At 39.5% G+C, this 113,119-nt stretch overlaps 2 protein-coding genes across 8 annotated transcripts; one reads left to right on the forward strand and one right to left on the reverse strand.

Annotated features, from left to right (window-relative positions):
• The first annotated feature begins 22,632 nt into the window (after window positions 1–22,632).
• VGLL2 (vestigial like family member 2) lies at window positions 22,633–28,662 on the forward strand. Of its 5 annotated transcripts, XM_052687515.1 has the most exons (6): window positions 22,633–22,753; window positions 22,887–23,074; window positions 24,697–24,988; window positions 26,190–26,687; window positions 26,849–26,907; window positions 27,523–28,662. In XM_052687515.1, exons 2-6 carry the CDS (start codon window positions 22,994–22,996, stop codon window positions 27,604–27,606), a joined length of 1,014 nt encoding a protein of 337 aa, XP_052543475.1. In that variant the 5' UTR covers window positions 22,633–22,753; window positions 22,887–22,993; the 3' UTR covers window positions 27,607–28,662. The 5 variants fall into 5 exon arrangements, with proteins under 5 accessions (XP_052543475.1, XP_052543466.1, XP_052543468.1 ...); XM_052687506.1 differs by lacking the exon at window positions 26,849–26,907 and having other exon boundaries at window positions 22,642–22,753; XM_052687508.1 differs by lacking the exon at window positions 26,849–26,907 and having other exon boundaries at window positions 22,644–22,753; window positions 27,684–28,662.
• Window positions 28,663–40,613: 11,951 nt separating this feature from the next.
• Window positions 40,614–112,666, reverse strand: ROS1 (ROS proto-oncogene 1, receptor tyrosine kinase). Of its 3 annotated transcripts, XM_052683073.1 has the most exons (45): window positions 112,555–112,666; window positions 112,285–112,464; window positions 110,533–110,586; window positions 109,368–109,427; window positions 108,740–108,766; window positions 105,618–105,678; window positions 104,790–104,938; window positions 103,376–103,514; window positions 101,579–101,780; window positions 100,794–100,870; window positions 98,734–98,856; window positions 97,567–97,751; window positions 96,365–96,462; window positions 95,315–95,826; window positions 94,132–94,344; window positions 93,200–93,310; window positions 92,533–92,714; window positions 91,393–91,584; window positions 86,691–86,791; window positions 84,899–85,113; window positions 84,403–84,566; window positions 83,612–83,774; window positions 82,009–82,271; window positions 81,334–81,397; window positions 80,445–80,647; window positions 78,912–79,123; window positions 78,185–78,471; window positions 77,619–77,795; window positions 75,028–75,245; window positions 74,322–74,463; window positions 69,153–69,385; window positions 68,059–68,235; window positions 66,865–67,039; window positions 66,313–66,430; window positions 63,552–63,739; window positions 62,856–62,945; window positions 62,013–62,148; window positions 61,435–61,597; window positions 61,118–61,182; window positions 58,357–58,486; window positions 57,248–57,345; window positions 56,595–56,798; window positions 55,329–55,463; window positions 51,274–51,437; window positions 40,614–41,914 (listed from the first exon to the last, which is right to left on the reverse strand). In XM_052683073.1, exons 2-45 carry the CDS (start codon window positions 112,396–112,398, stop codon window positions 41,763–41,765), a joined length of 6,936 nt encoding a protein of 2,311 aa, XP_052539033.1. In that variant the 5' UTR covers window positions 112,399–112,464; window positions 112,555–112,666; the 3' UTR covers window positions 40,614–41,762. The 3 variants fall into 3 exon arrangements, with proteins under 3 accessions (XP_052539033.1, XP_052539051.1, XP_052539042.1); XM_052683091.1 differs by having other exon boundaries at window positions 69,153–69,241; window positions 112,285–112,590; XM_052683082.1 differs by lacking the exon at window positions 93,200–93,310 and having other exon boundaries at window positions 112,285–112,590.
• Between the last annotated feature and the right edge of the window lie 453 nt (window positions 112,667–113,119).

Genomic DNA, 113,119 nt, shown 5'->3' on the forward strand with positions numbered 1-113,119 from the left:
CTTTTTCTTAATAGAAAGGAAGAACACATGAGCAAAATCACTGACGCTGAGAAATATTAGCCCCTAGCTGCTCTCATGATTCTCTACACCAGTCACTTGAAGGCATATGTCTGCAGGTCTGTGCTCCTGACAAACTCCTCGTATACATCTTTTAAAATGGAAACTGTGTTAAATGAAAATGTGAGCTTGTCATCACATGCTCATTTATCCTACCAGGCCCTAAGAAAGTAGCATGGAATGTGAGCAAAGACTGGGAAATATCCACAACTGATTACTGTTTAAAATGAATAGTCATGAGCTGGTCGCCTTCATTTTATTTTTAACTTGCAGATGGTAGAATTGCGTTAAGACTGAACATCAGTCTTCCCTCAGTAGCCATCAACCAATACCAAGTGAAATAGTTATTGTTACCCATACACAGCTAATTTCATACATACTTGGCCATTCAGTAGCATGTCCCTCTGTGCATGCACACATATTTCTGAGTTATAAAAACAGAAGACGTCAAAAGATATCTTCTGCACATTTGCTTCTGGGGGAAGATATCAGAAAACTACTGTGTGTTAAGTATTAATGACATCACACAATGCAATACTGCAAGATATTTGGGTAGTCTAATGATGAGCATGGTAACTAGATAAATGGGGAGCAGAAACAAATTTTGCATAGTATCTGTGAACTGGAATTTGTGTAATCAAACGCTGTAAACCATGTCTAGACTTGCTTGCTGCTAAGAATAGCACCAATCTGAACGTAAACTATCTTGATTTCTGTGTGCATAGTAGCTGAGATTGTTGGCTTTCTTAGAGGAAGATTTCTTCATTGTAAATGCAGCCTAGCAAGACATCTTTAAACACCTCTGAGTTTGCTGAATCAATGCCTGGCATGGTTGGTGCATGAAATGAGAGAGTTTCAGAAGCACAAGACAGACGTTTCTGTAAAACTGCAGTCTTGCAGGACAGCAACAGACAGCTCTCCACTTACACTCACAGCTGCTGCAGAAATACTCCCTTGTTTACTCTCAGCAGCGCGTGCACAAAAAGCACGCCTCCATTCCCACGCCACAATTCAAAGGCACACGTAACAAGGGAGTGCGTGCCTGCTGAATCCTCCTGTCAGCAGATCTCCTCAGTTTTCACCTCTTCTTCACCACTTTACCAACTCTCAGCTATTTTTTCCCAAGCTGTAACAAGGGAGCTCACAGGGATTGTCGCCATTCTCTCCCTGCCTGTCATACACCTTGTTTCCAAGTATGGTCACTATGAGGAGACTGTCGCCTGGAGCCTTCGTGGAAAATTAATGGCAGACAGGAAAGGGCAAAAAAGACAGGACAGATGGCTCTGTCACCACCGCCATCCTGATGCCATGAGAGAGCTTCAGTGCCTTTGCAAATGCCACTCTGTTCCACAGACTTATTCTGAAGTTGATCCAATTGCACCCTTTGCAGCTGTCTTTCTTATTTTTCATAAGATTTTTATTTGTCCTTCTGCTTATCCAAGTGGCAAGTGCAAAAAGTCAGTTTTTAAGTCACTGACCAGGTGCTAGTTGTCTGAAACACTGCTTAACTGCAGGCATATTGGAATCTTGCTAGAAGTGGTGTTGAATAGTGTCGTTAATGGGACTTGTTTACTTGCTGGTTAAAATCCAGATCGGGTCAGCTGAGACATGAAAGGGAATGAGTAAACTTCTAATTTAGTAGGTGAACAGAATGATGTCACCTCTCTTTATTCTTTGAACAGCATTCTGTCTAGTTTCACTTTCACAGGGAAATACGCACCCTTAATACATTTGGTGCACATTGAAAGCCTGAAAAGATGTCTCCTTGGGTGAGCAGTGCCATACAAACTGTGGCTCACTTTATGTTCATACTCATGTAAAGATATTATTAGGATTTTAGGCATTTATAGTGTGATGAACTTTAGTAGGGCTATTAAGTTGTGATGTGACACTCAGCTGTGCAACCAGAGTCTACAGAGAGAAAGCTAACGCCCTGTCCTCAGAAGAAGTAGCACTATAATCTCTAGTTCTGTTCTAGTTTCAGCCCATACAATTGTAATTATAGGAAAAGTTCTACATTGCATACATCTCAGACTGCACAAGAAAGTTTGCAGTTAGGAAAGAATAAATCATGCTTGCAAAGGCTGTGATATCTATAGCAGTTCATTAACTTAATGCTGAGTGGTCAATACACAGTCAATACACTGGAGGGAAGGGAAACCATCCAGAGGGTCCTGGACAGGCTGGAGAACTGGGCCCATGAAAACCTAAAGAGGTTCAACAAGGCCAAGTGCAAGATGCTTCACTTGGATGAGGGAAATCCCAGATATTTATACAAATTGGGAGAAGAACCCCTTGAGAACAGCCCTGCAGAGAAGGACTTGGGGGTCCTGGTGAATGAGAAACTGGATATGAGCCAGCAGTGTGTGCTTGCAGCCTGGAAGGCCAACTATGTTCTGAGCTGCATTAAAAGAGGAGTGGCCAGCAGGGAGAGGGAGGTGATTGTCCCCCTCTACATGGCTCTTGTGAGGCCCCAGCTGGAGTACTGTATCCAGACAAATCTGGGGCCCCAGCAAAAGAAAGATGTGGAATTCTTGAAATGGGTCTAAAGGAGGGCCACTAAGATGATCAGAAGCCTGGAGCACCTTTCCTATGAGGAAAGGTTGAGGGAACTGGGCTTGTTTAACTTGGAAAAGAGAAGGGTCCGGGGAGACCTCATTGTGGTCTTCCAGTACTTGAAGGGAGCGTATAAACAGGAGAGGGAATGTCTGTTTACATGAGTTGATAGTGACAGAACAAGGGGAAATTGTTTTAAACTGAGACAGGGAAGGTTTAGTTTAGATATTAGGAGGAAGTTTTTCACTCAGAGGGTGGTGACACATTGGAACAGGTTGCCCAAGGAGGTTGTGGATGCCCCACCGCTGGAGGCATTCAAGGCCAGGCTGGATGTGATTCTGGGCAGCCTGGTCTGGTGGTTGGCAACTCTGCACATTGCAGGGGTTTGAAACTAGATGATCATTGTGGTTCTTTTCAACCCAGGCCATTCTATGATTATATGATTATCAAAACGCCCTTTGAACACTGACTGGCATGGGGCATCAACCACCTCTCTAAAAAATTTGCAGGTATAATTTCTGGATTTGTGAGAATAGAAGCAGAGCAAACTATGTAGCAATAATTTGGGGGAATATCCAAGGTGCTTCCTATTACAAAGCAGAAATTTGTCTTTGGGATTTATAGAACAATACGATATGCAGTGGCAATGTCACATACTAGTTTAAACAGAGAGAGAGACCCCAAATGCTGATAAATCTGCTTAACAAAATGGTGGCCTATCTTTATTTGGCCTCCACTGCTATATCAGTACTAAGAGCCATGAATAGTAAACACACTGCTCTGTTGCAAAGTAGACTTCACTGTTCAGTCTGCTGCAATCAAAATAAGCACCCAGTGCTATTCACTTCTAGGCCTGGAAACATCTGTTCGCATATTCTTTACCCTGTTGTAACTTTCCCTGGGGCTGAAAGCAAAGAGAGAGATGAGAAGGTTGTAAAAATGTAAATACAGTCTAATATTCATTCTCAATACTGAGCAAGCTGTGTATGTGAGGTGCTGCACTGTACTCCCTGATAGGAACTTTAAATTAACTTGTAGATGCAACTTCAAGTCTCAATTCCGCAGACCACTTCCACACTAACTAAATTCAATCAAGGTCATTTTCTTTTTATTTTCTAAGATGAACCATGAATATCAACCTTCCTTTCCTGATATCTTTGCCTCACGATCTCCACTTCTCTCCCTTTTCTTATGCCTTGAAACTCTCCCTAACACATTACACTTACTCCCCCCATTAAACTGGTCAAGTACTCTGTTCTTTGCCCAGCAGGAAGAGCTGGCTTTCTCAGCACTGACCTAGATGTGACATTTCTATTTGTTGTCCTTGCTGAATATAAATAATAAAGGGTTGTCAATAGAAGACAAGTACACAACTTCTGTTTTTGTAGATGGAAGATTTTGTTCATGTTTCCACCTGCTCAATATCACTTAGACATATCAAAATGCATCAGATAATTTCCTACTATTATGTTTCATTGTCAACAAATGCTATAACCCCCACAGGAAAATTATGTCATGATAAATGGGGAGGAGGTATTCCCCACAATCTCCACGTAAGGACAGGTATAGTGCCACTCCTTCACTTTTCTGTCATATCACACAGGCACAGCCCCCTTAGCAATGTCCAGCTCTTGTTCTGTGTCCCCTCTTTATATGGCTCTCGGCATATGTCACTGCCATGAGATCTCCCTAGGACGGTTGCAGAGGGAGTTTAGGAATATCAGGTTCTTAGGCAATCCACAAAGCCTAACATGAGGTTACTTTTTCCAGGCTGCAAGCCTGAGTCAGGTGCTTAATGGAGAGTAACTAAATAACATTTGCCAGCTTACAGCATATGTTTGAAAAACAAAGGTGTTGTTAGAGTAAGCTTGGAGTTATGTGTGCTACTTGGACTGCAATTCCTCTCCTTGGCAGTAAGCCTTGGTGCTTTCAAGAGTCTCCATGAGGCTTGATGAAGAAGCAGGGTTGAAGTCACAGTACTTGAGAGTTTAGTTACTGCATTTACCAAATAGATGAGGAAATGACATTTTTTTCCAGAAAGAGTCTCAAATTTGAAGATGAGGCTGTATCGCAAGATGGAATCATCATGGGAATTCCTCAATAGCCACATGCAGAAAACTAGCAAGACTATTAGGAATGGGCAAACTCTCTGCAAATGAGGAGATGGAGGTCCCCAATTTCTCAGGTTCAGGTGGGAAGACAGGATGGGCACCCTGGACAGCAGAAAGAAATGAGAGTGTTGCCTGGAGGTGTAGACACAGTGGACAAAGAAAGGCTCCAAAAGTTGCTGAGGAAAGACACTTCACCTCTTCCCATCAGCCACCACTCCTGTTTTCTCTGTTTTCTCCTTTTTCCTGCCCCATTCAGCCTTCTGAAATAACAACTCAAGTGCTGCTGGTTTTGTTGCGAAAGAAAAAGAGATGGAGTTTAACAAGCAGACAAAGTATCTTTGCGTGTTCAGAGAAGGGCAACAAAACTGGTGAGGGGTCTGGAGCACAAACCTTATGAGGAGCGGCTGAGGGAGCTGGGATTGTTTAGTCTGGAGAAGAGGAGGCTCAGGGGAGACCTCATTGCACTGTACAATCTCCTGAAGGGAGGCTGTGGTGAAGAGGGATCTGGCCTCTTCTCCCAGGCAAGGAGCAGGACATGGGGTGGCCACAAGTTGTATCAGAGGAGGTTCAGGTTGGACATAAGGAAGACCTTCTTCTCTCAGAGAGTAGTCGGGCACTGGAATGGCTGCACAGGGAGGTGGTGGAGTCACCGTCCCTGGCAGTGTTCAAGACGCGTCTGGATGACGTGCTGTGTGATGTGGTTTAGTGCTGGTGGTGGCAATGGTGATGAGGAGACGGTTGGACTGGATGATCTTATAGGTCATTTCCAACCTTGTGATTCTTATGATTCTTGTGATCTTCATATCTACTGCTCCCGAATTTACAAGTATTTCTGATAAGCAGGTACTGCTAGCTTCGGGAGAGAGAGATCATTCCTTCCTCCCATTTTTTGTCTAATAAAAAGATTGCATCAATAAGCGATGACCAACTATGTTCTTCCACTGAGTGCAGAAGTTTTGTGGACTAGAAGTGTTGTAGAGGTATGGACAGTCACATCACAGTGACAATAGACCTATTTCAGTTTCGAAACTGATATAAATCTGCATTGTATTCTTTGTTATCTGGGGAATGCAGAAATACAAGGGTTGTACAAGCCTCCCAAGCTTCTCATCAGACACAAAATGTTGTGGGCCAGGGGGTACACATGCCATGATTCAGTAGTCATTGTCAGTGTAAGCAATTAGTACAGAGGAAAGGTCACCCATGGGATTGCTGCATTGGTCTGGTGGAAAAAAAAACATTAGAAGTCAGGACTATATGAATGTGACATGCACATGGTCTTAGTTATACAGAACACACAGAATGGACAGGATGCCTAGGAGGACACAAGTAAGTCATTAAATGTCAAATGAAAGTGTGATGTAAACTGTGTCAGGTGAGTGCTAATTAATTATGTCTGTGTCAGCAAAATGAGTAAGCACTTACATTTTCTCTAAAAAAGTATATCTCCAGCATCTGAACGTTGAAGATAAGAGATGTGGTTTGCCTGAAGCAGTGGTTGCCATGCCATTGTGAGGCACATTTATTCCTTATAAATGACAAACAAGGAAAAACATGGAGGCTATCATTGGAATTGTAGAACAGGTCAGAATATTGACTTGTGTGACTTCTGTAGCAGAGGAAAATGAATCAAAAAGTAAAGCTTATGTGAAATATGGTGTATGTGGGTTCGTGGGCAGTAAGTAACCTAAGGGACAAGGGGTGAAGAAACACTGTAAACCTTAATAGAAAATGTAGCCAAAGACATGATTTCCTCCAACACTAATCTACCTACTCACCAGAATTTGAAGCTTACTCTTTCTTTATTCATCCTTATTTTATCTCTAGCATGCATTGCTCTACTTTTCCTTGAGGAAGACTGTGAACCCTGCCAAGTTTCTGGACATTTCACTCCTCTTACTCTATAAGTTAATTCTTATTTCCCAAAATAAATGTTTTGAAGGGGAAGCCTGCTGGTCCTATTATTTTCTTCAGTTCAAAAATACTTCCTAGCTACCAATCTCTGGAGTCGGTTTTGGAAGAGCTGAAGAATCAAAAAAGTGATGCTGGAAAGAGACTAGAAAAAGAACCAGAAAAAGGGTCCACGAACAGATCTGATCCTCTGATGAAACTGAACTGGAAACAGTTTCTGGTTGAGTAGGCAAGGTCAAAGATAGATTAAGAAGATCCAGCCTCCAAAAAATTTAGACAGGATGTGAACTGTGATAATAGCTCACAACAGTCTGAAAGATGCAAAATCAGGCCTCTTGCTTTTATTTTCTCTCTTCCACCATCTCCTTCTGTTAGAAAGAGTATAGGGAAGTGTTTCCAGGGATGGCTACTATCAGTGTGTACAGAAGTGAATGTAGCAAATGAGCACATTTTGAGAACATTGTATCCCTGATAAGTGAAAGGCTAGCTCTGTCAAACCATCAGAAATAGTTCTTTCATATTTCCAAGAGCCCTGAGAGTTCAAAGTGTCTTAACTTTCCTTAACTTAACCATCATTATTTGACCTGCCTCCTAAAGCTCTGGCAGTAGCAATTAGTTGATATACGTGTTCAGAAAAACAAGCATCAATAATGTCAGCCAAAAGAGATACGTGAGTAGCTTCTGTATATAGATGACATTTGTTACTACTGTGGAGACTGAGATGAATAGCCGTGTGTGACCAGGCACTGATCACAGACTCTTCGTGTCTGAAAAAAGATCTTCTTAATGACAATTCAACCATCTACACTAATGTATGTATTTAAGCATTTTCAGAAAGTCATAATCAGCGTGCTGTTCCATTCACTGACATCAAAGGTGAGTTTAATACTCTTTATAGAAAAGGAAGCATAAGCAACTCAGAAATGGCAGTTGGACCAACACTGCTTGGTTGGCAATAGCAAGTGGGGAAGTTCAGTGTTCAGAGAAAATAGATGATAGTGCGTGTTTCAAGGTACTCAAAGAACAGTTTAGAGCCCGTATCTCTTAAATAAAGGTATTACTATTAAAGGTGGATTTTTACACACTTTTTGAAACTCTAGATTCTGCTATTAAAACATTTCAGTACAGTAAAATTGTACTGAAAGATATCAAGCAGATATTTTTAAATCAGAATCATTAACATCTCACTAATGAGGATGTACATATAATCGTTAACCAGATCTAAAATGAGCAGCTTCTCTCACCCTGATACCCTTGGTCACAGCCCTCTTGCCAGTTGGACAGGTTGGCTCTGCCTTGCCTGGAATTTTCTTGATCTTCTTTCTTGAGTGGCAACTGCTGGCACTCTGCGCCTATGGGGAATGTGCTGGCATATTGCAGAGCAGGCATAGCATATGACTGAATGCAGCAGAAAAACCAGCTGAGATCCTGCTAGCAGAGGGCAAAAAGCATTAAAGGGAGAAAGGGAGGAGTCTGTTGCACCAGATCTGAACCACTAGTGATTTTTTTGTTTGTTTCTATCCATACAGCTAACAACACCATGTACCATTTTTTGCCTTCATCATATTGATCAACCTGATTGCTGTGGCAGAGTGTTAAAACACTCACATGTGCAAAAGTACACACATGCCCCATGACTGCTAGGTAGGGCTCAGAATGTGGTGCCGAAGCATTTGATATGGATCTGCCTGAGACTCTTCTGATCCAAGGGGCAGATACCACACTTTGTTGCACCTGAGTTTGCACTTGGTGCTTCTCTTCTTCTGCAGCATCACTCACACCCACAAAGATTTATCAGCCCACAAGTATCAAATGTATTTCCTTTGGCTTCAAAGCTTTCATTAGACTGGAAGCATTTAAAATACCAGAGTGTTAGTGCTGGCAGTCATTTACTAAAGCATATCAGGAACATTTCTTGTTACTCTTCTGTTTACTAAGTGTATTTCTTACTAACTTCAAGAATGTTGCTTTGTGCTGTAACTGAAGATCTCCTGGAAATTTCTGTTAGAACAACATATCTCAGGCTGTCTCCTTAGCAGACTTTTCTGTAATGAATGTGCTGTTCCAGCCTGTTACTTAACACATTTTTGTCTGTATAAAATTTAAATCTTGTTTTTACCATGCATGTTTAGGCACCTTGTGGACTAGTAAATTGTTTCTTTATATGATCAGCAGACATCAGGTGGGGTATTCCGTGTCCCTATCTCCCCTGATGCTGAAGGTCAGGAAAACAGTTCCAGCCAGTTGAGCTTGAAGTGGTTCTTGTGCTCCTCCTCACCAGCACAGCTGGCAGAAACGACACGCTGCAATTCTCAGGGTGTCAAGATCTTATAAGACCTAAAAGCTTACACAGAGAGAAGACAAGAGGATATACTAAATTCATACTCATTTTTAAAAAGCTTTAAACTGTCATAAGGTTTAAAAGACTGACTGGAACAGGTGGTTGTGTGATGCAGTGGCTCATGATAAGAGATCAGTTTGATCTTCACATCACTTGTCAGTTTAGAGTCAAAGTTATAACACACAGATTAGTAGTAATGAGAAAGGGTGCAGAACCTACATGGAAATGCATGTTCACTTCTTAAAGTTGCTATAATTAAACAAAACATCTACAACTACAAGAGCCAGCTTACCCAACCTGATATTCACTAGCTGATTTCTTTAGTATATCTCAATATATGGAAAAGGTTTAGGTCAGAAGGACAGAAAATGGTCATTCATGACTGCATTCAAGGAATGAATTTTAAGCTATGGATGTATGATAAAGCCCAGAGAGTTGTGTGGGACCTTGCCCAGCAGACTGCCATGGCCAATGTTACTGGCCAAGCAAATAGAGGTAGATGTGATACGAGAGAAATGATGCAAGTGCAGTAGTCAAAATGCTGCATCAATAAAATAGTCTGTATGTTCACAGTTTTACTTATTTGGTTTTGGTAAATGGAATTTTCTGATCACTAAGCAAACCAAAATGTCTACTTTCCAACCAGTTAGTCAGCTGCTGTTTAATTTGAAATAATTTTCCTCAGTTATAGTACAGCCATGTAGAAACCATATATCCTGATTCTTCATACTCAGATCAGGAGAATTTGTCCGACATATGACTAAATTGTGACACGGTAAGAACCCAAGATGATGAATTTCCACCACGAAGAGCGTAATGACCTGTTCTTGTCTTCAGCGATCATTATAGGAAATCTTTGGTCAGAAGATAGTCAGTAAAGCCTTCAAAGTCCTTTCCATAAAGTGGATCAGCTGCTATTTGCATGATAGCAGTCCAAATTTGAATTATACATGGTGCTGACATTAAATCTTGGTGCGTCTTGCTCTTTTTTGGTTTTAAATATGTCTACCCTCTGCTGGAGAGTCAGCATGTGTAGTCAGAGCTCGGCTGCCTAATTTTAACCACTAATGGGGCTCACTTATCCCCAGGATCCAGATTTGGGCCAGAAATAGGAAGCCGAGTGATGGTCATGTGTTTGACAAGGAGCCAGGCATCGGGCCAAAACACATTTGAGCTGGATGGAATTTCTTGCCCCTGTGAAAATGCAGTGCTAAATCTTCCTCCCCCACTTGCCTCTTTACACACAAGTGGATGTCTCTAGTACAGTGAACTGTCACCCGAAACTAACAAGGAGGATGTGTCTCCCAGCAATCCGAGCTTCGGTCAAAAGTTCACCACTTGCCAGCCCTATGCCAACTTGGACCCAGATTTCTGGAATGGTTAGAAAAATATTTTAATGTAATTCACCTTGCTATGCTATTTCATTAATAACCTCTAAAAATGCAAAGAGTGCGGCCTTAAAATTCCTTGACATCCTCAGCATATGACTAATAATAATGAAACTTTTTCACTGTCAGTGGAGCCACTCTATGAATACCCTGTTTTCCCTGGAGTTTCATGGAGTCTTAAGCAAATGTAGTACATTTGCCGTGTCCATTTCTTACAGCCTAGTAACTGCTGTTCAGCCAAGCTCATCTGAGCTGTCTCTTTGTCCACTCAATTGTGCTTTCCCTTTTCCTTGCACTGTGCTATTTTTCTCACAAAATAATTTATCCAGGCATAATTTGAACATGCATGAAATACTCCTTTACACATTACGTCTTTTGTATTTTTTCTATATTTGTTTTGAATCCAATCCCTCAATGTCTTCCAAAATATGTTGTCCATGAGAAGAATGGAGTTGTTACCAGTTGAGGATTGTGTGTGCTCTGTACTGTGTTGAGTGAAAAGGGCTCAGCCCTCGGATGGAGCCAGAGCATGTCTGACATGCCATTATATAACATGAAACCAATGTATACAAGATCACTTTTAAAAGAAGATTTTACAGAATCCCTATTTGTAGCTTTAAGCATTTCTTTTCAAAGTCTCTTTTAAGTCTTTTGGGGGTCAGTGGATGAGATTCTGGTCGCTAAGGGTAAATTCAGCACCACAGATTTTTTTCTTCAATGTCTGGATTCAGACTGCTAGAATCAGGTGTTTATGAACCACTGTATAGTATCTGGAATTAAATTAACAGTCTCAGTAGAAAAAAACAGAGTGTGGAGTCAGAGTATTTGTTTCTCCACACCTCCAAAACTTGACTATCACACAAGCTTTTTAGATAACAAAGCTAGTAATAAACAAGAAATCCTCTTGTCCACAGGTTTTTTAAAGCATATTACAATACCATATTATGGCTCACATAATGTACTTCCTGTCTTTGACTTATCAAAGATATGTCTTCACTGCACATCCAAATCTAATGCGACTGTATTCTGCAGCTGACATGCAAGTACTTGCCAAGATAGTTTCACAAAATCACAGAATCACCCGGGTTGGAAGGGACCTCTAGGATCATGTAGTTCCAACCCCCCTGCCTAGCAGGGCCACCAAACATACACATTCAGATCAGGTTGCCCAGGACCCCGTCCAACCTGGCCTTAAACACATCCAAGGACGGGGCATCCACAACCTCCCTGGGCAGCCCGTTCCAGGGCCTAACCACTCTCCTTGTAAAGAACTTCCCCCTCACATCCAACCTAAATCTTCCCTCCTTCAACTTGGATCCATTTCCCCTAGTCCTGCTGTTGTCAGCCCTTCTGAAGAGTTTACTCCCCTCCTGGGTGTAGGTTCCCTTCAGGTATTGATAGGCTGCAATGAGGTCACCCCGCAGCCTTCTCTTCTCCAGGCTGAACAAGCCCAACTCCCTCAGCCTGTCGTGATAGGGGAGGTGCTCCAGCCCCTCCAGTTTGTTGGATCACATCATTTTTCAACCAAAGATTCCTTTGTGCCTGGAAGATCTGCCAAAATGGAAGGTGATTTTCCCTCCATAAGAAGTGCGTGAGATCAAATAAAAAATGCTACTACAAATCATGAGATTATAATACAAAAATGTTCTCTCTATCAAGCTTAACTACTGGAATCTTTCTCTAAGAGTCATCCTATAGAAAGCACCACTCCCCATTTACCCTATTTTGCAGTGGAGATCTGTTGATACAGGGAGATATAAACTGGCAGATCCAGAAGAGTATGGAAAGGGGAAATGGCTTTTTTAAAAACTGAGGAGCATCCACTGCATTCATTCTAAATTATCTCTTTCCTAATTAAGCTCACTTTTTCTAACTATTCCCCGTCCCTGCCTCAATTCATTTTTAGAATAAATTCTCATGTCCGTAAGTTGTCCTATATGCAAATTTTTCTGAGAACTTCACTCAGTAGCGCAGGCAATTTAATACAGTGAGTCTTACCAGTGAATGAGTTTTCCAGAGGTCAAATGAAGATGGAATATTTTTTCCAAAATGTTTTCCTGTTTGCTCAATATTTTCCTATATGTTCACAAATTGGGAAATATTGGAACATTCTAATCAGCTAAAGTAAGCAAATACTGGGGGAAAAGAAACAAAAAAAGTATATAGTTTAATAACATCTTAAAGTGCAGAATATCCATAGAACTGGAAATATTCTGAGCCCCAGACCCTGTGGATTTTCACTGTGGATTTGAGAATGCATTTTTGGTGATATGGGCATTTGATCTACAGAAAACAGAAACCAGCATTCCTCCAGAGTATGGGCAGTTGTTATACCAAATGTAGGTATCTGAGTGCTGGTTTTTTCTTTTTGTTTGTTAGTTTTTCCTGTATGTTTGGCCATTGTCTCCAGTAACCATTTATTGACCTGGGGTACATGGTAAAGGAGCTCCTACAGTGAGGGAGGAAGCAGCTTTTTACAGAGGATCTCTGGGAAAATGTTCTTTTTATGACCTTTAGGAAGGATCTTTTTCTAGTCTGATTTCAGAGAAGCATCAGTTACTTGCCTGACTACACGCTTTCTGCTGAGCCAGTTCTTCAATTAGATTTTGCATTTTTTTTCAAAGAAAAGGGTCCTTCTTCCAATTTTCAGTCGTTTCTAATGAACAATTTATTGTTGATAATTTTAATCTCCAAACTTTCATTATGATTGCCAGAGAGTGAAAAATAATGTGTATATATATGCATTAAAGGTATGTATATATGTGTATGTGTCCATGTATATTTGTATATGTATATATGCATAGACTTTTTAACCACTTTTACTATCTTCATCACAATAAACAATTATACTCACTGTATATTTGTCACGTTATACCGGAATGTAATCATCTGGGTGCACATCTGAAGTGACCAGTGCTCCATTCTGAGATGAAATCCACTTAATTAGTAAAGCCAAAGGTACATGTATTTATGTAAACCAATCAGTAGAAAGCAGTCAATGCATGTAAATTAACCAAGAAAATAGTATTTGGAAAGAGCTGTGGTTATAACAAATATTCTTCAAGCTCAGTCTCACTGCATTTGCTGTTGTCCATAGTGGCAATAATCATTTAGCATGTTTCAGAAAATTTCTGTTCTTCCTCCACATCTTCTTTTCCCCTTCCTAAAAGCCTTACTTATAGCAATCCATTTTCTTGTTTGTCCAGCTGTTGTTCTCTCTAGGTTAGCAAGCAGGGAAGCAGTGAAGAGGGAAACCCCAGTGCAGGGGGAAGGTGCATTTTTTTGCACATCGACACTACCTGCCCTGGGAAGGCTTACAGATCAAGGTGTCAAGGAAGGCTGCAACAGCCACCTGGCCATCCCCACTGGAAGTGCTGCTTACACTGGCAGAGCTGATATGAGGATGCAAGTTTGAAAGAAAATGTTCCAACCCAAACCAGATCAATGGGGGTGGCTGTTGAGGGTATACACACAATAAGATCTCACCATAAAAACTGATGGAACTGTCCTGGAGCCTCCTGGAGCTGAGACTTCAGCTGACTTTAGCAAAATGAGTTGACAGGAGGACTCTGGCAGAGTGGGATGCAAGGTAGAACATTCCCCCCACAACAATGAATAAGCACCAGACAACAACAACATCAGAGAATGCAGTCTCAAAATAATCAAACACTGGAAAATTGAATTGTCATCGTCCATAGTGTATATTATATAGCTGAACAGTAACTGGTCTGTACTAGGATTTTTAAAGATGTTAATGTTCCCAAAGAATATAATTTTGCAGTTACTGAAAATTTAAAAAAAAAAAAGAAATGGAGAGAGGAGGGAAACAGAAAAATGTAAAGTCAGTAGGCCTGTGGGAAATCAATGGTTATGCGTTGGGCCAACTGTTTTTACAGAATACAACAGCAAACTGGAAATGTCTCTAAAAGAAAATAAACTGCAGGTGAATCTGAATCTTACTGATGAATCTACTCAATTATGGGAAGCCAAAGTGCTCTTCACAACCACTGGTTTAGGAGTTCTCCTGTCAGACATTTTTTATCTGAAGGCTGGACTTCTAGCTATTAAGAGGCACTGAATTTCCATGAAATTCCTTTCAAATTGTTTTTACTTAAGTATTTGATCATTTAAATAATATTAGTATAATCAGCTATTAGATGGTGGATGGTGGATAGATAGGAAGGCAAATAGGCAGATCTTTAGATAGATAGATGAATAAGTAGGTAAATAATCTTGGTGGAAACAATTTAGCAGACGTGATCTACAACTTCCAGTACATTTGGTGCTCTTCAGTGTGAAAGACAATGTTTTTTTTGTGTGTGTATATATTTTCACATACATTATAAATAATTTTTATTCTCTCTGGAAAGCAAAAGGATTCACTCTGTATTGGCAGAGAAATTTAAAACTGATTTATATCTTGAAAACAGAAAAATGGCTGGTGAATACAAAGAAGCATTGCTGAAGAAAAAAGTGGATTGGCTTAGAAATAGTTCCCTTTCTATTAAATTAATGATAACATATAATATTTTTTTCTCCTCACTGCTTTTTGAATCCAGAGTAAATTCAGCACCATGCAATTGCCTAAATGCAGAAGAAAGCACAGTTCTGACCAAAGCACATGTGACTACTTGGATGAAAACACGCAGTCTTGGGATGCTCTGAATGCTCTTTGGAAAGTTTATTTTACCCTTGTGCCAGGCTTCCCTCATCTATGTAAAAGCCGTGAGGCAGCATCACTGATTTAGGAGATTAACACTGATACAATTCATGGAGTGGGAGTCATCTTACTTCTCTCAAATAACAGAAGCGTAGAATGGTGTCATGTGGCAGTCCCTTAGGATGCTGCTGGGAATGAAGGAAAAGTGTGCATTTTTTAGAGAGCTTCAGGAGAAATCCCAGTATAGGGCCAACTGAGTAGTGCTGAGCACATGAACGCTGCCCTATTTTACAGGGTGACGCTGTCAGGGTAATGCACAAATGTATCATGAAAAAAAGATTTGTGGCCAACTTCTGAATCTCTGGTGAAGAACGTGAGGGGATGTTCATTTATAAAGGTGCACAGTACCCCTTAATCTGCTCTAGGTTTTCCCCGGCGCATGTCAGCAAGCTGTGCTCCCAACTGCAAGAGGTAGGAGTGGGGTGTGCAGTGCTGCGGGAATGTGAGGACTGTAGAGTTTGCATGGTGCTGGAAGGCGAGAGACTGAAGTATGGCTTGGCACACACATGCTGGAAAGACATGGCATACTGAAAGACATGCTTCTGTCCTCGGGTGTGCAGGAGGCTGGAACGCAGCGCAGGGTATGCGGGAAAGGAAGGAGATTCCTGGGGCTCCTGCTCTTCCTCTCAAGTGTGGAGCTGATGGCAGACATTTCCCAACAGCTTTTTCTTGCCCATTTCTGATTTCTCTGCTACCAGCTGCCCTGTAGGGCATCCCTGCACTGTGGAACAGCCCCTCCCACAGTAATGACATCTTTGGGGATAGAGGGACACACTGGGACAATAGTCATGTCAATTGTAAAATTACTGCCCATGACCAAGAGTGTAACAAAAAGTAATGCCATAATGGAGGGCAAGCCAGTTTATCTAATGCAGCGGTTGTACTATCTCAACAAGCATGGACACATAAATGGTTCAGAATTCATGCTTTCCTCTACAGTATGCCATCTTTCTACCCAGTCAGTGAACTGTGAGTTACAAAAATTTCTTCAAACACTAGCCAAAAAGTAATGCTGAATTCTGAGCCTAAACAAAGCTCTGCCTATTCATTTCTTGTGAAGCAGAAACTTGAAGTATGTTATCCTGTGCATTTTGCTCTTACCAGCTTATACCAGGAGTTCAAAAAGATTTCCCAAACTGGAATAACTCCGAATTGAGTTTTCATTCTCTGTTATGTAGTCTAAATATATATATATATTTTTAAAGCTTTGTTTATAAACTGAATCAGCATCTCAGAAACTCAGTTTGTTAGGATGCCATCTCCATAAGTTTCACTCTACAGACCAGAAGTACTTCAATACATGCAAGTTGTCTTTGGATTACTTCAGAAGGAAGCATAATCATGGAAGAAATATGAAACAGCATAGTGTCGATAAATTGCTGACTCTTTCCTACTCTGCCAGCCCACTGGTTAAATTATGTGTACATGTAAAACACCTCACAATTCAGGAAAGTGTCTACCTTAGCATGACAAAAGATCCTTTTTGAAGATGTACAGCCATCCTGTGTAATCATCCCAGCACATGAAATCTAGTTTTCACATTTCCCTTTGCTGATGTGCAATAAATATTATTTGGGGTTTATAATTTTGTCCTTGTTCTACTATTATTTTTTATACAAGCAGGGGGATGGGGCACAAGCTATATTTCTGGTACATCATTACTCATTATAAATAATTCCTTGCAGATTATTTTCTTATCTTTCCTTATTAAGTGAGATAAATCTACATTGGTACAAACAAAAAATTATGGCACAGCCTCCAGCTGGGCTACAATATGCTACTTGAAGTGAGTTGGGCTTCAATAATAGGTATTACTAAAAAAATCAAATGATGTTTTATTTTGTCTCATCCAATTCTCCCTCGTGTGGGCTGGGTGCATATCTGCTGTGGCAGTATCTTAATTTCTTACTGTCTTCCTCTCTCTTTCCTATTCTAAGTATACTTCTAAATATGGGATTATCTTTTGCAAACATTAGGATTAACAAATTAATTATATATAGCCATAAAAATGTTAAAATGAGGATCTTTCTCAGTTTAAGAAAGTCAGGATATTTTTTATCTTCTGAAATCACACCTATCTGCACTCAATCCAGGTGCCACATTATTTGGGGCAATTCCAGGAGATGAGAACACAATTCCCTGTACCATGGCTCCACCTCCAGTATTTTGCTGAGAATTTTTTTTACTCTTTTACACTTATTTTGTTTAAAAAATGTATTCTTGACATTTTCCCAGTGACATTTTTTTGAGGCTTAGCCAAATGCACATTGAAGAAAATTGAAGTGAACCAGTCAGCCCCTCCAGTATGATAGGTGTTGCCTGTTCTGAACAATTGATGGTCCCACTCATGAGAGACTTAATCATGGAAGCAAATGGGAATCTTTCTTTTTCCCATCTTAGCTCTGCATTGTCTTTATTACACAAAAGTCAGAGCAGGCAAAAATAAAAGCATATACATTACCTATTTATGCTCAGCTAAGAATCTGGGAGTCTTACTTGCATCTAGCCACTCACTTTCTCAAGCTTTCTCTGCCACCTACCTCCCTCTGTCTGAAACTTTATCTGCAAAGGTGAAAAGGAAAACATTCCTAAAATGAAAACATTTATAGAAAGTAAGGTCTTCTCATTATGACACTTTTTCCTTTTCCTTTTTTTTTCCAAAGCAAAACATGCAGGTGTATGACGGTATGCCATCAAAATCACAGAGTATGGTTACTGCATAGGAGTTAAGTGGATATGCTGTGTTAATAAGTCTGTGCATAAGCAATTTCAGTGGGCCTTGAAACTGCCTGTTCCTGCTTTCACCACTTAGTAATGAAAATATGCATAACAAACCAGAAAAAAAATATGCTATTTTGTGATTGGGAATCATTATTAGGGAACATTTTGCCTGATACTGTCTCTTTGTCATGAGCACAGATGAGGAAATATGTATTTTATATATTATATATAAACACAAAAAAAATACTAATAGAACATCTTGGTGAATGCATCTTGGAACAAGGCCAGTTTGGTTGCTGGGTGACTTGGGTGGTTCTGTGCCCATGAAGCAAAAGCATGCAGTGATGCAGCTCAGATCCCAGTCTGCTGAGGTACATGCATCACAAAAGCTGCTACTTCTGCCTCTGAGGACCAGACCAAGCCTATTCTCATACCAATTCTTTAAAAAGCTTCAATGAGCCTTGTAAAAGCAAGCCCTACTTTCAATGTGCCCAGTGTCTTCTCACACATGTTAATCTATTCCCTCATGACAACTCTAGGCTTCCCTTCCAGCCCTGCACAATGATCTCTTCATCTGCTACAATCAGCAGAGCAGGGACAGGTGATGCCACGGGCTGATGGGCAGAGAGGATTGGGCCAAAGGAGTGAGTGACATACACCAGATGCCGGCCCGGCCCCACTGCAGCTCCTTGACATGCATCAGTGAGGGGAAATCACTGCATGCACTCCAGCTGCTGCAGAACCCGTTGCTGGAGCAGGCGCATTATACAAACCGTTACTGGGTAGTAGCTGTGCATGTAATGAAAAAACAGGCAGCAGTCAGTTCAGAGAGCAATGGAGAGGAGGGGAGGAGTGGAAAGAAAAGAGGGAAAAAGCACTCCTTCAAAGAAAGATCAAAATTAATGACAAAATGTTTTGAGATTGAAAATTAAATGCAAAACAAAACTGAGTTCCTCAAGACAATAAATAATAGAAGATCAATGATACGTGTCCTTACCATGCCGATTTTAATCTGTAAGCTTCATTAATTCAATGCCCATTAATGCAACCAAACCAGCAATTTCTGAGCCTGAAATCTTCACTCACATGGACCCAGGGACTGCACCTCAGAAACATCCCTGAGAAACCATGGTAGAAGTTGCCATGTCCTAAGAAGAAAGAGAGCTTTTAGGAAGACTGAGCACAGGGACTACAAGGATAAGAAACAAAAATGGAGGTGTTGAACTTCATTCATTTTGGCCAGATTTCACCACTGAAAACCCACCACTGATATTTGTAACTTAAAGTTAGGTATGCACTGAACCCTTCAGACATTTGAGAATAAAATAAGAGCACAGAAGAGGGAAGCCTTTGAAACCAAAGTTAGTGTCTCATAGAGGAGACATTACACACAATAATGAAGCACGGAGAAAATGGACAAAAATGCATAAAACTGGAGCAGCAGAAAATCTTCATTATTATAAAGGAGTATTTGTGTTAGATAGTTTGTGAACTGTTCAAGATGCTTATGGACAATTTGAAAATGGATACAAATTCTCACAAATAAATTTTGTATGTAACGTACTGGCAAGAAGGCTGGTGAGTAAGATGGGAAAAGGGACATATGGAAAGACAAGCGAATAACTGGTAAGCCAGAGGGCACTTTCAAGCAAGTGGCATGTGAATGGAGCCAGTAGCAGTGCAGCACATCTAGGAACACAGCAGGTGGGCAGTGGAAAGGGTCCTGGAAAGAATGACACTATGGGCAGCACTAGCAGGTGTCATATGATTGCATGGCATCGCCAAAGCATTGGGTTGGTTGCATGAGTATCAGTCAGCTATATGACAGCTCAAAAGAAACATCAGAAATAGCCCCCTACCATCTGTCCTCATCACAGTGCAGTCCATAGTTTAGGACTCCTAAATGAAAATATGTGGAGCTCCCAGTGGGAAAGCAGGGAAGTGTGCACTCCTTGTCTTTAAAATTCTGTTGTGGCAACAAACAAACAAACAAATAGATGCAATCCTCAAGCATAAACAGAAGTTGCTAAAAAGATATTTTACTTCATACACAACTCTGGCAAGAAAGGTATTAAAAGTAGTAATGAGTTCTTGTTTCAAAATTTTAAAATCATTGTTGAAAAATAGTACAGAGTACAAGAAAAAAGGTATAAAAAGTCTGCAGAAAATCAAGGAGCTGTATCTGTGTCTACTCTCAGGAAAAAAAAGGTAAATATGTGGAATAAAAAAGGTTTCACAGAATATCACATCTGAAAGGACACTTCAGCTACGTGCAATAGGGCATTACATGAAGCAACAGCTGGAAGCTGGAGCCAGATCTACTCCAAGTGGAAGTGGGAAGCATTGAAGGCTGTTTAGCACAGCAATAAACTGCTAAGGCAGGGACAGAATTCCCCATGCAGCCTGCAGTCTCTCCCAGTTGGCAGAGTGTGCCTTTCTGGAGTCAACATTAGTTTCCCCGAGCTTCTGAAAAACTGTATTATCAACAGCATAAGAAATCCACTTGGGCCGATTCAAAACCAAAAGGATCTCTACTGGTCAATAAATGTTTAATTCCTGGATTGTATGTTGGCTAAGCAGACCGCTGTGCACAGGATGTGGTGCTGGTGCTGGATGCAGCATTCACAGGGATGGTGGGCAGCCATGCTGTCAGTCCTGTCACATTTCCCTTGCCTTTTTTGTCCCCGTCTTTCTGAATGTTAATGCTTTGTTTGATGGGGTGTTTTCTTGTCCAGAGAACTGTTCACAGTAATGCCCCATTCTTTTGTGAAAGATTACAGCTTGATTAGAAGATAACTTTGAATTGTGTTATAGGAATGAGCCCAAGGCATGTTGCAAGGTTCTGTGACTCACTGTTTGTCAGAGACCACCATTCTTCAGCCATAGCAAGAAGCTACTAAACAAGATTTCCTTTTCACATTACTGCTGTGAAACATTACCTGTCTATGAACACAGGCCGAGGCCCATGTCAGTACTTTCACCGTACATAGCCAGCTCTAACCCATATCATTTCTAAAAATGTTCTTTCCCTCCTTGTTATCATTTTTTTTTCTCTCTAGCATAACTCAGATGGTTTTATTTCAAGCCTTTGTTGTTCTTTATGTGAGTCAACTCACCTAAAGTCCTTTAGTTAGGACCAAGAAAAACCATTTATATATAATTATGCTTAAGCAGTGAGATCATTATTGAATATAATGCTGACCCAAGAATTCCAGAATAATTTCCTATATGGAGAGTGATTTCAGAGAGTGCTAAAGCAATGCCGACACTTTTTCACGAGTGCTCACACTGCTCTGGCTTGAAGTACAACAGTTTGCTCGTGTCTTACATTAGGCAGTTTTACAGTCAAATAGTTGTTACAAAAGAAGCCGTGTACACAACAGGCCTCATCAGCACCACTTCCAGTAACATCTACCTGGGAGTGAAGCAAATCCACTCAATTCAGCCCTCAGGGAACGATTGTCCAGCAGACACAGCCTGGACTCTGCCACACTGTTGCACACAGTCGCATTTTGTTGCTGCGCTTTGCTTTTTTCTCCTTGCGCAAAGCACATGCTCAGCCGAGGCGAGAGTCAGGTGTTACCTTTGCTATTGCACAAAGTCACTGGAGAAGAGCTTGTGCAGCCAGCAGGGAAATGTGCTGTGCTTTCAGAGCATGTGTTCCACTTGTAAATGTGTCACCCAGCAGGCTGACACCTTTGAGACAGGCGCTAACCTTCTGGGGATGGGGACGCTCCCTGGTGGGGACACCAGGCTGGGAGAGGGGCCCTGTGGTCCCAGTGAGGTCCCTCAACCTCCTGCTGCAGGAAGCTGGTGCATTCCTCCACTGAGCGCAGCCTTTTGGATGCCAGCCATGGGGTGATTCTTTCCCACTACTGTGGCTATTTGCTTCCTGAACAGGAGAAGTGAAGCCATGAAGTATTAGATACATTTATTTTTTGAGGCCTGGTACCTACAGTCCTTCTCCTTGTTCCCATCGCAGCCATGAGCATACAATTCATTTGGGTTGGCAGCATGGGAAGCAGTGCTGGGACTGAGCTGTGCAACCAGGGCTCTGAGTTGCATTGCAGTACAGAAAACAAATCTACTGAATTAGAAGAGGGAGGAAAAACTATTTGAATTATGAATTTTCTGCACCTGGTGCAGAAAACAACAACAACAACAAAAAGTTATGCTCATTGGCACTGAAATATGATATTTTTTTTGGCAAAGGATAAGCATTCACAACAGTTTCTAGAATCTGGATTATAAAAATTGTATTTTTGATAAACAAAGCAGAGACAAATACAAATCTTTTTAATTATAAGGATTTTCTTCTATAATATAATGAAAGAATTCCAGGCCTTCGAAATTCAAAGTGTTCACTCTTTTCAGTTTTCCCTTTGAAAACCAAGAAATATTCTTTCATTTTTCCCCCATAGTTTTGTCTTCATTTCAAAAGCCCTAAAACTAAGCTCAGTCGAGCCCCTTTCCTCAGTCGCTGTGAGTCGTGCTGTGGATACTTCAGGGGTTGGCATCGACATGAGAGCCTCCATCCTCGTATTACACACCGAGTTCTCTTACACACCACCGTCGAAGCTGCTTTGGGATGCGTTCACCTGTCCGTGTGCATGCACTCACCGGGAAGCCGTGAAATAAGCCTCTTTACCTCCCCGACAGGTTGTTTTTACTACAGGAACTGTGCACGAGCATCCTCATTCATTCCCGGCATTTCCCATCCTACGTTTCTAGGGAGGTTCCTCCCGTTGAGATAACTTTTCTCCAGCTTTGGCTGATCCCGGAGCTCTGGTGCCAGTGCTCCCAGGAGCACGCTGGGTTTGGGAGACATTACCTTCCCTGCAGGACAGTTCCCGCTTCGTCCGGGAAAACACGCCCCGGCACGGCGGGTGGAAGGGAAAGGGCAGGAGAGAGCGACGGCTGCAGGGGGCTCTTCCCTCCCTGCCCTGGTGTGAGTGCCCCCGTCCCGCGGAGAAGCAGCGCGGCTGCGGGCGCCGGGAGGGGAGCCGAGCTGCGTGGGGGGGAGGCAGAGCCGGGGGACTTCAGCCCGGCGCGGTCTCACCCCTCAATCACTCCTCCCACAGTGAGCTGTGCCTCTTAACCCCCGGGATCCTCCCTCCCTCCGAGCACTGCTCCGCTCTGCAGAACGCGAGTTGATGACCGAAAAACGAATTAGCGGCCGCGGACAGCCATGAGCTGTCTGGATGTTATGTACCAAGTGTATGGTCCTCCCCAGCCGTACTTCGCCGCAACCTACAGCCCCTACCCGCAGGTACGTGGGGTGGGAGGGGTGGCGACGGGAGGGTGGCCCCGAGCCTCACCAAAAGGAAAAAGGCAAAAGGAGAAGGGGAGGGGGTGGGGGAGAAGAGCCGGAATTTGCGATGGTGAGCGAAGCGGGGCTGCATCCCACCCTGGTGCGGGGCTCGGCACGGTACGTACTGCCGGGACTGCGGGAGAGAACGGGACTTCAGATCCGATATGTCATTTAAGGGATTTTCCCCCCCCCTTTTTTTTTTTTTTTTTTTTCCTTTCCTGGACCGGGCTCCATCCGAGCTCGACGACTGCGGGCAACGATGCCCCCGGGTTTGCAGAGGGCTACCGGGAAGGGCGAGGGAGGGCTGCCCGGGGTGCTTCCCGACCGCCGCCGCGGGAGAAGAAGCGCACCACTCTTCGCGTGGTTACCGGGGATGCTCCCACTCCAGCCCCGCTCGGCGGCGGGACCCCGCGGGCTGCCCTGGAGACACCCGTAAGGGGATGGCTGTCCGTGTGCAGCCCGGGCTGTATGCTGAGCCCCGCGTTCCTGTACCCTCAGCAGCACCTGCAGCACCTCTCAGCTTCCCGTTTCTTTGGAGGTGTTTTTCTTCATTCCTTCCTCTCTCTTTTTTTTTTTTCTTTTAATTAATTAATTTATTTTTTCTCCCCTTATCACTTCAGAATAGGAAAACGGCTTTCCCCAGCAAACGAAAAATAGGAGCTGTAGAGGCGGAAGGGCCCCGGGCCGCGTACAGGCGGCAGCCCAGGACGTGCGGGGCTGGGGGCGGGTAGTCACGCTCCGCTCCTCTCCCTCTCCGCACAGCCGCGGCGTGGCGGCTCGCGGGACACCTCCAGCCCTGGCAGCGAGGCCGGCATACCTGTTACAAATAGCAGATGATGTCTTCCCCCACCTTGCCCCCCCACTGGCCCGTCCGCACGCTGGTGACATTATTTAGAGGGCTAATTATTAGCTCAATGGCTGAGCCGGCAGCCAAGTGGAAAGGCGGCAGCCACGGAGCGACGTTATTAGATATCCCGCGAGGCTCGGTCCAGGGCTCCCGGCCTCCCGACCCTCGTTCTTCCTCCTGCCCGCTCCGGCCCGCCGTCCCCGGCTCATCTTAAGGAACTCCCGGCGGCTGCTGGCAGAGAGACTTCGGGAAACATCTGAGTGCCTGCCGCTCTTTATTTCTCCCTGCAGGATCCAGTAAAAATTGTGTAATCCTGAAGGAAATACCTGAGGCTTCCCGCTAGACAGAGAAATGCTTTCTGCCCTGAGACGCGTTTGAAGCGGACAGGCTTTGATTTTTTTTTTCCCTTCCTCCCGTTTTCCGCTTTGTTTTGTAGGTCACTCTTCTGCCTTTCCCCCGGTGCCGGGATCCGGCCCGCAAAGCGCCCTCTGAGTGCTGAACTTCGTGCCGGGAGCTGAGTCCCTCGCGTCACCCCGCTCCCGGCAGTGCCCGTCCCTTCCGCCACTTCCAGGCTCGGGTGCCCCTGGGTGCGGCAGGACCACAGCTCCTGCATGGAACTCCGAGAGGGCCCGGGCGCTGCATCCCGCCTGGCACGGGGACAGAGGGCCGGGACGGGGGTCAGCACACCTCGTTGCTCCGTTTCCCGTCCTCCCTCTACTCTCTCTCCCTCCAGAAACTCGCCTTGTACTCCAAAATGCAAGAAGCCCCGGAGAGCGGCAGCAGCGCCGGCGCGAGCAGCTCCTTCTCCAGCCACGCCGCAGCCAGCATCAAGGAGGAGGAGTGCAGCCCCGAGAAGGAGAGGCCCCCCGAGGCTGAGTACATCAGCTCCCGGTGCGTCCTCTTCACCTACTTCCAAGGGGACATCAGCGCCGTGGTGGACGAGCACTTCAGCAGGGCGCTCAGCCAGCCCAGCAGCTTCTCGCTCGGCAGCGCCAAGGCGACTCGGAACACCGGCTCCTGGCGGGGTGAGCACCGAGGAGGGGTGAGAGTGCTGGGGTTCCACGAATGCGGGGAGTGTGGAGGTGCAGGGCTAGGAGCCACGGCAGGAAACCCCCGTGTCTCTTGGCTTTGAGTTTGGGACTGTGATGAGCAAAGGTGGGAGCAGTAAGAGAATTGGATACAGGCGTGAATCTTTTGTACCATTTTACACCTTATAGTCTCATGGGGTGCCTAGGGTGGCAGGGAACAGCTGACCTCAGGCATTGCTGCAGAGCAGCTCCTGGGACCATCCCTCACCTGTCAGTGCCCAATTGAGAGCTGATTGCTCACTCTCTCCTTGAATTCACATCAGTTTTCTAAGAATGAAATACTGGTTAAAGTATTTCGTAAGTGGAAGATGCTCAGCACTGAAAGCTGAAAGATTTCTTAGGTCCTCAGGAACTGCTTCCCTTTCTCCTGAGTAATAACAGAAGGTGCAGAGCTGACGTATCTCCCTGACAAATGTTTGTATCGGCAACACTGTCTGTTCACAATCAATAATGCATAGTATCTTCTGCACTATTAGTTATCTCTATTCCACTTCACACTGGGCAAGAAAAGCACAAGGTCCTTACCCTCTGCACTGTCAATCCTCAAAGAGCTGCAGAATGCTTCCCAAGCATTCTAACAAGAGCCTCAAGAAGCAAGAACATGTCCAATGCAATAGACAGGGAAATTACCCCCACATAGATTTAGCATATTTAAGCTGATTGCACAGCTCAGGCTGTTCATGACTGCTTTGAAACTACACTGAGGAAGTAGATACTTTCCTGGCAGTGTTTGGCATCCTCTAAGGTGTTGAGCAGCATAAATGCTTCAAGAGGGAGATTAGTACAAAAAAAAAAGAAAGAAAGAGAGAAATCCAACCTTGACAATTGCTGTGCTTCCTAATTGTTCTGACTCAGTTTCCAGATTGAGAGAAAAAGGTGTTTCTCTCACCTTAGATAACAATCTTTTCCCTAAAGAAGTACTAAAAGAAGCCTAGCCTGGAGAAAATTGCTCCAGCCCCGGGCTAATTGTGCTGGATGATTGGGCTGGGGAGGGCTGCTGGGAAGCAGTTTTGTGTGTTTTTGTGTGTTTGGTGGTTGTTTGGAAGATAACCACAGAATGAGAGTGAAGAGAAGCCCTAGTGAGTCGGATGCCAGGACTGAGAGTGCTCATCCGCCTTTCCTTTCTCTCTGCATCTAGATGGCTCCTTCCCGATGAGCCAGCGCAGCTTCCCCCCGTCCTTCTGGAACAGCACCTACCAGCCCTCCTCGGTCCCCGTCACCCTTAGCAGCCCCCTGGCTGCCCACAGCGAGCTGCCCTTCACCACCGCGGACCCCTATGCCCCAGCCTCCCTCCACGGCCACCTGCACCAGGGTGGCCCTGAGGCCTGGCATCACGCCCACCACCACCACCACCACCATCCCTACCTCGGGACGCAGAGCACAGCCTACCCCCGCCCTGCAGCCATGCATGAGGTCTACGGCCCTCATTTTGACCCTCGCTATGGCTCCCTGCTGGTGCCCACCGCCTCCGTCCGCCCCCACCGCCTCACTCCCGCCGCCGTGCCCACACCGGTCAGCCCACCCTGCGAGCTGGGCAAGGGCGAGGCGGGCCCTGCTGCTGCCTGGACGACACCGGGACCCTTCCCCAATGCGGCGGGAGACGTGGCACAGAGCCTCGGCCTCAACGTGGACGCAGGTGAAGAGAGCTCCCTGGCCCCTTGGGATCCCCCCAGCTCAGGGCTACCCCTGCCCTGAGGTGATGGAGGGGAGGGCACTGTAGAGGGCAGCTAGAGGAAACATATGGGTGTGCGAGCTCCCAACCCATCCTGCATGTCCTTCTTTGCATTCCTTGGCCAGGCAAGCAAGAGCAATGTGTCACCCACTCAACATTTCTGGATCCCAAGACACGCTCTGAGGTAGTGCTTGCTTTGGGCCTTTCTCTGTGCTGGAAGCCTGATGCAGCCCCGAGGGCTGTGGCCAAAGGGCAGTCCCACAGCTCTGTGAATTTCTGCAGCTTTCTAAACAGTTTCCTCTGTTTACTTTTTTTTTTCTCCCATTTTTCAAAAAATGCTATTGTATCTGCTGAGTATGTAAGGGCAACTGCTATCCCTGTGACCAGGAAAGCTGGTGCTGGTGGCCTGCCCCTGGCCAGGTGCTGGCATGTAGGGCTGCGTGCCCAGTGGTGCTGCAGAGGGGACAGAGTCATGGCCAGCAGTGCCAGCTCATCCGGCTGTGTCTGTGGAGGCAAGAAAAGCCTGCTCGGCTGCTTGGGTTCCTCGTGATGAAGCCTGGTGACAGCAGTCACTGGTGGCTCCGTGCAGCCTCACTTCAGTTTAGAAAGAGACATGTGCCTGTCCTCACTGCAGCCAAGGCTCTTCTTGCTTCATTGCTTTCTTCTAGCCCTGGGGAGCCCAGGCTTCAGCTGAGCCTCTGATCTCATGTGGCAGAAATGGAGTTTGTCTTTCTCTTTCCTTAAATGCTTGTATCTATTTTTTCTTCTTCCCTTTTTTCTTCTCTCTCTCCATTCTCAGGTTTGCAGCCTCAGGACAAAAGCAAGGATCTGTACTGGTTTTAGAGCTGTCCTTCACTCTTCCTCCCCTGGCTCTCCCCTGTAGATCTCTGCCTCTAGGCATGGTGGCATTCGGAGCTGAAGTCGGGTCAGTTTGTAACAGCTTCTGGTCTTGGTTTGCAGCTCGGCGTTACTCCTTCTGTGGTGGATCCCTTCTGAGCTGACGAGCTGACTCAGAGCCTCCCAGACCCCCTTGCCCTTTTCCAAGCCTACCATGGCCCTGCAGCTTGGGGACAGACAACGGGACTTAAAACAACTTGGCTTTGCAAGGATGAACCTTTAGACTTATTTTGGAGAGGAAAACCCTTCTGTTGAAAGAGGAGAGCCAAAGACCATGAACTATTTAAACAAACTCCACAGCCAGAACTGCAGTTGGACTATTTTAAAAGAGTCAAATGACATCACAAACAGTGATGAAAAACCACTGGCCTTCTTACAAGGGACAGAGGAAATCATGATTATTTCAGTGGTGTGAATATTTTTTTATGACAGTGAAAATCATTTCTTGATTTCAACTTGGGAAAAACTATTCAGCAGTTTTGAACTGGATTCTTACTTCACATTGCAGAAAAGTAAAAGGAGAAGAAACTGGAACTCGCTAACATTTTTGGACTACTGAGGAGCTAGTCAGATTTTTCAGCATTGTGGTTATGAGTGGCAAGCGTCTAGCTTGGGCCACCTGCCTTGGGCTTACAGAAGTGCAGCTGTTCCACGGACAACTGTTCAAACTCCAGAAATATGAAAACCAAGGTGGCACTTGTCAGAATTTGACATAACATTTGCATTGAATATGTAATGGTTGTTTGTTTTCTTTTTTTTTTTTTACAAGAAGCATTTTATGGTGAAAACAAAACCCTCTTAAAGAAGGGGGAGAAAGGAAACCCAGGAAAAATTGCTCACCCTCAACCTGATAGCATTTAAGGGGAACACCACAAGGAAAAGCACATGTGGGACAATAGGTCTGGGTTGCCTCTAACGCTTCCCTTTGTCTACTTGTTGCTGTCATTTTGTCACTTTAATAATTGTCGTGTTTTGGTTTGAAAGGGGAATAAGATATCTACTTGACGGTAGGAAAGCTGCATTAAAGGTATTCCTTCTTTCACCCTGCGTGTTTTTATAGGGAATTAAAATTGAAAAAAAGAAATGGGGCAGATTAGAAACTTCAGGATGGAAAAGGAGAAAATAAATACCTGTAGTGTGGATGGAGTGAGTTATTTTACTAGTTTGCATTAAAGCTAACTAGGAATCCTAGCAGTTGAAAATATATTCTTAACGAGTAGAAAATATGGTGATATATACAAAAGACAAGAATATGCAATGTTGTGGCAATGCTGCCTCTTAGCATAGGGTGTCTCTGTAGGATAGGCTGCAGAAAGGATAGACCCCATAGTAAGAGGCATTTCTTCATAAAGTTGTTGGAAGAGGGGACTATATTTTGCACTGTGCTATTCTGCACTGGTACATTAAAATGTTATTATAGAGGGTCAAATGACCAATTAAACAGAAACAGCAAGTTTGCCCTATGCTTGCAAGCTGACGCTTTTACAGGCAAAGCATCAGATCCCGTAACTACAGCGTTTTATTTTGTTCTGTCTTTTCTTAATGAAACATCTTTAATGGCAGACAAAGTTCAGTGCACGTGGGAGTCCTGACATCATCCCTCTGACACCAGGAGAAGCAGTAGGAAACAGACCTTTGTGCCGTAATAGGGGATTTTACATTCTGAGACTTTGGCAAAATGTTTCCAAATGTGTTGGAAATGGAGAACTTGTTGCTCCAAGTTCCATCTCCACTAGAAGTACATTTAAGGGGAAGAACAGGAGCATTAACTGCAAGACAACAATAAAGCAGTGAGAATAAATATTGTGAGAAGCTGGCAAGGAGCTGCATTGAAATAAAAAGAGGGCAGAACATCCCCGGTCAGAGCTGGGTAAAGGGCAGGAGGCAGCTTGCGGTGGTGCTTCAGCCGGACAAACCCACAAGCATTTCATCACAGCCCCTGGCTAGCTGGCAGGCTGGAAAGGGCAAGCGAACAGCTCCAGATCTTGTAGTGCTGGTTAAACCACAAATGTTCTAAGTCTTCTATCATGAAGGAAGACAGCAGCACTTAGCAGGAGAAAAAGAACTAAAAATGGCTTTTAACTTTTTTGCTGCAGAGGCTTGAAGATGGCAAGGTCATTCTGTGAACAGTCACCTGCATTTTCTTTAAGCTCTTTTTAAAGTTTAAGGTTTTTTTTCCTCTTTCCTTTCCTTTCCTTTCCTTTCCTTTCCTTTCCTTTCCTTTCCTTTCCTTTCCTTTCCTTTCCTTTCCTTTCCTTTCCTTTCCTTTCCTTTCCTTTCCTTTCCTTTCCTTTCCTTTCCTTTCCTTTCCTTTCCTTTCCTTTCCTTTCCTTTCCTTTCCTTCCCTTCCTTTCCTTTCCTTCCCTTCCCTTCCCTTCCCTTCCCTTCCCTTCCCTTCCCTTCCCTTCCCTTCCCTTTCCCTTCCCTTTTTTTTTTTTTTTTTTTTTTAAAGTTTAATTTGGCTTTTGTGTAGACAGTACTTCAGTGCAATTGTTTCCTTTTTCTTTCACTTTTTCCCCTCTTCTAATGAGGAGGACTGGGCAATACAGCCCAGATATGTTTGGATACATTCATGTAAGCAGTCATTTACTGCAATGATATTTACCATTCACTTTGACTGGGAGCATTTCCAACCATGAGGATTTATGCATTGAATACACAACTATTGCTATTGATATTTGCTCTCCAGACAATATATTTTTATAGCGTTGCAGTGTGGAAGTACCTAAACACCAAAGTCAAGTCTTTGGCTTATGGTGTTACGTGCTATGCAAACTACTTTTAGAAAGGCTCCCACTATGGGTGTGCTGCAGTCTGAGGGTGTTTTGATGAAAACCTGCAGCAGTGTTTTGCTCACTGTGTTGCCCTGACTGTGGGAGGCTGCTCATTGCCTCTGAAGTTTGGGAGTGTGCAGGGCTAGGGCTGCAGTTTGCATTGTAAGAGCAGAAACTTCACCCTGAGCATTACACTGCCCAGCACAGAGTGAGTGAGTCTCCTAATGCAATAGCAGTGTAAATAAAACCTCGGTGCTATTTCATAAATCTGTTTTATTCTTCTTTGCATCATAGATTAATTGCTTAATCAGGAATGTGCACAAGAAATCTGTAAATGCAGAAGGTATGCTTTCTCTGCATTACATGTATCTTACATGCCATACGCAGACCGCTAGGGTCTCCTTTCTACCTGCAGTTTTGTACCGGCTGCTGCTCTCCAGCCATACTCAAGCAAACAGATTATTTCAGAGGTGACATAAAGATATAACAGTCCATGCGGGCTCTGGGGCAGGAGGCAAAGGGCTCAGAGCTGTTGCAGAGCAGTGCTGAAGCAGGTGCAGGGGCGATCAGCCACAGAGTCTTATTCATTTTAACAAAGATTCCCCTCTGACATAGCTGCAGTTGCAAGGATGAAGTTCAGGGCTCCTTAAAGACAAATATGTGCTTCTGCATTTGCAGTCTCCTGCCAGCTAGTCTTAGGGTGAATATTTTTTCCTTCCTACCACCTCTTCCAGTGGGTTTTACATCAGAGCCCCTAGGGGAGGGGAAAGGAGTAGAGGAAGGGAGGAGAGAGCCTGAAATCTCTGCACTTCCCTAAGCTCCTGCCCTGCCTGTCCTCGAGGAAATGGATCTGCCCAACTCCTTGGGTCAGAAGCAGTCGTTCCTCACTTTGCCTTTGATGTCCTATTAAGGTTCACAGCAAGCTCTAGCAAGGGCTTAAATGTTGGTCCCTTTCTAAAAGGAAGGCAAGTGCTGTGGATGGCTTAAGATACACCAAGGCCTCTGACTGGCAGTTCTTGTGCATCTTTTTCTGGGCAAGGGGTATAATTAAGATGCCCTTTTGGTTACAGAAAGGCGAGTCAGCTCCTTGGGGCGTTGTGGTGTCCTGGCTGGCTTCCCTGGCCTGCCACCCAGAGGAGCAGTTGCAGAAGGGGAAGGAGAGAGATGAGGTGAGATCATTTGGAGCACTGAGGTGCTTGCTTTCAGGGCTAAGCAATGCTGTGTAGGGAAGTGGGAATGAGAGATGGGGAAAGAAGAGAAAAAGGAGAAAAGGAAAAACAAAAACAAAAAAGAAAAAGAAAGAGAAAGAAAAAGAAGGAGAAAAAGAAAGAAAAAGAAAAAAACTTCCATTAAGATCTGGGGCTACAATCCTGGGAACTGAGCTATTGTTTACCTCCTTCCATAGTCAGCCTGCTTTCTGAACTGGCTACCCTGACGAGCAGCTCAGACCAGATGAGTCCCACTGTTAGTGTCCATCTCTAATTATATCTAAGGAATTAACATTGCATCGCATTTTTCTACTGCTTCCATGACCAGGGACAGTGCATGAATGCTGTACAACAGGCCTACAGACACTACCTTCAGTGAGAAGTCCAGTGCCTTCTCCTGCCTGAGCTCCCTGTGTGCAGTCCCACCTGCAGGCATCTTCCCTCCTGTTTCACCTGGCATGGTCAGGCTGCAAGGTGCCTCCCAATTCAGCTTCCCTATTTCTCCTCTTACTCCATCTTCTGACCCCTGATCCTTGCCCTCCCTGCTCTCCAAGCCCCTTCTCTCCAGCACCTACCACCAGTCCCATGCTACAGCTGCAAGGAGCAAAGGGGTACCACGATGAGGGACATGAGCTTTGTCATCAGCACCTCTTGTCTGTGGTTGAAATGTCAGTACTCGTACAAGAAGCAGAATAGAACCAGAAGAGCCAGCCTATTGGTTTCCAGTCCTGCACCCTAGAAGAAGGAGCTGGGTCTGAATCCCTGGCCCAGCAGAATAAACCTTTTTTTCACAGGAAGAATCCTAAAGTGCTGTGACAGCCCCAGTTGCACACAGACACAAATGATTATTTTCTCTTGACAGACCTGCACAGCTCCCTCTGTGTATTTAACTGCGGTCACAGTGAGCTGGATCAGGAAAGGGACACTTGATATCTGCTGTTTCCGTGGTTGAAATATTTGTGAAGTTAGCGCATAATCTGAAAGCAGAAGCTAATAAATTATAGGGTGCTAATTGGGGCCGGAGTGGAGCTGTCAATCATATTATCCTAAACACACAGAGACCCTCATAACCTAAAAAGGCAAGAGAGGCTCCAGGAACAGCTCCCAGTTGTCACTAGCCATGACCTCCACTTCAGTGAGAGCACAGGGAGCCAAGGCAGAGTTTGTTCTGCTAAGAAAATGCAAATCCTACCCTCATGAGGACACTTGTATGTGTTTTTGTTTATCTTCTCTGGCAGTGCATTTCCCAGGGCACTTTGTTATTTTGCTTTGCCACCTAGCTTGTTGCTCTTGTGATTTTAAAAAACACACATATCTGAAAAGAATTTGCAACGCTTATATTTGCATAGCCCTTAGAGCCCTTGAGCCTATCTTCTGAAAGTTACTTTATTGCCCGCATTTATTTTTCCTGTTTCTCAGTCTCTAGAAGCATTCATTTTTCTGGGATGCTGCAGGGGTCTATGATCTGAGTCAAAACACAACTGTGCAAACATCATAGCAATGGAGCACCTGCAGTTATTTTGTCACTCATTTTCTTGAATTGTTTCCATCAGGATCTTTGCATTTTATTCAACATGTAGCATAAAATTGAATCAAAGACTGTTGAAGAGGATTTTAGCACACATTTACCACAGAAAAATCATGCCTCTATTAGGACAAGAGGCATTTCAGAAAGGCCTCCGTGGAGAAAGGGTCTTGGAAAAAATTAAGGACAACTCAAAAGTGGGAAACCTTGTTTTAGTGGCAGCATGACTGCTACACACAAATCTGAAAAATGAGCAACAATGAGGCCAAACCCTGTTCCTCCCTGGTGACACCTCAGTGATTGCCTAGGCTTGCTGCTGCAAGGCCACATGATTAAGTGACAAAGACTCTTAAAGATTTTTCTAAGCCTGCCATTTTCCCCACCACTTGTGATACCTAATTTACTTATTTTGTGGTAATGCTGAATGCTGACAATCAGCAGAAATAGTGGATCTTTCCCATTTCTGCTGTGAAAGTACAGCTTCTAGCCTGAAGCCAGCAGACAACTCTGGGTGGGGCAGGTGAGGGAATGTGTTTCACCCTGGCTGGAGTTCATCGTGGCCATCCCCTCCCTGTGCAAAGCAATACAGCAGGGCTGCCTGCATCATCATATGGCTGCTATAGAAAGCCCTGAAGAGTGGCAGTGTGAACAGAACAATTAATCTTTATGAAATTAGTCCATGGTCACCAGCAAAATCGAATCAACTTCCTACCCAGTCAGTGGAAACACAGTATGTCATGCCGACATCACATTAGACACTTCACATTTATATTTTGGAAAATTTTGTTTACTAATTAGAAGCACGAAACTATGCTCAACCTTAAGTGTAAATGTAAATAAATTGGCTTTTTAATTTTCTAAAGAAATCAGTGTGTATAACAATACTTGTACAGCTGTTGCTGCTCTCCTCTCCCTTTTTGTAGAATCATAGAATCGTTAAGATTGAAAAAGACCACTAAGATCTAGTCCAACCATTAAGCCATCATCACCATACTATGCCCACTAACCATGTCCCCCGGTGCCGTTTTCAGTGGAAAGGCATTTTAAACATCTCCTTTACATGTGGCATTGAAAGTTGCACCTCTCCTGACACAGCAGTTCCCACACATGAATGTTCTTATTCACCTTTGCTCCTACAGTTTCCAACAGAATTTCCTTGTATTGGCCATTTCTGACAGGAGCTCACCCTGAGGATAAACATACTATTCTTCAAGATTTGCACTGCTGATACAGAGAATCTTCTCTAAGCTTTCTCAATAACAGCAAAACCCTTCTGTCTGCAAGTGCAGAGTAGTTTTAATGAAAGAAAGCTCAGCACATTCAGTGTAGAGTATCTGCATGCATGGAGTTTGCATACAGAGATCATGTCACTAGTTTGGTTTTAGTCAATTTAGGCAGAGGATAATTCTCTTATTATCTTAAGCAACAGACTCAAAAATTGTGGACTGATGTCGTTGTTAAGATGGCAAAGACTACGTCTGCAGACAAACTGAGGAAAGAAGAAAGCTGGTGAGCTCATAAGGCTGGATCTTGTGGGTTGGTTTCCATTGTTGGGTGTGTGGTGAGGTCAGATTAAAGAGACAGGAAGATGTGAGAGAATATATTCTTATGAAAAGTTAATTCTGTGACTCCCAGATACTCTGTAAGAGAAAGCTAAATATATTTGTGACTGGAAATTACCGAGAACTTATGCATTTTCCTCCTGAAAGGTATGAAAATTGGATACGTAAAGAGAAATACACAGATTAATTAGAGGACTTATGTCTTAGTGACATAAAACAATGTCAACAATCCACTGAATTTCCTGTGGAATGGATAGAAAACCATAGTTGCTTACCATACTGCACAAGAGTACACAGGTATTTCAGTATTCTGCCTCTAATAATCACTGAATGACCTACACTGCCAGAAAGGCAGGAGGAAAAAAAAAGTAGCAAAAAGAAAAGCCTGTTATGTGAACAGCATTGCAAAACAGACTAGTATCCAAACAGAAAGTGGCTATTTTACAGCTCACTTCTTATTGTGAAAGATAGAAGACAGTGATGAACATGCTCCAAATGTAAAACGTCATCTGAAGAAGTTAACTTGTTATTATAAAAGTTATTTTATACAGTAGTATCATTCATGCAATTGGCAATAATGATAATATGTTGGCATGGCTTTGAAGCAGAAGGTTTCTGATTATTTATTGGAGTTAAAACATAATGTCAGGTAGAGGTGCCAAGTGTAATTATAAATAGAACCTTGAAAAATCCACTTGGTGCGCCATCTCCTGCAACTCATTCCAGCATGCATGTGAAAGAAAAAACTTACCTGAATCAATTAAAGAAATGAAGATGCATTAGAATTATTTTAACAGAGCCATTTGTGCTGTTTCACTGACATTCTTCTCTATAATGACTATTTTCACATCTGTTGTAGATGAATTAAATCACCTTTGAGTAGTAAGATGAAGCTTGGAATCTAGAAGAATACTTTCTTACCTTCTCAGTCATTCATGAAATACATAATCCTAAACCTGGATCATAGAGATCCAGTTTCATCTTTTTACGCTCAGTAGAGTCAACCTGAGGACTGAAAATATTATTGAGCATCATGTTGTGGTTTAAAAGAAAATAAAAATGAGAATTCAGTTGATTCAAATAGATGACAAAATTTTCTCTATCGAAAACAGCTGCAGAGTGTCATACAAGGGTGCAGTGGCTCTGCTAGAAGTACTTTAATAAGGATCTTTGTGCCCCTCGTAAAAGTAGTGAGGAAATCAAGTTCTAAGGGACTTAGTGATGCAGATGTTGTCAGTCAGCTCTGTTATCACAGAAGTATAGAATGGCTTGGGTTGGAAAGGACCCCAAGGATCATCATGTTCCGACTACCTACTACAGACAGGGTTGCCAACTGCCTGATCAAGTACTAGATCAGGTGCCCAGGGCCCCATTCACTCTGCCTTAAACATTTCTAGGGATGGGACAACATTTTTGAGCAATCTGTTTCAGCACCTCAGTGCTCTCTCAGTAAAAAACTTCCCACTGACATCTAATCTAAATCTTTCCTCCTTTAGTTTAAAGCCATTCCCCCTTGTCCCATCACTGTCTACCCTTGTCAGAAGTTGATTTCCTTCATGTTTATAAGCTCCCAGGAAAGCTGAGGAACCTCAACTCTTGATAAGGCACTTTCACCTCACAAACCTTTGGAATTCTATGAATTGAACAATAAACATGGATAAGAATTATCTATTTGGATATCTATGTGAATTTCCAAAAGGCTTTCTATATGCTTTCTACAAAGCTTTCCAAAGAATGAAGGATCCTCACCTTGATATGTATCTTGATAAAATCTCAGAGAAAAAGAATAGTAATAAATGGTCAGTTCCTGGAGGGAAAGGAGCTCACAAAGGGAACAATTTATTCTGGGACATGTATCATTTGACATAATCAGAAGGAACATTGTGGGAAGGCATGAGCATTTCAGGAAAGAGTTCCAGCTCTGAGGAACTGGAAAGGATCTCACACATCAAAGACCTGATGATAGAACACCAGTTGAAATTCAAATATGAAATGATTAAAAGATGAAGTACATAATAAAGTTTTAATAATAACTTCACAAATAAGCAGATAGACTCCAAGGATGTCTATCTAAGTGGCCATCATTGCTTAGATACAATATGTGTGGACTGTGAAAGATAACCCCATAAAAAGTCATATCAGTATTTAGAGTGCATAAAAGAAACAAACAAATAAAATAGTAGGAATGACTAAGAAAATAATAGAGAACAGAAAATGTACTTATGAGCTTTGAATAGTCTGTGTTTCTAATCTCTTGCTCTCTGAAAGGAGCTTGTAGAACTGAGAACAGTCTGGGGAAAACTGCGAGGGTGGCCAAAAGGACTGAAGAGATCCTGTAGGAGAAATAACTCGATAGGTTAGGAGCCCTCAGCGTGGGGAATGGTCACTGCCTGTGGGTGAGTGTGGGATTGACAGAGCTCTGTAGAGTTGCAGTACCAAGAAACAGGAGGAGAGGGAGAAATCATTCTCTTCTTTCCTCTCTATAAAAACAAGGTACTCTAAACCAAATAATTTTCTGGACTCTTTGTGTGATCCATGAGATAATCCCCTGGAAAGGGTGGCATTTGCCCAGACCTTGCTTCTCCAGAGTCCAAATAGTTCTTCAGAACCAGCAGTCGTATGTGAGATGTGGTGAGCCATACAATGGGTGAGAAAGACTCTACACTAGATAAGAATTTGCATCACCATGCCCTCCAATGTCACTTTAGAGTAATGAAGGAAATGTGCAAAGAACCCTTAAAAAATTGCCCCCCTACCTGCAAAATGCTGTGTGCCAGAAGAAACATACACTGGAGGGAAAGTAGCCTGGATCCTCACAGTGAGAACTGTGCAACCACTCAAAAACATGATGCTGCCATGTGAACAGTGAAGGAAGAAGAAGTATTTAATACTGTGCAAAACTTCAATGAACCCAAACCTGATATACGGGACGGCAGAAAAAAAGCATGTGCCGGATTTTTCTTTAATGGACAGGAAGCTTTTTCTTTAATGGACAGCAGCTTTTCTGCCGCGTGTTATTCTCTAGAATTGCAACAGTAACATTAAACATCTCTTGACGTTGAGTTTTGATAGAATCCCTTCTTGGATCTTTACTTCTCGGTTTCATAGGTTGTTACTTTTGCACTGCTTTATATGCAAGTAATCAGAGCTGTTAGCATGAACTTTTCTAACTGACAGGTGCAAGCAGTACTTGATTTCAGTATTAAATGGCAGTTTTTCCCACTCCCCTTTATTTCCAGTTCTTATCTGGGCAGGTTCTTTTCAAGACCATTCAGGTAATACTTTCTAGAAGGTTGGTGATGCTGAGGCAAGACTATACACTGCACTGAAATAAATAGATTTTTAATTGTAACATCTAAAGTGGTATTTGCTAAAGTCACAACAAATCTTGAGAAGATGAAGGTTGAAACAGTTTCCTCACTGATATACATCATCTTAACATAATTAAACTGATGTACAGTGAGTGAAAATTGAGCCCATCTACTTTTATAGCCTGAGTACTGTGCTTTTCTTAAGAAGCTGACAGAATTGCCAGCAAGAATCTCTATACATTTTCAATTCAGATTCCAAAAAACACTTCCTGCTACCTACAGATCTTGCAGAAATGATCTTCATTGCAGTGATTTCTCCTCTTACATAGGTAGCTTCTGCTGGCTTACAAGGGGATCCATAGAATCATAGAATCATAAAATGGCCTGGGTTGAAAAGGATCAGAATCATCATCGAGTTTCAACCTCCCTGCAATGTGCAGAGTTGCCAGCCACCAGACCAGGCTGCCCAGAGCCACATCCAGCCTGGCCTTGAATGCCCCCAGTGGTGGGGCATCCACAACCTCCTTGGGCAACCTTTTGCAGTTCCAATGAGTCACCACTCTCTGAGTGAAAAACTTCCTCCTAATATCTAAACTAAACCTCCTCTGTCTTAGTTTAAAACCACTCCCCCTTGTCCAATCACTATCAACTCATGTAAACAGCTGTTCCCCCTCCTGCTTATAAGCTCCCTTCAAGTACTGGAAGGCCACAATGAGGTCTACCCAGAGCCTTCTCTTTTCCAAGCTAAACAAGCCCAGTTCCTTCAACCTTTCCTCACAAAAGAGGTGCTCCAGGCTTCTGATCATCTTTGTGGCCCTCCTCTGGACCCACTGCAAAAGCTCCATGTCCTTCCTGTGCTGAGGACCCCAGGGCTACATTAGGTACCACACCTCATACTCATTATCAATGTACATCTTGAAGAAAGAAGGTAAAGATACACAGTATTGGCTGTACACTGGAGGATGAGTCTCTCAGCAGAATGTCATACAACTGTAGTCATGACAACTGCTTCATTTGTATGTCACATTTAATCTTTCTGATACGTTAGGATTTTTTTCTCCTCTGAATATATGTTTCCTTAAAAAGATATTCTCATCCTTAAACCCATCTGCATTAACTTAAAAAAATATAGAATTGAAAGTCAAGATCCTTAAATTCAAACTTTCTTGAATCTTTCACTTTGTCTGCCAAAGGTGGAGTCAGCAAAGGAGAGATATAAATACAGGCCAGGTAATGCCTCTTTCCTTTCCTAAGACGGAGTGTGTTAAAAGAGTCTTTCACGGCTGTTCATCCCTCCTACTGTCTCTAAAGGTATCTATGAGAAGCATTATGAGACACTGGCTGCCTGAAGGTGAGAGGTGTCCTTCAGAGAGTAAGGAAAATTGATGAGTAAAATGAGAATAATTATGAAGAGTTGAGGCTTACTTTCATGGGGTAAAGAATGTAAAAATGCGATGTGTGGAGAAAAGTGTGATGTGGAAGTGTGAAATGTTAAGAAGCTTTTTGCAACTAGCGTTATGAGTGGACTCAGGTATGGTAACTTTGAACTCCCAGTCAGTGCAGTCTTTGTATATGTACTTCTCTAAGACAGGAAGATAAGGAAGAGGGAAAAAGCAATGATGGGCAAGGTCAGACTCAGAGCTGAAAAATGGCATCATCAAGCATGCTTGGGACCACACTGTATGCGTGGGGAAGGTTAAATAATGTGTCTTCTACTGGCTCCTGCAAATTATATACAACGATTCTTAGATATGTGCTTAGAGACTTGTGTCTTATTCAATCAATTTTTCATACTGTTAGGTGAAATAGTGGTCAGTATTCTGAGTTTTGCTTGTTGGGAATGCATTGGAGTTGACACTTTGTTCTTCATCCTGCTCTAGTAAACCCTCCATCAAAACTAGTTTTCCAAAATGTGAACAAAGCAACACTTACCTTCTTGTCTGTTCTTTTTGTATCTTTGGGTATTTGTGACTGGTTTGAGATGTCAAAGTTTTTACTGCTGTTGTCACTGTTACTCACCTTCCACACTAACTCAATTTACTCATGTTGGATAGGCTTTAGCATCATCATTTTCCAACTCAGACCTATACAAGATTAAATTGATGTGGATTATATCACAGACGTAGTCATGGGGCCTGTGAACATTGCTGCCTAGATAAGCTTCTTGGCAGGATTGAAGGCTTCTCCTGCTAATACCAGAATATCATGTGAAAAAGATATCATATGAAGTCATGTTCATTCTCAAACTTTTGTTTGCAGCTTGCTGACTGAGCAGTCCTCTTGAGTTAAGTGGAATTGCATGTGCATGTGAAGTCATCCTGGTGACCACAGAACAGAGATCTTCCTGGTTTCCTGTTTGAACATGTTACTTGTTAGTAAATGTTACTCATGTATAAGTTACTGAAATTGAAGGAATATCTGTACAATTAAACAGAAATTAAAGAGGGAGGAAACATTATACAGTATTTATTTATCCATCAGTAATGGCCTGGTGAATGTAGGTTAAGAGAAGGAAAGATAAAAGAATTCAACTGTTGGTATTGGCAACTGTGGCTTGTATATGTACAAGTGTGGCTAAACTGTAAAAGGAAAAAATGACACGGTAACAGCCAATTTGAATCAGTTGTTTTGTTTGGTTTGGTTGGTTTATTTTTGGTCAATGATTTTTAAAGAATATTAATTCCAAAATACCTCAGTTTTTATTAAATTTTGAGGCAAGACTTTCAAATAGTCAAATGCCAAACATCTTGTTTATCTGTATTGGATCTCCATTTAAGAAACTTTTGGAGTTTGACTTCAGTGGCAATGTTCCTTAAAAATATCTACATTTTAGCATTAAACAATGCATTTTTACTACTCTCCAGTGTTCCCCACTCTGAAGAATTTGCATAAAAGCAGGACACGATTCTAGCTTCCTGACAGATGTCAGTGAATATCTGCAAAATTTACAAATTGCTATTCATGATGAAGCATTCTGAAGAGCTTATTGCTTCCGTTTACACAGGAATTATTTATATATTGTTTTATTATATATTTTGATTTGATTTCCAAGGACATAAAGGAAAAACATTTACCATTATTAATAAATGAAACGTGATCAACATTAAAAGGGAAAAGGAGTGTGGATACTAGATTCTCAGATCAATAACTGTACAACTTAAAATTTGAGATGATTGCAATAGTATATTTAAATTAAATGACAAAATAGATCCTCCCTGCAGTGAACAATCCAGCCACCTTTCTTCAGTTGCCTACAGATTTGGAGATCAGAAAAATACAACTAGCATTTGTTAGCTTTTCAATTTTTATAATCTCATGAGTGCTCAATGAAGCTATACTTGAACTGTTTTTCTTTTCACGATCAGGTGGTTTCCTTCTGTGAGACAGCATTCTAGTACTTTTCTTTTGGAAGGACTGCTTGTGTCCAAGGTTTATGTCTCTGCGTAAAGTTAGTGGGGATCCAGTAAAATCATTTTCTGTCTCATGGCAAGTTTTATTTCCTTAATCTACATCTTGTGAAATGCATGAAACTTAGCATTTAGAAAATCAAAAATATGTGACTGTTGTCTTATTGTACACTGATTGTTTCAGTACCTTATGACATTCTCTGGAAGTTCTGATGTTTTTGAGTATTAGTGTTGTGTTTTTTTTTTTTAAGAAATCTTTAAATGTATAATAAAGTGCTTAATATTCTGTCTGTCTTACATCTTCTTTGATAGAGTTCTCTCTTCTGTGCTCAAGCGGAGCATTAGACAGATGGAATTAGACCGAAGTATGTTCTGCAGAGCTGATGCTACCTTGATCTTGGTTGCTTTCTTTGACTACTACCAGATAATTTAGGCCTTCTTGATCCCTTTCTTCCATTAGAGTGGTTGAAAGAATGCTGTCTGAATCTGCAGGTGGAACATCAATATCTGCATTTAAAAAAACAAACAAAACAAAAAAATTAAAAAAAAAAACACAAGAGAAAGGTAACAACCCAGTGATATACAAGTAATATTAGAAAAAGCTGATTAGAAAATCAGCTGGTAGAGAAAGTCTGTCTAGTCACTGAGTGAAGAGTGACTGATGAGTCAAACCTATTTTCTGCTATTGCTTGTGTGGATTATACCTTCCACCAAATCACTTAAGGATGTTTGGTCATCACTATTAATACTTTTGCAGATGGCAATACATTTATGAATACATGACCTCTTTTGGTAGGAAAGATATTCTGCATAAAGCTAAAATGGTTTTAATCTGTAGCTTTTTGTTACCCTGCTAGTAATACAGTAATAGAGTCCTGTAAATGGGCAGTTTTCTGCCTACAAAGTTGCAGTATATTCCCCCTCTAGAAGAATTGTAATATTCTGTCTTCCAGGAAACATGAACTCAGCAGTACAATGTCTTCTATCCACTACTAAAAGCTTTACATTTTTTTCTTGGTTTGATGCTGTTTGTATGTATTGTATATATCTATTGCAGGTACTATAACTTTTTTTCAAGTGATTAACTAAAAGCTCAAGTTATAATTGTTGCTATTCTGTGCATTTATTCTGAAGAACACTTTATTATTATTGTTATTATGCTCCCCCCTTATTTTACTTCACAACTGGAAAATGAAACGTGACATTCACAGTTATCTACTCATGAGAGTCACAGGTGTTTTGCCATTGCAGTGGGACAACAAACAATTTATTATGTCACTATAATGACACACACACATCAGCTACAAACTCAAAAGTGTTCTCCACATACTAGAGACCTCTAGAAAATATTATGAGGAAAAAGCACGAATAAGAGATTTGAATTTAGAAACCTGTTAGCAAAGTGGAGACTGGGACAGCACAAACTGCCTTCATATACCATGACTGAGAGCCACAAAAAATCATTTCATACTCACTTTGTCACTTCAGGACTATTATGGCAATATTTAGTAATTCAATCCCAACCAAGTGTTCACCAACCAGTACAGCTCTTCTGTGTATGTGGTTTTTGTTTAATAAATATTTTAATGGAAACCCTCAGGCACAAGTTGTCTCGGAAAAGGCAAGCTGGCAAATGCTGAGAGCATGTTTGCAGCAAACTCTTAAGAGAGAAACCTTAAAATAAGGACCCAAGTAAAACTCGGTATTTACAGACCAGACATATGCCGGCTGACCTGCCTAAGTATAGAACACTGGAGGAGCATTCAGATTTGTTTCCTGTATAAGTATCTGGAACTGATGAGGTGATGTTTACACAAATGTGAGTATGAGGTCACTGAGATATTTTTACCAGATATATAGATACATTACTAATTTTTTCCCCAACAGGTCTGAAGATTTACAGAATATATAAAATATTATAATCCTTTTTTAACCCATATACCACTGTATTTCTCACTGCAGAGAAAAAGAGGTAAAAATCAGCAGCTTAGCTTTGTCTTACTTTTTGAGCTTTTGAGACAAAACAAGCAAGAAGTACTTTTTTGTGTGCATGCATGTGGAATGCTCATAGCCCATGCAAAGAAAGAGAAAGAAGATAGCGTTGATATCCTTTCTTCTATAGCACGACACACACAAGCTGCACAGCCATTGCCATAATGAGATTTGTTACTACAAGTGTCCTCCCTTTACCACTGTGTTGTCTTCTCTTAACATAGTGTTCAGTACCCATGAAAGCTTAGCACCATTCTGCTGTACAAGCCAAAAACTCTGTGCAAAGATGTCAGGTTATGCAGTACAATGCTTGCCTCTCAAATAACTCAGCAAACAAGCAAATAGTTTTTGCTCACTGAGTTATATGACAGACAGAAGAGAGACAGAAGTTAATGAGAGACAGAAGATACTGAAAATTAACGGTTGAAAAAAAAACATTTTTTGTGTGAAATTTCTCTCAGAAATATGAGACCTAGAGGCACCATCAATATCCTGGGAAGCCATACGACAATGTAGAGAAGTTTGAATAAAGTTAGGAAGCCCCTTCCAAAGAACATCAAGAATTAGAAGAAAGATAAAAGCTGGAGATGGTCATATTCATGAGATATCTCTCTTTTCTTTTCAATTTTAACTTTGCTAAAATTAGTTGATTGATGTATAGTCATGCTGGGTTATACGTGAGTAAATGCAGGATGAACCATGTGATGTGATCCCCTCAGATTTCACAAGCAGAGCCTGGCTGAGGCAACAAATGTACCGAGAGGAGGCGTCCAAGGAACACCTTAATAGAATCTGTAGTCGTGCTAGGAAGTCAACTCCAAATACTTAAATCCTGCTGGCTTGTCCATACTGTGGACTGCTGCACAGTGTAGAGTTACTCGCATCCACTCCAAACAACCTAGATCAGGGCATGAGGTAGGCTGGCTCTGGCAGCACAGTGATCAATACAAGAACTCTGCTGAGAAGTAGGTCCCCACCATGCTCCATGCTCCCTCAGGTAGACTGCTTCCAATAAATAAAATACTATGTTCAAAACTCTGCACTGTAGCTGTGTAGATACTTGTGTTAATTCCTAAATGCACCTCTTGGGATGTTTTCCCCAGTACTAGTTGTGAGTACAACATCTGAGCTAAACTGCACGTAAACTAATTGCAATGCATCTCTTCATGGGTAGGCAGAACTTTGGTCTAAAGGACCCCACATTAAGTGACACAAGACACTGATTGCCTGACTCATACTCTTGACAGATGGAGTTTGCTTGCTTAGGCTCCTCTGAGGAAGCCAGTCCCAATCTGATTAAATCTGTGCTTCCCCCTCTAAATCCCCGCATCCCAGCCTGCTGCTTCCTGCAGGAGGCAGTGGCCATGCGAGTGGGGTCATGTATCCTGCCTTTTCAGCACAGAGTCCCTTTCCCTGCCCTCACTACAAGCTGTGCAGGCCCAAAGCATGTTTTGAAATCCTGCCTGGAAGGGCGCAAATTGTTGTGATGTCTTGATAAGCAGATGGTTTTGAGGTGTTTAATTTCAGAAGGTGACAATGTATAAGAGGAAAAAAAGTCCATAGAGAAGCTGATTGGTAGATTCAGAACAAACTGATCTGGAGATGTTGATCTTCTGTTATAGCTATTTCAAGGCCAGATCCTCAGCTAGCGCAAATTAGCAAAGCTCCATAAAAATAAGTGGGACATCAGCTAAGCATCCAGCCTGAAACATAACTAATTCTGGGTAACGCAGTGGCATATGATGCTTAGCACCTTCAACAGGTTAATGACCACATGTTTAGAAGTACAGTCACATTTATTTCTCACCATTTGTATCTTGGTTTTTCTCTTATGTACTCTGCCCTTTGCCCCTTCTGCACAGTTTGCATAGGAGTGAACAAGAAACTGGCTGGCATAACTGAAAAGTGCCCACAATGCAGAGGAAGTGCCTGGTGATGTACCTTTGTTAAGGGAGAAAAAGGTGGTTACCTAATGGTGACTGCTTCATCTCAACTGAGTCAATCAGCTCCAGGAGATGTTCCTGTGCTTAGAGTGTTTGGCCAATACCTGTTGGCCACCTGGAGCTGGAGGTGCTGTGTTTCAGTTTCTGCACATTGCCAGTAAGAATATAAATAGAACAAATATATATCCGTTTTAATGCTCTGTTCTGTATTATGTATCAGTGGAGATATATCTGTGTTTCCTGTCTAATGAAGCATATGATCTTGCATGGCTTGAGAGTGACTCACCAACCTTGCTATTCTGTCAGACACTAAAGATGCTAAAAGCAAGGATTTTGTTCATCTTGCATTTTTACTGCACTAAACTGCTTGAAGCACTGACTGCTTATTTTTCCTCCACATTTTGATATTTTTTTTTAGAGTTTTTTTAGAGATTCATGGACTGAAATCCCTGTATACAAGACACTGTCTTGGGAAACATACGTATAAACTTTTTTATTAACTAGTTCATTATCATGCTTAATAAAAGAGCACCAAAACCAGCCAGCTCCACACTTGTTTCAGTAAAATGTGTCTTGATGCATAAGCAGGGAAGCACCTCCATTCTCCACGTCCCAAAGTAGGATAAATTTTACCAAGTTTTAATTACTCAGATGTTACATATCTGGTTTAGGCTTTTTCCCAGGCTCACTTTACAGTCAATTGAGAGAGAAGAGAAGGATGTGTTTTTGTGGAGATACTAATTTCTCATATTGACCTTTACATAGTAATGTCCCCTGAACATGTGTACAACTCTCTGGTGACTATCAAGTGGCCTAGACAGACAGAGTAAGCACAGCACCTAAATTTTAGTTGGTTATATCTGCACACTCATACAACACAAATGTCATTTATAAAATCAGATGATCTGATATCATAATACATTTTTTCCCACTCATTGCAAGGCAAAGTTTCAGCATTACTTTCCATGCAATGTCATAGAGCTCATGTGCACTCTGAAATCAGAAAGCATTTGTCTAGGGAACACAAACAAAATGATCACCCCATCAAGTTTGCCTTTTCCTGCAGTGTTGTAAGCATTCACTGTTTTGGAAGAAGCCTTTTTGTTGACCTCTCCTGGCTCTGGGTCAGGCACTCACTGAACTAAGAGGGGAAGAGGATTACTGAATTTCAGAAAAATACAAAGGAGGCTAGATACAAGGTTTAAAAAATGTCTCTTATCAACACATCTGCTTCAGACAAGCTTCCGTTTGTCCAAGTGATTACTTTAAGACTGGAGAGGTGTGCAAAATAGTTTCTAAAAGGCAGCTAGTTTTAGGAAAATAAGCTAGTGACTTACAAAGCAATCCAGTACTACCCAGTCAGCAGACATATAATTAACAATGAGAGCACTGATCCCAGATTTTAATACCAAATCCCCTCAATGAAATGTTTTGTACTTAGTTAAAAAGAAAAAAAAAAAGTGACATTTTTAGCACGTGCCTTAATTGCTGAAAAAAAACCCTAAATACACTGAGTGTTTCAGCTTCCCACATTTTCCAAGAGGCATCTCCAGTTCAGGGATTAAAACATGATCTTTTAAGGCTGAACTTGTTTCCATTTTTTTAAACAAAAACGCTTACAGCTCTTGAACAAAACAAAATATTGAGGGCAAATGCAAGCAGCTTTTGAGGAGTCTTTTGCTGTAGTTGCTGTTTTTCTGTAGTCATGCCAGAATCCTCAGCTTTCATCAGGACAGCCTCTTCCAGCAGTAACGGTGTTGCTCTGACAAAGTTTTTGAGCAGTTCCGTATTTCTTCCTTATAGGTCCAGAATGCATTACTGGGAGCAACACTGATAAGAATAGTCCTCCTGTGTCAAAAAGGCAAGAAGCTGCTCCAGCTGCTTAATGCCCAGTTGTCTGATGTTGACAAAGATGTTTGCCAAAACAGACAGGTGTTTCCATACCCATAAAGGGGAATGCTTGGGACTTGAAAAATATAGCACTGTCTTGAATGCACAAATGTAAAAAGTTGTTTCTGAGAATAGATGGACTGGTTATTTTTACAGCAGTGCAGAACCATGATTTTAGCATGCTGATTCATGATGTTTCTTTTGCACTTATTGAAAAGGAGGGAAGAACAGCCTATATTTCAGCCATGAGTGGGGCTATTGAATCAATTCCAATTTGATTCAAAACCAGTAAGGTATCCCACAAATATCTCAGTGCTGCAGATGAAAAGAACTTCCCTTACTCAAAATGTTATCACTTCTTGCCTGCCCATAGTCAATGTCCTGGGAAGTCTGTAAGAGCAAGAAAGAGTAAATGCTCAACTGGTAGATATTGAGAGCCTTTAAATTCTCTTGATGCAGAGGCACTTGCAGTGGGTGCTGGGACTGGTATTGTGCTCATCTGCTGAAATAGAGAAGGAATGAGGTAAAAGCAGATCTAACTGCATAACCTCATTAATGCTACTTTCAGTTGAAATGAGTGAGAGGTAGGTAAGGAAATACCCATAGAGATCCCACAGATATGCAGAAAATATTTAGTGAAACTGATGCTTTGTATGTATTAACTGCAGTACTTATCCTGTAGACTGCCATCCCAAAGGAACAAACTCACGTTCTCCTGCCTGTGACACTTTTTTTTCTGTAAAAACATTATTGGCTGCCGTAGCCTGAGAACTAATCTGCACATCCCAGTGGGCTGCTGCCTAGTCACTTGGTGCTGGAAGAAACACTGTTGCTTATAGCTGGCCATACTTGCCACCCTTTGGTCAAGGAAGCAAAGTCAGACTCTGCTGAGATTCCTTTACTCCCTTTCTAAACAGCGATGCCAGGAGCTGCTGGTGTTGCTTGGACATATTTATTGCTATTTGCTGCTTCCTTTATATGGGTAACTCTAGCAGCAGCAGCAAAGCTGGTATCTCTTCTATCATCCCTTCACTATCCTGTTAGTGTGCTCTCTAGACCACTGACATACTTTCTATATTAGTTCACCCATACTTGCAGTTTGCTTGACATACTGCATTAGTAATAATGTTGATAAGAAAGTCTAACATTTTTTCAGCACTTCTACCTATTAAACAATGCTAACAGCATGTACAGACCTGCTAATGGCCTAGCTAACTACAAGCAGGTAAGGTTTAACAGAATTTTGAATATGTATTTTCCCATGTAAAGCTAAATATTATAGTTATTTTGAGTTCTGTTATTACACTTTGCTTGACATTTGGCTCTTTCTTTTGAAACCACATCTCCTGGTGAGAGCAAGCATTTCTTGGCAGCAGGGTAATGATAGGAGTTTCATTACACACAAAGGCCAATGACTACGTAACGTTTTTGGAAAACCTTGCCCAGGACAATCCATCACGGAATGGTATTTTGGATAATTTGTTCTGGCCGTCATCTTCCTACTACTACTGCAAATACAAGAAGTGCTCCGTTTAGTTCTAGCTAAAAAAGAATGCAAACTTAGAGCTACTTTAAAAATTACTTACTTCTGCAGCATTTTATAAATTGCAGACTGAGACTTCATGCCCCAAAATGTGTGGTGGGATCACGAAGGAGCATGCATTTTATTCTTGAAGTTTGACTAGCACATGAATTGATAGTCCTTGCATAAAACAGCCACACTTTTGGAGCCAGCATTACTCTGAACTCCATCACAAAATGTTTACATTTCAGGCAAAGAAATAATTGAATGAATTTAAGCTGGATATCTGCAGAAATCCTTCAGGCATGGTTCCCTGATCAGATAATATGGTAACATTAAAACATTACCAAGACTCTAGGCCTTCGGTCAAGTATGCAGCATAAAGTTTGAATGGACTTGTAAAGTCTCTTGGGGAAAGAAGAAGATAACCAACAGATAAACTATAAATTTCTGGGGGGGGGAAAGTATGTCTGTTATAGAGACATGTAAAGATTTTATCAAGTGTTCAGTAATTTAAAAGAACTTACATGAAAGAATGATATGTAGATGAATTAATTTCAAGTTATACTGTTTTCTGATGGGCATCTCAGTGTGAAAATCATTAGAAGGCCTGAGGAGAAGCCTAACGAGGAATTTTGAGAACTGAAGCATGCCTAAAACCTGGCCATGGAGATACCTGGTACAGTATCTGAGATGAGATTTCTAGCTTCTAGACAGCTGCATTTAGGTGAGATAAAATCCATACAAAATATAAGGCCTATTAGCTTGGGCAAGGTGCCTAATTAATTGGCTGTAATCATTTCCTGAGCTAATTCCAGGCTTAAATTTGTGCCAGATTAAATATCTTTTTCCCTGAACACCACTATTCAAAGCAAAGATCTCCTTAAATAAATTAGCAAATTATATTATATGCATATGCTCTAAGCATTTCATTACTGGGTAAGGATGCAAAATCAGCTGGTTAAAAAAGCAGGAAATGATAGGTTATCAGTGCTAGCTTACTTTGGTCCCAGTGCATCAGTGATATAATCTTTGGCCTTGTATGAACGTGTCATACTGAATGGATTTCATACAGAGTGACATTATGATGGGGAAGGGGGGGCTGGCATTTGTAAAATATCATTGGATGACAACGACTAGCAAAATATTGAGTAGACTGTCATTAATTGAGAATTCAACAATGTCAGTCAATTGAATGTAAGTAAAATATGTTGAAAAATGGCTATGTAATTGCATAAGTGAATGCTGCATCATGCCTGGAATTGATCACAATTTTTTTGAGGATGGGGAAAATCACAAAATACTGATGTATTAAAACTGTTTATGAGACAGAGTGAGTTTCCAGTTTAAAAACTTTTTGTGGGAAAAAAAACTTCTAGAAATTTTAGCAATTACTAGTTTTTGCTTTTTTTTGGATTGGGAAGAACTTCTTTTAGCAGAGTTGTTTTGTTTCGTTTTGTTTTGTTTTCCCCACTAGAAAAGCAAAATAAAGAAACAAGTTAAATTAAAAGTAACTGTGAAATAAAAGCGAGATATTTCAAGAGATAAAAACCTTCTTTTTGGAGACATTCAAATCACACCATTTACTAAGTCTCCATTTCTACCTAGATTTAGCCATTTGGGAATTACTGAGGATTGGAAAATCCTGTTCTGGCTCAAGTCACACTTGCTCAGATTTGATATCAAATTTGACTTTCCAGGTTTGACTTTTCAGATTTCTGTCTACAAAATCATAACAGTATTCTTTTGTAATTGGGCTTTGTTGTGTCCATTGTCTTGAGTATATCTTCCCTAACATCACCTCATTTTACTCACGCACAGTGTGCAAAGCACAGGCATGCTGTGATTCCTGGCTGGATCTATCACAGGCAAAGATAAAGTCTGCCTTACTTAGGTACCTAATTTATGTTCTGTTTCAGGCAACCACTGAACCAGTACTCCTAAAGTAAAAGCCGAAGTGCCACCTTTAGCAAATGGGGAAATTGAAGTTAGGTCGGAACTGGATGTGTTTTGCGATGCTTGCTCAGTCTCAACCTCATACATTTTTTGCTTGGTAATTTTACGTGTGCTTTACCTAATGTATTGTACCTAATGATGCTTAATACATCCTCACGAGTTCACAAAAAGAGAGGAAAGTTGCGACTTTCCAGTACTTGAGGGGCGCTTATAATCAGATGAGAGATCAACTTTTTATGTGAGCAGATAGTGGTAGGACAAGGGGGAATGGCTTTAAACTAAAAGAGGAGAAATTTAGGTTAGATGTTAGGGCAAAAATTATTTGCTCAGAAAAAAATTATTTGGCACATGCTGCCCAGAGAAGCTGTGGATAACCCATCCATTCCTGGAGGTTCAAGTCCAGGTTGGATTGGGCCCTAGGCAGTTTGATCTGAGGTGGCAGCCCTGCCCATGGCAGGAGCTGGAACTGAGTGGGCTTTAAGGTCTCTTCCAACCTGTGATTCTGTGTTTACACTGTTGCAGCCTTGGGCAGAAGGTGTAGTGACAGTGCTGCCCAGGCTTACCCTCAAAAGCTTGGTTGATGAATCCAGCCACTGACTCTTTTTCTTCAAGGAAGTAGCTGAAGCACAGTGGAGAGTGCCTTATCTCCTGCAGTTTGTGCTGAATATAAAAGAAAGTTGGTCTGTCGTGAGGATCTTGGGCCCAGCATCGTGTCATTAAATCGCGTCTGGAAAAAAGAATTGATAAAAAGTAAGTATTAAAGATGATAGAATCATCCATCTTATCATTTAATCCTCTGACAAGCAAGTTCAGTGTAGATTTTCAACTTCTGAAGAGTTCATACATGGTGCAAAGATTACCACCAGCTGCTGAAGGAAGAAAAGCAGATTATGGGTCAGTTGTCATACTCACCATGAATGCTTTCAGTTTTACCACAGAATGGATACATTTTTTGAGATTGGGAGCAGTTATAACATTGTAAGGCCAAAAAAAAAAAAAAGAAAAAAAAGAAAAAGCACCCCCAAGCCCCACCAATACCTGCTCACAACTCTCACAACTCTCTCTCCTAAAAAGTGGCCAATACTTTTCTGAGGAAGCAGACAAGAAAATAATTGTGTGACAGTAAAAATTTCACTAAAACAAACAAACAAAAAAAAGAACTTGAAGCTATTAGCTTATTTTATTCTCCTTCAGCTACAAAGATGTTCAAAGCAAACTCTCTGGGACAGAGAAGGTTAACTTAGATTTCTGCTCCTAGACCAAAACAAATAGGAGTACATTTTCCCATCAAAGGCAAAAATGGTATCAGTTTTCCCTGGGTGCAGGGATCCTAGCCCGACCTGTACAAACCTATTGGTATCATTCAGTGGAAAAACTGCCTTTCTTGTTTGTGTAAAGGATAGGGCTGATTTACACTGCCTACTCGAGGGCATGAATTGCGGCAAGCTCCAGACACACAAAAACAAATCTTACAAAAGCCAGGGGGAGCAGGGCTGAAAACCAAATGGCAGACAACACCTGGGTACGTTAAATGTTGGGAGAGGGGTCTTAGGGCCTCAAAACCAGAGCGCAGCATTTGAGCAGTCAGTGAAAGGACGATTCAGGAAGCTCTTCAAGGAATGCAGAGTATTCACCTCTAAGCCATAAGTTCAAATCCTCCCCTGACAAACAGCCTTGCTGTGAGATCTGAGTTATGTGAAATGAATTGGCTTGCTCAGAGGATCCAGTTTAAAAAGGAGGCTGCTGTCCTTCGACACAACTCAGTATTTTATGGAACTCCTGATGACAACTCTCTACTTCTGATTTTTCCATGATATTTTTCATTAAAATATTGTGTTTGGATTAAAAACATCAGTACATTTTTTTCAGAATCACTTTTCACCAACCTATATCACAGAGTTGCAGATCTGTTAGTGTGATACCAACTTCTCAAAAGAATTCAATGAAATCTTAAGGATCTGGAAAGTGATAGTAACTTCCAGTCACTGAATCACTTCCTCTCCTTACTTACTTTCAGGTGTACTGTTTATTGATGACGCAAAAAAATACGGATAGAAAAGTACTGAATTGGGCTGGAAGAGAAATAACTCTGGTTTTCCTTCTGTTGGAAACAACATATCCATCACAGTCAATTCAAAAGCCAGCTTTGGATGCTGGAAACCAAACCACCTACTTTGTGGTCATGCTGATTTGTAGGATGTTCAAGAAGAGGACCTGAACTGCAGGTTAATATCTGGACTCTGATCGGCAGAGCCTTGTGCACAGAAGTGTGCAGAGCTTAATGAATGCACTGCTCTTGTGACAGAAAGGAGAAACAGAAACAAACAGCGAAAAAGAAATAAGAAATGATTCACAAAGTCACTTATGGAACAAGAACTTGACAAACGCAGATTCAGAACATTTTTGCATTCCTAAGACAGTCTTTCGAAACAACTACTTTTTAATGGACCATTTGCTTCCCAAAACCATTCAGTTTTGTAACTGAGTGGGAATATTCACTGTTGAAAAGGCATTAAAAGATGCTCTGCCTGCACCTTGGCATGCTCTTGCATGTAAAGCTAACACTCTGGGTGGCTGTACAGATGTGGGTCTCTGACTGCACAACTAGTGTCATTCATACATCCGATTCATATTTCGATAAACACAGTTCATCTACAGACCCCCAAGCCTCTTTTTCAGTTCATTTCCAAGCTTTATGTATCTGCTCTTCTCTTGAGGAAACCAAGATATTCTGGAACAATATCTTAAGGAGGCCAGGGGCAGAACTTCTCTTCCCCTACCCCTAAAAAACGAAAACAATCCCACTTCCTAATGCTTTCACACCCAAGGTTTCTGTGTCAACTCTCCTTGCTCTTGCAGTGCAAGCCTACCACAGATTTCTAAACACTTCTCAGTTGAAGTAATTTGGCCTTTGAACTCTCTTCCTATCAACGATGGTTTGTTTTGTCAAATGACAATGAGAAAGCCAAAGTATCGGGAAGACAATCACCGACTGCTGATGTCCCGATGCAGGTTCAAAACCACACGGAGAGCAGCAGGAATGTCAAGAATGTCAGCATGCCATTAATGACCGAACAAAGTAGCAAAAAAGCTATTTAGGCTACTGACAGAAGCTGCACGCAGGTGCTGAGCGTTCACCAAATGAGATAAAAAGACGATACAGGAATCTAAGAGCTCATTCAGCCCCTTGGCTTTCAAAAACCAAGCTGATGCTATTAGGTCCTGATCCTACAAGCCACAGCCTGTGGATGAGAGTTTAAGCTCTACCTGACATGCTAATTTGTGAGTCCTAGGACTTCAAAAAAAATATGTAGGTCAACTTTTTCTTATTTCTTCTGAAGATCTTGTTGTTCACTTCAAAGGCAGCTTATAAACTTTTATGTGAGCTTGAACACTGAACTATCATATGGGTATACTTCATCTCCTATGCTTTTTTATTTGTGGGTCAGCTGTCAGGAATTTTTTAAGGAAACATTTTTCAGCAGAAAGTACTGAAAGTGAAGTTGCTGTTGGGCTCCCATTAGTGCTGTCATTTCACTTCCAGTTTGCACCGTGTTCTTAAAAAAAAAATTATAACATCTTCAGTTTCTCCAAATGGTAGTTTTTTCTTCCCCTCCACCCCCCCTCTCCCTCTCCCCCCCTTTTCTTTTAATTGTTAATGCAATATTTCAGCTATATCCAGATAATGATAAGTAATCACCATTCGGAACTAAGAGCATTGTAATTGATGTGGGACCTATTACGGAGATCCAGGTTTGCCAATCACAGGATCAGTTTCAAACCATTTCCTCAGCCCCAGGAGTAAGAATTCTGTACCTTAAGTACCCTCTTCTTCCATTTGTAGGACCAGCTGTCAAATGCATTTCTGTGACTGCTTACGCAGAATGGTTGTATAGGATTTGAGACATGAAATTAGGCTATACTGAGTGATCACAGGACTCAGATTCAATTTCCTCATTCATACACCTCTGTCTGGTATAGATATATTATATGCATTCACTTTTTTTCTTTCAATTACAGCTGAATTTTGTACTCAAGATACAGTTTGGAATTGAAACCTTTGTTTATCCAGCTCAGCTGAAGTCTAATCAGAAGTGCAGACTTCTTTATTTTGCTCTGCTTCAACTTCTATTGTTGGCTTTTTTACAGAGAGGTCTGCTAAGATGTGCTATCAGTGAGAAAGCCTGTTATGTCTACTATCAATGGCACATGGTATATAGGACCAAGTTAACTCTTCATTACAGTTGTAATAACTTCTAACCAGTTCTGAACTGGTTGATCACGCATTCCCAGCCTGTTATTACTACTGGATTCATGCCTAAGGCTTAATTTATGTTATCTCTAAAGCCCTGTTTAAAAGACAACTATGTATCAGCCATTAAACTTTAAGACTTCATTTTCAGTTCTCACTGAAATTCATGCAGGCAGTTCTACTGGATGAGTTAGGAGCAAAGTGGGCAGCTACAAATGCAAGCTGTTTTATCTAAGCAACAAAAAAATGAGTGCATGTTAGATTTTGCAGGGGTGTAAGTAGCCATTCAAAATAATAGTCACCTGGCAATAAAGCTATTGCTGTCTTATAAATATTATCAACAATATATAAACAAAATTAACTTACATGTCATCAGGACAGTTGTTTGGAGATTCCAGCCTTCCTCCTGATCGTACATGGTGTAAAACTTCTATATTGGAAAGACCTGGATATGGCTGTTGACCCAAAGTTAATGTTTCCCACATTAAGACTCCAAAAGCCCTAAGAGACATCAACAATAAATTTTGATTACCATGGTGATGATGAGCAATCTCCCTATCATCAGGTAATTAAAAGGGCTCCAGTCTAAGAACGAGACTCAAAAAAATTAGGAGCAAGTTGTTTTAACGTGATGCAAAACACTGGACACATCCTTAATCCTGGCTCAAGAATTGCTAAAATAAATATGTACTACTAACACATTTTCCTAGACATGGTGAGATGCAGTACAGCATCCCTAGGCACCACTCTCCATTTTCGTATGTCTTCACTTAAACAAGCATTTAGAAATTGCTGGAGGTGTCACTGGAAATGGAGAGAGTTACAAGTTCTCTGAAGTACCACTCATAAAGCAATCAGCACCTCATTGGATTTGGCACAGGGAACTAAGCGGACTTTTTAGATAAAGGTAAGAGTGGCAGTTAAATGGATAGGCTGTAGGGCCGGAAGACTTGACCAAGATTGGTGAGCTGTAGCCCACCAACTGTCACCCATAGCTATCCAATCTGAAACTGTGTGAATCTCAGGTTCAGCAGAACTGAATTGGTTTGCTTTTTTCCAGGAGACTCCTGACAGGGTCTCTGCTTCTTCACCATAAACCCAAATCTGCCCAAATATACCTTGCAAATAAAACTCTGCAGCAGAGTACTTTCCCATAGTGATGCTGAGAAATTTGGGCTTCAAAATAATGAAGTCATCGCTACAGGGTGAAATGGTAAGGGGAAAGTATTTGTTTGTAGGAAGGAAATGTCAATTAACCTAATGGAAAACAAAATGGAAAAAACAGAATATAGGCAGTCAATTCACTGCTCAAACAGGAAAAATAAAAATACAAATAAAAAAATTGGGCCTTGTACAAAACTATTTCATTGAGCAACACAATTTTTTCCCATCCAGGATCCCAGGGCTACAGCCCAGAGCATTAAGTAAAGAAATACTTACAAGCAGATACAATTGTTGTGCCAAGTTTTTTACCAGTTCACAAAAACACCACATAGGAAGAAATTTATCTTAGCTTGTGAATTATTAGAGATGGAAATATTCAAGCTTATCATTGCTGCTGTAAATCAATATTTTCTTGCTGTGCAATTTACTATTCTTTTCACACTGCTGTGTGTGCCTGCTATAGCTTACCAAACATCAGAGCGATTTGTAAACACGCCATCAATGAGGCTTTCAGGAGCCATCCATCTGACAGGGAGCAGGCCTTCTCCTCTTTTCCTGTAGTAATCATTTTTATAGATATCTCTGGCAAGTCCAAAATCACCAATCTTTACCACTCGGGAGCAGCTCCCATATTGCTTCTCAGACACAAGGCAGTTGCGAGCAGCCAGGTCCCTGAATTTTATAGAAACAAAAGGATGGAGTCAGCTTTGCAGAGTGACTCAGGTCAGAAGAGATCTCCAGAGGTCAAATGGTTCAACGTTCTGTAGAGAACAGTGTCACTCCTCAGGTTAGATCAGGTGGTTAGTTAAATTTTTATATCTTCAAGGCTGGTGATGCCACAGCTTCCTTGGGCAACCTGTTCCAGTGATTGATCCTACTCATTGTGAACAACAAATTCTAGTTTCCCTTGCTTCCCTGGTATAAAATCTTAGAGTAGCCCATCATTTTTTGAGAAAATTGTAAGTAATTTTAACAGAAAAGCATAACTTCATGTTTTAATTCAGTTCTCTTACCCTTCCTGTTATATTGTGACATCTTTCCTAGGTATTTTGTCCCAGGTAAGATAATTAGTCTTGGTACTGGGGGTAATGCTTGAAAGGTGAAGGAAATAAATTCTGTACCTGTGTATGAAACGCATTTTCTCTAAATAGGCACAACCTTTGCAAATATCCAAGCATATGTCCAAGAGGTCAGTCAATGTCAGTAAGGGACTCTGGAACTACAAGAAACAAAGACAATGTTAGCCACATCTCCTGCCTTTACAAACTCAGAATGATAGCCTCCCCAGTAGTAAAGTATTCCTACTACAGTAGTCATAGTAGAACAATACCGTGCAAAGATAGTATTGTTTTCTCATCTGAAATTTATAGGATTTTTGCAAAACAGGTGCAAAGTATCTGTGTGCCAATAGAGCAAATGCTAATTAGTTGCAGAGTAAACTGCTAAATCACTACACTGCAAGGCAGGGTAACACATCCTGTTCTTTGATTTGGGGCTAAGAATATCCTGGGACCTTCAGAATTGCTTCTTTGCTGTAGTGGAAGAAATGGGACACCAAATATTTCCTCCTGCTATTATATCAGGTTTGCTTGCTGCCGTATATTAGTCAGTAGAATAGGTTATTTCTGTAGAATACACGTACGTCCTTTTCAGTAGGCTTCAACACTGACTGTGCATTTGATGTGATCATATAAATGAAATAGACATCTGCTATGGTGCTCTAAAATGCCAGTGTCAAGTCCCTTTGACATAAACTCATACCATTAATATTCTTAATCTTCATGCTGACTATGAAAGTTAATTAACTTCTTAATTAAAGAGGTTTATTTTTTATTCTTTTCTCCTTTTTCCTCTGAAGACTTTTGGGTTACAGCCACAACGACAACAACTGTGAGAACTAGTGGACCAGATATATGACCACTATTATATGTTATAACTTTTCTAAGGGGTCTTTACAGTGTTCATAGAGAAGTACTCAACAGACACATCACAACTGAAAAAAATTCCACTTTTAATCAGTGTTTTAATGGTATTCAACATGACATTCAATCTTCTTCACAGCAACTCTGAATGCCTGGTCAGCACTCAATGCTGAGATCCCAGGGCATTAGCCAGGTTGGAGCCTGCAAATGCAGAAGGAACTGGACATCAGCATGGCCTTTAAGGAAGATTAAAACCGAGAAACTGTGGCAGATACGTGTTAAAAATAGATCCCTTGAGGTCATCCTACCTTTTGCTTTCTGGCTCCTCGTAAATAGCTAAGCAGATCTCCTCCTTCCATCAGCTCCAGTATAAGGTACTGAGGTTCATTTAACAGGCACACTCCGAGTAGCTTCAGAATGTGAGGATGATCAAATTTACTAAAGAGAAATAAATGACTGTAAGATTAAGTATGAAAAATTCAATTGGTCGACAATAATTTGCATATACCTACAAGTAGTGAATGGGTTTACCCTTTACAATCCCACCTCCATGAACATCATGATTTAGTAACTTAAATTGCCTTGACTTGCTTAGTCATGGGGCAATTCTGTGACATCCTTTCAAAGCACGAGTTTACACAGTGCTTTGACAGGCACTGTAATGCATACATGCATGTTAAAGGCACACTTCATCGTGTTTACGTGAAGACAAGATACCCAAAGGTAATCTCCTCTAGGAATAACATGAATTGCCACCTGTGCCCTGGAAGTATCTCTACTATTTCAGTAGAGTATTCCTACTACAGTAGTCATAGTAGAACTATTGATTTAGAGAAACGCACAGAGAGAAATGGAAGCATAAGGCACAATACCTTCATCTTACAATCTAGAGAACTGTTTTGTTCAACTGTTTTTGTTTTATCAAGATAAACAAAACACTCATGAGAAGAACTAGCAGATATGAGAGTAACTGCTTGTATGTGTCCAAAGTCTTGGGATTATGACAGAGAAATCAGCCCTCTGCGATCTTACAACTTACAAACAGTGCAAAATATTCACTGACTCTTTCAGGGACTGTGTTTTTACAACCACATTTATTGTGTTTGAAAATAGTTTTCTCTTTGCACTGCTGTGTGAAAGGACTTGCACCATCAGCGAGAGAAACATGACCCTGTTGGGAAAACTGAACACATCACTGTTGGGTGGTGTCTAAAGTGCTGTCAAATGCACCAGAATAAACAAACAAATACAACAGAGGAACATTTTCCTTCTAACCTCTTTCAGTTCATTTAATCTTAGGCGTGGGCAAAAGCTCTTCAGCAAAAAGTGTGATTTTGAATTTGACAGTTCCTCCACAGCACATACCTCTCAATCACACAATGTTGTCATTCTTAAGAACAAAAAAAGAAGAAGGAAGGCGCACCTGATCTTTTCCTTACAGTTCCTGCAGTCCTTCCTCTACTGAGCTGTTATTTCTTATTTCCAAAGTAATAGAAGGCACCCCACTACGTATATTTATACACAAATGACCCACCAATAACAAATATCAAATTATTGTTTGACATATGGATAGCTCAAAACTTTTTCCACTGCTGCATAGCAATAGGTAGAAGAAACTTACAGTCCTTGCTTAGCTAGGACAGCAGAACACTACTGAATGTACTCCCAGAATGCAAGCAACATTTAAACACAGAGTATCAGGGTTTGTAAACAGCCAGAGCCACCTATGTAACCTTTTTGTCTTTGGCTTAATTTGAGACATCACTGAAGAACATCAAGAAAAGTCTCTAACCTCTCCATGAGGAAACTAAATCATTCTTTTTCACTTTAAAGATATATTTAAAGCATATAAAACATGCCTTTTTATTATTATGATTTAATGACTACTGGAAATATGTAACACCTAACCTTTCCTATTCTCTCTGTCTCATTTAACTGGTATACGTGCGGACCCACAGTAGTATCTAAATCTAATAAATTCCAATAACATATTTTTACAGGATTTCTCATTTTGGATTTATAGCTAAAAAAAAACCACAACAACATGAAAAAGCAGAATTGGAGAAGCTCTGAGTATATGTAATTTCCATACTACATAGAGAGGAGTTTTTAACCGGCTTTATGACCGCCAGGTAGACATAGGAAGTTTGCACACAGCACTTGCTCTTCATCATTAATTTACAACATCATTGCATGATTTCATTTTAAGTTTCACCAGTCTTTTACTCCTTTCAATGTACAGTGCTTGGTAAAAGTCAGGCAAAGCAATGAAAGATATAGATACATTTTAACTGTAAACAAAACAAAACAAAAAAAACACTAAAAATCAATTTCAAATTTAGTAATATTACATTTTCTGTGCAGGAAATGAAATATTTCATTTTTCAAAATATGATTCTAATCCTGCGTTTATGAAATGGAAGTCAAGGAAGTGTAGATCAACACATCTGAAAGCCACATTGCACTTCAAAATCAAACAAAACTTAATTTCAGTTTCTAGTGACTAGTGATCTAGTCACTAGTCTCTGTGGAGAGAGAACAAGAACAAGAACTTCGAGCTGACATGCATACTTTTCCATGTCAAGTTCTCACACTGCAGACGTGTATTATCTTTTCTGGGTGCACCTCAGTACAATAGGTATGTGGCAGCCCCTAGTGGTAAGTATGTGCGTTTTTAAAAAGCAATTTCCACAGTAAATTGAGACTGCTAAGCACAAGCTTGTTTTGATGCATTTATTTTGATAAAACAATGCCAGCCAAATGTTGCTATTTACCTTTAATGACTTAGTTCTAGGGGAACAGAGAGACTGAAATATCTCAGTCCAAAACCTAACAAATCCATTCTATCAATGTATCAAATTTGCAATCCAAATCTTAAATTTTGCAAAAGAGTTTTATAGCTTCCGTTTCATGAAATTAACCAGTAGCAATCTGAGGTGTTTTAGAAGAAATAGGAGACTATCCCAAAACACCACATGTGAGAAAAGCGCTGCTCTCATTCCTATCAATGTCCACCACACTCATATGAGAGCAGTTTTGAAGGATACCCAATGGCAAAGCTCTTCCTACCTCATTAAGTGTGCCTCCTTCAAGAATTCACTCTTCTCTTGATCTGTTGCACCCCTCTTCAAAGTCTACTCAACAGAAAGCACAAGAACACTTATGTCACCATCACTTTTAGAACATATAGGTGACATGGACACAGCCTTAAATACATGGTATTTTCCAGCAGTTGTTACAAAGTGATAGATTCAGCTTTAAGTGACTCGCAAGAAATCCAGCAAGGAAATATCTAAATCTCTCAATGCTTGTTTCAGTTGCGTAACATCTGAGCCAAATCTCTGCAATTCCATTCTGTTTCCAGAGGACTACACAGATGTGATTACCTTGACTGCTACTTTGGATTCCCCACTTCCGTCTGCCAAGATATCTAATGCAGTCCCTTCATACACCTCTCCAAATGCTCCACTTCCTAACAACTTGTGTAGGTTCAATTTGTCCCGAGAAAAAGCTGGCAATGACTCGATCTCTGCTTGAGAAGGAAGAGTGCTGCAAAACATCAATACTAGTCACTTGTTAATAGTTAAAAATGCTTGACATTATATAAAATTCTTCCTTATATGAATCTGACACTATTTGCCTCAGGAACAACATTTAGGGGTAGTTTGGGTGAAACCTGAATGTTTTGGAATCTCTTGGAAAACACCATGTCTCCTTCCCTCCCCCTTCACTTGTGTTTGTTGCTAAAGTGAGCACTCAGTGTGGGACAGAGGAAATCCAGACCAGACTGTATACCGGGGAACTAGCTTGGCAGGGCACATTTCAGAGCAGACCTGCCCTCTGAGCAGATGCGGCTCCCATCATCACATCAGGTTGTCAGGGATGAGAATGTTGATAAAAGCCAATCCAGGGAAGCCCTCTTCTGTGTTTTTGTCCTGAAAATGCGTTTCCTCCAAGGACATACCTGACAGCATAACATGCATTGGCTAATCCCACTGTCTCAGCCATCCCCCTCAGTTGAGCTAATTCTTTATCTTCCTTGACAAGCACTATCTGCCCAGTTAAGGTTGGCTTTCTTGATTTCCGTCTTTGGTGCCATACTGGAATAGAAAAGAAGACCACAAGATATTTTACTCCGAGAGCATCCCAGAATGTGAGTAGGCTCTGAAAGGTGGCAAGGTCATTGCTTTTTTTTTCTTTTTGTCATTCTGTACAGCATGACCCTTTGGCAGCAAGCGTGAATGAGCCACTACCTTTTCCCAAAGAAGACAGAAAATTGAGAAATTAGGCAAGCATCCACTTCTGTATGTGACAAGAGCAAAACCCGAAGAGTTGGTGCAATATCACATGGCAAAGATGAGGAATGAGAGGATAGGACCCTCATATCTAGATATTTGTATTACAGAGTAATCTCTGCATTCTTCCTTCAGGAAAAAGGCTGAAGGGGATAAAATGAATTCTTTTGGTGAATAAACACAACACCTAACTTGCAAAGTACAAGTTTTCATTAGGATATGTGAGAACTTCAGAGCTCCTTCAGCATTTCTATGCTGTTTCTACAAGTAATCTACAGTAATAAATGCCTTAAGATAGAGTGAACTGCTATCCTTTCCTAAATGTTGAATAGGTAACTATACATCTCTAAGACCTCAAAAGATGAGAGCACAGAAATTCCCTCCTGCTTCCATACTGCAGATTGTACAGCATTTCCCCAGACCTGGAAGCCCATCATCTCCTGCTATCGGAAATGCCTGGCAAACCAAGGATATGTAAAAAAAATAAAAATAAAAAAAAATCAACCACATACCAAAACCAAATAGTATGATCATAGTCAAGCCCAGTACAACTGCTCCAATCACAGCAACAATAGCAGTGATATCTGGAGAGGTCACAGTATCTGTTAAACAGAAGGGGAAAACTGGTAAATGACTGTATATGAACTGTATCAACCTAACTGAAAGATCCTAGAGTTGCTTAGAGTTGCCTGCTGTATAAGTATCTTTCTCAGCACAAAGCTCTCTTTTAAGCTATGTGGACACATCTATATTTGGTCAAATTAGTTCTCTTCCTCTAGGTTTTGACTGTTCATGCACTGATAACCCACAGTATGTATGTAAAGAGAATGTGCCAACTGCTTGGTCACTCAGGATGGGATTTTCAAAAACAACAGCAGTGTACAGACCTAGAATTCTGATGGACATCAAGTAGTAATTTTCACATCTTTATCCAGCATGGAAGCTTGCATTTACTTCAAGATTCACATCATGATGCAAAGTGTGGGTCCATGGAGAAAAATCAGTATAAAGAAGCAAAATCAAAGTTCAGGCCCACTGTTCCGTGCAAAGCAGTGGCAATTGGGGTTACAGTGTAAATGCTACCAGTAATTACCCTGCAGACACATTCTTTGTGCAACAACTTCATCATAAAATAGGTCTCTCTTCTGAAATGAGTTTATTTATTCTGGAAAAACTTGATTAACAAAACATAGAAGTGTAGGACATACCTTCAGCCAACACAATATCTTTGCTTATGTCACTGTATTCACCAAGCCCCAGCATATTTGCAGCTGCTACTCTGAATTGAAAAGTTCCTTCTAAGTTCTCGGCCTTCCATGTGCAAATGCTGTCACAAGAACCATTGTAAACCACCATCCACAAAGACTTCACTTTGTTAATGTTGCCAGACTGTTTCCTACAACAGGCACAATGAAATAACCCAGGTACAATATTAATGCAGTAAGTGTTGTTCATTACTTCTCCTCCATTCTTCACTTTCACAGCTTTCTCAAAATCTCTTTGCCTGCATGAAATCTCAATCTATTCACGGGGTTTTGGCTCTGGAGCGGAAAATTGTGCCATTCCATTTCATCAATGCCAGAAAGCACACATTCTCAGTTTGGCATTGGAAATGAAATGCTATAACATTTTAGATGTGCAAAGCTGCAGCACACTTTCATCCATGTCAGTGCACACCTTACAGCCAAGGTTTCACAACTTCTTATTCAGTTTTCAGAAAAAAGAAAAAGCCAAACACAACAACTGTGTTTATTTTGTGTACTGTTAGAAGTTTTTGCTTTCCTGGGCCTAGAGTAATTCAGTGGCTCTTGTGCATCAGGTTTCACAAGCTAAATAGGAAGCAAGTCATTGGCAGGGAAGACACAATTCTTTAGCTAGCCAGGTTCCCATAGTATCTGCTGACTGCTGCATATATTTCTTCCATTCCCCATTGGACTGAGATTGATTGCTCATAATAAATCCAGAGCTGATTATTCACCAACCAGACCACACATTAAACTTGAAAGGCAATATGTGAAATATCATTTCATGTCACACAGGACTGTAATATTTCATATGAGATGACCTTCATGAGTATGTCAATCACTCTCCCAATATGCTTCAATTAAGAAAAAAAGCCAAACACTTCTAAACCAAAAGACAAGTAAAAACTATACCTTCATGTTCACATCCTAACCATAACTGTAAGAAAAATGGGTTATTTCAGAAGGCTATGGAAAAATTTTCTAGAATAATATAGGTCTGACTTAACACTTTTTTGAAGGGCATAGAGATACCTTGAGGTTCAAAGTGCAATTCTGCATATTCTCTGCATATGTGCATTGAAGCTGGAGAAGAAAAAAATGTATTTCCTTAATCTAAAAAAAGCCTCAGTGATGCAGTATGATTCCAGAGATTAATATGAAGCTGGAGGCTGGAGAACACAGCAGCTAAGAGACAGTCCTGACCTGGGCCACAGCAGGTCAGGCTTAATGTGGCTGTTGGCACGTCAAAATTATTGTGGTCTCATACCATGAAGGTCAGTGCTGCTGTACACTCACAGAACTGTTCGGAACCTAACAGCACCAAAAAAATATTTCTGAGTGAAAACTTAAGTAAAGTATGCTCAACACCACAGTGCTGTGAATCTTTAACTTTCATAAGCACTGAATTGATTGAGGAAAAGGAAATATTAGATTCCCTCTATCACCGCTCATTTAAAACGTCTTAGGAATATCTCAGGAAATTGAACCTCCTTCAGTTTTAAATAATGCACTAATTAAACCTTTCACTGACTACATTAAACACACTTGGCCAAATACTAGTCAAAATACTAGTCAAAATAATGAGAACTTTCAAAGTCACAGCCGTCAACAACATACTCTAACCTGTCCATTCAGCCCTTACATTGCTAGTGCATGAATACGTGTGAAAAAGCACTCAGTGGAGTCTAATAAGTGTGACATGTGCAGTACAAGTGATTTGTATTTGACAAATTACTATAAATACTATCGAATCTTCTCATATTTGTGAGACTACCTTGTGACTCTTCCTGGCAGCACTATATGAGCTTTCCTTACATCCACTGAATGCTAAGATATTTCAATATACATTTTAGCTGAGAATATTTGCTAAATATTTGAAAATTCAGATTTGAAAGATTTCCAAATGTTTCAGTGAAAAATGTATATCCAAATATATTCCTGTATTTCAAGGATTGGTCTGGAAATGTTGTTAGTGTACATTCAGTGTTTTCTAGGAATTGATGTCAAAAAGTGGCTACTTATTTTACAGAAGGATGAGATCCTATGAGAAGGGCCATTAACATCATTGACATTTCACTATTCCTATAAAAAATATACTGAAAGCCCTTGAGATCTCATATCCATATTTGCAAAAATGATTAGTTCTATCAGGTGTACTTCAAATTGTCCAGAACCTAAACACAGCCCCAATAATCTTCTGAAAACTCAGAACAAGTGAAAATGCATATTCAAAGCAGAGAAAATAAAAATTGTGCATTGGTTCAGAAATTTCATACTTTGTGTCCTTTATGACAACAAATCATGAGCCCACCTATCTCTTAAATACAATTGCAAAAGCAATTACAGAATAAGTGGATGTTGCTAATAGGAATCCGTTTTGTGATAGCAAGACACAAGGCTGATTTACCCTCCTAGTCTGTACAAAAGCCCAAGCAATGACAATTTCAAAGACAAATAACTAATCAGCAATTTCCAAAACATCCACATTGTTTTGGGCTCAAAGGGCAGCTCAGAATCATCAGAGATATTCCCTGACCTATGGATGCATAGCACCTCATGCTTCCTCAGAGGAAAGTGGTTGACTGCAATATGCTTGGCACCAGATTAGTCCACCTGTCCATGTATCTGAACAACCAGACAAAGTCTCTAACAAAGCCTGTTCCTGCTCACCTTGGTTTTTTCTGGATTGCTCCCTAGGTAACAAATAGCATCACACATCGCTTACCTGCTTTCTAAGATGTAGTAGGTGAGGTTGCTTCCATTGTCTTCAGCCTTTTCCCACTGTACAGAGTTTTTAGAGTCTTCTGCTCTTTCGGGTGTTCCTGGCTTACCGGGAACACCAGCTTTGGCCAAATGGGGAAGATACAAATATTTTCAACATGTACAGCAAAACAAAAGGCTAACAGAGCAAAATTTAGACATGTACAAGAGTGGACATACAAAAGGAGCAAAGATCAGCATCAGTAATACCCCATGAAAAATTAGTCTTTGGCCTTCTCTTTGTGATGGACAATTTCAAAATTTTCACTCACATGAAGCTTTTCATGAGTAGTTATGAGTTAATATGGATATAGGCATTTCATCTCAATTTCCCTCACTCTTTTCCCCATGTTCCACTTGAAGTGAATCTTAATTTCTTGGTGTTCTGTTACTTATTTTCCAAAAGTATTAGGTCCTGGTATAAGAAAATTACCTGCTGAATTTTACAAAATATGTTTTGATGATTCATGTTCTGAAAATAGTACTAAAATCTTGTTTTCCTATGCTATGTGCTTACCTGTAGTTTTAAAGCTTGTTGGAAAGGAAGTGCTCTTCATTCCTGTAATATATACTACTGTTGCTCTTACAAGATAATTGGAAGAAGGAAGAGTTCCCGTGAGATTGCATGTGTAAACAGGGCCTATAGTACATGTAGTGCTTGCAGGAGAAAACCAATCACTTCTTGTTTGCCACTAGAAAAATAAAATATCATCATGGTCAGCTTTCTTACTCTCTTGAAAATATATCACAGATTATTTGTGGATATATAACCACCTTGCTATATTTTAATACTGTAGGAGAGAGGTTATGCATGTGTTTTTTCAATCACAGGATTTTATCTTGTTAGAGATCAAGAACACAAAAACTAGTTTTATTTCCCCCTTTGCTTTCAGAAAACCTGCAAGTCTTGGTAACCACAAAGGACAATAGATTAAGTGATCCTTTTGCACAGCTAAAAGGAGCTTTTCCCTTGCTTAGCTCTGTGCAGCTTGTGTTTCTAGATCACTGTGACACAGCCATGAGTTCAGTTTGCCATCATGCAGTTGAAAGGAGATGGTTTAATGGAGTTTGATGCTTTTTTAATGGCAAGTGGGAAACATCTGGTGTAGGCTTCCTGGATCTGATTATCTGTATCAAGGAATCTATGTGATCTAGTTTAGCACAGGACATTTTCTGTGTCTAGTGGTCTAAACATTAAAACCTGAAGCTCTCATCCTTGCTGCTGTCAATGCTGCACTTATCACTGCAGTCTGCACTATTGCACCTGTTTTTACATCCAGCATTTTCTCCTAACTACTATCATAGGAAAATAAAATTCAGATACCAGGTTGTAGCTGACATTTAATGCCAAACATCCTTTATTTTCTTTTGCAGAGTAGACATACAGCTCACAGTTAACAGACAGACTGGAGGAGAGCAGTGAGGAAAGAGGGAGGGAACTATACTGAAACAGGAGACCCAAGAGGAATTCTGGTGGGGTCATCCAGGATGTCCTTTGGCACTGTGGAGTATTAAATGCTGCAGCTGCACTCCTCCTTGTTCCTGGCAAATGCTGCCTCCATCCTGCTTCTTCTGAGTCACTAAGACTGACATCACTGTGCCCAAATTAACCACTGAGATTCTTCATATATGCCCTGCCATGCTATCTTGCTCACCAGGATAGAACTGGGTTATGTTTAATCTGACATGGAAAAAAATTAAGTATTTTTACCTTACGCAGCTCAAACCAGAAGCTGGTTCCATTGATGTGCAGAGGAGCTCTCCATTCTAGCTGGAAACTGGTATTTCCGGGGATTATTTTGGAAGGTGAAATTGGAGACTCAAAAGTTTTTGCAGTAACAGGGACACTTTCAGAAAACCAGTTCTCATTGGGATGAAAAGCAAGAACCTAGTAAAGAAACAGGTGAAATGTAGATGAAATGTACAAGACCAGGTAGAAAAGGTGGCTTTAGAGTGTTTGGAAGGATAGCCGTTTTAAAACAAGGTAATATTTAGGCAATCCAGGATTAAATATTTTGTGCTTCAGTGTTACATATCTTTAGGATGAATGTCAGTGGTTTCTGCAGTCCCTCTGCTCACAGAATCTTTTCAGTTTCATCTTTCTCACTAAAACTCTTCTTCTTTTAGATCCTTCCTAAATGCCACAGATTCTTACACCAGTATGCAGACATTACATCACATGCTGGATCACAAAAACACGATATCAGATACTTTTTTTGTTTTATTAGACTTTTTTTTTTCTTTTTTACTAAAGAAAAAAATATTAAAGGAAAAAAAATATTAAAGGAAAAAAAAAGCAATTGGTAAAACAACTAAGCCCACTATTCATATAATAATAGAGTTCCCTTTCATTGAAATTTTCAGAGCTTTTGCTCCTAAGATAAAACTTCATCTATTAGCTATGATTCATTTCACTCACACAGCCCTGCTTATTACACCACATCAAGTGCTTTGGAGTTAGGTGGCCTCCTTGCAGAAAGGAGGTTTCTCATCTGTTGATCGTCCTTCAGCATGTATCATGGCAACCACAGCAAGACTGTAGCAGAAATTCCTATTTAGTCTTGATGTCGGTGATATGCTCCCACAATAGAAAATATTTCAGTTAAAGGATTTCATCCGACAAACTCATATGGAAATAAATTGTGATGCTTGATTTTCTTTAATGAGAAGACTAGAGGACTGAGAGAAATCTGTCAAGTTTTGAACTTATATTTTCAAAATAGACATACATATTTACAGAGAAGCAGTCTGAAAACTTGCAGGTTAGTAACAGACAGGTACTGATTATACTGCTTGTGATTATACCTTGAACAAATTGTTTGTTCCAGACTGGAGATCACTGACAGACCATGAAAGTGTCCCATTTGGAAATTCACTTTTTCTCAAGGGAGCTTCTGGGAACAAAGACAATAAATTGACAGAGATTTGATAGCGGATGGATTCTAGAGGTCCATTTGGCTCCAGAGGCTCACTCCAAGATATGTTGATAGTAGTGTCAGACAAAACCACTGCCTTAACGGAATCAACTTCCTCTGGTACTGGAAGAGAAATTAAAATGAATCTACTTTTGGTATGGATCTCACTGTTTTGCTCTTTTTTGTTTGACTGATTTTTAGACAAATAAAATGTAATGGAGGAAGGAAATACAAGTTATGAATATGGTAGTATTCTTGGCTATTGTACCATGCATGCAGGCAAAAACATTGCTGGTGTCCTAAAAACAGAACTCCTGCTCTTTCTTATCAGTTTCAGATATGAATTCAGTAAGACAATAACTTGGATATGCACTAAAAAAAAAATACCTATGCTCTTTCCCAACTGGAAATAAGAAATCCTCAAATTTGACTATGTATCACAATATTTTTTAAAAGATTCATTCAAAGATTAATTAAATCATTCAGGTTGGGCTCTATGAATTGAGCAGTTCCAATATAATGTAAAGCTGATTTATTTTTCATCTGATCTACAAGTTAGATTTATTTTATAAAGTTATTTTGAAACACTTTATACTTAAATATCTAGAAAAAAAATAAGTTTCTGCATAGCTTCCATGTATTCTGCTTTCTATAAAGAAATCATTAAACTCAAGATTTCTCATATAATACATGAGGTTGGCCTTTGACCTAAACTCATCTAAGACGTCCCTCTGTTACTGCTAAGCAAAGAGAAGATAGTTGCCAAGATAGTAAACCGTCACATACTCATGAGATGTACAACATCTCCAAATTTCAGTGGTGAATAGAAATACTGTATTCTTGATTGCCAGTCAAATGGACAGTAAGTAATTTACAAAAGAAAAAAAATATTTGCAAACTCATCGTGTAAGCAGGATTGAGTTGAACTGTTGTTAGATAAAACACAACCCCCTCAAGTTCATTTTTCCATAAGTTCATGTATTCTTCAGCTCTTTATTTTGTCCAGTTCAGAATCTCACAATTAAAGAGATTTATTTTGTTTACTTTGAGAGGTGTTTCTAGATTCCAAGAACAAAGTATTCACCAAGACAGCTTGTTATATAGGCTCTGCAGAAGAGGAAGCTAGCTGAGAACTCCCAAGCATTTCTTGCTATCATTTACAATTTTTTTTTCAGAAATATATTCTCTAAGCTATGTAAGTGAGAAACTTGGCTTGTTGGTCTATTTTCCATGCCAGCAGATTTCTCACTAGCTCTTTTGTAAAAAATAAACTCTTCCCTTGGATCTCTGTGACCACTAATTGAACTGGTAAGTGGAATGCCCCAACTCTGTGTTAAACATTCTTTCTTTCCCTTTGAACTGTGCAGATACATAAAGAGTTAAAAGTTGTTACACTATCTAGATTCCCAATATTTCAGAATTAAGAGAGCATATTCTCTAATTTATGCCTTAGCAGCAAAGACTCCAGGCTATTTCAGTGAAATGTGCGGAAGCTAAGCTAGCAAGGAAGGCAAATGCCTTGTTTCACTAGCTAAAAGATATGTGGAGGAAGAGTGACACTCTGTGGCAAGAGGAATGCATTTATTTTTCCAAGTTGTACTTTTTTCATTCCTTCTATTTTCCTATTTGTTAGAAAGTACAGATTAATCCAAGCTTCTATCATTTCATTACAGAATTGAGGGAAAGAGAGGGAATGTACGCTGCTTCTGAGGTGTGAAATAGCATACACACTTCAAGAGGCTCTAGTAGCATCTGATTACAATTTAAACTAGCAGTTACATTCATGAAATTGAGAACACAAGTGCTGGGACACAAACACATTCTAGTCACAGCTGGTTGGAAAATTTTCAACAAATTGTGAAAAGCTCTAAATGTTGATGAAAATACCTGTTAAACTGCTCAGGGTTTGGGATTTCTTCTTCTTCTTTTTTTTTTTTTTTTTTTTTTTTCTCATTATTATCATTTATTTTCGTTTTTCTATTTTGTTTTCAGACTTCATTTGTTTTGGTCACAGTGTTTTGTTTTGCCCAACTGAAGAAGTTTGTTTTGAGTTTCGTGTTTCACTTGACTTGAGACTGAAAAATTCCATTTCAATGGAGCAACCCAGTCTCTCATTTCATGTTCAACATTCAAGTTCCTCCACGGAAAGGGTGTACATTGCTGCAGGTTGGCTCAGTTTACCACACAAAGAAGCAAGAGTGTGAATTCCTGCCACATCCCAATAGTACCCAATCTTACTCAATCAGCAAGTCGTATGAATTTTGCAGTACAGACACAGATTCCCATGCAAAGAATTGAAATTGACTTCTTATAGGTCAGCTTTGCTTACCTTCTGCAACATACTCCTTAGTAATATGCTCAAAATATTCATAGATCTACATAGGACCAGAGCCTAGTTGCTCAGTGCTGCAGACAGTGAGAAATCCATTTAAGTGGTAAAAAAATATAGCAGGGCAGAGAGAACCCAAATAGAGGTAAAGAGAGAGTAAGGGAAAACCTTTGGATTCTTGCTATGGTATGCACACGTCTAGCTGCATTTCACAAGAATATAGCTGTAGTTGTATAGTCTCTGCAGCTACATGTCACCTATCACCAGCCCTGCTATAGATGGCTCAAGTGAGCGAATACTTAAGATCCAAGTGCTGCTGTGCCTCTCCACTTCATTCACTTGCCCTCTCTCAGAGTAGAACTGCTCCAACCTTGTGGGACAGGATCCAGGCAGGAAAAGCAGTGAAGGTAAGTCTACAGCATGTCTGTAACACAGTGAGTTCAGCAGCAAGCATCCCTAGGTACTCTCTCCCAGTTCCTTTCAGTAAAATACAAATGGACTGCCATCCAGGCTTGGTTATAACTCTGCTTCTGTAACATGGACATTATCAGAGGTGTCTGATGGATCTTCAGGGGATGAGTTTTTGTGTGTTAAGCTGCCACCAAGCAGACCAAGCACAATAAATGGAGCAGAGCTGCAGTGCCAATCTGCCACAAAAGAAGAGCAATTAAGTTGCACCACGGTAAGTATAGATTGGATATCAGGAAATACTTCTTTACGGAAAGGGTTGTTAAGCACTGGAATAGGCTCCCCAGGGAGATGGTTGAGTCACCATCTCTGGATGTGTTTAAAAGCCATTTGGATTTGGTGCTCAGGGACATGATTTAGCAGAGGGTTGTTAGAGTTAGGGTAGTATGGTTAGGTTATGGTTGGTCTCTATGATCTTTAAGGTTTTTTTCCAACCTGAGTGATTCTATGATTCTATTCTATGATTCTATGACTCTAATAAAGTGCTATGCTTACTACAGAGAATGGATAGATCTTTGGTATTGTTTTTCCTGTTTTCACCAAATGGGGCCAGCAGTATTACTCTAATTACAACAAAATTATCTGAAGAGCAGGAAGAAGACAGCTGCTCATGAAGAAGGATATATGACAGACATCCACACACATACACATGCATGCAAAACAAGAAAAAACTACTGAGCAAGGTACTTCTGTTGGGTCAGGCTGCAGTGTAAGACAACATATACAAAGGTACAGCATATATCTTCAGATGCTGCATTTCTTTCCGGGACTTGAGAGCTTCAGGAAAACTGGGGACTGTAGCTGTCCCACAGTGCAGACAGGGAGAGTGATACAGGGAGCGGGCTGAAGCATTTTCCTGTCCTAATTAAGTACAAGACTATCTCAGACTAGTAGTGTTCTCAGAAAGTAAGGAAAGTTCAAACTCTATTTCCCTATAAATTCCAGTTACCCTTCAGGCATTTGAGGAAAGCTTTTGGGTTGTTTTGATTTCAAGGCAGATGGGGCCAATACTCCCAAATACATTAAAGTGCAGCAGAGCTGATTTTCCTCCCTATGGCATACCCCAAATTTCATCAGTTTCATGAGCAGTCAGTAAGGTACTTAGGATACTCAAGAAGCACCAGATCTATGTTCAGCAATGGGATCTCCAGAATAAGGTGGAGAGGACAACTGTGAAGGTAAAGGGCAGAGGATAAATGGAAGAAAACAAGAAGACAAAGTAAGTCGCATCCCAAGTGCGAGGCAAAATTGTCTCCTGTTACGCGCAGCTGAATAATTAGCATGTGCTCAGTAGTCATAGGTCCCCCATAATGAAACACAGTCCACAAGTCATCAGCAGAAGTGTTACAGAAATTCCTCATTTCCTGTTTTAGAAAATGTGCCCCAAATAAAATAAGTGCATTTAATGCGACTGAGTCATCTAAGAGAGCACTGAAGAGACAGATGATTTTTTTTCTTTTCAGTTTAACATCAGAAAGGAAAACCTGCAAAGCCACACAGCCAAAACAGGAAGTAGAGATATTAACCTGGATACATTTCTTGTGCATCATCTGGTAATATAACACACACACACATACAATGTGAGATGAATACTGGCTTTATAAATCAGTCTTGCTATGGCAGCACAGGCCCAGCTCTGAAATGGCAAAGAATCAGACTGAATAATAATAAGCTAACTCCTAAACAATTATCTCTCTGCCTTAATTGATACAGTGAATGTTCAAGGCAAAAGTGCTATTCCTGCCCTTCTTGTTCTAATATGAAAGGGACTGAAAAGAACATATCAAGATTACTGAAACAAACAGAAAATACACTATTGGTACTCAAAGAGAAATAAAAATGAAGTGCTGTCTCTTCAGCCTGATAAATCATATCTACGCTATCCTAAGAAACAGTAATTATGAGAACACTATCAGGTCAAGGGAAAAAAGTCTTGATGTTGCCTATATCTTAGACATTTAAACATACATAATCATACATCCATACTAACACAATTTATTTAAAAGGTGGTCCAAGGCAAAAACTGCAACTTCGTCATTTTTATGCATAGTTTATCTTTCCTCAGGAGGCCAGTGAATGAAAACATTAAAGAACATACATATTTCTTTTGACTCTTACAGATTCACCAGGTTTGGCCATGGATCTGGTCATCTACACAGGTTACAGTTTGAGCAGAAAATTTCACTACTTTCTGACTTGCTACCCAAACATTTCCTTAAGATGAGAATTATGTTCAAAACCAGAATAAAATTTGAAACAAACCTCCACATAGAGTTGTGCCGAATGTCTCCCCACCTACAGCCAGCTGGTTTTCATCTGAATAGTAGTTTTTCACTGCAATTTGTATGACATAGCTTGAAAATGGTTTTAGGTTGTTTATGACAGCAATAGGTTCCTGAATTTCCTGTAATTTTAAATCAGATAATAAACTTGTGTTCTTAGAAAGTACTCACATATAACACCAATCATCTGTCCATTAAATTAGTAAGTAGGTGTAATTAGCATGGCTACGATAATGTTCTGTTCAATGACTGGTGCTTGAATAGGAAATGGAAAAGTTCAAAAAGAATTGCAGAAAAAAATTACTAAGGCAAGCAGAGCTACAACAAAGTGCATAAAATCAAGACTTACTGTTGCTGAACATGTTGAAGATTTATTTAAACATTTAAAAACGTATTTATTTAGTAATGACTTCAACATCTCTTTTATCAAGTAGAAACTGGAGATCCATTGCAACCGGATTTTAGCAAGGACATGTTGAAACACAGATGAGTGCTTGCGCAAGGAAAAGCTAAGGAATCCCCCACTTAGCAAAACACCAATCACAAACAAGAATTAGTATGGGATTTGCAGAAGTAGAAAAATTCCCTGACAGAAAGTTGCAGAATGGTTTATAAAATAATTAGAAGTAATATTACATTCTGTTATATACGGTTGCACATGCATTTTTTTTCCAAAATAGACATACCAAAGTTTTTTGCTGTAGAGTGGAGAAACGGTAGGTCAAGTTCTCGTGGCTGTTAGTCATTTCTCTGAAAAATACCAGATATGTTGGTGTAGGCTGGGATATTCTGGGGCATAGCTGCTGTGTTGTGACAGATGGTAAGCTTAACGTAAAACTAGTGTTTGTTGTATCAAGGATAGTAGGTTTCTCAGTGTTTAGTAATGGAGTCAGGCACCTCTTATCTAAGAAAGACATTAACAAATGAAAAAAAAAGAAATTACTGTTGGACCAATCCAAATGTGCATGGGATTCTATCATTGTTCGTATGAGAAAATAATAATCACAAAACCTTCTCCACAAATAGAAACAGAATAGAATACCACTTGGATATAGTATATTTTGTTAGTTGTATAGATTAAAAGAATAGCAGTAACCAAAGTAAAGGCTTGATTATCTTTGATAAAATCAGAATTGCTAAAATATTTTTATGCTTCTATAGGTATCAAAATAACTTGGAAATTTGGACTTTATTTGCTGTATTACTGAAAGTAGTACACACTGTTGAGTCCAAACTTGCTTGTCACAAGAAAAGCAAATATGCAGAATAGCTACTAGCTTTCCCTAGCAATTAAATGTTACCTAATTTTCTTCCAAACAGTTTTTCACTTGTAAAGTTCACGGTAACAACAGGGAATGGGGAGACAAGATTTGGAAGAGAAGTAGTCTTCATGGAGAAAACAATAGAAGAATGCCATGTAATAACATAAAAGAAGTAACAAAATAAAAACCCTTGTCACCTGACGAACTTTTAAAAAACAACTTAAAAATTTACTAAATGGACTTGCTGCCAGGAAGGAAATGACAGTGCAAGAACAATTGTTTGCCCTTAGTCAAGAAAAATTGACCTCATTGTCAAGATCTTTTCTCCCTAAACGAGCAACCCTGTCACTCCTTCCAAAAGCAGGTTCATGCTCATAAGGGAAGGAGAATAAGAAAGACTATTTGGTAGAAATAAATGTAAGGTTCATTCTTTGACAGTGCATAGTTTCTTAGAGTAGTAAAAATCTCACGGGAAAAATCCGAGGTGAAATAAAGAACTGAGTCATTTTCATAACTGAAGATTCTGTCAGGCAATTCCATAGAAACGTGCTTACACTGAGAAAAAAATTCCTTTGCTACATATTCAGCCCCTTTCCTCCTAACCCTGAAGAGAAATCATCCTCTCGCAGAACGTGTGACAGGACAGTAATTTTCACTGAGTACTTCTGATGTATTAAATGATCAACTGACATTGTGTCTCTGGATGGCAATTAAATAGGCTAGAATGAAAGGAAAGTAGCTGTACTACCTGCACACATCACTAAGGCAATAAAAAGCTTGTCAGTCAATCCAGATGGTCTTTGCAAACATCACTTTTTCAGTACTAAGTAGAAAATAAAATTGTTTTTTCTTATTTTAAAATTTTGATTTTCTTTTCTCTTAAACTTGTGCAAATAATTCTGTCAAAAGTTTTTCTCTTGTTTTGTTGCTTTGTTTATTGGTTTTCTTTGTTAAATCTTTTTATGCCACTATATATATATTTTTTAAAGCCATCATTAATGAGAATAACTCTGTGAAGATCTCTGGGTAGAAACAGTCCCATTGGACCAAACACCAACTGTTCCCTTTCTGCATCAGCTAAGCCTGGATTTCTTTAAATAAGCTGTATCTCTGGTTCAGCCTGCACCAGGGCCAAGCCAGGATCCTGCATCAATGCCAAGCCCACACAGACTACATGGATTAAATTTGCCCAAAGTACTGATAAGAATAGCCTGGGCTCTGGTCAGAGCAGCTGTGGGCAGTAGAAACGCTGCTGGCTGCCCAGAAACAGCATGAAATGTTTCATTCCATAGAACTCCATCCCAGTAAAATATCCTCTTGTATATTTGCTAATTTTTAATGTAAAAATTAATAAATTATTTTTAATACATTAATTTCAATAATAGCTGCTCTAAACCTCTATACTTACAAAAATTATCTCTACAGGTACCATGAATCCTGAAATTGCATTAAAAATAATTTTTCCTTCATTCACTACATTCTATCATTTTTTCTTTAAAAAAAAAAACCAACAAAAAATAAGTAGTAAGTGAAGCCTGAGTCTACTAGCATGTAAGCTAATTGACTCTCAGGCACAATTTTATAAATAACTTTAATAAGCAGAGCTCTTATATGTTCATCTTTGGAAGAACACACTTTTTTTTTTTTCAGCTTTGCATACTTGTGAACAACAGCAGAATCATGACAAAGATCATTACTAAACTCTTGCAGCACCTCGTGACAACTAATCATCTTCAGGACACAATGGTTGCTCTTTTTCAGTGCTTCAGGATTCACCACCTTTCTCAAATCTCCAGGTTCAACACAACTTTTAAGATAGGAATTTTTCTTTCATTATTCCCCTGATCCATTAAACCACATGCAATAACCACCATCATGTCCTTCCATGCAACAACTTAGTTAATCCTTATTTCCACCTTTTTAAAAATACAAATACACATAGCATGATCTACATGTCAAATACGTGCTCTGAAATAAACTTACTGCATTTGCAGAACAACCCAAATTTCCACTACCTGGATATGATTGCATTGCTGAGCTGTAGGCTAAGATTTTCAGCTCATGATTTGCTTTCTTCTGAAGCGAGTGTCCTGTGCCTTCTTTATTTGCTAGAAAAATTTCTGTGTATTCCTTTGTTTCAATGGTCCAATATATAAATTGGTTATCTACAGTCAAGCTTCCAATTTTTGTACCTGTAGGAAAATATTGTAGTTAAGCTTCAGCATAATCCTGAGTGAATAATTTTATGAGGGCAGATGAGTACTTCTTCTCAGTAAGTCAGTATGGGTCAGTATCTCAGCCACATTGTGTCTACAAAGACTTTACCTGGAGATTTCTGACACCTCACTAGAATACATACTTCCATTGGCAAACACTCTCACACAGCTCTTTCTCCTGGTTTACATCAACAGGGTACACAACTGGAAGCGTGAAACACATTAGTTTTGTCCATCTTGCCTAAAAATGAATCAGTTTTATAAATAAAGTACTTCACAAATGCTATTTTGCTGAAATGCGTGTTGTTGATAGTAGAGACGGAACTAATCACAAACTACCTGGAAAAGTAACATAACAATCAGACCTTGAAAATTTGGTATCTTGGTAATCCTCCAGCAGTGGCAACCATCCACATCTGAGGCCCATATTTCATCTCTTCCTCTGATAAACAGCAGTTGGGGTTTCTTTATGTCAGATACATCTATACTCATAGGTCTTCCTAGCTCTGCTTCCGCCACGTTACAGTTGCAGTAGTTCCTCATCTTTTCTTCAACTGATTTGTATCCCAAAATGTGGTACGTGGTGTTATTCAGTATATCATAATAAAACATGCGGCCGCCATGATCAAGCTCTTCAATCCAATACAAGCGGCTACCAAATAAAATGCATTGCTTACAACAGAAAAACTTCAATCTGAACAGTGTCCTAAATACAGTTTTGAAAGTAACTTCAATCAGAAACCTCCCAATTTAAAACAAGGTAAGTAAAGCAGCATATGCCAGAGATAAATTTTCTGAATGGAAGGTCACAATAATGGAATGCTCTGGATAAAATGGTTGCAATGATGTTATGGTAATGGTTATTCAGGATTTAAATGTTATTTGAAACTTTTACTCAAACATAGACATCTTTAAGATTAGATATGTCCAAGTTCAAGTAGCACGCAAATAGAAGAGCATCCAGAAGTTTATGAGACATACACAGTGTAAAAACCTCATATTAAAAATCCTTTTGAGTCCTTATGAGTTAATTCTTCATGTAAATCTTGTTACACCATACTTTAAAGAAATTTTAAGTAATATGTGTCTTACCTTAAAAAAGGATATGACCTTAGAGATGATATAGTTGAATTATGTTTACTCAATTTTGTGTTCAAGGCTTTTAAGGACTTCATCTTGAGTTCCAGATCAATTAAAAATACTTGAGTTTCATTCAGTGATGTTTTCAGGGCAACAAAGAGATGTCTTGCAATCCAATCTACTGTGATGGCTGTGACATTGTGAAGAAATACGTCTTCGAAAAACTTAAGAAAAAATAAAATAGAATCTTAAGAGTAGAATTTTCCCACTCAGTGTTAGGATACTACCAAATCAGATTGGCTTCCCATGTCATTTCTACTTGGAAAGTAGAAATCAAAACATAAACAGATGGGATGAAGTTTCCAATATCTTTATACAAACAAAAACTGTTGTCTCACTAACATCAATCATTGCTCCCGCTTAAAATTAGAAAGAAATCAAATGAAATTAAACTTTGTTTGATACAAAAAAAATGTATTTTATGTGTGAATTTGAAATTAAATACTTGTTGAAATACCTTGTGAACAAAGCAGATGTTGGTAAAATCATACATGTTTAATAGGAAAAATTTACCAATGGCATACTCAAGACTCTTCCAATTGCTACACATGACAAAAAAAAATTGACAGTTTCAATTTTATTATATTATACATATTCGCATTGTATATTTAGAAATGGCCATTTGTATCTCTTCCATAGGAGAATCTCATATGAACTGATAGTCATTAAGAAAGTTGTATCTTTCCACTTCAGCCTTCCCCACTGCATTTGCAGACCAGAAGGCCAACGATGTCCTGGGCTGCATCCGTAGTAGTGTGACCAGCAGGTCGAGAGAAGTGATTCTGCTCCTCTGCTCTCAGGAGACCCCACCACTGGAAGCACTGCATCCAGTTCTGGGGCCTCCAACACAAGAAGGACATTGAATTATTGGAGCAGGTCTAGAGGAGGGCCATAAAGACGATCAGAGAACTGGAGCAACCTCCCTACAAGGACAGGCTGAGAGTTGGAGCTCTTCATCCTGAAGAAGGCTCCAGGGACACCTCATAACGGCCTTCCAGTACCTGACGGGGACCTACAGGAAAACTAAGGAGGGACTTTTTATAAGGGCATGTGGTACAGCATGAGGGTAAATGGCCTTAAACTGGAAGAGAGTAGATTTATACTAGATATTAGGAAGAAATTCTTTACTGTGAAGGTGGTGAGACACTGGAAGAGGTTGCCTGGAAAAATTGTGGACACCCCCTGGAGGCATTTGGGGCCAGGCTGGATGGGGCTTTGAGCAACTTGGTCTAGAGGGAGATGTCCCTGCTTATAGCAGGGGGGTTGGAACTAGGTGATCTTAAAAATCCATTCCAACACAAACCATTCTATGATTCTACGATTCTAGAATTCTGCCAATAAATGAAATTTGCTATCATGCTGCTTTTTCTTTGTTTTCAGCATCATGTTTTGACTTCTTCAAAAACATGATTAGGCCCAAAATAATGACAATAATGACCACATTTTCCTAGATTACTTAAATCAACAGAAGAGACAAAGTAATACCTGAGACTCTGAAGTACTCTGTACATTCAGAAGAAAAAGAGAGTCTTCTAGGATGTAATACACTTTGTCATCATTAGCAGTATAACAGATGTCCTTTATATTTGTATTTGTCAGAACTTCCCATATGGTATGATTATTGTCTATGTCAGTAAGAAACAACTTGTTGAAAGAAGAAGTTATAAGAGTTGGGACAGGGAAAAAATCTGGAAAGAAAAGGCACAGCAGAATTTACACCAAGCATTTTAGGCAACAGCGGTCATTCACAACATACAACATAAAGCAAGTACAAAATACAAGGCCCTGTACAGCCATTTGATTATATGGCATACTAGACAAATAAACAAACAAACAAATAAATAAATAATCAGATGCACAGATTGATGTTGTGTTTTTGTCATCCTACACAATCTTATAAATATTTTTCAATGGCATTGTAGATGCTTAGCTAAGAACTTTTAAGCCAAGTAAAAATATATTTCCTGTCTTGATTACCTTTCACAGCCCAATTAGAAATAATCTGCGATCCCTAATAGATCTCTAACTTTCTTGGATACCTTTCACAGCCTATTTGTAAGCAACATATATTACTGTAGTTTTATGCAGATAACAGATTGAAGACTACCGTTCCATGCTATCCTGACACTGCTTAGAAAAATTAATCTAGCATACTTCTGAGAAAAGACTTGCAATTCCCAAAAGTTAAGCTAATGATAAGAAACGTGTCAGTAATTTTTCATTAAAAGCTCCAGCAACCTCCTCTGTGTTGTCTACCACAGTGTGGAACAAATGTCATCCGCGTTTAAGGGACTATTTATTATCAAATATGTGTACGGTTGAGTATACCAGCTATTACACAGAAACCATAAATTGACATCTAAGTCATCCATACCTGATGAATTCCTCTGTACTATATCAGATATAGGTCCTGGGCCCACAGATGTAAAAGCCTGCACCTGTGAGACAGGAGATTGTTCTGTACGTTAAACAGCAGCATAAAATATTTCAGTATAGAACATCATAACTGATGACAAAATGACAACCAAATGCTCAGCAAGGAATGTATGCATGTGTTCTGCTTGACAAAGGCTGTGCTGGTCAGTTCAAAGTCTACACTGAGATTTTTGCCATGACTATGTAGAAAATTTTAAGACATGGCCTAGAGAATGACAGTTCATACTGCATTTATAGACTGGATACAAGGAAAGCCAGGCAGTCTTGTCTCTTTCCCCAGGGTGAAGTACTTTCCTACTGTTGATAGTGCAAACAACACAGCGTTCTTCCCACTCATAGCCAGCCTATTACACAGTTCCATGCTTATAATTTGTCTTTCATTATGTTTTAAGCCTTTTATCATGACAGAAACCATGACCTAGCAAGTTTTAATATGAAAATCTTTTACTATGGATATTGAGTAATTCTTTGCATTTATAATGCAGTATTGCTTTTCAGCTTTGCAGTCAAGCAAAAGCCACAAATTCTTGAAACAAGCCTTACACCATCTCCTAGACAGATACATCAATATGCACTGATAACGTCTGAAATAAGCTCAGTAACTTTTTCATACCTGAAACCTGACTGTGAGCCTAGGAAGCACATCTCTGATTGAAAAGAGCAATACAGTGGGTTTGACATCGCTCACATTCCACTCCATGAGAGCGTCAGCAGCACCACTCTGATACAACAGTTGGTAGTAAACTCTGAATTGAGTTAATACTCCATTGTCTGTTTCAGGTTTGTCCCATCTGAACTCCACAAGGACTTTCTCTTCACTTTCATGTATGTTATTATGCAACACATATATTCTAGGGTTTGCAGGGGCTGAAGGAACTGCATGAAAAATAAAAAACACAGTGAAACACTTATATGAAAACAGAACCTGTAGCTTGTAATTAACACTTCTAGTTTTGCACCTGAGCTTGACAGCCTTAATGTTGGCAAAATACAGACAGCAAGTAGAGAGTTGTTAGAGTATCCAAAACTTCGCAGTAATATCTTTCTGTCTTTCATCAACAGTTATGTATCTGATAAAGATACATAGAAATACAGATAAAGATACAAGTAAATACACTCCTGCTCTCCAATTGGGAAATATCTATTTAGTAAAATCCTGTAGTTTACTATGGAGTGCCATGAATATCACAGTACAGAATGAGCCCTATTCCCTCTCCTATTCTCTTCAAAACCTAGTGCACCTCATAAGCTTTCTCGGTACATCAGTTATTCTGCATTATATGTTAGCTGTCTTAACTTTAACCTACATGAGAGCAAAATGTTATGCAGTTAAACAGTGCATAACATTTATTAAAAACTTAATAAGTGGTTGATATATCATATGCAGCCTTTGATAATCATCATGATAGATCTCAATTTCTCTGTATTACTCATAGTCATTGGGGCACATGGTGGGTATATGATCACACTCTTGCTCTTCCAAATTCGCTTACTACAACAGAGTGCATTTATGTGTGCAACAGATAATTGCCAAAGATCATAGAATCATGGAATGGCCTGGGTTGTTTTAATTCGAATGTGATGGAAAACAGTTTGGCAAAATTTACCTCTTTAAATCATAGATTGCTTTGAGAGATTCAAAAACCCTGGGGTCTGGTTCAGAGACTCATCTCCTCTGGACTAATCATAGAATCATTGAATGGCCTGGGTTGAAAAGGACCACAATACTCATCTAGTTTCAACCCTTCTGCTATATACAGGGTTGCCAAACACCAGACCAGGCTGCCCAGAGCCACATCCAGCCTGGCCTTGAATGTCTGCAGAGATGGGGCATCCACAATCTACTTGGGCAACCTGTTCCAGTGTGTCACCACCCTTTAAGCAAAAAATTTCCTCCTAAACTAAACCTTCTCTGTCTCAGTTTAAAACCATTCCCCCTTGTCCTATCGCTATCCACCTATGTAAACAGCCATTCCCCCTCCTGTTTATATGCTCCCTATAAGTACTGGAAGGCTGCAATAAGGTCATCTGGAGCCTTCACTTTTCCAAGCAAAGATGTTCAGGAATGTGTCCTTACAAGTCTGCCTATGGATGACTAGCCCTGGGAGCTGCTCATTCCACTCTAGACAGGGTTCTACATCCTGACGCAGACCTTAGACAGACACACAGTTCCAGTACTCATTGCAGGTTATGACTAGGATTTGAAATGCAAATACCTCCTTCAGGGGCTCGAAGGTACACAGACGTTGTTGGTGCCTTGCCCCAGTATGTGTATGGAGTCACACTAAAATCAAAGAGTGCAAATGGTTCCAGCCAATCAACTTTGTAGGATGGAACTGTCAAGTCATGCGGATGGAGGCACCGTTCACTCTCCAAAGACTGTGAACAAATAAAGTAAAGTAAAGTAAAGTAAAGTAAAGTAAAGTAAAGTAAAATAAAATAAAATAAAATAAAATAAAATAAAATAAAATAAAATAAAATGTATTCTGTTTTCTAAACTCTCTCCAAGTTGGTAGCTAAACCAGGACAGAACTGCTCCTCCTGAGTGATCATTGTTTTATCAACTCTTGTCATAATGCACACCAATCTGCTAGCAATCTGCCCTTTGAATTTAAAGTACAACTTGCCAAATGTGCTGAAATGCAGTGTGGATGAAAGCTAGATCTCACATTCAGTCAAAGGCTTTCCCACTAGCATCTCGGAGGACACTTCTGTCTTTAAGATACTGGGAAAGTTTTTCTCACACATCTTTGGGCCCGCTAACTCCTTAGCTGCCACTTCACACTCCAGCAGCTAGTACAGAGCTACTGCTAAGCCCATGTTCCTCCAGTGCTGGCCTCAGTGGTGGAAGAACAGAACAGCTTGCTTTGTATTTGCTTTGTATTTAGTTTGGTTGCTTAATCAACTCTCAAATTCTGAAGAAGAAATAAACCGTGGATCTGTTTAAAAGTAGACAAAGCTAGAGCAAGTAATACATGTAGATAATAAAGAGGGATTGACTGAATACCCTCATTTGTAAAACACTTGATCCCACGCAGTAAAAGACAGTTCCCCATTGCACATCTGTGGAGGCACTCCAAATGATGTGAAAGCTTGAAGAATTTCCCTTTATCTTGAAAGAAGATTCTGGTACTGAACTTGGAATCACTTTTGGTGTAAAAGAGAAATTTCCTGCTCATGAAGAGAGGAAATAATGAAAGAAATGTAAATAATATTATCAATAAGTAGAGTTTAAAAGCAGACTTAAAACTTTAAGGTACTACAACTAAACCCCATAATTTATCACCAAATAGAAACAGTGGTCTCTGAATAATAACATTATGTATTCTTTTTAGCCATAGTCATCACCTTTTCTAATTGCACATTATCCAGCTATAGCCTAGTATTTTTATTATCAAGTTGCTGTTGTTCTTATCTTTAGCTAAATGGACACATAATTTTTAAGAGTGGAAAATGAGAGGGAATACTTTTATTGAGGGATTTAGATTATGAAAATGAATTACCTGGCAGAGGTTTAAGTGATGTGTGAACAAGGGTAAAGGCTGCAAACTCAGCTGGTTCTGAAAAGGGAATACTAACACTCTGGTTGACTTCCTGAGTTGTAATGAATTTAAGCCTATTAATCCAGAACAGACGACCACTGTAATACTGAAGTGCATTCTGAGACACCTCTGAAATACTCCATCCTGAGAATTCTTTCACTATGACATTACCACAACTGCAAAAACATATATGAAATCAGCAAACACACAGAGTAATGAGAACAGCATTTATGCAATGTTTTATAAATTAATAAACTTCTCATCATTCAATTTTTTACTACTCATGTAGGAGACAATAAAACAAATCAAAAACTTTTGAAGTTCTCTACAGCACAGCACTTTCTAGAACAGCACATTGGAGGATCACCCACAAAACAAATCCCTCATTCCTTTGATTTCATTAAAAAAATGAATTCTAAAGTGGTTTAGTATTCTGATATATGGATGTAGAAAATGGACTATTTCAAAAAAATCAGCCCACCATCTCTCAGCCATCCCACTTAAACCACTTCACAGCCTGAGATTCATTCTATTACATCACAGCAGGTTCCTAGATGAATTTGACCCTCTTAGTTTCCCTGATAACTTTCTATTATTTATTAAAGTCTATTAACATTTTCCTCCATTGATGTCACTGATAATTTAATTTGTCTAGTTACTTTGTGCCAAAACATACAGGTCCTTTTTGATCCCAATTTATCTTCTCAGTGAGAGATTAAATATATTGTAGGAGGTGTCATTTTACCATCTTAGAAATGTCTCTCGACTTAAACATATGCTATCCAAAGCAAATTTGGAAAATCTTTGACACACCATCAGGTCTATTAGGATGGGTTACTTCTAATCTCTCAGCTCTGGCATGCCAGAGATGATGATTCAAAACTCCCAATTTGTTCCCAGTGGAGATGCATGTTCTACTTAAAACTAATCAACACATTTTGATTCCTTAAATGTTTACCATTAATGACAGTGAGTATAAAATCAGTCAGAAAATTCAGTTGATTCCACTCAAAGCCAGCTTGCAACATTATGAACATATGTAAATACAGATACTGTTCAATTAAATCTACAAGGTACAATTTCCTGCTTGTTAAAAGGTAACACTCTCCATATGAAAAGGAGCAAAAATATGTTTTCATGAGCTACCACTAATCAACCCTGCTAAATAGTTTCTTCATGATGTGGGTGGCCCATATGTAAAAATACAATTTTTCTCAAGGTCTTATCAACACACATTTTAGTTCACATAATAAACAAAGTTTTTTGTTCTATTTTGTCTCATTTTTTAAACTGCTTTTCAAGAATAATGAAGTTGTTTCACATGCAGGATGATCAAGAGGAAAGCCTACTGCACACTGATTGCTCAGGAGTGAAAGTAGTGTCAATTCAAATCTTAAACTACACACAAGACGAACAAGTGCAGCTCTAGTCACTTGCAAGCCATCAGGTGTTGTAAATGCCAAGGTAAATCTGACAATTAATACTGATTATTTCCCAAAGCTAAGTCTAAAAATCAATGAGTATGACCACATTTCTGCTGAGCATCCCTACTGTGTTTCTCTTACTGTACGACTCTGTTAACTATCTCAACATATAGTTTTCTATTATCTGCATGTGATCATCAGCTCTTCTTACAGTGTAATTAGAAACTGGAGCTCAGCACTGGACAACCTTTTTTTTTTAAAGAAAATACTACAAAGAAAAAAAAGAGATAAAAATAAAAAATAGTTTCTCACCTGTACTATTCACTTACCTCTCTTTGCAAATAGAAATTCTGTATAGGTTTAGGCACAGACCATCTTGCACAAGCCAGTAAAGAAAACCAGAGGTGAGATCCAAAGCTAAACCAGCCACCTAAGAAACGATAAGTTCAAAGAGCAATTTGTACACACTTTCACTTCAGTGGTAGAAGCCTTTGATCACCAATGTTGTGCAGACAGCATTCTGTGCAGCTCTTTGTTGGCAAAAATAACACTATTAGCATGAACATTTATTCTAATACGAAAAGAGGTAATGCTAGAAAACAATCACCTCCTTTGTGGGCACTTATTTATAGCAGCTGATGATTTCTAGATTGCATTTTATGAGCATCTGTCACAGCATTCATTCCTAGAGCATTTGAGTGCTTTGGATTTATGGCAATAGTGTATCAAGTGATTAGTGAAACAACCTATCAACATTTCCAAAACACCTCTGGTATTTTAATATTCTTTGTCTGAAACAGATGGTTGATATTCAGTCTGAAAATCGGAACTGCTTTTCGAAAGAAGTGTTTCAGATCTGCCTCTGTTTTCTAGCTTTGATTTTAGGCATAGAATATTTAATGTGTTGCATTTCTTCTGTAAAATACATGCGTTGTTTAATGGCTGTATTCAGTTAAACAGGAAATTCAAGTGTTTACATTTTAGTAAATAATGTATTATCAAATAAGATTCGGGGCAAAAATTAAGCAATCCTACTATTCATTATTTCAATATTTCACCTTCATTTAAGTCAGGTGCAGAACTTTTTAAATCCATTTTAAATGTGATTTAATACTCAAAATAAAGCTTTCTAATTTTTTATTTTTTTTTGCAATAAAATATAAATTCAACACTATGTGCAAAATAATGGAAATCAGTCATTTAGTAATCTGTTCTGTAAGTGACAAAGAATTTGCTTCCACCCAGTCCGTCTGCTACATGTTATCAAGTTCAGCCCATGCCACATCATTAGCACAGCTTACAAGTGGTTGGAGGCCTTTCTGAGCTTGTTTTCCCGCACCCAAATTTTGCATCCAAGAACTAGTTGTAGCTCTTCTTTTATAAGGTTAGATTTTCACTATGAATGTAAATGGAGCACCTTTTTTTTTAAACTCTTCATTAATAAACCACAGAAGATGATGACAGGAAAGCAAATGCTATATCACTTCGTTGTCTGTTTGTCCTTATGTAATCACATTCTTGACACATTTCTGTTGACACTGTATGTCAAGAAATCAAGGTTTGAATGATTGCTCCTGTTGCTGTTAAAAATACCTCACAGTATGTATGTGCCCTAGTGCATATTTAACCAAGAGCGTTATATTTTATAGCATATACCTATTCTTCCATCTGTGTCACTGAATTACATATTCCTGAACCTACCACAGTTTTTGAAACATCTCAATCTTTTCTTTCTACAACTATTAGATTTTCCCACAGGCAAGACCATATTCTTTCTTCTGGTCCCAGTATCACCATTAACAAAAGGGAAATAAATATTTGTATGTACTATTCATATTCAGGGGTTAGGTGGTAATTTAACACCACCCTTCCCTTCTGCTTCAAAAACAGACAGACTTTTTCCATTTCATGGGAGTTACTGGGCATGATACGTAGTTGTGACCATGCAAAGTAATTTCACATCACAAGGTGCAAAATTAGTGTAGCTACTTGAAATGCCTCTTGACTAGCAACATTAAAAGGCAAGATCTACAGGGTCCTGGCCCCTTGTGCTTGTGCCCCTTGTGATCTTTGCTACCCCCTATAAATTTATTTTGTCCCAGCCATATTGTACAGTCTAAACTACTTAAGTGCTTTGAATATTCTGGGCCAGATCCTGAATAGTAACAAGCCAGAGTAGCTCTGCCAAGATCCATCAAACTATACCAATGCACACCAGCTAAACTGATTGCAAAATAAAATAATTGTCATAAAGTGATCTAGTTCCTGCCTAAGGACTTTCAAACTCTGCTTTCATACTTGTTCAGGACACCTATTGTCACTACAGTAGTGATATTCTAGTCCCATTACTCACATTTCATGCTAAAAGAGGTGCAGCTATATACTGCTGACAGTACTGTATTGACCAGCTGAACAGCAATTTTTCTTCAGAGAAGAAATGAGTAAGCTCCAGAAAGAAACACTTAACATAGAAAGCATGCTCCAACTGTTGCATAACAGCAATCATCTAATATGCCTGTGTTTTAATATTAAGAAGGTATTCTTTTCATGATAAAGGGCTCTACTGCTTCAGGAAGATACACATTATTACTTGTAAAAACACGTATTTACTTATTTATATGGGACAGTGACAACCAGCTCAGTAACTTCACCACTAACCAACATCGTACTGCCTTTTTTATGAGCTTATTCCAGGTTTCATTTTAATAAATAATCATCCATCAATTACAATTGGTCACTGCTCCCTTTAGATATTTTTACTTGGCGTTTTTCCTGTGTTCATCACAGCAGGAGGTTGAGTTCAGGATGTCAGTGCACAGAGTAGGGGCAGCACAGAAGCAGGAGATATTTGTTTGTAGGAGGTGTGAATAAGTGGAGGGTTGAAGGCTGGTATCACTGACACAGAGAAAGGTGCAGAAAAAAGTGACAGCAACAGATAGGCAGTCTTACTGCTGCCAAGGGCTCTGAAGATGAGAACAAGAAATCTGAGGTTAGAATGAGGTGATTCAGAGAAACAGGCCATAAGTCAAAGGAGGAGGGGAAGGTAACTTTTGTCACTTAGGCTAAAATGCAAGTTGTCACAACACATCAGCCAGAAGATACATGAGAAGTGTAAGTGTGCTATTGAGGTTGTACATGAAGACATACATGAAGAGAGTCCATACTAGCCAGTTTCTGTGGAGGCATCTTTCACTACCTGTGTGTTCAGATTTACACATTAACCATGTGCCACACCGGAACCAGTGTTTCCTCTCCCCAACAAAACTCTCTCAGCTTGAATGCAGCAGAGACTCATGAGATCAGCTGGACTTTCCAAGCATTAATCACCTTTCAGAGACCAAATAAAATCTAGGTATAAGGTGCTGTAGGTTTTTTTGTTTTGTACTTGCATTGTTGTGGGGCTTTTTTTTTTTTTTTTAAATTGTCTGGGTTTTTTGTTTGTTTTTAAATCTAGGAAACACCAGTCTCTTCTCCTCTTAGAGAAGGAGGTTGAAATATTCTTGGGAATAATATAAGGCTAGTCAGGAAACATAGATCTCCAGAGTTTCAGTTTCTCTTTAATAGAGAGTCTGTCTTGAGTTAAAAACAGGAACAAAACTTGTAGGATAGATGGAATTTTTTTAAAAGGCTTTTTAAGCAAAAGATGTGCTTTAAAGCTTTTGCAGCAATAATGAATCTGAGATGATGTCTTCTGTCAAATTATGTCTTACCCCATTACCTTGGACAGAGTGAAACCCCACACAGTCTGTGGTTGAAAGAGGGGATCATTCAGCTTTCCTTTGAGAGAGATTCCAAAGATTTAATGAACTGCAATAGAGAGGATGGTCACTCAGTCTGACTTCCTACGAGACGCTCAAATGTTGAGCAAACTTTACATGCTTCACCAATTCTGCAGTTACCATAATACTGACTCCCAGACTCTTCCTGTCCCCACTGTAGCAATAAAAGGACCTTCTGCCAGGAAACTGGGTCATCTATCACTAACATCTCAGCTACACATGGAAGAGAAGGGAGGGAATGAAAGGCAGGAATTACATATATGCAACTGCAAAGATTCTGGCAGATCTATTCATAAGGTAAACATCCAGTCTGAGTTCCTTGGCTGTACTGGCAACTCTGAATCCCACCTTGCAAGAATGAGGACAAGTCCCTGGCGTGGCAAATCCCACATGATGGCAGCATCAAGATGGGTCTAGAGAAAGCAAGAATGGTCTGTGATGAAGTGACAGTGAATTGAGCCCTTAAATGCCTTGATGTGACATCAGAGAAGGGTGAGTGGAGAAGGAAGATATGAAGAGGCTAGCAGGGAGACAGAAGCTGTCTGAGAAGAGCACAGAGTTCTCTCAGAGCACATCAGATGGGATCCAGTTAGGAAAGGGGGGAGTTAATAGGCACTGACAATTTGCAAGGTCTTTTATGTGCTCTGAGCATCTCTTCACTCCACCAGCTTATGCCTTCATCAGATGCATTATCCAACCTTAATATAGGTAAACAACTCCCATACTTTTCTTCACCCTTATACTAGCTTTTCTCACTCTTATAAAAAGTCCCTTCCGTCCTCCCAGAAGAGTCACCCTCCTCTGCAACAGCCTTTTCTCAGCCACCAGGAACTTCTCAAGAGGATGCAGCAAAGGGAGGTGTGCCAAGCTGGGGCCAAGCCCGCAGCTGAGTGGGGCAAAAGGAGAAAGAGAAGACTGGGAAAAGGAAGAGAAATTCAAGATACAGGGTCCCCAAAACACAGGTCTTGTTCTTCTGGTCATGCAAGGAGCAGGAGCAGTCAGGATGGGGATTGCCAGTGTGAGTTTTGGCATCCTCACCGGCACAGTAGTAGCGAAATCAACAGTTACAGTATGGGTATTACATGATGTAATTCTTACCCTGCTCTCAAAACAATACTGCAAGAAAAGCATGATTTTCTTCTGATTTTAACATGGTGGTTGTAACAATCACAAACACTGACTATACTCAAGGCTAATCACTAAATCACATTAAAAATAAAAATAAAAATAAATAAATAAAGCCAGTAGTCACCTGTTTGCCAGAAAACTGTAGATGCTCTTGTAATATAAGGTACTCCTCTCCATTCAGTCTTGCACTCTCCACTGTATATGTTGTGGCCCAATACAAATAGCCATTCACTGAATCCACCACTAGTTCCTTCACTATGTATACAACATGAGCCACAACATCCATATGGCCTCCTAGCAGTGATTTTCTGTATATCTAGGGACAAAAAAAATTGCTTTTAGCATCAGACCTACATTATCATCCGTGATCAATTCAGTGACTTTCTCACAGCCATTTATTACAAGTTTGTGGAAGCCTAAGGCTTCAACATCTAAGCTTTTGCATTCAAAGTGCAAGAAGAGCAAGGAAAAATCATTAGTTAATGTTTGCCAGATATTAACAAAAGAAAAAGCTGAAATATTTATACCCTTTTGCTTTCTGAGTTTCAGCAGCCTTCTGTCTGACAAAGTTTCTCTCCCACTTCTTACTCACTATTCACAAGTGTAAATGAGGGTGCAACACAGTGTGAAATCTGGCCTTCTAGCTCCAGTATTTAAAACAGCTACTGACTTTGCACTTAGAAGAAATGAAAGGCATAATTTGACAGCACTGCATAAATTAGCACTGCAATTTTGAAGTCAACTACCTTTTAAATAATTCACATGTCAGTGTTCCTGATATGAGAGTGTACAAAGTGCAATTGTAATTATTTTTTAACTGCAATGTTCTGCAAAATATCACAGTACAGAAGCCTAACTTGAAAATTTTTGTGTAAACAAATTATGCCAAATTTGCTACATATATGAAGTTCAAAATAAAGTCCATCCTTCCTAGATGGAATGGACTTGGTAGCCTTCTTTTTCACTGTCTTCACTCATTTTCACAATGCTGAATCCAACAAAACTGTTGGTAGCATATTTGATTTACTAATTTTGCACCAAAAATTCAGTATTCTCCATTAATCAGTATTTGTGAACATTTTGCCCCAAACTTTTTTATAACTCTGGAAAATCACGTAACGAAGGCCTCTTCACAGAATATTGCAATAGCAAATACAAATCTGATTGCAAGAAGTAAATATTGTTCTACCCAAATATTGTTCTATGATTTTCATACTGACTTCAATTTTTTATTTTTATTTTTTAAAGAGCAACTCTCCCCTACCGTATTTGCTTTGCCAGCCCAATACAAGCATTGTCCCAGCCAATCAAAGGCCAGCATTCTTGCATTTTTGATGTCAGGCACATAAACATTCTCAATGGTACCCTCTTTCTTATTCTTCGACCAGGTCTGAACTTTCCCCATGGAATTACTCCAATATAGAGTGTCGTTATACCAGTCGAGGTCTTGAAGGAAAAAGGGAAGATGTTTAGTATTTCACAAGCACATGAAATATGTATATGTGCAGATAGGTAAATGAAATCAGACACTCCACATTTTAAAAATGAATACAAATGAACAATTAGGCTTAGTTAACATGAAGATAAGTACTTTCATGTAGAAATCACAAATTTTTACGTATATCATGGTGATGATTATAGAAGTATGACATCTATCAGGATTCTGGAGGCACAACCCTTTGGTTCAGAGAGTTGATTTCAGCTCTGCTGAACCATAATGATATCAGTAGGGTTTCACTGCGAACTAATTTGACCCACCAAGCAGAACAAAGAGGATATACTCAACGGCTTGGCTCCAGTGAAGCTGTTTCACTGCACATTCAAGTCTGCACTGCTGCAATGAAAGCTCTTTCCTTTCAGTTCCGTTGATGAAATTTATGAAGACCTTATAACAGTGGTGTGTAGCAGCACCCAGTTTGGATAGTATTTACCTGAAATATTTCTAATATCAGGATGGAGGAATTCTCCTGGCCCGTAGCTATCTAGCCGCTGCTTCCAGAGCCCTTCTGCCCCTACTGCCAATATGTATGGTTCTTCTTCAGCTTTTAAAGAAAGAAAACTGAGGTTGTTCACACTGATAAACAATTGTTACAAAAGCAAACATTTAAAACTGTCTTGCCCTATGGAATAATGGACAAAGGCTGCAGGCATGAAAATACAATAGTTTGAGGAGGTTGGAAATTCAGGGCACTTTCAGACCCAGAACAGCAAGATATTCTGAAACCCTATTAGATACCTAAACACTACTGCAAGTTTGGATGCTTCTGACTGAAATCAAGCAATAATCATCCTAGATCTCAAGTGCCAGCCCATTCCCTTCAGTTGAAATGTTTTCCACTCAGATACAAGTTTTTGGTTATGGACTAGGTTTCAAAATACTTTCCAGAAATATACTAATCTCAGACATTATACACACACCCACATCCCTCTGCACTAAACCCAAGAGTTTTCAGCTTTCAGTGAGCCTACACTTTCCCAAAAACTGTCACTACTCCTCAAAAACTGCTCAAACTACTTTATTAAGGAAAGTGCTTTACAGAGGACAGAGCAGCCCTCATATAACTGTTTTTGTTTTTCCTCCATGTATCAAGAAGCATGTTCAACAGTATATTTGCATTAGTAAATACATACTTATATATAAATAAATATTAATGATAAATACATAGTATGTAATCCTGTTGCAGCTTGAGAATCTTGCTACTTTAACTGTGAATGCAATTATCCTATAATTTTTAATATTTTCAAGATGGACCTTCTTGTGCCCCTCATTTTTCAGTCATTGCTCAAAGCCAGGGGCTTCATCAGGTGCGAAGAGGTACGCATAGCTCATTCTTCGTTCCTTGAGTAACAATGAAATTCTCACCTTCTTCAAATGTCATGCCTCTAAATGGCTCTGACCATGGTCCTTCACCAGCAGGAGACACAGCTCTGACTGACATCTCATACTCCGTGAAGCTGACCAGATCCTTCATGGTAAACCTGGTGTCAGTAATGTTTGAGAAGACCCATTCTTCCCCAGAAGGACTTTGAGATGACACTTTCACATCATAGGTCCAGTTCTGCCAAGCAGACCAACCTGTGAGATGCAAACAGTTTTGTTCACATTTACATCAGAGAGAAGATATGCATTCTCTGAGTAAACTGTACATTGGAGACTCATTTAAAAAATGCTAGTGTCAGAGGAATTAGAAAACAAATAAATTGAAAATTCATATTTTCCACTCTATGACAAAAAGTAGTGGCTCAATTCCCCATGAAGGATGAAATTGGAAGAACCAAAATTTTTCCAAAAATGTAATTTTCTGGTGTTAACCAGGAACCAGGACAGCTGATCCACAGTGGTCAAAGGAATATTCCATAATACATTACATCACACAAAAAAAAACCCTGAAAAATCTGTGGGGAGTTGGTCAAGGGTGGCAGTTTTTGCTTGGTAGATTGGGCATTTGTCAGTGAGTGGTGAGCAATTGCACTGTGCATCACTTGTTTTGCGTGTGAATATATTATTGTTACTATTTTTTTTAATCTTTTTTTTCTGTCTTACTAAATAGTTTTTTATCTCAACCCACAAGTTCTACTTTGTTGTTTATTTCCCAGTTCTCTCTTCCATCCCACTGGGAGTGGGAGAGTGAGACAACAGCTGTGCAGTGCTGAGCTGCCTGCCTGATTAAACCATAGCACTGTTTAAATACACATGAACAGAAGATAGAGACCATAGCACTGATTAAAGCCAATGCATCACTGGCATGCGTTTCCTGTGTGATATCAACTAACATTACTGTCACTGCATATCATACTTAATATAGAACATTGCTTAAAATCCCTTGCAAGTGAAAGGACAATTATTCACCGATATAACGTTTTATTAATTTATGCAGATAATACAGTTGTTTTATTGATAAATGTTGAGTTAAATTCTTCATATTGAGGTAAACTGACACTTCCTGGCTTTTGAAATCACTAAAGCCCAACATCAAGAACAGGAAAATCAGTTTTCCTCTGGAAAGAAAAGGATTGGACTTCCAGGAAATAACAGCTGAACTCACTGGTTCCAATAGGGTGTTCAGGTGGACTCCAGCTGATCACTGCTTGATGTAATCCAAATAGCACTGTGACAAGCCGAGGAAGAGTTGGTAAAGGAAAAGGCTGTGTTGATGCTGCATAGAAAAGCAAATTGCCGAAGCCAAAATACTCTGGATATTCCAAACTGCAATCTACAACATACTCATTGAAGCTAGAACTTTCCACTTGCGAGATCTCCTCATGGAAGACTGCCCGGCCATCTGTGACAGTAAATATGTTATCCTCATAAACAAAGCTCTCCATGTCATCAAGTGGCACGTGTGAGCGCAGAGTGTGAAATTCTGAACCATCAAGAAAACCTGACACAAAGGCCTGTTCTGTTTTGTTGAAGAAAATAAGTCTCTTAGACTGGAAGTTGATCATGAAGTCTCTCAAAGCGTGGGATCTCACAACTAGTGAAGCTGCTGAGGCAGTTTCAAGAAAGAGTGGAAGGTTTGCTCTGTATATGCCATCTTCCAGAAGACAGAAAATATACCTGGCCATGGAGCAAAACAGACCCAAATAACTACAGTGCAAGAGCTTTGGGATGAGCCACAGATACATTCACACCTCAGAGATGTGTCTCTCTTTACACAGACAAGGGCAAAATACTTTTGGTGCTATATACATACATATATGCATTCTGAGAGAATTAAGCACATTATTTTTTACTTTCTGGGAATCTGGCTGGCAGAATACTAGAGAATATTCTTTCTTAATACCTCAAGTATTAATTATGAAAATTTAAGACACAAAGAGCTTTGTATTTGTAAATGCATCAAACTTTAAAAATCAATTTTCTACATGGGACTCACCTAATCTCCTTTAATAACCCAGTGAAGAAAATGCAGAAACAATACTGCATAATAATGCTCTTGTTCCAAAAGTTTTCCAGTTTGCTATTTATTGCAATTGCACTTTTGTTTAGGTAATGGAAGAGTTTGAAACAGGAACCAGATGACTAATGAACTGAAGAAAAGTAGAGGAGTTTTAGAGTACTGTTGACACCAAAGGTTTCAAAGGAGGACACTTACCCATTATAGGGATCAGCTACAATCTTCCTAGGAGATGTCACATAAAGAGGAGTGACGTCTTCAGCTGTTGTGCAGTTCTCTAACTGACAAACGTGTATCTGGGGAATGAAAAGAGAAACTGGAGATGTGTAGGGCATTTGCTAATTGAGATTCTTTCAGGTGAACCCAACAACAAAACACCACAAGCCTAGGTCCTTCTGAGCTTCTGTATTGTCACCCACCAACTCACTGCTCAGTGTAACAAGCACAAAAGCACCCATGACAGCTTACCCTGAAAGCTGTCTCTCAGTCATCTTCCCAGAGGGAAAAGACTGAATCTGGAGTACTTGAAAAACTATGCTTTGAAAATGATCTATTAGGGAAGGGAAAACAGGGAAGAAAGTGTTTTTCCAATCCTAGGAATAGGACTTCTATAACAGGGATTTCTCTAAGCTGCAGCAATTTCAGAAAGTTCTGCTTTCAGTCTGTTTGTCTGCAGCTGCATTTGCAATGTCTCACTATTGCTCTTCCAGCTTCCCTCTCCATGAGCAGCAAGTGAAAAATTAGACAAACAAACAAACAAACAAATAAATAAAACACCCCAGTGATCATTTAGAGCAGCTTTCTAGTCCTTAGTGCTTTAGAGAAACACAAAGGTACTTGTAAAGTATGGCCATTATGTAACTGATGCTTTACAAAGGGAATCAGGTGCAGGGCTGCCATCTATGCTTATGCTTCAGATTGAAGCAGTTGTACCCTCAGCTGTCATCAGTAGTATGAAATAAATTCTCTCTTGAAACTTCTTTTGCTATCTGTGAAAAGTATTATAATCTCTGAGCAATTATCACATGCCACCTTCCTGAGGAAGAGTGTGAACTGAACAAGGTAGATGGAGAAACAAGTTACAGGAGCAAAGTCATTCATTTCAGGCACAGGATGGGTATGAAGTCAGCCTTAAAAATAAAGCAGTTGAAAGGAAGACTTTTTCTGCCCCGAGGAGAAAAATTAGACAAGGTGTTCTCTGTAGCTTGCTTGCTTTAAATATGACCTGATTCCTCTTTTTCTTTACTTTTTAAAACGTGGAATGTGTGGGTTGAAGTTTAGAATCTATTTCTCTAATTATATTTTGTGCATGATACTTATAAATCAGAATTTCTCATTTAAGATAAATTGTAGGATTTGTTTCAATGAAATAAGAAAATAACAATGCCCCGGAGCATTACCTTTTCATTCATGACAAAGTATATTCTCTGGTAAAGCCAATCTACTGAGATTGATGTAATGTTGCCCCAGCCAGTATAAAAGAGTGTTAGGTCAGATATATCAGACATATCCAAAACTCCTTTCACCCAGATGGAATTCCCCTCAGAAAAATAGACAACTTGCTGATAAACATTCACAGAAATTCCTAGAAGTAAGAAGACACGCATACACAAGTAATATAAGAAATATGCCTCAATTTTTTGGTTATTTTTTCTTATCTGTATTTAAAACATAAGTACTTTTCAATCTGCAGCCCAGCAGTTGGAGAAAAGTTAGCTTTTTCTTTCCTCCACTCCTAGCCTTTGTTCAGACAAGGAAACTTTCTCGTTTGGTTTCTAAGTCACATTATTGTGAGAAAATGCCCTTCAGAAAGGTAATTCAGAATACACAAAATGCAAACCGACTGCCTCCTCTATAAGGCAGAGAGATGCAGTTTGTATCTGCTCACAAAGCTCCGTACGCTCTAATGTAAGTTAGATGTTATCTGTCCCAGCTCGGTTCTATCAGAGTATTTAGTCTGGGGCAACATTCATGCTTTGGAGTCTTTGTGACTCTGTGAACTGCAGAAAATTAACTCAAATTTCCTCACTGTCTCCAAGGACCACAGGCACACCAATGTAGATAAGTGACATTAAAGTGACAAGTAATTTGAGATAACATGGTAGTATGGTGAATTAGGCTACTTAAATGCCTTGTTACAGAGCTCTGTATCCCAGGATTATTGATGCTCTAGGTTTAGCCAGTATCCTTTGCCAATTTATATTAATTCTTTAGTTTGAACCACTTTAGTTCCTCATATTCTTGTTGAGAAAACACAGCCATTAATCACTGGGAAACACCTGCTTTGGTTTCATCTTCCTTCAATTTGTATACCTACTGCAAAAGTCCAGCTCTGAACTAGTTGCCTAGATTCAATGGAGAGGTAGCACTGGGGAAAACAATTTATCTCATCCTAAAGTGTGTCACTTTAAATAGATCGAATCACATCTTGAAAGTTCCTATTTCTCACCATTGACTACAAAGGAAAGATAATACTCTTTCAGACTGGGATAGGTTCATTCTGCCCTTGGTGAACACAGGTATAAGTTACACTTGAGAGAGAAAGAGAGATCCTGATGATATTTTACCTGTAATGTTGTGGTGTATTATACCATTTTGCAAACAGTGGGATGCTTCAAGGAAATGTTCCATGTATCTTTTCCTTAAAGACTGGTTTCTGGATAGGAAGAGCCATTTTGCTTTTTCCTTAACTAACAAAGGAGAAATTTGGAATTGAGACAGAAAACTACAGCACGGAGTAATTGTTAACTCAGACACATTATTAACACACACGCATATGTACATGCATGTGCACATACATACATATACACACATATATATTCTTGCAATGGCTGACTCAAACTTTGAGTGTTGAAAGGGAATGGAGTTATTCACCATTACACCAACACTTTCTGACTGCTTGTGAAGGGTGCGAGTGCATCACCTGCATTTCACAGCATTGGTTTCTATAGCAGTTGTATTCTTAGTGAAAGAACTCTGGGCAAAGGAAGTGAAGGTACGAAGATATTCACAATGCCTTGAAATCCAATGGAAATGGGATAATTATATCAACACCACCACCAGACTTATTTGAAAACTATATGCTATCACCCCACATACCTGGGAAAGAGCAAAGCAAATATGTTTATTTCATGCAATTTGTTAGGCTCACCAGTGAAAATAATAATTTTCACAAGTAAAGAATGATAATGGAACAAAATTGTCTTCTTCAAAGGAGATTACACACATAAATATATGATATGCATACAATATATCACATATATTATTTTGTGTATATATATATACATATATAAAAATGTAAAGAAAGAGAGTTTTGGTCACTTAAACTGACTTCTTGCTTATACAGGCCAAAGTATCTTACTTTGGAGATAAAAATCTCTGCAGCAAACTTGTACCTTCTGTCTGGGCTATGCATAGCTCTGGAAAAGACAGATAACCTTGCTTCTAAATCTCAGGTCCCTGAAAGTTAAACACATCCCCTGCTAAACTGATTTATAAAGTAGTTGCATTCATTTTAAGAAGTAATGCATAATTTCAAACCTGGATTTGATTAATTCCAGTTTCCCAACAAAGCTTTCCTTATCTTTTTACTTCCAGTTTCAAAAAAATTTCTGCTATCAGATACCACTTCCTCATTTGGTTAACGCAACACTGTGATCAAATACTGTCTTAATCCATTCCTGGATAACCCAAACAGATGGAGTTGTGTGCATGTCTCACATGATGCAGATGCTATTAATCATTTTGGTGATCGTCTCACTAGCAGAGTAGAATAGTTCAGTTGAAAGGGACCTACAAAGACCATCAGCTTCAACTGCCTGATCCTTTCAGGGCTACTTGAAGCTGAAGTCTGTTATCAAAGGCACTGTCCAAATGCATTCTGAACAATAACAGATGCGATGCTTGCTAGAGTTTGGTTAAGAATTTCCAAGTATTTGACAACTGGATTTCTTCAGAAAGTGTAGAGTCTTATGTTGTTGTTGGGTTTGGGGGGTTTTTTTTGTTTGTTTTTTTTTCTGAAGATGCATTTTCATAGCACTGAATTTGTTTTTACCTGTGGTTTGTCTGAACACAAACTTTCCTCTGACAACCAGTTTTTTTTCTTAGATTGATACCTACAGAGTATCATTACTTTTATTACTAATAAGTGAATATAGCAAAAATAAATACTGCAATACAGCAATAAAAGTAACAAAAATATGTGCTTTGACATTTTTTTGCATGAGGTAACTGTGAACATTTTGATAAGAGTATAATACGATATATTGAATGTTATTAAAATAAATGTTTTTTGCCGAGCACTGAGATTTAACATGGAAAATGAAAATATATCTTCTCTGCCACTGCCTCAGCCCACTTAAGTATTTTTCATCTGTAATATGATTCAAGTTGAATTTGTATGGCCTTACCATCATCTCAGGTTATTACTGGGCTGTGTATACAGTAATGCCTACAGCCAAAGAACAGGGCTGTCTCTGATGTACTGCTGCTTCCTCTGTGTACAACTCCTTGTCATGCATTATTTACAGTCTAAGTATCCTTCTTTTCTACTGGGGACACAACAACTCAGGAAATGTGATTTTATCCCCAGGAACAGATGGTGATGAGGACTCTGCTACACCTGTACCTTTGGATTCCGGTGTTGTGATGTTGGCTTCTGCAGGGGGTCCAACTCCAGCCTCATTAACAGCTACAATACTGAACCTTTGGTGAATCAAAGAGACAGGTTTTGGTTTGGGGTTTTCTTTCGAGAGATTGCTTGAGAAACGTTTTCTCAAGCAGAGTAGCTGTAACAGAAGTGTTTTCCTTTTGGAAAAGATCCACTTACATAAAATACTCTTGGAAATCTATAAAAAAATGTAACCAATCAGAATCTGATTTCCCCAGATTTGAAAGGCGGAGCAGCAATAGGATTTTCTAAGTAAAAATTTCAAATGGGGTATTAGGCTCAGAAGAGTAACTCAATTTCATTTCTAAGGAAGGCCTGTATTTACCATTGCAAGAAGAATACAGGCTCTCGTAATTAATAAAAATGGAGGAAACTTTCCAGATGCTTAAAGAAATAGAGAGAGCTGTTCTACCATTTCCTGAATACACTGAATACATGCTATGCAGACTAAAACAAACAAACAAACACACAAAAAAAAAGCAACAAAATAAACAACTAAGAAAATGCAGCCTATTGCCCTATATCAAACTGCTTTTCCTTCCTCCTCACCTGTCCGCCATATAACTATAAGAAAGATAAGTAGCCTATTCATCTGGAATGAGTCCATTGTCTGAAGGAAAATACCTGTACTTTTGGCAAGAGAGTAAGAGCACTACTGTCCAGATATGGATTTAGACACACCCCGTTATACCTGAGAAAGATGTAGCGCTCTTGGCTATGCTGATTATCTTTTCTATTTGTACCTGTAAGTGCTGTTTGGGAAGGTAGAGTAGAACTGAAAGCTGTGCCCTCTTGAGGCTCTCAACAGTTCGTGATTCTCACTGGTCAGGGCCAAGTTGTAACCAACAATCAATCCATTGGGAAAAAGTGGTGGAGACCAACTAACTTCAACAGTGTTTGGACTTGAACTTTGAATATCTTTAATGATGGGAGCTGTAGTAGGAACTGTAAAAGACAGAAATAACTCATTCTGGGATGGCATTTAAGACATCATTTTTTTTTCATTTTTCACATAGTTTTTTAGATTTTATATCTGTTAATACTATCTTAGTCATATTTATTAGTATAAATTAATTAACACATAACACATACACTGGTGAGAAATCAGATATTAGGAACAGGACTAAAGAATCATGAATAAAAGCTGGCCTCACTCCACACTGCTGAAGACAAGTAATTTCTTATTTATGTGTATAACCTTTCATCTCTTCTTTCCCATATCTCAATCTGCTCCATGTGACAGTGGACAGAAAAGCAACAGTGTGCCCTGTGAGATGTTGTCCTCTAAATTGTGCCTCTTCAGTGTTGTATCCATATCACATTGTCACTGAAGGTCATTTGATATCTATACAGTTCTCTTGTCGAAGAAAGACAAAAAGGAAGCAGACCAAGCCTTACAAGGTGACTTTTAACATCTTGCACAGCTGTGATCTCCATCACAGTATACTTCGGAATCTGCTGAAAGCTAAATCTCAGTTTTCATAGACCTTTCCCTGTCCTCTCTTCTCTGTTTAGATGGATTTTTCACAATCCATAAAATAAAAATCTTGAAGTTATACTTCCTTCTACTTTATATATTGAGAGTTTGTTGGTTTTATTTTTCTAAACAAGAGATGCAAGGTGAAAGTGAAGGAAAAAAACGTATGTCACACAGGGACATAAACAGGTGCTTTAAAGTATTGTTTCAGCATTAAGCTCAGTGAAGCTGGAAAACAAAGTAATTTGATATCATGAAAACATTTTTTTATGTGAGATTATATGCACTATGCCATGGGATGCAAACTAAAAGTCTATGGCACCTTCCCTGATGCTATATTCAAGGGTATATATAGCTTTCAGTATGAAAATCGTATATCACAAAAGGAAAGGATTTATACAAGGTATTTAGACAAGGTTCATGATAGATAAAGATTTTTTAGTTCCATGAAACACTGATAATGTACCATGACATCACGTATTGTCTATAAGACAATAATGTACCAGGAAGTTATATTCAAATATTACAATATTATCTGCTTTCTCATATGAGTGATGTCTTAACTAAGGAACAATTAAAATGTAATTTTTATCTCAAAGTAGTGGAGTGCAGGGAGATATATTCCATACATAGTGTCTGTAGATATACAGACTTTTTACAGACAAGAATATAAACTGTAATGTTGTAATAAACATTTCAGCAAAAGTTTCTTTTTTTGAAAAAATAATGTCTGGGAAAATGCATATATTTCATTCAGAAAGTTCTCATGCATAAAATTATCCAGTGTGTCCTTACAATTGTGACTCTTTATCTTTCTGTGCATATTTTAATACTGAAAGCAGGAAACAGCCCTGAATCTTGTAGCTCAAACAAAAAGATTCTGTAGCATTTTTGTCCAGTTTTCTGCAGTTACCTAGCATAAAACATGCATACAATACTGGAGGTTAAACAACTTTTTTTTTTCTTTTTTTTTCTTCTTTTTTTTCCTGTGAAAGAAGCAAGAAACAAGGAAACCTAAGTGTTTATAATGCAGTCCTGAAAGACTGATAGTACAATACATTACCTCCAGAAGCATGGGTTCGGTAACTGGGACTTGATGGAGAATGGAGCTGCAGCTGAGAGGTTATGATCCAAACTACTCGAAACTCATACTCTGTGAAGGCTTGAAGGTCCTTAACTGTATACGAAGTTTCAGATACTACCTACATCAATGCATAAAGACACAATTTTCATTCTTCCTCCATCTTAAGTTATTACATAGGTTGCTATCTGCTCAAAACATATTTCAGGATATTCATTGGACTGCAGTATCCAAAAGTTTAAATGAGAACAAACTGTGGAAGCTATCTGTGGCATAAAATTTGGTCTTTCTTCCTTTCAAAATTGTTTACCTCCTTTTTTATTCAGAACATACAACCGAATCTAAACAATGAACGAATGTGGGAAAGGATGGATGCAATAGTAAAAATTAAGAATAAAGTTTAAAAACTAAAATAGTAAGACATTATAGGCACTAAATTCTAAAATTTTAATATAATATGCACTATAGATTTAAGATCCACTGTCTCCTAGATACCCTAAAATATTTATGGTCTGACGTTACTGCTCTCTGTTATTCAACCTATTATTAATTCCAAAGGGCTTCCTGGTTAACAGATGGTCATCATACCTTCTCGTACTAACTTGCCGTGCTCTGTAAATTGTTTCAAGAGAGATGATGGCAAGATAACAAGAGTGCAGTTGACGCAAAAGAACGTAATACAAAAATTGCCACATTGAATCAGAAAGCACTCAATTATATTTCTCCAGAATAATCTCAGTCTTGATATTTTTAAAGCTGCATCAGATTTATTTATTGGCTATATCAGTATTTAGTAGAACTACTTATTTTTTCTACAGTTTTTTTTTTTTTTTTTCTATAGTTATTATTCCAAACATTTTTTTGAATTCTAGTGGTTTTAACATTCAGTAATTTAATGTCCACATGTGCAGATGAACACCTTAATCATACATGCAGTGATGAAATACCTTCATGTGCTTGTTTTGAACTTGCCTGCAATTTTCCATCAAGATTCCTCTGTTGGAGGAAAAGGAATCATTGTTCATTTCTCAGCTTCTCACACTACTCATGATTAGGAAAACTTTTTTTATGTGCCTAATGTATTATCAAATGTTTATTCAAAAATAAAGCGAAGAACAAATTATATACATAACCTGTGCCCTACAAGCACACTAAGCATCCTTACATGCTTTACTGGTCTTAGAAAATTGCTAGAAAACAATAAAGCAATCATCTAATTCACCTGTAAATTACAGCCACATCTGTTCCAAAATCTGGCTATTACTTTCTTTCCTCACATGTTTTTTAGCTTGATTACAATCTGTTAATAAATGACCTTTTTTTTATCCCAGAGAAGTAGGTCTGGATTATAAATCCAAAGAAACCTTGCAAAGTAAAAGGAATTGCCTTTCTTTACCTCTGTGTATCTCCAATCTCCAGGGAGCTGATGGAACTTCCACTGGATAATGTATTTAACCTCAGAGATATTAGCTGGCTTCCAACCCAGTGTGATATGGTGGCTTCCAATGGTAGATGCAAATGGTGCTCCAGGCTTGTTCAAATAGTCTGGGGGGAAAATACAACCTAAAAGTGAGAAAAATCCCTTCATGGCAATCTCTGGGCATATTATTTCAAACACCTGACAGCAGTGAAGCACAGAAAATAATTTATTTTAAATATTGATGAATAAATCACAAGACATTTTAAACATAGTTTGATAAGTAAGCCTGAACTGGGCCAAGCTGACTGAAAGCCAAGGTAGATACAATTCTGCACTTAGGTATATGCATTTGTAGTTACAGGTACCTGGTAAATATCTGCTGATCAGAAACCTAGAGAAGATATGGGAGACTTTGGTAGAGAGCATTTTCAGGAGGTCTGTTTCAACAGTGCTTACCCTAACTAGAGTGTTAGCCTAACTGTAGCCATGTAAATCACAGGAGCATTTGGCAATGATTTCAACATAGAAATCAAATTAAGGACGAGCACTCTACAAAGAATCATCTTACATAGCTGAGATTGAATTCAAAAAGTCTCAGGTACATGAAAGGAAGGGGAAAAAAGGTGTTATTTCATTTTTATAAGAAAAATAGAAGAAAATGGTTGCTTTCTGATGAAACAAAAACATGGGATATCTCTATTTATTTTTTTTCCCCAAAGAAATTCAGACTGTGAAGCAAAGCAGTAATCAGAAAACTGCATTTATCAGAATGTGAATCAGACACAGGACTACACTCAGTCTTACTCTGTGCTTCAACACCATATGCATCCTCTGCACGACTACAGCCAAACTTGCAGGAAACTGTCTGTGTGGGAATACAGAACTTACTGGTTAGTTTTGTGGAAATGCATACATCTCAAATACATAGAAATCCTGTGGGCATTTTGAACACATAAAAATCTTGTGGAAATAATTACGTGGTTTAAAAAAAAAAATAAAGTATCAGAACCACAATCTCATTCCAAAGAGTTTTCTGAGAGCCATTCCGTCAATTTCACTGAGCACTGAATTGGGGCTTTCGTCCTTACACACTGTCTCTTTGTGGAAAGCACAAATATGGAGCTGTTTTAAAGCTGGAAACAGAATGCAGTGAAGTTAGGAAATAAGGTTTTTTAACTTGTCAGTAATATATTTTACATTTTGTATTTCACTCCTGCTTCTTTTATTTTTCATCAGTGAAGCACTTTCATACAAGGAATTTTCAAAATGGTTAAAATCAATAATTTGTCAGAGCAGCCCTGGCTAATTCACACTTCCTTGATAGTATTTATGTCCTGGTTTTGGCTGGAATCAAGTTAGTTTTCTTCTTCGTATCTGCTATGGTGCTGTGTTTTGGATTTGGTATGGAAATAATGTTAACACATGATGTTTTAGCTGTTTCTGAGCACTGTTTACACTAAGCTTCTGGTAGTGCCCTGCCAGTGGGGAGCTGGGGGTGCACAATATGCTGGGAGGGAACAGAACCAGGACATCACATGGCATCATGCAGAACTACAAAACTGGGAGAACTGGCTGTGGAAGCAATCCAGTTCTCAGGGTTCTTTTATCATCGTTATTAATACTGTTTTCCTCCCTTGTTTTGTCCTATTAAACTATCTGTATCTCAGGTTTTATCCTTTTTCCAGTTCTCTCCCACACCCCATTGAGGATGTGTGTGAGCATACAGCTGCATGGTGCTGAGCTGTATGACGAATTTAACCACAACCAGTTACTACTCCTCCTGCAGTCATGTCCACAAACTATAATCATGGCATTACTCTGGAACAGTGAGTTCATTACACTCAGATCTTAAAAATAAAACTCCTAAGAGGTTTCAATTTAGGTAAGGAATCCAGTTGTGGCATTATCAAGCTTTATAAGTAGAGAGCTTAAGAAGAGATAGAAACATTTTACAGATGCATCTCAACAGATTAAAAATGATTTATAAGGCAGAGCCTCTGGAAAATTCAGGACTTTTGAGAAGTGATGAGTTCCATTTTTCTAGACTGGCATTGTATTTGGATTCATTTGATTCTGCGACTTTATATAGCCTGTAAATCTTGAAGTTTATTTCATATAGCAGCCATTTTTCAAGTGATAATCGACCTTTAGATTATTCAGAGGCAATTTATATGATTCCAGTATATCCACTTCTGGCACCTTACAGGCACTGATAAGGCATGTTATTATAGACAACTCATAATTGCAGCTGAAATGGATATAAAAGCTTGTTCAGTAGTGTATCCCTACATACTATCTCACATCTAGGCAGTACATCCCATATGCAAGCATTTAAAAAGTATTCCCAAAGTTTTCATGTTCAGAAAACAAAAAATATTTCCAAGTGAATTATCTTGATTAATAGCAGGCAAATTTATGGTTTATGATTTATAAAATCATAGCAGACTTTAGTTATCAGCTGTAAGTTGCAACTTTACAACCAAGTAAAGTTTTTACAGGGGATCATGCATCAGTTTTACAAGTTGATTCATAGTGCTTTCAACTTCACCTATCACAGAAATTTTCAACCATTTGTATTTTGCACTGTCTTCCTTTCTTCTTCTGATCTTTGTCAGCACCATAAATCCAATTTTTGCTTGATGTAAGAGGATTACTGAAGCTCCAGCTCTTAGAAATTTTGAGAGAAATTTGCCATCTGCTCTGTCTGAAAACAAGAATTTATTCTCTACCTATGGCAACTGCCCTTTCTTTGCATATTACCACTGAATTCAGTGCCATTGCTCTGTTCCTAGGTGAGAGCTAATATTCAACAGGAGTAATACTGCAATTAGTAATGCCAATTGGACTTCAGTCTTGGGTGTGATCACTTAACAGAGCTGAGTCTATGCCAAAGGAGAAGTCCCACTCTTATCCCTCCTCCTTTCTCACAGACAGTGGTCTGATCCCCTGTGTGCAGTACATGGTGCTCGCCTCACTACATGAGGAGTCAAATCAGCCAGATGATCCAGCAGAAAGATAATCCTGAAAAGCCTTTGCAGTTTGTGAATTTAACTGGCATATTGTGTGGCCAGACAAGCAAAAGCGTACAAATAAACAAATCAAAAACACCCCATGTTGATGCAGACTTTCTACAGAAGTAATTTGGTTACTCATTGAACAGTTCTTACTCTCCAAAACCACTTTATTTGTAAACCACTTGATGTATTTTTTTGCAGTTTCACAGATTAAAAAAGCACATTACTACCCTCCAAAAAATCTGTCCTTCCAATTACATTTCCAGCCCTTCAGCAGGTTTATTCTCCAGCTCCTTTGCTGCATGCTTGCCTCCATCTGGATACAGCAACTCATAGAATCATAGAATCTGAATCATGGAATCATAGAATCTGGCCTCAACAGTCCCAACTGCACTCCTGCCATCATCAGTGTCACATTCCACACTCTAAAGGACACATTCTTGAATTACTCTTTATCTAATTCATGTCCTCTATCCAGTCAGGAAAGCATTTTGCCCATTCTTTTTTGTTTAGCCTCTCCTTCTCTCCAAGCTGGTGTAATTCAGACTTTAGTGAGCATTCTTACAGGTTCATCCTTGATAGTATCAATGAAAAACTGAATAGAACAGAACTGCTGGGAGAGCCTAGAAAATAGCTTAAGTAGGTCTGCACCGTGTCTCATACTGGTGGGATCAGACGGCTTTCTTTACAGCAATATTCCTCGTTACAGAGCAGCCTTCAATGCAAAACCATTCTTAGCAAATAAGCTGGAAATAAGGATTCTAATATACAACTCATTGTTCAGCTTTAGAGAACATAGAACAATTAGAACTGGATTGACTGATATGTTTGTGTATTTACACTGTATTTTTTAGAAATGTATGAACATTGGAGAAGCTGAAATTATGATTATTTTGTTTGTATCAAACTTACCTCACATTCTCTGGTGTATGTCTTGTTCTGACAAGAAACAAATAAGTGAAACAAGAAGCATAATAGTAAGTGAAACATAGCCTTACCATAAATATAACCACACAGTACTTTTAACCGCTACCAATTAATCAGAAATTTCTTCCAGTGAAAGTACACCACAAAGTCTTTGTATTGATGAACAGTGAAAAAACAGGAAAAGACACATACTCACACAAAAACCACAGAGAAGACATGTTCTACTTTTACATCTACATTTAACAATGAGTTAGGAGCAAAGTAAAATCCTTAAAAGTGCTAATTCTTCCTCAGTGCTTCAAAACCTGGGTAAGTGGTTGAGCTTGATGAATTATAAAGTGTTCCAAATTTTTGAACAAACACAATTTAAACTTTTGATGTTACAGGTAATTCCTATGCCAAGAATTATTACTGATCCTATTGGGTCGCTTTCAACTTGCAATATTCTGTGATTTGTTTCTGAACAGAGAAATTATAAATGCGCTGAAAAAATTATAGACTTTACATTTATTTTTTAGAAATGCTGCTCTGATGAGGTTTTCTACATCTGGCATTATCTGTATTTGATAAGCAGAGACAAATGTTATAGAACCAACACTAAGGCAGTACTCACACATTTCAGAGGGCAACTGACTTGCACTGTTGCATTCCAAAACTGACATCCTTGTGTGCACTGCAAAGATAGATGGTGGCTTAAAAAGGACTTTGTAATCACACTTTTGAAGAGAAGGAAAACTCCAGTGCTAAAGAGTAAAATGGCTCAGAGCAACTTGTTCATGGGGAAGAAGTAACAGATAAGCATTATGCAACACAGCCAAGCACAGTGGACTGACACTCAGAAAAAGCCTCCTCCTGCTCTGCAACAGGAAAGTCATAGTCTTTAAAATGGTATGTTTTCAAAGATGTATTAAATAACGTGATTTGAACTTGATGTTGGACTTGTCTTGTTTATTGTCTCCCATCTGCCTCTTAATAGTTAGTTAATTTTTCTTTTTAAAGGGAAGATGGAAGGGAATGATTTTAGAAGCAGGAACCTCTAACATCATGTACTACAAAGCCTCATGAAAAAACAATAGCAAGACCCGATAACAAAGAGCAAATAGTCAAGTCAACTGTGCTATATATTGTCATGACAACACAACCTTTTATGGTCCCAGTATCATAAAAGACCCAGCCTTGCTAGATACCAGCTGCTGAGAGGCTGCTTCTCACTAATCTCTGTAGAAAATATTGATAATGAATTTTCCATAGCTTGTCTAAGCATATAGATGTAACTACCAACTTGACTTGCATCAGTAGGAGAATATTGTCTTACAAAAATGCTGCTACAGAAAGTTCATGTTAAGCTAAAGAGTCTCCTGATATCAGTACAAACCTTTGAAATCATACAGAACTCCGAATTTTAAACAATTGATTTAGGTTTTCTCCCATTAAACCCTTGAGAAAGCAAAATGAGCAAAACTGGATTGTACAAAGCTAGCTGATTAAAAGTTTTTAATGATTTACATTTAGGGGATAACACTGGTTTTGCCCCCTTTTCTAAAGAATTACTGGTTATGAATCGGTGTGATAATGAATTTTGTAGACAAAATCTAGATATACAGAGTCAGGCTCTATAGATAGAGTTTTCTTTAAGCAAAAAGACTGATAGTTGCCTCTTTAATCTAAGTACACATCTTATATACATCTGGTCTTTGACAATATGGCCATTGTACTCATGTTATTCAAATAGCAGTAATGCAAACTGTCAGTAATTAATAAAGCAAACTATTACTCACTGCCACATTGATGTCACTAACATTGCAAAGGTTAGCAATTCCAAGTTCTCCTTCCTACAACAGGAAAAAATACATTTTTACATAGTCAACATGTTCTCCCCCAATTATTTTATTAAATTAAAACATCGGTTTCTTGTAAAACAAAATTTATTTGACTCGTGTTTAATCATATGAATAAATTGATTGCTGACACACAGGTAGCTTCCCACATGAGACCAATTTCAGAGCACCACGAGACAGAAGATTTGGCAAAATCAAATAACATTAATTTAATTATCACAGGTAGGAATTTGGCCCTCACCCCCTCATTCTGGTGCATTAAGTCAATAACAAATGCTTCATAAGTAAATATGGAATAAATGACAAAGCCAAGTGTCTTTGACCTCTGGAGGGCAGAAAGACCTTCCTTGAAGCTAATTGCCTGTTATCTGGCCCCCTTTTGATGGACATTATGCAGCCAAATGGTGACCAGCCTTTCTCTTTAACCAGAAGTGCTTCCCAGCCTATTTTTCCATATCACACCAAGTGTGTAAAACCAGTCACCTCTTGTGCAGTACAAATGATTTGAGGGTGTATCTAAGAGCCTTTGAAAAGCTGAATGCTAGTTCTTAAGTTTGATCCTGTGAGCAAGTAAGATCATTCTTAACAAAACAACCCTCAGGAAGAGATTTTCTGCATGCTGGGACACAGATAATGTGACAGTAAGTAGAACCCCAGACCCACGCAAAGCTGTCACGAAGTAAGTGGGAACACAACAAGTAGACTAAAGAAGTAAAATAAGATTTACAGCTCTCAGATTCATCTGAATCCCTGACACAGTACATTCATCGAACATGAATGTGATTTTTCTGTCTTTCAAAGCTGATAGGAAGAGCAACTCATTTCTTATTCTGAATTAATTTAAGCTTAAATCAAAGGATCCCCATTAAAGTTGCCACTGCATGCTAGGCTTCCATCGGGGAAAACAATTAACTCTTTCACTGGTGCTGGATTTAAGAAATAGTTCTAAAGGAACCATCAGGAAAATGTACAAAACAAAATGGAGCAGGTGATAACATTCTGCAGTAAGTTTACACAGCCAATTAGCCCAGAGGCACAAAATGTACTTTTTTACAGAGCAAAGGTACATGGTCTTCTAAACACATCAACGTTTCAAGCAAATAGAAACAAGTAGGTAACTCCTGAGAGCCTGAGGTAGAATTGTTTGGATTTGTGAGCTTCTGCTTATCTTTGTTGTGCATCAGTAGAAGGAAAAACACTAAATTCCCCTTGATTTAAAGGAATACTAAGAAAGGATCTAGCCACTTGCTTTACTTCTTAAAGATAGACTATTACTTAAGAGATTCAAAAATGAAACTGAAACAAATTCAGGACAATTGTGGAAGCAACAGGGTTTTTACAGTTTCCCTAGGACTGCATAAGAAAAATCACAGACTAGATGGATTAACCAGTAAGTAAAGAGAATAAACTGAATGGAAAAAGTTTCTTTCCTCCACACTCCAGGGTCTCTGGAATTTTTAGTAATCTAGGGATCTGCTGAAACAAAAGCATATGAAAACTCATGCAATCCAGTTAATGGGATATTTTCTTTACCAGGTTTTACAAATTCAATTGTAAAGTACTAGTTCTCACACTCTGCTTTTACTCAAATATGGAATTAAAAAATTAAAACTTGATCTGTAACTGAAAATTCTTACAGTGCTAACAATCAGATGGGTTTCAAGAGATTAAGTGCAGTTTTTCAGAACTTACCAGGTTACTTGTACATAGGTCTTGACAATTTTTTGAGAAAGAACAAGATGCAGCAGAAATCCAAATGAAGTAAAAAGTACCAAGTCCGTTCAGCAGCAGGCAAACGTTCCTCATAACTTGAGAAATTTCATCTGGCAGTCTGATTCCTTCCTTGACTTGGCCATACAAACTCCTTCAAGTCTAGGTGACAGAGACACGACTGTGAACTTGCTACTTTACAATTTATTAAATATTTTTAATTCTTTGTTTACTATTCATTCCTTGTACGACCTTTCTGCTTCCCGGAGCAGTTGCCTTGAAATTGCACAACATCTATTTCACAGTTTCTTATTAAACCACTGAAACAAAAGGGGTGACCAATGAAAGTCAGCGTATCTCCTTACATAAATATCATTAACGTCAAGAGGAAACTAAGCACAATGCTTTCAGTCAGGTGCTGCAAACAACACGGAAATGGAAAGATGGAGAAAAGTGCCCTCATCTTAACTCCTAATACTGCTGTGTATTTTCAAACGCCTACAACTAGGCAAGTTTGTTCATGACTATAAGTAATTTGCTACAATACTATAGGTCATATCAGTCAGTATAAAAATATCAATTAATTCTATTCAATATATTTATGCATGTATTACGGAAGAAAATAGAAGTGGATAGATAAATCATATATCTGATTTAGAGAGAGGTAAACTGTCCTACATCAAGTTGGACACCAGTATTAATGAAGTCAGTGGGAATTCAGGCTTGAGATACTTGCAGCTTCCAGCCTGTGCACATCTCTATCATACTAGCAGAGCTATCCACAAAGTAACTGTGAAATGGAATAAGAAATCTATCC

Source organism: Tympanuchus pallidicinctus, unplaced genomic scaffold (assembly GCF_026119805.1).
Source record: "Tympanuchus pallidicinctus isolate F22 unplaced genomic scaffold, pur_lepc_1.0 scaffold1, whole genome shotgun sequence".
NCBI lineage: Eukaryota > Metazoa > Chordata > Aves > Galliformes > Phasianidae > Tympanuchus > Tympanuchus pallidicinctus.

What these genes read in the sequence shown, in the direction of transcription:
- ROS1 (XM_052683073.1), bottom strand. Translation starts at nt 112,398, where the DNA reads ATGAGGAACGTTTGCCTGCTGCTGAACGGACTTGGTACTTTTTACTTC. An exon ending in ACTTTGTCATGAATGAAAAG is followed by an intron (nt 96,463 to 97,566) that starts GTAATGCTCCGG and finishes TTCATTCCCCAG; the next exon opens with ATACACGTTTGTCAGTTAGA. An exon ending in GTAGCTGATCCCTATAATGG is followed by an intron (nt 95,827 to 96,364) that starts GTAAGTGTCCTC and finishes CTCCATGGCCAG; the next exon opens with GTATATTTTCTGTCTTCTGG.
- VGLL2 (XM_052687515.1), top strand. Translation starts at nt 22,994, where the DNA reads ATGAGCTGTCTGGATGTTATGTACCAAGTGTATGGTCCTCCCCAGCCG. An exon ending in CCTACAGCCCCTACCCGCAG is followed by an intron (nt 23,075 to 24,696) that starts GTACGTGGGGTG and finishes CTCTCCCTCCAG; the next exon opens with AAACTCGCCTTGTACTCCAA. An exon ending in CGGCCTCAACGTGGACGCAG is followed by an intron (nt 26,688 to 26,848) that starts GTGAAGAGAGCT and finishes TTCCTTGGCCAG; the next exon opens with GCAAGCAAGAGCAATGTGTC.